General features: G+C 47.1%; 5 protein-coding genes across 6 annotated transcripts; 3 read left to right on the top strand and 2 right to left on the bottom strand.

Moving 5' to 3' along the window:
• The first annotated feature begins 6142 nt into the window (after window positions 1-6142).
• On the top strand, window positions 6143-44322 carry USP11 (ubiquitin specific peptidase 11). Its single transcript, XM_063119530.1, has 21 exons — window positions 6143-6252; window positions 12155-12264; window positions 12879-13009; window positions 14398-14515; window positions 14632-14777; window positions 17016-17077; window positions 18148-18247; window positions 20006-20179; window positions 20283-20441; window positions 22412-22636; window positions 29830-29913; window positions 30036-30130; window positions 31503-31709; window positions 32269-32422; window positions 32578-32923; window positions 34931-35001; window positions 35161-35273; window positions 36040-36189; window positions 38213-38328; window positions 39914-40002; window positions 42835-44322. The coding sequence occupies exons 1-21, from the start codon at window positions 6143-6145 to the stop codon at window positions 43003-43005; spliced, it is 2931 nt and encodes a 976-aa protein (XP_062975600.1). The 3' UTR covers window positions 43006-44322.
• Window positions 44323-45673: 1351 nt separating this feature from the next.
• LOC134394255 (ER membrane protein complex subunit 3-like) lies at window positions 45674-58797 on the bottom strand. The gene is made up of 8 exons (XM_063119527.1): window positions 58604-58797; window positions 56626-56683; window positions 53723-53816; window positions 53314-53418; window positions 52531-52612; window positions 52303-52382; window positions 47968-48053; window positions 45674-46174 (listed from the first exon to the last, which is right to left on the bottom strand). Exons 1-8 carry the CDS (start codon window positions 58759-58761, stop codon window positions 46064-46066), a joined length of 774 nt encoding a protein of 257 aa, XP_062975597.1. The 5' UTR covers window positions 58762-58797; the 3' UTR covers window positions 45674-46063.
• On the top strand, window positions 58689-67593 carry UXT (ubiquitously expressed prefoldin like chaperone). 2 transcript variants are annotated; one of them, XM_063119529.1, is made up of 8 exons: window positions 58689-58775; window positions 59553-59659; window positions 59856-59971; window positions 60169-60250; window positions 60432-60499; window positions 65194-65301; window positions 66828-66891; window positions 67223-67593. In XM_063119529.1, exons 3-8 carry the CDS (start codon window positions 59886-59888, stop codon window positions 67286-67288), a joined length of 474 nt encoding a protein of 157 aa, XP_062975599.1. In that variant the 5' UTR covers window positions 58689-58775; window positions 59553-59659; window positions 59856-59885; the 3' UTR covers window positions 67289-67593. The 2 variants fall into 2 exon arrangements, with proteins under 2 accessions (XP_062975599.1, XP_062975598.1); XM_063119528.1 differs by lacking the exon at window positions 58689-58775 and having other exon boundaries at window positions 59480-59659.
• Window positions 67594-85539: 17946 nt separating this feature from the next.
• Window positions 85540-98902, top strand: ELK1 (ETS transcription factor ELK1). Its single transcript, XM_063119525.1, has 5 exons — window positions 85540-85746; window positions 89752-90186; window positions 93537-93944; window positions 94997-95098; window positions 96852-98902. Exons 1-5 carry the CDS (start codon window positions 85540-85542, stop codon window positions 96948-96950), a joined length of 1251 nt encoding a protein of 416 aa, XP_062975595.1. The 3' UTR covers window positions 96951-98902.
• A 12943-nt stretch (window positions 98903-111845) lies between these two features.
• Window positions 111846-114415, bottom strand: LOC134396572 (leucine-rich repeat neuronal protein 1-like). Its single transcript, XM_063123092.1, has one exon. It carries the CDS (start codon window positions 114413-114415, stop codon window positions 111896-111898), a length of 2520 nt encoding a protein of 839 aa, XP_062979162.1. The 3' UTR covers window positions 111846-111895.
• Window positions 114416-121819: the final 7404 nt, after the last annotated feature.

Below are 121819 nucleotides of genomic sequence, written 5' to 3'. Positions count from 1 at the left end.
CTATGCAGACAGAGTTCTTAACCATGCTTTACCACTAGCCATGGGTTTGTTGCCTTAACCCTGAATAAGTTGCCACACCCCTACCATGGTTCCATTTGCCACGCTAAATCCTGTGCTCACAAGAGCATGTAAAGAGAGACACCAAGGTAGAGAAACTGTCTTAACCATGGCTTGTCTGTGGAGGTGCAACAGGTAACCGCAGGTCACACAAACCGTGGTTTGAGAGCCCCTCTCCCAACCATGGTTTCAGATCCTGGCTTCTGGCTCAATCTTTACCCATGATTTAGGCATCAAGACATAGCGCTAAACCATGGTCAATTCAATGTTATGTCTGCTTAGGTCTTCCTCCTGTTACAATGTAGTATGAGTGGAAGAGCAGGGGGACGCTGGCCAAGATATATGGTGCTGATTTTTTTTGGGTCCAGAATCTAGCCTGGTTAGGTTTGTGGAACTGCTTCCCATTTCATCTGCTGCTGGAAGAGAAGAAAGACTACAGGGAACTATAGCAAAGGTGGATGCAACAATAGATACCTCTATTCTGCAGACAGAAACTGAGTTGCCGGGGGTTCCCAGCAACTCAGGGAACCCCCGGGGCGGCGGCTGAGTGTGTGGTTGAGACATAGAGAGAATTCAGGATTCACAGAGGTGATGGCAGGGGCAAATTCCAAGACAACTGAAGCAGTTTCTTTATAGTCTAGATATATTGTTAGCCCACACACCTGAGGAAAGAGATTATCTAGGTTGGATCTTCGCATGAGAGGGAAACCCAAGATGGCCTATTGGACAATGAATGTACAAAGGATCTGGACTTCGCTTTTTTTGTTGGGGGGGAGGTGTAGAGGTGAAAACCTCAGAATCTGTTTCCGGGCTGGAGCTGATGAACCAACCTTTTCTTGTAGCAAACAGGAACCTGTAATCGATAATCATTAGCATATGGAATGGACTCTCTCCGTGTGCTCCCCCCACCCCATTTCCCTCCACCTTTGAAGGAGTAAATATGGGAAAGGAAAACCCTGTTCTTGTACATAACTTGAATCGAGGGAGCAGTCTTTTCTGTTGTAAGGATCAGAAATGATCACAGCAGAAGGAAAGTCCCCTGGGCAAGGAAACGGGCAGGATTCTCTCCCAGATGCTCCCTCCACACCCCTATCTGGGGTGAACAAATGCGCCATATCCCAATGTATGGAACTGATTAAAAGTCTCCCAACAATTTTGGGTAGTTTGGTGTTTCTCCTTCGGACTCAGGCTGCAGGGACTATCTCTGGCTCGGTTGGGCTTGTGGCGTGGTTATTGGTGAAGAAGAAAGGGTCCATCCATTTCAGCCCTTCTGGGGTACCTCTTGCTTTTGAAGGAGCTTCTTTACCTGTGACCACATCTGGAAGTGGAGCACTAAGCAAGGACGCCATGTAAGATTTGGTGGAAGCAGCACCAGCGGTTCCTGGGAAACTCTCTGGTGTGAATAATGCTGTATGAAAAGGGATGGTGGTTGTGGTACAGAACCTTGCTTTAAGGCAGATGGAAAAGATGCATCCTTCAGCCTTTAGGGCTTGACCTATGCCTGCTTAGGTGAGAAAGAAGCTTGGTGAACTTAGGGGAACTTCCAAGCAAACATGCAGAGGAGTTGCCTATTACACACAAGATAAATATGGCTGTTGGGTGGGGAGGAACTTTGACTGGTGCTGTCAACTGCCAGTAAACTTGCTCAAGCCAACATTAAACTCTGGGGAATTGTTTACTCTTGGCTCATGCAGGTTTAATTGCAGGTCAGGCTGCTTTTAGGTTAGGAATACCCTTAAAACAAGTGAACCTACCGCCCTCCAGCTGTTGGATCCCAACTGCCATCAGCCCCAGTTAGCATGGTCAGGGGAGTTGTTGCCAACCCTTGGGAGTACCATGGGTCCTGCCCCCATCCTATGAGAATTTACTGGAAATGCTTCCCAAACTCATTTACCAGCAAATTCTTAACATTGCATTCCATCCCCCCAACAATGTCACAACCTGGTGTGACCAACTAGCAGAACCCATGGCAGGTCAACACAAATAAAAGCTGTCTTGGTTCACAGTAGCTCCCGTTGCTTTCTGAGGGGGAGGGGACACAGTATTGTTCTGCATCAGGTGCTGACTTTAAAGATGCATGTTAACAGAGTGCGGATAGGAAAAGGACTAGGACACGCTCTATGCCATCATGCTTTAGAGACTAGAGCACCTACACAGAGTAGACCCTTCCGCAGTAGTGCTGTGGAGTACAGTACAGGGCCCCAAAACTAATTTAGTGCTAGGAACATGCTGTCATCCCCAAGACCAGAATGCTCAAGGTGACCTTGAAATGGAAAATGAATTGAGGGACCCCTCCAAACGAGGAACTGTTGTAATAATGGGTGACTTCAATTACCCCCACATTGACTGGGTAAATGCATATCCCTGTGATGACAAGGAGGTTAAATTTCTCAATGCCTTAAATGACTGTGTCCTAGAACAGTTGGTCATGGAACCGACCAGCAGGGAGGCGACCCTGGACTTAATCCTAAGTGGCATGAGATGTAAATATTGTTGAACCAATTGGTAACTGTGGAGGAAAGCTGGGGTCCACCCAGCGCCTCTGCAAGGTAGGCACCTGGCCCAAGTATCTAGGTTCCCAGGTACCCCCCCCCCAGCTCTGTCTGTAACTGGGAAGAGCCAGCCCTTTGAAGAATAAAACCACACACACACACTTCGAGGACCAAAGCAGTTTTATTTACACAAACTAAAATCTAACTCTTAAGGCTCTGGTCAGGCAGTAAAAGCTGAGGGGGAGGGAAAGAAAGGGAAGGGGGAAAAGGGGAGGAATGAGGTAAAATACAAAGGGAAGGGTAGTGGCAAGCAATTACACCATAAAACCATTAACCCCATTCTAACAACTGCCGCGGCCGGTCTTCCCTCAAAGTATCCAGACTCTTAAAACATAAAAAACCTAACGAAACCCCTAGCAGCATCTTCCAGCTCGGACCAGATGTTCCACCTAATACATGTGTAGCCTGTAGGAAGATGACCAGTCCCAGCTACTGGCTTCTTTATCCTCTTGCCAGTTGACAGGCCCTATGACTCATCTCCACCAATCGATGCTCTTCCCCAGGCCCCTGGCGCCTAGGGTGACCAACTGTCAGGATTTCCCCGGATTTGTCCTGGTTTTTGTTCTTTCCATGGTGTCGGGGGATTTTCTATAATTTTCAATAATGTCCTGGAATGACACACCTTCCCCTTTAAGGCTGCCATTAGCATGGCAGGGGGAAATGACATGCTTTCTTGAGGCACATCGTTCCCCCACCCTGAGCTCCAATTGAGGTCTTAAAGGGGAAAGTGGGTCATTCGTGGACATGATAGAAAAGGCCCCAATTGGAGTGGATGGTGGTGGTGCAGAATGAAATCCTTTCCCCTCCTCCACTCCAATCGGGTTCTTTAAGGTGGCGGGGGAATAACGTACTTTCTGCAGGACTCAGAAAGCTGCTTCCCCACACACACACTAGGTGTCCTCTTTTTTGGTTTCCCAAATATGGTCACCCTACTGGCGCCCCTTCCCTATTGAGCGAGACCCACTCCATCGAAGCATTCTTTCCCACAGCTGAAACATCAACATCCCAATTAACCCCATAACCCCCCAGGTGCTGTGGTAGGAGTTGGAAATGCAGGGCTGGGTGCGACCAATTACCCAACTATGTGATCAACCTTGAGAACACTCTCCAACACACTCCCTCTGGCTCAGAGGCCTGGGCCAAGTTAGACAATTGGGACACAATGATTCAGACAAGGCTTAGCTGAGCAGAACAAGACCGCAGCCATTTTGGGCTGTCTTTCACAGTAACAGTGACCACGGTACTATCAGACTATATTTGAGTGGGAAACTGCCCAGGAAGTCCCAACACAATCGCATTTGACTTCAAAAGAGGAAACTTCTCTAAAATGAGGGAACTGCTGGAAAGGAAGTTGAAAGAGGGAGTCACGAGAGTTCAATCCCTTCAAAATGGGAGGAAATTACTCAAAACAACATTAACAGAAGCTCAGCTAAAATGTATACCACAGGTTAGGAAAGGTAGCACCAAGTCCAAGAGGTCACCAGCATGGTTAAGCCTGTCAAAAAAGTTATTGTAGAAAAGAGGGCTTCCTTAAGAAAATGGAAGTTTTGCCCAAGTAAGGAAAATAAAAGCGATCTATGTATGTTTAGAAAGAAAAGGGTCCTATAACTCCCAGCATTCATCAGGCAGCTATGTGCTGGATGGGAAATTGGAGGATCTCCCCTCTATACTTGAATAGGATTGCACCATGGTGTGGAATGATGTCTGAATTAACAGTCATGGTTTGTCTTTGAATCAGCTGGCAAATTGAAACTGATTTGATGTGAGTGTGCAACGCATGGTTTATACAAATCACTGCAGTTCGCATGCTGCATGAATGGACAAACCATAGTTTATAGCTGTTGTCTTGCCCTCAGAGGTTGCTGCACGATCAAGAGGAGTGAATTTAGGAAGCCCAGTGTTGCAAGGAAGGAAAATAAAAGCTGGCAGGAAATCTTAAAACGTTCTGGTGTGTTTTGTATGTTTGGAATCTGCGATTCTAAACTATTTTAGCACAAGTCATATTTTTGAATGCTGTCTGAATTGAGCAGGGTGTGAGAAAAGGAAGAGGGGCAACATCTTGAAAGGGTCAAAAGTAGCCAATTTTCAGGAGGTGGTATGGCTATGTTCTGGGACCCAGAGTTTTGATAGCAGACAAAATAACATGTCCAGGTGTATGGATGCTCAAGGAATATAGTGGGAGTCGCACACCCACACACAGGATCTGATAATGGAACGAATTGCTTGGGAGAAGCACAATTTGAAATTAACTTCACACCAGTTGCACAAAATGTCCCATTTTCTGTGAGGCCATGCTTTCGCACAAGAAAACCAGGAAGTGTAGCACAAATGACAATTCACAGAATGTGGGGTGGACTTTGCAAATAGCAGTTTTGGTGAAAGCTGTTGATTCAGGCACAACCTTTGTGACAGATGGGCCTGTCTTATCTTGTGTATGAGTAACGTTGAAAGCTGACTCCTGAACAAACTTGGCAGATGCAAAAGCCTGTAAGCATCTTAATCACTTTATGGTTTAAAAGCTCCCCAAAGGGGCCAATTCCAAGCTAAGGCTGCCACCTCATCTTTCTAAGGGGAATTCATATGAAAGTGTAATGGTGGAATACAAATCCTTGGTGGATTTTTGCAGGAAAATACTCATATGGGGTCTGACATCTACCCATGGGTCTTTCCTTATATACACAGAACAAGAAACTTTTCTTATGTCTGGCTTACTCCTTTCCTTCAGTTGCCAGAACAGACAGGCAGACACGCGCGCATACCAAACTCAGAATTGGCATTTCCTTACTGATTCATAAGTATTTTGCTCTTGAGATGCTTTTAAAAATAGTAATTCTCTCCCTGGGAAAAGGGTGTGTGTCATGTTTATTAGTTCTAAAGTTAAACCCCATACAGGGAGTAAGTAATTTCCTTGAACTATATAATCACTTCTATGTCTATATAGGCGGGATATTATCTATCTCGCCCTTTAATTACATAACAAGCTCAAAAGCTCCGCCACATTCCCAGTGCCGCCTCACTCCTCAAATCGCACGTGCTACATCCGCCATGGTTCCGCATGTGCCACTCCCAACATGGCGGTTCTCTCACTACCGCTTGGAAATCAGGCGCCAAGGTTTGCCAATACCAAAGATGGCCGATTTAGCCTGCTTGACATGAAATTCATGCCCTTAATTAACATGGTGGCAACAGCCTCGAAGAGCGAAAACACATCCAAGAGAGCAACTCGTTGATACTTTTTTTAAAAAAAGGAATCTGCGCGCCCACCAATCTCTACTATGAAATTCCGCTCGGTCCTGACGTTCAATTCCTCTTGCCAAGAACCTCCCAACATGGCGGAGAAACGGCGACGCGCGATGACGCCCTCGCGGCCTGCCGCACTCAACATGGGGCTGGTTCCTCTTCCAACCCCTCTCGCCACACTTATCATGGCCGAACGGAAGCAGGTGGGCGGGGCGCCGAGAGAACCGGGAGTGGGAAATAAGGTGTCTTCGCTGCTCGTTTCCGGGCTGGCGGCGGCGGCGGGGTGGGAGGAGATGGCGGCGGAGCGGGGGCTGCCGGGGCTGGAGGCCCAGAGGCGGCAGGTAGAGGGGGAGGGGCCCTGCCAGCTTGGGCTGGAGCGGCCGCTGCGAGCGGGAGAGAAGTGGTAAGTGCAGGGAGAAGGAGTAGTGTGGAGAGGAAATACGAGGGGAAAGAAGTTGGGGGTCGGGGTTGTGCGGATGGGGAGGGGGCGTTGGAGTTGGGGTACAGGTAGGATAAGAAGGGCTGTGCTGTGAGGCTCTTTGTATCCTTTGGGCTCAGTTCCTGGGTAATTCGGAATAATGACTTCCTTCCCAGAGTCCCGTAGAAACCCATCGCTAATCCGAGTTAGAATCTCCCTCCATAATTGGGCATTAGGAGTTGCGAGATGGGGGGCGGGGGGGGGGAGAGGAAATCCCTACTGCTCTTCCCACTTTCTCATTATCCTGATCCGGGATCAGGGACAACTCGGGTTGGAGTTCTCAAGGCATAAACGGATCCATGCTGAGCGACGTTCACGTCTTTGCATTTATTATCCTCATCCCCCACCCCCATCATTGGGGCCTGTTGAGGCTAGCACTGCAGTTCTCTTGTAGGTTGTCTATATGTGGGCTTCACTATACATGGTGCTTTAATAGAGTAGCATAAGGAAAATGGTATATCCCTGCTCTGGGGCAATTTATAATTTTGTTCGCTGGCAGGTTCCCTCTGTTGGATTCAGTGGGACTTACTCCCCAGTAAGCATAGGATTGTGCTTTCTGGTGGCAATCCTGTGTACATTTACTTAGGGTGCAATTGCTGTTGAACTTGGTGGGGTTTACTTTGGGGTAAGGTAGTTTCCCTTAGGGTGCAACCCTATGCATGTCTAGACAGAAAAAGTCCTACAACTCCCAGCATTCCCCAACCAGCATGGCTGGCTGGGGAATGCTGGGAGTTATAGGATTTTTTTTTCCTGTCTAAGCATGCATACAGTTGCATCCTTAGATGTTGTTCCTTTCCTAGTCCCTTTTATTCTTTTACATCTCTATTAAAAGTACATATTTGAGCTCAGATTATTTGGACGCATTCTCCTTTAGCACATTTCTAATACCCTTTTTATATTCCTTGTTGCCTTGATTAAAGGTGGGACTTGTACACTCTGAATACATTCTCACTCTTAAAATGGGAATTCTAATGCTATTGTGAACCTGGGTCTGGGAAGGGATGATTATTCTGAATTAGCTTGGAGCATAAGGGCATGTTCACGAGTTCAGTTATTGCTCCTGTTCCTCCTCCTCTTTTGTGTGCTCCCATCTGTGTTTTGGGTATCCTGATGTAGACACTCCAGAGGTATGGTGGCTACTTTTTAAACGGATTTCCCCTTTGTGAAGACTATCAAAATTTCTGTACTTTGTTGTACCATTCACATATCTCTAAACGGAAACTGGATTGAAAATCAAAGAGCTACTTCCTTAACAGTGGGTGGTTTTCTCTGGTATAGCAGGGTTGAAGTGCTTACAATCACCCCACCCCGGTTCAGGATTCCTGCTCCATTTATAGTTGAATGACAGGCAAAATTTCAGTAGTGCAACTTTGCCTGGTATGGAGATAAGTGTTGGAGATAAAAAAAAATCCCTCTTGGAAGATCCAGAACTTTTATTCTCTTTTAATAGCAACCTTAGTTTTGGAGATGAGTGAGTCATTCACAGGCGTGCTATGAACTTGTTCCATGGCCATCTAACCACAGTAGTGACTTCTAATTGTCTCTGGGTTAGGCTGGCCATCTGTGTGCAATTTAGTTTCAGTTTCTTAGCTGTTCCCACTTCGGAAGCAAAGTTGCATGTTGTCAACCTTGCTGTCTTTTGCGTCGGCATTTGTGTGCTTTATCCTGCAAGGAATGAGTTTTGGTTTCATTTCTGATCAGCCAACACACTTCCTGTTGGCAACCCAGACTCCTCGTGTCAGCGATTTCAGCTTTCCTCGTGCCCTTAGGTGTGGTATTTAGAGACATTTTGCTTCCTGCACCTTGGTCCCTCTGAACTTTCCCATTCAAACTTGGGGAACAGCAGCCCAGCTGTTGTGCAGCAAAGGAACCAACTCCACTGTGTTGTCACAAAAAAGAGAGGCAAACTCTCAGGATTGTAGTGATGAATGTAGTCTGATCCGATACCACCTTTACTTGGAAATCAGTCCCGTTGAGTTCAGTGGAGCTTGCTTCCAAGTAAACGTGCCAAGGATTGCAGCCTAAACGAGATGAGAATCTCAATGCATGCTACACACTGAAATAATGCTGTAGAGGTGACAAATAATAGTTAGACCACTCTCCTCATTAGCTTCACGTTTCTAGTCCTTAGTTTTTAAAGCTTTCTGCCCTGGCTGTTGTGCCCTCCACTTTGCACAGGCTCTCACCTGCTGTTTCTCCCCAGGTTTGCCTTCTCCTATTAGGTGCTGAGGCAGAATAGCTGCTATTGAAGTTATTTCTTGCGCAGCTCTAGTTTGGTACCCAGTTTTCTTTTATTTCCTTCTCCTGCTTCGTCCATGTTGTCATAGCTGGTGCCAGCCTTGTGTTGCGGTCAATGAGAGGGATTTCCAAGATGTACTTTCCTTCGAACCTGAAGTAGACTCTCCTGACGTAGACTCTCACTGAGGTCAGGACGCTGAACTCACGTGAGCTAGCTGTGCTGGTCTCTGTGTCTCAAGGATGTAGATTGGCCTGCTGCTGTGATGGGAAGTCCTGAGGGGTGCTCCGTCCGTGGGTTTCCCCTAGCTGAGAAGGGCCTGGGGCTTTTTGTTAGCATAATTTCTGCCTGCCTAAGTCATGTGCCTCGATCAATCCTGGGTTATACTACTGGTCAGCAAACTGAGCCTGAAACTGTGGACAGTGGAGAAAGACTCTATATAAGACCTAGCAGGCTTTTTAGTTAGGCTGAGCTCTTCATTAGACTGAAGTTTTGTCTAATTCAAAAGCATGCATATTGTTACATTGGACCTCTTTCCTCTGGGTAAGAGACTCCGGGCATTTGAAGGATGTGAACTCTTTATCGAATTGTGTAGCTCCCAGATTCTTTGGGGCAGGTCACGGAACCTGAGAGGTGAGACCCTAGGACTGAGATGCTTCTGTTGAAAATTGAACTGTGGCTAGGAGGGGGTTGCTTCCCCACACACGCTTGAGCAGGATTTCGGCGAGCGAGCGGTGGCTTGAGGAAAAGAGCTGCTGAGTTTTCGACAGCGCCTGTCTGGATGGAGTAGCTGTCTAGTGCTGAGCTCAGTGGAAGAGAGCGTGGCATTGAAGCTAGGCAAGACAGGAAGAACCGGTGGAAAAGGGGAGCACTCCTGATCACTCCCACCCCCACTTGCCTTGATCTGGAGATTCCCACCCACAGCAGTGAAAAACGAATCTATGTATGTTAATGTCCCGGAAGATTTTGAGGGGTGGAGGTGGTGATACTCAACCCTTGCTGCTGGTGCAAGAACAATTCCTGCATTTATTTATTGTAAATAAATAAAAATGAAAAGGAATGGAAACTTGCAGGGCAATCTAGCAGTGTAATGTGCAGCATGGCCTCTGTGCTCCTGCACCCTAAAATCAACTCTACCCCCCAACATCAGGATACGTTGAGAAACCCTGGTGTATCTTGGAAACTTGTGGGCTTCAACAAAAGCCTGTCCAATGAAAAGTGTGGTAATGCCTCAATAGCTGCCTCAAGTCCCAGTATTAAGAAAAAGGTGGGATATAAATAAATATAATAATAATAATAGTGACCAACTTCAGAAGGGCCACCGTGTTAGCTGTAGAAAATTCCAAAACCCACAGCAACTGTGGGCCAAAGCGCAAAGCATCTGACAAAGTCAGGCCCATGAAGGCTTATGGTAGCCTTGCAGGTGAATTTATAAGTTGCTAGCCCATCTGCCTATGCGTTGCTGGTGTAAGTCATTTGTGGCATGTGGGCAACTTGAAAGGGAAGAAAAGAGCTTAATAACAACAACAACAATTTATTTTTTATCTGCAGGGAGCAACATCAAATATACAAATACTATAAAATATATAAAATTGATTAAAAACATATAAAATGAATACATTATTAAAATAACAGCCAGACATTTTAAAATTTGACTGGGTGCTCATCCAGTGTGCAAGAAATTTTTATGCTCATCCAGCCTGCAAGGAATTTTTAGTCGCTTGGGGACTATCATACTTAACGCAGGCAAGTGGACATTTTACAAGCCTAGTTTATGCCACCATAATATTTATCAGTCATTAAGGTTCCACTGAGCTTTTACTGCCAGTAATGGTTTGTCAAACTCCCAGAGATGAGACAGGAGGATCGGCTAGAGTTTCCATTGCTGTCAGATCACCCAGGGCAATACGAGGAGAAACTCTTTTGCCAAAGCGCCCCGTATTTCGTGGTCTTTGCCGATCATGGTGGAAGGGATAGTACAAAGAGTGAACCACCGTGCGGGTGGAATGGAGGTGTTGTTTCTCCCCCCACTGTGGGGTAGCCATCGGCCAGGAAGGAATAGGATTATGGCAAGGATCTCGGTTTACTGCCAAGCAGAAAATTAAACCCGACATTGGGAGACGATCCACATCTGCAAGCTGTATGTTGGAATAGATTATCCAAGCAATTAAGGCTGGGAGATTTAATCCATTTAATTGGAGGGCGGTTATTCAGGAAGTCCAAAGCGCTTCATATATATTATCTGAGTGTTACATACAACAACCCTGTAAGTAAGGCATGGGCATTTTTATCTAATAGTTGCAGATTGGAGGGTGGTGGTGGTCTGAGGCTGAAGGACGGAGGCTTGCCTGGGGGGAGTCAATGGCTAATAGTTGAGATCTGAAGGAGGGGCAATTGGTGGGGGCAATTTTAATCTGTGGGGCTGTGAGTTGGGAGGCATTCCTTCTAATAATGAGCAGCAATTCCTAATTTAATAGAATTTATCTGGCACTGTCTCCAAAGGCTGCATAGATTGAGGTGTTGGTAATATGCAAATGTATTAAGCAGTTGTTTGGTTAAGGTGTTCAGCCCATTTGGACAGAAAAAAAGTTCTGCAGTGTCCAGCTGGCTGGGGAATGCTAGGAGATCTAGGACCTTTTCCTGTCTGAACGTGCATAGGATTGCACCCTTATTCAATGCTAAATACTTCAAATGGTTGATGGCTTATAAAAATTGTTATGGATTCATGTTATTGTTATGGATTCATTTATATCAATAAATTTAACTGCACCACTGCCTTCAGCCAAAGTAGTTAACTGCATTGCCTATCCTAACTACCATAATTTATGGGGAAAAGGGAATAAGGAATGCATCTTTGGGTATTAGGAAGCACTGGTGAGCTGGTATCAGGTCTGTGACAGGGAATACAGAGAATGAGAGAGGTCTCTTGCTCTGGCTGTCAGAAGCCCTTTCATTTAGACCCTGTTCAGACAACACGCTAAGCTATGGTGGTTAAGCGTTTAGGGTCAAACATTATGGCTTAGTGTGTTATGTGAACAATTCCTAACCATGGTGGCCACATAACCACGATTTAAACACATTCATTAACCATTTTCTGCAAAAGGGTTAGCAGCTTAACCATGGCTATAGTGTGTTGTCTGCACAGGCCCCTTAATCTCATTTCATTTATTATATTTCTTTACCGCCCCAAAGCTGAAGCTCTCTGGGCGGTTGACAAAACTACCCAGCGACTGCCTTTGTGTGTCTCCCTCTTGTCTGAGTCTTTCGCTGATGCTGCCTTGCCCTTTTTGGAAGCTTATCTCTGCAGTCATGGTGACTAGAAACTTGCTCTTCAGACCAAAATAGCTGGGATACTCAGGCATCTGGATATATATTTATATAAATTGCCAGCAGAATTCTGCATTCCTAACCACTGTCAGGTACCTGCAGTGAACCCTGGATTGAGACCTTGACTTCCTTGGTGGAGGTGGCCCGGCACCTGATCCCATTCAGGGTGGAGGTTGGCGGGGGAGAATAATTGCCCACCCCTCCTGTTTGCACCCAGCAAGCCAGCGCTGGTGCTGTATTTGATCTCTCTGCTTCCTTGCCCAGGTATCTGCTGGAGAATCACTGGTACAAGCAGTGGAAAGCCTACGTGGAATCTGGAGACCAGAACTCGAGCTCTTTCCCCGGACGGATCAACAATGCCGAGCTCTTTGAAGGTAGAGCTTCCTTTGCCCTCTGTATTTTCTCCTCTACTTTTCTGATAAGGTCCAAGGCTGGTTAAAATATGAGAACTGAGTTGTTATTCATTTCATTTTTAAAAAAATCCCACCTTATTCCAAGCTGCTCAGGGTGGCGCACATTTGAACCAGCAACTCTGAGAGGCACGTTGGTCTAAGAGGTAGTGATGGAGCCGAGATCGCCCGTGAACCTGGGTCTCTCTGGTCTCTCTGGGTCTCTAACAACAATGCCATGCTGCTGGGCCCTTGACTCCATTGCCATCTCGTGGAACTGGATGTGTGTCGTTGCTTGGGAAATAGCTTTCCTTTCTTGCAGCAGGGCGTTCTGATGAAGCATCCACCACCACTAAGAACCTTGGCTCTTTTCTCCTCCTGATGAAACTGGACATGCAGCCCTTCCCCAACCTGGTGCCCTCTGGGTATTTTGGACTAGGAGCCCCAGCCAGCATGGCCAATTGTCAGGAATGCTGGGAGTTGTAGTTGAAAACCTCCCAAGGGTAATAGGATGAAGAAGGCAGATGTCGAGCTTCTGACTGCTCTAGGGCTGTGCTTCTCTTTGATTCCAGGCTCTCTACTTTCCTCCCTCCCTACAGATTTGGAGTCGTACCAGTTGAAAGATCGGCTGGTGGAGCATGAGGAATACATTCTGGTGCCGGAGGAGGTGTGGGAGAAGCTGGTGAGCTGGTATGGCATTGAGCACGACCAGCCGGCCATTGAGCGCAAGGTGAGACGTCCGCTGCTTCGAGGGGTCTCCTTGGGACTTTGGGGTTGCAGCACAGTTCATTGCAGTGAAGAAGAGTGGGGGTGAGGGCAAGGGATGGACTCTTCCACATCCCTGCATCCAAGCTGTTGCAGCATGATGGGCAGGCCTGGTGGCATAGAGAGAGACAGGGGACTTTATTCCTAGAAGATGTAGTATTGCCAGCAATTTGAATGGCTTTAAAAAGAGACTAGAGCAATCCATGGAGGAGAGGGCTGTTGAAATCTTCTGGTATTGATGGCTAAAGTGTGATGCAGCTGCAAAAAAAGCAGCAAATTTACTTTGGGGCTGCATTAATAGAAGTATAGCTTCCAAATCGTGCGAAGTACTGGTTCCCCCTGGTTAGGCCTCATCTTGAGTATTGTGTCCAGTTCTGGGCACCACACTTCAAGAAGGATGCAGACAAGCTGGAGCGTGTTCAGAGGAGGGCAACCAGGATGATCAGGGGTCTGGAAACAAAGCCCTATGAAGAGAGACTGAAAGAACTGGGCATGTTTAGCCTGGAGAAGAGAAGATTGAGGGGAGACATGATAGCACTCTTCAAATACTTGAAGGGCCAGGACCTCTTCTCGATCCTCCCAGAGTGCAGGACACGGAATAAGGGGCTCAAGTTACAGGAAGCCAGATTCTGGCTGGACATCAGGGAAAACTTTCTGACTGTTAGAGCAGTGTGGCAATGGAACCAGTGACTGAGTTAGGTTGTGGGCTCACCCATACTAGAGGAATTCAGCTGGACAGCCATCTTTCAGGGATGCTTTAAGGTGGATTCCTGCATTGAGCAGGGGTTTGGACTCGATGGCCTTATAGGCCCCTTCCAACTCTACTGTTCCATGATTCTATGAAATGCTCCCTCCAGTTTCAGGGGCAGTATGGCTATGTTATTATTTATTTATTTATTTATTTATATATATATAGCAATGTACACCAGTTGCTGGGGAACATGAGTACTCATGTCTAGCTTGTGGGTTTCCAGAGGGCAACTGGATGGCCACTGTGTGAACAGACTGCTTGACTGGAGGGACCCTTGGTCTGATCCAACAGGGCTGCTCTTATGACTGAAAGGAGGCCGGGGAAGGGGGTGGGCAGAGAAGAGAAAGAGCCATTCTTCTCTCTTCTGCCCCCAAGTCAAGCCTTATGTGCACAAGACCTGTATGAAATTCTAAACTACAACTCCCATCACACCACCCGGGAACGCTGGGAGTTGCAGTCCAACGCCTCTGGGGGGTACCCAGTTGGGCGCTGCTGCTGTGGATGTTCGCTGAAGAAGGGATGTCTTGGGGCTGTGCTGTCTCCCGTCACTTCTTCTGACGGGATGTGGCCCTCGTTCAAATGCTCTGTCTTCTGATTTGCAGGTCGTGGAGCTTCCGAGCATGCAGAAGGTGGAGGTTTACCTGGTGGAACTGTACCTCTGCCAGCACAACGACATGGATAACCATGTCGTGGCTCAGTTCAGCCGCATGGACTTGATTGGTGAGAAGCCCTAGGTTTTGCGGGGGCGGTGGAACAAAGCCCTGGATCCCCTGTAGCAGTGGCCATCCCTGCCGTGGAATCACTCCTCCTTTGCGCTTGTGTCTCCCACCCCTTAGACACAGTGCTGAAGGAAGCGCGGCGACAGTTTTCCGTTCCGACCGAAGATGAGACCAGGCTCTGGGTGAAAAACGCCGACGGCTCCTGTGAGAGGCTGCGGAACTTGCAGATGACGGTGCTGGACGCCTGCCTCAGTTCAGGGCAGGTAACACTGCAGTAGCTGGGATTGGGGCTGCTTTGCGCGCGGAAGGTGGCAGGACCAAACGCTGGCCTCTTCCTTTTGAAGCAGCCTTCCCTGGGCCCTCCAAGCTGGTTGGGCTACAACAGCCACCCTCCCCAGCCAAGGCAGCAGGTGTTTTAGCCCAAGGCATCTGGAGGGCACCAGATTGGGGAAGGCAGCTCTGAAGGATGTGAGTTGGTTGAAAGAGACCTTGGAGAGCCGCTGCCCTTTCAATTTAATTTCATTCATTATATTTCTATGTCGTTCAATAGCTGGGGCTTTCTGGGCGGTTCGCAGCAATTAAAACCACAACATACAGCATGAAGTGCAATATAAAATGTAAAGGTTTGAAAGCACAGTATGCAAGTGAAACCGAAATAGAACCTAGCAGCAAAGCAGAGGATTTAAAATCATAGAATCAGAGAATAGTAGAGTTGGAAGGGGCCCAAAAGGCCATTGAGTCCAACCCCCTGATCAATGCAGGAATCCACCCTAAAGCATCCCTGACAGATTTAAAACGACAGATTTAAAACAACAGAACTAAAAGACTAAAAGTGCCTGGGACTGGCATCCTCTAGGCAGGCTGGAGCGAGGTGGCCTTGCCCGTAGGCACAGTTTTGCACCTCCCTCCGCACCACTGGCACACTCCAGTCTGATCCCAAAATTGAGCATTTGCAGGCCATTTAGTGGGTCTTAGCGAGGAACCGTGTGTGGTAGCAAAAAGAATGATCAAGGTAAGTGCAGCATTGTACAAAGTTATGGAGGATGTAATTTGATCCAGGGCTCAGTCCTGAAACGTACCTTTGAATGCCAGATTTAGCTTTGATCGATTTGTCATGGTACTAGAGAATTCCTCCAGACACGTGCTGAGTGTAAAAATGGCGTCTTTTCCCCCGCACAGCTGGATTTATGGAAAGGGTTATTGTGGCTTCCAGGCCTCCTGTACCTCCTCTTTCCTGGCCTCATAGATTCCCTCCCAGACACTTCCTTTTGTGACAAACCAGCTATGTAATATCTGTACTGGGTAAAAAAAAAAAGGCATTTACACAGTTACACTTGGGAATTGCACAAGGGCCTTATTTTGCCACATTGAACTTGGCGTTGGGGGAGAGCGCAGCAGCTTTTATGCCCCTTGCTGAGTCAGTAACCTAAAAGTGTACATTCCTCTGCTTGATCAGCAAATGCTTCTGATGGAAACAGCTACTTCTTAACATGATGCATCGAATGCTTACTATTTGCTCTCTCGGGCAGAGAGCTTCGGCTAAGGGGCGATATAGATATATAATTTTAAAAATGAAAATATTGTAATAGTTGTCATCCCCCCCCAAAAATAAGAATAAAGTAAAATGCATTACAGCAGATTTGTCTTCAGGGGAAAGAATTGCCCGACCGTTCTAAACACTTGCTTTGTACAGAAATCTCCAAATCCAGTCAAGCTAGCAAAATGGCAGGAAGGAAAGCCAAGACGGAGAGAGGGCTGGAATGGGAACGGGGCAACAGAGAGAGGGAGGGAGGCCTGGCAAGTGCTGGGGGATGAGATCAAGGGGGTCATGGGGGTCGGGAGGGGGAATCCCTTGGACATGAGCGGTGGCTGTTCTTTCCCTGCTGTGTCTGTGCTGGCCTCTTGGGCCAGGTCCCTGCCTCACCCCGAGAGCAGCACGTTCCTAATCCCTGCACTGCCTCCCTCCCTCTCCCGTACAATGGATGCAAATAATTGGTGGACTAGAGTCCAGCGCGCAGCTCTGACTTAAAACCAGCACTAGCCCTGTTGCTGCCGCTTCTGCTGCCAAGAAATAATTAGAGGAGTGATGGCTGGAGAGAAGGAGGAAGAGGCTATTTTAAAGAGGGCTAAAAGTGTGGGTTGCCTTTAGACAGACACCTGCAGAAGTCCGTCAATGGCAGCTTCCCTGGTCCAAAGTGTATGCAAGTGCTTTGTTTTGGTGGCAGTGGGGATCATGGCCATTCAGCACCTTGATGGTGGTTTTAATTACAGTGAACCACCCAGGGGGCGTTGGCTATTGGGCAGTATAGAAATGTAATGGATAGTTCCTTAGTTATTGATGTATTTCCTGGTATTTATGGCTGAAAGGATGGCTGCGTCTGTTAGGGGGCCGTGGGCAGTGACCCAGCTACACTCCAGTTAATTCAGCCCTGTTTTCCCCCTTCCTGTTCTTTTTATTTTGTCCCTCTTGCGTTCCCCCTGCTTGCACATGCTCCTGCTAGGTGGTGATAATGGAGACCCGGAGTAAAGATGGCACCTGGCCCAGCTCTAGACCACATACCATGTGAGTATTATTTATTTATTTATTTATTTATTTATTTATTTATTTATCTTACATTTCTATACCGCCCAATAGCCGGAGCTCTCTGGGCGGTATCCAGCTCTGACAGTAGCACAGTGCCAAAGAGATATGTGCAGGCCCTGTGTCGTTGCTGATTCTCCTCCTGAGTTTCAGGATCGTAGAATCATAGAATAGTAGAGTTGGAAGGGGCCTATAATGCCATGGAGTCCAACCCCCTGCTCAATGCAGGAATCCACCTTAAAGCATCCCTGACAGACGGTTGTCCAGCTGCCTCTTGAAGGCCTCTAGTGTGGGAGAGCCCACAACCTCCCTAGGTAACTGGTTCCATTGTCGTACTGCTCTAACAGCCAGGAAGTTTTTCCTGATGTCCAGCCAGAATCTGGTTTCCTGTAACTCGAGCCCGTTATTCCGTGTTCTGCACTCTGGGATGACCGAGAACAGATCCTGGCCCTCCTCTGTGTGACAACCTTTCAAGTATTTGAAGAGGGCTATCATGTCTCCCCTCAATCTTCTCTTCTCCAGGCTAAACATGCCCAGTTCTCTCAGTCTCTCTTCACAGGGCTTTGTTTCCAGACCCCTGGTCATCGTCATTGCCCTCCTCTGAATACACTCTGGTTTGTCTTCATCCTTCTTGAAGTGTGGTGCCCAGAACTGGATCGCACTTCCTTCCCGAGAGGCAGCCTCAGTTCGGGGGGTAGAATGAACGTAAACCAGCCTTCCTCAACCTGCCCCCCGCAGATCTGCTGGACACTGGGAGTTGCAGTCCAACTCATCTGGAGGGCCCCAGGCTGGGAATAGTTGGAGATCAGGGTTGTTTTATTCCCTGCCTCGACAGCGGCGGTTAGATCAGACACATTTTTATTCATCTAATCAGATTTTAAAGAGTTCAGTTCCATGATTTGATTATTTTTTCCTTCCTTTTATTGTCCACCACTCGGGAACTCTTGTTAGAGCAGCATGTACATTTGTAAAATACATGAAATAAAACAGTAGCCAGGCCTCGGTCTTACAGCTGCCATTTCTCACTACCCACCTTTCCCCGACTCCCTCAGGAAGAATTCCGTCGACGATGAGGAACTGTACCAGGGCCAGCCCGGGGTTTGTGGCCTTACCAACCTGGGCAATACCTGCTTCATGAACTCGGCTTTGCAGGTACGAAAGGTCGGCTGGAGCAGGCGGGGCTGACCTGTGGATGGATGCCAAACGACCGCTGCAAGGGAGAGCAGAATACCGATTTACTCCAGTTCAGCCAGCGTGAGGCGCTGCTGTCATAGTTATCTGCCCGCAAGTGGGCCGTAGAGAACCAGATCTTGGTGCTGCCCGCTGGAATGACTTGGCAGAAGGTAGATTTCCAGATGTTTCGGACTTCATATCCCAGAAGCCCCTGCCAGCGTGGACAATGGTCAGGAATGCTCTGAGTTGAAGACCGAAACTTCCGGAGATCTGCTTTCTGCCCACTCCTGATTTGGAACTGCTCTCCAATTTGGGGGTCCAGGTGGGTAGCCTACACGGAGAAATCTTTGGCTTCTGGAGGCTACTTCCATTTTGGATCAAACGGACAAACTAAGGACTGCTGTCTTTTTAAACTTTTATTCTTACCGACAAGGCCCATCAGAAATAGGGTACCTCTTCCTCCCTCTCCTTTGTCTTGCTTTATTTTTCCTCCCTGGCCGTTATCTGCAGAAAGTGAGCAAAAGTAGCTCAGAGCCAGCCTGGCAAACTTCGGTTGCTTTTTTTCCCATTGAAAGGGAGCCAGGCGGAGACGCATTCAGATGCCTCAGGCAGGGAAGCCAACCTGAGCTCTTATTATTATTATTATTATTATTTATTTATTTATATAGCACCATCAATGTACATCGTGCTTCTCCTGCTTGCCTCCGCAGCGGATTAACATTTGAATTGTGTTTAACGATTGGAGGCCTTGGGGCAGGAAAAAATAGCACAGGAATAGTAAGAGGAATAAAATAACATGGGACACGATCCACACAGTCCACTGCGCCTGTCTCCTGTGCAAACATCTTTGCAATGAACAGGAGCTGCTCAGAAGACCTTCCCAGAGGATTGTGCTGCATGGATTGTGCTCTGCTGCCACAGTCTTATAGGTGCACCGAATCCACCAGAGATGAATAAGCCAGGTGGGCCCTGACTGTAGGCTGGTGACCTGAAAGGCCCGGCACCCAAGGAGAAAGGGGATGGGGAGGGAAGAAGACAAGTTCAGGCAGCCGTTCTTTTATCATTACGTGGCGGTTCTTGCAATGACCTACTTAAATAGAAACAGGGAGGAGGAAACAACCCAGCCAGCAGAGCGGATCCTGCTGTCCGTATCGCTCCCTCTGCTACATTGGAAGGGTGAGGGGTGATGGGGGTCTGTTTGAGAGAAGGAATGGAAGAACTTTTCCATCCCAGGAGCAAGCAAAGGCAGGCATGATGAGTTAGAGCAGGCGATATGTTGAGGAACTGTGTAAACCAGGCTTCCATCATCATAATCATCATCCCACCTTTTTCCCAGTACTGGGACGTTATGCTCAAGGGCATCCAGCAGATTATAGCCAGAGCCAACTGATCTCTGCTATAAAAATAAAAAATCCCAGAACCTTTCTTTCAGGTTTGCTTCTCTCTTGTGTTAACTGCGTAAATTGGTTTGGGTTATGTGGGGGGTCAAGGGGGTCGCTGGAGCTCTGCAGCCTCCGTCCAGGAATTCCTGCTCCATCCGCAGCCCCTCCCTCCAGCATCCTCCGAAGCCTCTTTTCACATCCTTAAAAGCCACGGACTTGCTTCATTAAAGAAAAGGCGAGCTTCTCAGGATGCCAAATCCACATTTTGGCTCGCGCACCGTTCCGCAGTTGCCCAGACCGTTGGGCTGTGGGGCGTGAGCTTCCCCTATTGAAGGTGCCCCGCTCTCTCTCCCAGTGTCTCAGCAACGTGCCCCCTCTGACCGAGTACTTCCTCAACAATCGCTACCTGGACGAGCTTAACTTCAGCAACCCCCTGGGCATGAAGGGCGAAATTGCCGAGGCGTACGCTGACCTCATCAAGCAGCAGTGGTCTGGCCACCACCGCTCCATCGTGCCCCGCATGTTCAAGGTGAGCCGCGCAGCCCTTGCCCTCGCTGTTCCTCTCCCTCTGGCTTCCCTGCCCCCCCTCCTCGGGGCAAACGGCCACCGTCTCGTGTTTCTCCTCCATGCAGACCAAAGTGGGCCATTTTGCCTCCCAGTTCCTGGGCTACCAGCAGCATGACTCTCAGGAGCTTCTGTCTTTCCTGCTGGATGGGCTGCATGAGGACCTCAACCGGGTCAAGAAGAAGGAGTACATAGAGCTGAAGGATGCAGCAGGGCGGCCGGATGAGGTGAGCGCTGTGTGTGTGTGTGTGTGTGTGTGAGAGAGAGAGAGGGAAGAATATTGGTGGTTCCAAATCTGTAATCTAGTCTGGTTTTGAATGGCACATTGGGATTAAATCGAACCAAACTCCCATTCATCTGGCTTTCATTTGTCCTTGCCAAACAGCTGTGCTTCTTACCTCTCTTGCGTCTGTAGTTCAGCTTGCTGGGCCAAAATCTCCAATGCAGCCCTTGTGAAGCAGGCCATTGGTTCTCCAGCTGTCAAATGAGAGACAAATGGAAGCTAGTAACTTGGGGGTAAAATCCAAGCTTAGTCCTCCTTAGGTCCCATTCACTTTAATTAATTTATTTTTATTTACTTATTACATTTATAGCCTGCCTTTTTCCCTCCAAGGAACCCAAAGCGGCATATATAATCCTCCTTTCTATTTTTATCCTCCCAACAACAACCCTGTGAGGTGGCTGAGAGTCTGTTACTGGCCCAAAGTCACCCAGTGGCTTTCCTTGGCCGAGTGGGGACTAGAACCCAGATCTCCCATCTCCCAGTCCGACACTTTAGCCACTACACCACACTGGTGTAGATTGTAAGCCTCTAGGCAGGGTATTGCTGTTTTATTTGTATATTTTGTACAGCACCAAGTACATTGTTGGTGCTATATAAATAAATAATAATAATAACTGGTTAACTTAAATCCCATTTAGTCCAATGGATCTGCACTAAGGGGGACTTAGGTTGGCTTTTACCCCTTGGTCTCGGCTTTTTCACAGGGGCAGCCTAAGATTTGCTGGGCCTAATCCAAGACGGGTGGGAGGCTTCCCTTGAATAACCTGCCCTGAGTGAAGCATGTTTTTCTCCGTGGGAGGAGGGCAGAGGAGGGCCAAGCAGTGACTCCCTAAGGCTTCTACATGACTTGGCTGAGGCTGTGGGATGAGGTGGGGGTGACAGGCTGCAGTATGGCCAGGCTTGGAGTCCGCTTGAGCAGGGATGGGCAATATGCAGCCCTTTAGATCTGAATGGACTGCAGCCCCCATTTCCCCTTTCCATTCCCTCTGCTGCCTGGGGCTGATGGGAGTTGTAGTCCCTGGAATAGAGGGTGAGCTGCAGGGAATACACTGCAGCTGGAAAGAACTGGGGCTGCACTTTTGATCAACAGCTTCTTAGTGCCACGCCGGGAGACTGCAGCAGAGCGGGGCCCGGCGTGGATGCCTCGGTCGCTCCGTTCCAAGGGATTCTTGCATGCTTTTGGAAACGCCAGGCGGTTGTACCCAACGTTATTCCTGCTTGGAGTAGACCCACTGGAATAAATGGGACTGAATGTTGGTCGGGACTAACAAATCCCGTTCATTTCAGTGGATCTATTCTAAGCAGGACTAACACTGGATACAACTCAAGGGTTTTTTTTGGGTAGGGTTTATAATTATTATATATAATTATAAACCCTACCCAAAAAACCACCTTGAGTGGTTCTCTGGGTGGTTTACCAAGATTAAAACAGTGAACATTAAAAACAAGTATACAAAATTTAAAAAGCATAAAAACAGACAGCATCCAGTGAAACCCATTTTTGAAGCTTTCCACTGCAAGCAGCATCTGATAACTGAAGAGGCAGCACATCCCATTTTCCTCGTCCCGCTGGCGTTTTTCCACCAGCTGGCAAAGCGTAGGCTGTATCCTCCCTTGCCCCCTGGGCTTTAAAGTCTACCAAGAGTGGTGGGAGGGGAACTTTGGAGGATTATTCTGCCCTGGGGGGGGTTGAGGGATGCGTCTGCTCTTTGAAGAAGTCTAGGTGCCATTTCCAAGGTTTCAGCTGCCAATTTCTATGTAAAGCGGTTGAATTCCTCCATCAGGCCCATGCCTGCTTGCGGGTGTGTCGATTTTGGGACTCTCTGGCAGCCGTGTCTGCCTTGCCAGAGGGGAAGAAAAGGGAGGGCGGCCCACCCGCTTCAGCTCTTTCTCCCTTCCACCCTCCCCTCCCAGGAGGTAGCAGATGAAGCCTGGCACAACCACAAACGCCGCAACAACTCCATCATTGTCGACATCTTCCACGGGCTCTTCAAGTCGACGCTGGTGTGCCCCGAATGTGGCAAGGTTTCCGTGACCTTTGACCCCTTCTGCTACCTCAGTGCCCCCCTGCCCATCAGCAAGGAGCGGGTGATGGAGGTTTTCTTTGTGTCCATGGACCCCTGCAAGAAACCCGAACAGGTACCAGGCGGCCCTGTCTCGACAGCGATTGACTTGAGGGGAGGGCTGTGAGGGACAGGCTCTGCATGTCCGATGTCCCCGGTTGCATTTCTGGCGTAGGATGGGGAAAAACCCTTGTGTGTGTGTGTGTAGGGTGACCCTATGGAAAGGAGGCCAGGGCTCTGGTATCTTTAACAGTTGCATAGAAAAGGGAATTTCTGCAGGTGTCATTTGTAGGCATGCCGCACCCGGGGAAAATTCCCTCTTCACCACAACAGTTAAAACTGCAGGAGCCCTGCCCAGAGGGACCAGAGGGCAGGGCTCTTGCAGCTTTAAGGCTTGTAATGAAGGGGGGATTTCACCAGGTGCTGCATGCATACAAATGGCACCTGCTGAAATTCCCTTTTCTATGCAACTGTTAAAGATACAGAAGCCCTGGCCTCTTTTTCATATGGTTATCCTACGTGCGTGAAAACCTGGAGAGCTGCTTAGCTCAACGTGGACCAGGGTTGGGCAAAAGATTGGCCTAGATATATCGGTAGATCTCTGGGCGACGTATAGTATTTATTGATTTATTGGATTTCTGTACCGCCCAATAGCCACAGCTCTCTGGGAGGTTAAAAACAAAACTTAAAGCCATAAAATACAATAGCATGATAAAACAAAAACATTTTTGTAAACCACCCAGAGAGCTTTGGCCATGGGGCGGTATATAAATGTAATAAATAAATAAACATTAAAGCAATTAAAAGCGTTTGAAACAGAATAAGACAACAGAAAAAAAAACCACCTTGAAATAAAAGGCAGCAGTAGCACAAGGGCTGTAAACCACGGTGCAACCAGACACGTGTTTCGACAGAAAAAAAGTCCTACAGCTCCCAGCATTCCTCAGTCTCAGGATGAATGGATGGGAAATGCTGGGAGTTGTAGGATTTCTTTCTGTCTAAACACGCCTAGGATTGTGCCTTTACATGATACTTTATTTTAAATTAAAAGACAAAAATGCCTGGGACAATACAGAGTTAGGTGCAACGGTAGTTTGATTTGGTCTAAGGGCTTTTCCTGTGTGGGCAAGGCAGAGAATGCAAAGGCGCACAGCAGAGGAGGTGGCAGAAGACCTAGGTGGTTAGGCCAGAAAGCCAGGCCCTGTTCAGAAGACACCTTAAAACCATAGATTTAGGGGGCAGAGCTTGACAGCCAATGGAAGGGTAAGATTTCTTATAAGGCTCTAAGATGGCTGAGCCGAAAAACTCAATTATCTCATTTAAAAGGGCATAAATCTCTAATGAACATTTTGGAAAAGGACTATGAATAATTACTGACGGTGTTGTTGGCTTTCATGAAAGTGGAAATGATATAAGAAGTGGGGGAAACAACGTGGTTTCAGGCTTTGCAAAGCAGCGTTCGGAGTGGGGAGCGATACTAAAACGAAAGTGCTTGTTTGCCGGAGCTCCTCCAGTGATCGCTGGCTTGATTTACGACGTAGCTCACTCCTTATCTGTGTAGACTGAATTATTGCTAATAAATTTAATCATCGGGAAGTTCAGAGAGAGAAAAGCCATCCGGGCAAGCAATGAGAGACTGTTTTTGATTACTATTTGGGACACTAAGAAATAGATATATGCCCTATGTCGAATATCAGAAAAATTTAAATTTTTTTTGCAAAGGTTACCTGGTTGCGATGGAAACGCCCTAGCAATCACAACCTCCCCCGCCTAGAAAAGCTATCTTCAGAAGAAGAGTTTGTTAGTGCTGATAGTGGGAGTGGGTCAGAGACGGAAGAATTCAAGATGGCGAAGAAAGCTGGCAAGGAGCCAGCCACGATGGCTGAAATAAAAAGCTTCATAGCAGAAAACAATGAAATTATTTTTAAGAATAAAATGCGGAGAGGGCAGATAAACGGATGGATGTGTTGGCTGATAAGATTGCTCAGAACGACAAAAGTATAAAGAATTTGGAGGCAGGAGTGAATTTGCTGGAGAAAAGAGAAGATGTTTTTGAAAAAAGTTCCAATGTGCAGTTCCAGGACCATGAATTAAGGCTGATCCAATTGCAAGATCAGAATCGCCGTTCCTCCATTCGTATTAAGCATCTCACTCAAAAACCAGGAGAAGAGTTAAGGAAAATAATTTTACAGTGGTTCAAAGAAATGATGCCTGACTTGGAAATAGAGGACTGTGATTTGGACAGGATCCATAGAGTGGGAGGACTAAATTATAAAGGACCCAATAAAGACATTCTGGTGAAATTTGGTAATTTTTGCAAAAAAGAGCAAGTTATGAAGAAATTGAGATCCTTGCCTCTGCTGCAATATAAAGGCAAATCAGTGCAAATATACAATAATCTTTGCCAGCAGACACTTAATTGGAGACGTAGTGTTAAGCCGATAATGGAAATATTAGCAAAGAATGCAATACAGTATGCTTGGGGTTACCCTGTATTTTTAAGATTTACACATGATGCGAGGCAGCACAGAGTAACCTCTTTGGATCAGGGCAAGGAGCTGCTGAAGAGTCTGGGTCTGTATGATGGTGCAAGTTTGAATGAAGCAGGCGGGAGTGGAAGTGAAGCGGGGGCGTCTGGGATGCAATAAATGGATAAATTTGTTAAGAGATAATTGTTTGTAAAATGGTTAAAATATAGAAATCTTGCCAGCCAGGCGGAGCTCTGCCTCCCCCCCCCCCTTAAGGTAGTTATGGCCGGAGTGTTAGACTTACGGGGATTTGGGGGGGGGAAGAGGTGGGGGGTGGGATGGGGGGGCAGGGGGGATTGAGGGGGGGAAGGGGTTTAAGGTTTTTTTTATGGTTTTTGTGTTTTTATGTGTGTGAATTTGAGTTGCAGAGCACAAGGGATCGGAAGAAGTACCAAAAGGTTGAATATGGATAAGAAAATAAAAGTATCAACGCTTAATGTTAAAGGTTTGGGGGCAGTCGTGAAAAGGAGGAGAATTGAACAAATGTTAAATAGAGAAGGATCTGACATTATTATGATGCAAGAAACACATCAGGGGTTCGAGGGCGCAAATCAGATAAGGACAAAGTGGTCAGTTTACTATGAAAAGTCATTGGGGACTTCAAAAAAAATGGAGTGGCCACTTTGATTTTTAAAAAAAGCGGATTTATATTAGAGACTATAAAAAAGGGTGATAATGGTAGATATCTTATGATAAAGGGTCAATTGGAAGGTAAAACATATACATTAGTCAATGTTTATGCCCCCAATGATAGACACAGAGTTTTTTATAGAATTATTTAAAGAAATAGAAGAATTTAAGGAGGGGTGTGTTATCTTAGCCAGGGATTTTAATATGGTTATGGATAATAGATGGGATAGGTCAAACCCCACTAATGCTGAAAAGAGAAATGATATTACCATATTGAATAAATTGGTAAAAGAAAATGATTATGTGGATTGTTGGCGTTTACTTAATGGGGCGAACCCTGGCTTTACTTATTATTCCCCAGTTTATCATACATACTCTAGGATAGATTATATATTTGTTTCAAAAGAGTTTGCAACTAAAGTTTGTAAAATGGAAACGGGGGTAATAAAGGTAACAGATCATGCATTGTTAACCTTAGAGTTTACAGTTAAGAAGAATTATAAAGAAGCGTATAGGTGGAAATTGAACACAAAAATATTGAAATACAATAAAGTGGTAGAAAAAATGCAGAGGGAAATGTCAGAATCTTGGGAAATTAATGAAAAGGGTGGAACGGCTGGGTCAGTGGTTTGGGACACCATGAAGGCTGTAGTAAGAGGGATTTGTATTAGAGAAACCTGTAATTTAAGAAGACAATAGTATGCAGAGCAGGAAAAGTTAGAAACAGAGATCAGGAGATTAGAGAAAGAGTATTGGCAAGATAAAAATAAATATAAATTAATAGAAATACAAGCAAAGAAAAAGGAATTAGAGAATATTAATATAGAACAAGTGCAGAAAAATATAATTTATATGAAAAGAGAGTATTTTGAAAACAATAATAGAAACTCTAGACTGCTTGCCAGACACGAAAGGAAAAAGCGAGGAATGGGATAGGAATATTGAAGGATAAACAAGGGAATTATTGTCATACAATGAAGGGTAAAATAAAAATTTTTCAAGAATTTTATCAAGAATTATACAAGGGAAAGGATATTCAAAAAAAGAAGTTGGAAGATTATATAGAAAAGTAAAGAAGGGAATAAAAATAGAACATAAAGAGTTAATGGAAAGGGCAATAACTCAAAGAGAAGTTGAAGAGGTAATTGAGAATTTGAAATGGGGTAAATCACCGGGAGTAGATGGTCTAGGATCGGAATATTATAAGGTCTTTAAAGTGTTTTTAGTACCGAAATTAACGAAACTTTTTAATGCTATACTGGAAGGAGAGAAGACACCAGAATCATGGGAACATTCATTGATAATATTAATTCCAAAATTAGATAAAGATTTGACTGTCCCTGATTCATATAGACCTATTTCATTAATAAATCAAGATGCTAAAAAATTTTCAACTATTTTGGCGAAACGGTTAAATAATTTTATAGCTGAATATATAGGAGAAGACCAATGTGGGTTTGTGGTGGGCAGACAGATGCACAATTTAGTGGGAAGAGTTTTAAATGCAATACAGGTAATACAAAAATCTAAGATTAAGGCAGGAATTTTGGCACTGGATATTTTTAAGGCTTTTGATTGTGTGAGCTGGCAGGCACTAAAGATAATTTTGAATAAAATGGGATTTGGAAACAAATTTAAAGCTATAATAGAACAGCTTTACTCTCAAAATACAGCCGTAGTGGTGGTGAACGACGGACTCACCGAAAAGATACGACTAGCCAGAGGAACAAGACAAGGATGTCCACTCTCGCCGGTCCTGTTTGTAATGGTTATGGAAGTACTGGCGAAAGCAGTAAGAGATGATGGAGAGATAGAAGGAATTGGTGGTATTAAAAAAATAAAAGTGAATATGTTTGCGGATGATACCCTACTAACCATCAAGAACCCAATAAGAAAGATAGATAGACTTAAACAGCAATTGATAGAATTTGAAGAAGCTACTGGTTTAAGAATAAATTGGTCCAAATCAGAGATGATTTTATTTAATTATACTAAAAAGGAAGAAAAAGAATGGGAACGAAAGGGATTAGAAATGAGAGTTAAGGAACAGATTAGATATTTAGGAATTAAAATTACAAAAAATTTAGACAATTTAGAGAAGGAGAATTTAAATAATTTAAAAAAAGAGGTTTTAGTAAAATTGGAAAAATATAGGAGATTGAATTTATCCTGGTTTGGAAGAATAGCATTAATAAAAATGAAGATTTTAGCTAAAATTAATTTTGTGTTTAGGATGCTACCAATAAAAATTTCAGAATTAGAGATAAAAAGTTGGCAGAATATTATAAATAAGTACTGTAATGGGGATAAGAAAGCAAGGGTAAATAAGAATAAATGGTATTTAAGTCAAAAGAAGGGAGGAATGGGTCTCCCAAATATAAACCTATATTATGTAGCGAAAAGGTTAAGACATATTGTAGAAGCAATTATAGGAGTAGGAGATTTAGAGTGGATGGAGGACAAAACTACAAGCAATGTAGAGATGAGGTTGGAAAATGTTTTTTTTAGGGAAGGAGGGAGAAAATGGGCTGAAAGTATAGGTAATCCGCTCTTGAGGTCTCACTGGGAAATTTGGAGTAAATTTAAAGGGGAGCTGCTTCCGAGCAGCTCCCCTTTGTCACCGGTAATAATGTTAAAGAATTTCCCGGAGGAACTGAAGGGCAGATTAAGTAAATTATTAATAGAGAAAAATAAAATGAGATTAAAGGATTGGTTGAGAGAAATGAATACAAGAGAAGACATGGAAGAGGTTTTAAAAGATAAAAAAATTAACTTGGTTAGAGTATAGGCAATTAGAACAGTGGACTAAAAAGTGGGTAAGAGAAAATAGAGATGGTAGAGAATTGACGAAGTTTGAGGAACTAATAGTTAAAAGAGATAAATGTAAGGGAGGAAGCTCAGCCTTAAAAGGGTTGATGAGTGAAATATATAAAATATTACTGGAGAAAGGGTCGATGGACAGTTCAGGGAAAATGGTATGGGAGACAGATTTGAAAGTACAAATAGGACAACAGAGCTGGGAGGGACTATGGAAACAAAGAGTGTTGAGAAATATGTCAGTGAGAATAAAAGAGAATTATTTTAAAATTATGTGGAGGTGGTACCTAATCCCGATTAGATTGAATAAGATAAATAATCAGCATTCAGCAAACTGTTGGAGAGGTTGTGGGGAAAAAGGAATGTATTTACATATGTGGTGGGAATGCAAATATGTACAAAAATTGTGGAAGATGGTGTTTTTGGAGATTGAAGAAATTGTGGGAATGAAGATAGAACGAACACCAAAAGTTGCATTACTGTCACTATTTGAAGATTTAAAATGTAAAAAAGAAACTAAGGAATTGATAACGAATTTGCTGACTGCAGCAAGATTGATTGTAGCTAGGAACTGGAAGATTCAAGGGGATTATTGTATTGAAGAATGGTATAAAGAAGTATGGGATATAGCTATTAATGATAAATTGACTTGTAATATTAAATGGAGAAGAGGTATAGCTAAAACAAATGATTTTGAAGGAATTTGGAAACAGTTCCTAATATTTGTGTTTTCTAAGGGAAGTGGGAAACCACCAGCAGAAGAAAGTATGAGATTTTGGAATCAGGAATGAGATCCCGAGGTGGGGGGTGCACTTATATGTTAAGTTTGATTATGTTATGTAGTTATGATATTATGTATTCAACATCTATTCAACATTTATGTAGTATGTTGTTGTTGTTTTTATTAATTGTAGTCAACATTTATTCAACATGTATGTTGTTGTTTTGTATGGTAATGATGTAGATTTAATTAATGTGAAAAGCAATAAAAAATTAAAAAACAACAACCCATAGATTTAACCATGTTGAATAAAGCAAAAAGCTTTATTCGCTGTGGGTAAAGCCATGGTTTAAGGTGTCTTCTGAACAGGGCCACTGACAGTGTCTGGCTGTGGGCTGGGGATATACAGGGCGAGAGGCTTGAGAGAGGCATATAAGATTGCCCCCCTCAGCTGGAGAAGGATCCCATATCCTAGAAGCTTGGCTTGGGCTTGGTTTTTTTACTTTGTTTCAAGTCGACTCTACTCGTCATTTCAACTTCCCCCCCCCTCCCCTGGTTTTTGTTTCTTCACAGCATAGACTGATTGTCCCCAAAGCTGGGAAAGTGCTGGACCTCTGCCGCACCCTGTCCAGGCACACGGGGGTGCCTCCCGAACGGGTGAGTTTTGTGGGAGAGGGGCGGAGGGCTTGCCTGCCCATGGTCTGACCCCACGGACTGTGGGAGCGTCTCCTGTTTCTGTAGTGGCTGTGTGTATGTGCATGTGTCTTTCTCCCTTCCAGATGATGGTGGCGGATGTGTTCAGCCACCGCTTCTACAAGATCTACCAGATGGAAGAATCCCTCAGTTGCATCTTGGATCGGGATGACATCTTCATGTGAGTCTGGGAACAGGCGACTGCCGTAGAGGGGTAGAGCAGGGGTGTTCAACCCCAGGCTGATGGGCCAAATCCGGCCATCGGGGAGTTCAGCAGAAGGACCTACCCCCTTCCATGGCCCCACCCCTTCTCCTAGACAGGGATAGTTTGGCCACGGTGGTACAGGCATTAGTAACCTCAAGACTGGATTACTGCAATGCGCTCTATGTGGGGCTGCCCTTAAAGCTGCTCCGGAAGCTGGAGCTAGTGTAGAACACTGCAGCCCGGCTGTTGTCTGGAGCTGCCCCTTTCCAGCATGTAACTCCTCTGCTGAGGGAACTGCACTGGCTGCCTATTCGCTACTGGGCCAGGTTTAAGGTTCTTGTACTTGTGTACAAAGCACTAAACAATTTGGGACCAGGATACCTGAGAGAGCGCCTTCTCCCTTACCAACTTGCCACTGAGGTCACTGAGGTCATCCGAGGGCTGCTCCTGGTGGTTCCACATGGACCCATCCTCCGACTGGAGTCCACCAGGGGAAAAGCCTTCAGCATGGTGGCCCCCCTCCTGTGGAATTCCCTGCCTCTGGAGGTCAGGCAGGTGCCAACTTTGTATCCCTTTCGGCTCCTCCTGAAAATGTCGTTCCAGGAAACCCTCCCTTAATGACCAGCCGTGGTTTTATTTTCACTTTGTTCCTTTAAAAAATGTACTTTGAATATGTTTTGATTTGGTTTTTATTCTATTTTATTTTGTCCACTGCTCCGACATTTTGAACGGGGAGCGGTATATAAGTATTGTAAATTAATAATAAATAAACCACCAGCCGTTTGGTTTCCCCATGTTGGCACAGTTTTTTCCCCATTCTAAAAGCTTGCAACACCTCTCCTTAGTTGCAGGTAGTAAGAGCTTTAGGCTACAATATCCTGGTTTTTTGGACCTGCCTCCTTCTCGCCTTGAGTCCCCCTGCCCACCCCTGAGGGTGTTTCCGGAATTATACTTGGGCTGTCGGGCTGAAAGGGTCTCGATCCTCCTGGGGCAGAGTAACGAGTCTCCTGGGAAGGGCCTGAGCTTGGAGCCTTGGGGCTCCGGCACCCCTTCCCTGAGGGAGTTTGACCAGCTCCGGGAGTCGTCTTTTCAGTGCCCAAGTCAAGATGTCCTCATTCAGCCTGGCCCTTTCGTGGATGTTCTTTCTGCTTGTGATATTCTGGTGCCGGCTGTCCCTCAGTATTGTGTTTTTTGTTTGTTTTCTGTCCAGTGATTTGTGTTGTTTTTATAGCATCGTATCTGTAAGCCTGGAATCTGTTTGGTCTGCTCCAGACCTTTTGTTGACGCAAGGAATTCGACCCCCCCCCCCCCCGTCCCCTGCTCAGCATGTCTCTCCTTCCTCCTCCAGATACGAGGTGTCTGTGTCCACGCTGGAAGACCCGGCCACAGCAGACGCCGTGGTGCTGCCCGTGTACCTTCGGGAGCGCACCCAGGGCCGGGAGTACAGTGACACCTACTACGGGGTGGTGCTCTTTGGCCACCCGCTCCTGGTGTCGGTGCCGCGGGACCAGCTCTCCTGGGACGCCCTCTACCAGCTCCTGCTGCATCGGCTCTCGTGAGTAACGTGTTTCGCTGCGGCTTCTGCCCCCTCGTCTCAGGCTGCCCTTTCCCCTCCAGCGCAGCGAGATCACTGCTGCGCTTGGCAGCCTGGCTGGCTGGGCAAAGTGCAGGATACCCGGACGATCAGCAGACTGACAAAGGGTTATTCCCATCCCCCCATCCCATCAATGGCATGCTATAGAGGATTAGGGACGTTTGGTTTGCCTGGTAGGTGAGGAACCCTGCGCATGCTCAGAAGCACTTACCCCCAATTGCCAGAACTTAAAAACACACACACACACACCAACGAACGTAACAATCTTTGGAGGTGAGTCATGCCTGAACCAAAAACTTGGCCAGGTCTTTTAATTTTTTACACAAATTTAATTTTGCCATCACCACCCCGCGCTCCTGGCCACGTGATGGCGAGAGTCACCATGCTGCGAACTCTCCCTGTAAATTGTAGCTCTCCCTTTTCATCGTATTGATGTCCCAGCGGGGAGGTGCTTCCCTCCTATCATTTTCAGTCGAAGGATGTGACCTCCCTCCCTCTCTCTCTCTCTCTCTCTCTCCAGCCGCTACGTGACACGGCCAGACTCCGAGGAAGAGGAGGATCCAAGCGAGGAGGAGGACGAGGAGGAGGAGGACCTCTACAATAAGAGGCCCAACGGGCTGAGTGAAGGTGAGTACATGAGAGCATTAGACGAACTTTGCCGAATCTGGCCAAGGGTCCATCTGCTCCAGCGTTCTGTTCGCACAGCGTCCAGCCAGCTCCTTTGGAAGTAAGGTTGGTGAGAGAGCAGAGTGCCAACTGTGTGCTTGTGGGGTAATAAGGCTTTCTCTTCCGTTTCTGCCTGCCCTCTTTCCCCCGACACGTAGGGGAGGAGGAGGAGGAGGAGGAGGAGGAGGAAGAAACGACGCCGGCAGAAGCCTCCACCAGCCAGGAGCCCAGCAAAGAGGTGGAGGAGAACCCCTCAGACGCATCGGCGGGAGAGGACGGGGCTGGGGTGGAGGGCAGGCCCAGCCCCAACCCCTCTCCCCCCCGGCCAGCCCAACCTCCCCGGACTCCCTGTTCCAGCCCCAGCCCCCCCACAGCCAACCAGGCCAAGCGCAAATGCTGCCTGCCCCAGAAACGGCGGAAACTGCTCTTCACCCTCCAGCCTGTCAATTCGAATGGTACCAGTGATCGGATGGCTGGCCAGGACGAGGGCAGCACTGTCTCCTTCAACTGTGAGTTCCTTCTCTGTGGAGCATGGCCTTTTGATCCACATGCGCGTGTGCGCACACACACGGGGGGTAGGAAGCCCTCGTAGGGTGAGAAGAGGCTTAATGAACCTCTCCAGAGGCTGCAGAGGTGGCATTGCAAGTGGAATGCCCTCAGATGTTGGTCCCAGGGCTGCAGGAAGCAGACGCCTGGGACACCCCACCCATTCAGGGGTGTTCCAGGCCCCTCCCCTCCAAATCATAGAATAGAGTTGGAAGGGGCCTATAAGGCCATGGAGTCCAACCCCTTGCTCAGTGCAGGAATCCACCTCTGAGCATCCCTGACAGATGGCTGTCCAGCTGCTTCTTGAATGCCTCTAGGGTGGGAGAGCCCTTAACCTCCCTAGGTAACTGGTCCCATTGTCGTACTGCTCTTCAGTGCTCCTTTTTTTTAATGGCCACCAGATCAGATTTGCAGGTAGTATCTACCCCAGTGTTCCCCAAGAAGTGAACCCATCCTCACTTTTCAGTGTTCGTTTTATTACTGCACTTACATCCCACCTTTTTTCCTTTTGCAAGTAACCCAAGGCGGCATACATACTCCTCCTCTTCTCCATTTTATCCACACAACCACAACCCTGTGAGGTAGGTTAGGCTGAGAGTCTGTGGCAGGCCCAAAATCACCCAGTCTCCTGAGTCCAGCATTCTAACCACTACACCACTCTGGCTCTCTGTGTTGTAGAAGGTGGATGCAGAGACGCTGGGATGATGAACGTATCCTGGGCTCCTGTGGGGTTTTTTTTATGGTTTGTTTTTTAAAAAACCTGCAATAAAAAGTGCAGTGTGGATTAAATTTTACTAAATTGAGTACTACTTGTGTTTAGGTTTTGGCTCTATCACATGGACTTATTTATGGTGGCCCCTCAGTTGTGCCCTTAGCATCTCTGTTGGCATCTTGCTCCATGCCTGGTGCAGAGGTGGGCCTAGTGAGATCCCGGGGTGGGGGTGGGGGGCAGGAAGCCCCAGAAAGTGCCTCCAGCATTGCCCCATTGATTTATGCGACCTGAGGCATTTTCTAAGGAAGAAGACCAGGGGGACAGGTTTTTATTCTGCCTTGCTTCACATTCCGGGCCTTTAATGGCTGTATCCCTTGAGGAATTCCACACCCACCCACCGCTTCCAGTTGTATTGGCTGGGTGAGCCCTCCTCCTCCCTTTTGATTCTGTGGCTTACGTTACTTAGCGAAACTTGTTGATTGGTGTCTTTCCTATCTCTTCATAGGGGCCTGCAATGTGTGGTGGGTCTCTCTGTAGAGAGCTTTGGCTGTTGGGCAGTGCATAAATGTAATAAAAACATAAAATCAATGGAGCAGCAGAGCTAGATTTGTTCAGGGGCCTTCCAGGACCTGGGATTTTATAAATGACTCCCAATCCTTCGGCGATGCAGCCACTCTGTCACATTTAAGTGTGGGCAACTTCCAGATGTCCAGGCCCCACCCCCCATTGGACTCCCACTATAGCCCACAGGGCACACACACACCCCAGGCCAAAATTGCCAGTTCACCGACAAAACACAGCAGCAAACCACTCCGTAGCACGACAGTGGTTAAATTTACCTTGCGTCCAAGCGAAATGTAACCCTTTGGCTGCCATGGAGTGCCCAAAGGCCCAAAATTTAGCTTGGAAATGAGAGCTAAATTTGGCCCTTTGGGTGCTACAGGGCTGTTATGGATACCGGTTTTTCTTCTTTTAAAAATACTTTAGAAATATTCTGTAGGCCGACAGGGGCAACGTGTTAGCTATGGCTGCCTTTAGGGATTGAGTCCCATAGCCTCTTGTGTCAAGTGGGAGAGGAGAGTGCCGCCTGGCCCCTTGGAGTACATGCTGAGGGGGGCGGGGAATCGTATCAGAGTGACACCTCACGGCTCCCTGGCATCGGTCTGTGCCCACTGTGCTGAAGTGGCACACGCACTCCTCCTGTGGCCACGCAGTGTGGCTGCATCTCTCTAACCCCCATTTCTCCCACGTTGCACAGCCCAACCGTACGTTGCCATGGATTGGGACTCTGAAATGAAGAAGCTGTACTACAATGAGGCAGAGGCTGAGGTGAGTTTTGTGTGTGTGTGTGAGTGAGAGAAAGAGAGAGAGGCTTTTCTAGCTCCCAGCCTCTCCTCTCCTCCCTCCCTTCCTCCTTTCTGCCTTGGGTAAGAACCCGGTAGCTGACGCCCCCTCTCCCCGCCCCAAATCTGTGTGTCTCCTCCTCAGGGATATGTCAAACACGACTGCATGGGCTACACACTGAAGAAAAATCCAGTCAGGCTACAGGAGTGCATCGAGCTGTTCACCACTGTGGAGACGCTGGAGGAGGAGAACCCCTGGTGAGAGCTCTGGCCGGGCCGGGCCGCTCTTGCCACAGGCATCCCAGAAGGAAAGGAAATAGAGCCAGAGCTTAGAGAGAGAGTAGCAAAGGCACACACACACACACACACACCCTCTGAACTTCCGGTACGGCGACAAAATGCTGCGTTGGACTGGCAGCGCCATCAAGCAGATGGTGGGACTTGCACTGCCCCTGGGTGGTGCTTGGGGTTGTCCCCTGCCCCAATGGCTATGCCCACGCCTCACCTGGGAGTACCAACCAAACGGCTGTGTGTGGCATGATGGTGTGTGTGTGTGTGTGTGTGTGATGGGAGGGGGGAACCACAACAGCAAGGCCCTCCACGTAGGTTCGTACATCCGCAACATGCCTTCATGTGTAATGTGGCAGAGTTGTCTGTTCACTGGCAGTTGATGACCTAGTTCAGGGTGCAGGCTTTTCCCTGGGCAGAAGGGGCTGCAGATGGACTTGAGTCTGTTTATGCTGGCTGGAGGTGGTGGTGGTTAGGATGCCAACCCACAGCAGCAGACCATCCGGTGTTCCTCAAGGTCTCCTGATAGTTTTGCTTTGTCGTTTATTTTGAACCGCAGCATGGTTTGCTGTGTCTTGAAGAACTCTTGAGCCCCCGATCAAAATAGATCCTTCCCGTTGCCTTTCTTTTCCTCCCAATGTCCTTCTTCCCACCCCTGGGTAGCTGGCTCAGAATTCCTCCCCATGGAGGAGGAGTCTTTGACATGCCAGGCTCACACCCAGTTCCTCTCGCCCAGGTATTGCCCCACCTGCAAAAAGCACCAGTTGGCCACCAAGAAGCTGGACTTATGGTCCTTGCCGGAGATCCTGATCATTCACCTCAAGCGCTTCTCATATACCAAGTTCTCCCGGGAGAAACTCGACACCCTTGTGGAGTTCCCTATTCGGTAAGCCGGTTGACTAAAGAAAGGATGGGCAGAAGGTAGATCTCTAGATGTTTAGGACATCATCTCCCAGAAGCCCTTGCCAGTGTAGCTACTCGTCAGGAATGCTGGAAGTTGAATAATAAGAATAATACGTTTATTTCTTACTCGATTCTCTCTCTGGATCAAGCCGGGGCACAACATTAAATACAAAAATACCATAAAATACATAAAACTGATTTAAAAAATATATAAAACTGATACAATATTAAAATAACAATTGGACAATTTAAAATTAATCTGGGTAGGCCTGTTGATAGAGATCAGTCTCTATAGTTTTCTTAAACTCAGAAAGACTATTAAGCTGGTGGATCTCTCCCAGCAGGCCATTCCAGTCTGGGGGCGGCAGAAGAGAAGGTCCTCTGGGTAACAGTTGTCAGCCTAGTTTTGGTTGACTGGAGTAAACCCTTCCCAGAGGACCTGAGTGTGTGGGGCGGATTGTACGGAGGAAGGTGATCCCGCAGGTAACCTGGACCCAAACCATGTAAGGCCTTAAAGCTGCCTTCCTCAACCTGGGGCGCTCCAGATGTGTTGGACTGCATCTCCCAGAATGCCCCAGCCTGGCTGGGGAATTCTGGGAGTTGTAGTCCAACACATCTGCAGTGCCCCAGGTTGAGGAAGGCTGCCTTAAAGGTAATGGCCAACACTTTATACTTCACCCAGAACCTAATTGGCAGCCATTGGAGTGATTTTAAAGTCCAAAACATCTGGACATCTACACCCACCTCTTGAGTAAAGCATACACATGAGTAGCCCAAGAGCAAGGAGGGAAGATATATAAAATTATACCCAAACAAGACAGCCCACATACCTGGTGACGTTGCTGGTTTCTAATGCAATAGGCTGTCCCAGGTTACTATGTACTAATAAAATGGGACGGGTTCATATGTACTAGTATAGCCTAATGTACAACAAACCAGCAACGTCACCATGTACGTGGACTGTCCCGTTTTTGTTTTGGTATATCTTTATATATTTTAGTGTATAATTTTTTACTATAAATATTATTTTGTACTTTTGTTTTATAGATTAGACATTTTATTAAAGTTTATTTTAGGGTAGCTCCATTCTTACCTTCAATTATCTACAAACGCTCTAAAAACCCATTCTGCTTCTTTTGTCGAGCCTGGTTTAAGGGAAGACCTTTACTGATAATTGCAAGGAGGGGAGATGACAAGGGGGTGGTTTGTGCAGCCTCCCACTGCAGGGAATTCCTGCGAGGAGGGCACAGATGTCCTTGTTAAATGTTCAGTATTCCTGGGGCCAAAAAACTGATCCGGGGGCCTCGCCCTCCACTCAGGAAGATGTCCAGAGTTTAGCCTTTCCCACCTGTGTAGCTTCTGATCTGTTCTCATTCACAGATCTGCATCCTAGGGAGGTGGTGGGCTCTCCCACACTAGAGGCCTTCAAGAGGCAGCTGGACACAGGGATGCTTTAGGGTGGATTCCTGCATTGAGCAGGGGGTTGGACTCGATGGTCTTGTAGGCCCCTTCCAACTCTGCTATTCTATGATTCTATGATCTTCTGCCAAGCTCTTCCCTCCAGCCAGAGCACCTTCTCATTTCCTCATAACATCGCTCAAGGCATGGCAGGCCCCATGGGGACAGCTCCCAGCTAAGGCTGGCCCATGCCGCTGGGGAAGTTTGCAGAGATAGCTGCTGAAATGAAGCCCTCTGCAGAGTGCACTCTCATAGCGGTTAAAGGCCTGAGCTATGAGCAGGAACTAACTGGCCTACCTTACGGGGTGGTTGTAAGGATTACGGAGAGAACGTATATGGAACCCTTTGGGGAAGGGAGCATGAATCCTAAATGTTCGGGTTATAACTGGGGATACACTTAGAGGAGGTGGCAATCTCTGTTGCAAACATATTGGTTCCCCCAGGATGCATGGAGAACATTGTTGGGGTGGGTGGGGAAATCACCTCAGCGTCGCTTTAAAAACAGGTGCCTGGAAAAGCTCTTGAATATTGTCATTTCTATCCTGCAGGGACCTCGATTTCTCGGACGTTATCATCAAGCCATGGAAAGGCACTGACCCCATGCTGTACAAATACGACCTCATTGCTGTGTCCAACCATTATGGTGGCCTACGAGATGGGCACTGTATGTACTACTTTGGGGTCGAAGGGAACGGGGAGGTGGTGGGGCGGGGAAACTCAGGGCTGGGGAAGAATGGTTAGAAGCAAAATCTTTATGTTTTGAGGAGCCTGAATGTATCTGGTTTGTGGACCTTTGCTGCTCTCCTGATTGTACAACTTTGGCAGTTTACTCCTGGCAAGTTGGAGAGATCCTGCGAATATTTGAATTGAACTTTGTTTTATTTCTTATAATGCTGATATGATGCCCTTCAGTTAAAAACAACAGTAATCCATTATTATTATTATTATTATTATTATTATTATTATTATTATTTATTACATTTATATACTGCCCCAAAGCCTAAGCTGTCTGGACGGTTTACCAGAGTTGCAGCCTTCCTCAACCTGGGGTGCTCCAGATGTGTTGGACTACAACTCCCAGAATGCCCCAGATGCAGTCCAACACATCTGGAGCGTCCCAGGTTGAGGAAGGCTGTGCTAGGGGATAAATCGCATGTAACAACAGAACAATAAAACTCAATATTAAAATAATTGAAACCAGCAAATAATATTATTGGAATCTCTAAAACCACTGTAAAAAAAACCACCCAATGGTGACATGCTGGTAGGCCTGGTCAGTTTTTTTAAAATGTTTTGCCTGGGAAGACATCAGATTTTGTCCCAGTTGAACCTTACAATCAGAGCTGAACGGTCAAGAGCCTTCTTTCAGATCCTCACCCACCTTAATTTCAGAGGAAAGGCCTCCAGTGAAGATTGCAAAGTTAGGACAGGTTCATGTGGGCGGAGGCAGGCCTTCACTGAGGCTCATCTATGGTTTATTGTGACATGTGAATGCAGCCCTTTCCAAGAACTATGGGATGGCTTCTACTTTTGGCTTGGGTTTGGCAAAGCAGAGAGGAATGGCAGTCATGTCTCCCCACTGAAGTGGGCCCTGAGAACAGTCCAGAAATAAAATGATTTAAAGTACAATCCTCTGCATGTTTAGACAGAAAAAAGTCCTACAACTCCCAGCATTTCTCTGCCAGCCATGGGAGTTGTGGGGACTTTCTCTGTCCAGCATGCAGAGGGTCACACCTTTCACGAGGAATTTCGCAGGGGAGTAAACTACCTAAGACAGCCTTCCTCAACCTGGGGCGCTCCAGATGTGTTGGACTGCATCTCTCAGAATGCCCCAGCCCTGGCTGGGGCATTCTGGGAGTTGTAGTCCAATACATCTGGAGCGCCCCAGGTTGAGGAAGGCTGACCTAAGATGTCAGTGCCAACAAATGTTGGTTATTGGTGGACTGGTAAGGGCTGGTACCCTTCAGGAGGAGAAACACTCTGTGCAGAGTGAATACCCCCTTCCCCAGCTACTGGAAGACCTCCCCAGGCCCTTCTTGGCTTCACAGCCTTTTGAAGACACTGTCTTCATTGGCTGTTCTGCTTTTTTTTAAAAAAAGCGGATCTACATTAAGGCTAAGCAACGGGACGTAAGCACAATGCAGCACAGTGGTGGCCGTCTGGTATGCCAGCGCCCCTTCCCTTGGGTGGGCGTTAGAAGAATGTGGAGTTGCGCTTCATTGGTCTGACCGGTCTTTGGTGCCCTCTAGACACTACGTTTGCCCGGAACAAGGACAGCGGGACGTGGTTCTATTTTGACGACAGCAGTGTGTCTGCGGTGTCAAAGGCCCAGATTGAGGTGAGTAAAGCAGAGCATCCCGGGCGGGCGGCATCTTGGATGCGAATTGGGCCCACTCTTTCCTAGTCTTGCAATTCCAACCCCCCATCCCCTCTGGCTCGCATTTGGGTTGAGAGAACCTGAGTCAGGCCTCCAAAGCCAGCTGGGCTTTTTTCTTTATTGGGAGCGAGGGAAATTGGGTTATCCTACATATTTCTCCATGGGCGATGTGACACCAACCTCTGCCCTGTGTTGGGTGCCTCTTGGAGATTTTCCTGAAGGGTTCCTGGCTGGGGGGTAGGGGTTGGGGGGAGCAGCAGCCAGCCATTGAAACAGAACATCCTGCCTTGGTCTGTTTCCCTGAACTTGCCATGGACCATGACTAAGAAGCTGGGCCCCTCAAGGAAATATGGGAAGGGCAGCAGGAAGAGGTGGTGGTGGCGGCATTTTGCAGGACGTGGGCAAGAGAGTGCAGGGATGTCACGACTGGCAGACTACATGGCTTCCTGAGAATCTCAAGCCTTCATTTTTTAGAAGTTGCCAGCCTTTATGGCTGCAAAGGTGAGCTCAGAGTCTGGAAAGGTGAGCTCAGAGTCTGGAAAGGGTGGGGAAAGAAGGGGTTTCAGTGATATTTGGCAGGGGTGGATTGCAGTATATCCTTGCTCTTCCCAATAGTAGCCAAACCAGAATAAATTCTAGAAGTCTCTGATTCAGTGTTATTAAATAAATATTTCATAGAATGGTAGAGTTGGAAGGGGCCTCTAAGGCCATTGAATCCAACCCCCCTGCTTATTGCAGGAATCTATCTTAAAGCATCCCTGACAGATGGCTGTCCAGCTGCTATCTTGTCTCCCCTCAATCTTCTCTTCTCCGGGCTAAACATGCCCAGTTCTTTCAGTCTCTCTTCATAGGGCTGTTTCCAGACCCCTGATCATCCTGGTTGCCCTCCTCTGAACACGCTTCAGCTTATCTGCATCCTTCTTGAAGTGTGGTGCCCAGAACTGGACACAATACTCAAGTTGTGGCCTAACCAGGGCCGAATGGAGGGGAACCAGGACCTTGTGCGATTTGGAAGCTATGTTCCAAAGTGCTCTAGTTGTAACATTCATAGATTGCAGAATTTGGCTTGCCTGGGAACAGCAGGTTTTGTATTTATGACTCTAATGTAAAAACTAATGTGGTACATAAATCAAAAGACAGATTGCTTGGGGAACCTGCCTTCCAAATTTGCCTCCTGCCCCGGCCGTGATGCTCATGGAGCAAACATTGGTTCAAGTCATGGGCTTATGAAGAACCCCCTGCCCTGGATGTGTGACCTTGTGACTTAAGCTTCCTGAGAGCATGGTGGCGTCCGGCCCTTTCCGGTGCAGTGACGTGGGCATGGTTGAAACATTCTGGCAAAAATCTCTCCTCACAGTCGATTCGAATCTGCTTCTCACAGGCAGGAATAAACCCTGTGGCCTGGATCTGCCTTTAGGTCTTCAGCTTCCTGTAGGCAGAACTATAAATTGCTTTATTCCGAAGTTCCTTTTTAAAAAACACGTTTAAAGCTTTTAATTTCTCGTAGTTGTTACTTGCACCCTTCTTCCAATGAGCTTAGGGGTGGTGTATATGCCTGGACTGTATCACTTCAGCCTCCAAGAAGGGGATTTTCATAGCTCTGGCTGCTCCCCTACCCGACTCCTAAATATCTTCATAACCCCATGACTTGAACCAATGTTTGCGTCGAGCACACCACAACATTGACTTCTGACAGAATTCCATAGGAAGGGGGCCACCATGCTGAAGGCTCTTCTCATGGTGGACTCCAAAGTAGACCATGGGTCCAAGTGGAACCACCAGGAACATGCCTTCAGATAAACACAAGGACCCTTGTTTGCCCCAGCTGTTTCCAATTGAGCTTCCTCAAGCAAAGTACAGACAATGTTCTGGAAGTATCATGCCTCAGCTTCCCCATTCACGTGGAAATTGCTGATCCAGAGGCTCTAAAGTGGAGGAATTTTAAATTTATATGGTTTTCTGTTTCCCCTCCAAAGTATTCTTATACGCCTCTCCTCCCACTTCTATTTTCCTTTGCAATTAACTTGGAATCCTTCCCTCCTTGCTGGACGTACTGGGTGGCCTGCAGCACTGAGGCCCACCGGTAGTCCTCTACCCACAGCTTGAGAAACGCAGCTCTAATGCAAGTTGGTTTGTCTTCTTGGATAAAGTGATGTAAAACATAACTCATACTTTGAGTAGATCTATGGAAAACAGTGGGATTTAGGTTAGTCATGACTAAGAGCTTCTCTACATGCATACTTGTGATTGGCCATTTACGGAAGTTTGTGGGTCCTTTATATGACGCCTTCAGGACATCTCTCATGCTTCCCCCATGACCTTGCTTTTTTTTAAAAAAAACACGTAATGCAGTATTTAAAATATTGTGGGATGTCCTCAGTGTACAAAGCCAGCATAGCGCAAGTATTCCACCAAAAGGTGGTGCTGTTTCATTGAGCAGAATAGCATTGCTGAGAGAGGAAGTTTTCAATTCAAAATCATGTGGTCGCTATCTAAAGAAGCCAGTCATAAATGTGGAGACTCCAAAAGAAACCCCTGTAAGGCTGCGGGATTTTCCCTCTTAATGTAGAGATATCCTAAATCTGGAGCCAACACATAATGTCTGGATTCTTGGACCCTTCCTGTCTTGAATAATCTTTTCCCTGCTGAGTTGATAGTGCAGCGAGTTCCTGGGGATCGAAGTACAGCTTGGCCCCATCTTCCCCGAACTGGGCCTCGGACTCATAAGCTTTCCTTTCAGCCCTTCCATGTTAGACTGCTCCTTTTCAACTTCTCTTTTCTTTCCTCCCACAGTCTAAAGCGGCTTATGTCCTGTTCTACCAGCGCCAAGACAAAATCCGGCACCCCGTTCCCCCCGCTGCGTCCACAAGCACAGCTAGTAGCACAGATCAGGAGGACTATGGGGCCTGCTGCGATTCCCATCCCAGAGACCAAGCGAGTCGGGACTTCATGGACGTGGACTGACCGTGACCCTACCTGCCCTTCTCCATTCGTGGCAGGAGAAGGCGGGAGGGACGGAGGATGAGAGCCACGCATCTTCCTTTCCTCAGACTGAAGCTGGCGGTTGGATTCTCTGCAGTGGCCGTGGCGGTTTTCTCAGGCCTTCGAGTAGGGTTAGGGCAGGGACAGCGGACTCGAGAGATATCTGGGCCCCTGCCGTGCAGGGCCCCTTGCTTGCACGGAGCTTTCCCACTCTGAAATGAAAAGCTTGGGTCTTACCCCCCACCCCTTCCCACACGGCCAGTGTCTTGCACCAGTGTTTTCCAAGATACAAAGGTGACGGGGTGTGTGTGTGTGTTCTTCTTTCCTCTCCCGAAAGCGAGGAGCCATTCTCAGGACCAGACCTCCCGTGTGGAGGTGGGATTGCTCGGCGCATCATTCCCGCTGAGCCCTGGCATGTGCTGCCCACTTCCCCCTCTGGCATCAGGGTCGCTGGCCTTGTTCTGCTGCTCTCGATTTCAAACTCTTGCCTCTAGTTAGCTACAGCTGGCTCCTGTCCTTGGGAGGACTTTACAAAAGGTATTCATTGCTCCTCTGTGGTCTACAGCCAACTCAATACTTTCCCCACACCTTGGTCATTGTATGGGGCTAGGTAGCTGGCCCCCTCTCTCCCTCCACCTACCTCCCAAGTGCCTCCTCCTCTCAGCTCCTTCTGCCCCACCCCCAAAGCAATAACTGCAATATCATCCCACGGCGACTATCTGCTCTCACAGGCAACAGTCCCCGGCATTCTGAGCACGCATGCTCTCTCGTGTGTGTGTGTGTGTGTATGTGTAGAACAGATTCCTGCTCCTCAGATTCCTCACTGGCGATGGTGTTCGCCAACGTGCTGCTTCCGAGTCTCGCATCAAAGCCTGGGTTGGGGGAACTGAGTGACTTTCTGCCTGTGCTGTCTTACGGAGCAAGGGGGGGGGAACCTCTCCACCATGACCAGCTCTGGGGGGTTTCTTCTCGACGGCCCCAGTCCCTGAGGCTGGGGTGTGGCAGGCATCCTCCTTGCCCCAGGGAAGTATTGGAGTTCTTCCCCTCTGCCGAGTGTCTCTGCTGCCATCGCTGCTACTGCTGCTTCCAGGCTCAGGGATTGCGCTAATCTGTAAATAGGTTTCTGCGTGCAATGTGGCGGGGGGGGAGGGGGGGATACCAACGGAGGCAGTGTTGACCAAGCACGGGACACTCGCAGCCTGCAGAAGCACATAGTGTATTTTCTTACTTAAAGAGGTTGGGAAGAAAATTCTTTCACTTGACTCTAGGGGCTTTTTTTTCTTTTGAAGTGTTTTTTTTTTTTTTTTTTTTTTTTGCAGAAGAAAATATTTTTGGCATGTGGTAAAACTTGTACATAAAGTAACTTCTTTTAAATTGCATGTGGACTCTTTCTTTTCCCTTCTGGGAAACGCCCTCTACTCTAGGGGTGGGTGAGACTCCCTCTGCCCGAGGGCCAAATTAAGTCCGAGGGCTGTGTTCTAGTGGTGGGGAGGGGCCAAAGGCAAAGAGACCACAATAGCTGTGTATTTCAGTTCAAAGCTCTTACTGCCGGTAAGCTCTTACTCCTCTCCATGAGGAGAGGCGTTTCAACCATTTAAGAAGGGGGTGGGGTGGACCATGCAAATCACCAAATGATTGGCAGTCAGGAAAGGGCGTGTGGCCATAAGGCTGAGGACAGTAGAAAATTACCAGCTCTTTTCCAGCAGGCCATATAGCTCAAAGATTTCCTCCACAACACTTCAGCAAAGGAAAGGGTTCCAGGCTGTGGGCTGGCGTCACAGTAGGGTTCTGACCTTCCAAGGCAGCTCTTGGAGATGGTGGATTGGAAAATCTGTGACTCAGGCTGAGAGTTAAGATGACACATGAGAAAGTTTGGCTTTGCCAGAGACCAGATTTGCTAAAGGGGCAGGGATAAGCATACTTGCAATGTCCTTATTTTGTACGACAGTATAAGCAGGCCTACCTCTGATTCCGCTATAAGTGCACTTCCCCTGTGATCGTCACAATGCCGTACCCTTCTTTGCTGAATTGTTTGGAAGTTGGTTGTCCTTCTGCTTCAGAAGGAAGAGCCAGCCAGGGTTTGGCTGATACTTCTGTCCCTAAGTAGGGGAGGAGCATTCTCCCAAATAATTTTTTGCTTCAACTTGGCAAGAACAGTGTTAGACTATACATAGCATAGATCTTCCCATTTCTGGACATGAACCTGAGCTAAGGGGGCTTGTACCACTGGGGCAATGGTTATCTTTTGGAAAGAAAATCGTGGGGAGAGGAAGACTAGATACAACAGGCCCTATGTGGCAGGATGGGTTCCTGCGGTTGGAAAAGTCAAGAGGCCTCTGTCCCAAGAGTGCTTCCTCCATGGCCCACTTCAATGAAGAGTTACTGGAATCTCCAACTGGTTCTAATTTTTGTTGGGCAGCCAGTCTCTCATTCCCTTTCTGAATTAAAAACGGGTGCCTTTAGCTTTACAGTTCCATGATCCCTGTTTTTAGCATATAGGCCATCCCATCTTCTCCCTGCTGCCATGCCTAGTAGTGCTCCAAAGTGCCCAGGAAAAGGGTCTTCCAGATGCTAGCAGGGTCTAAATCCAGGGTCTGTCCACCAGCAGCAGCACCCATGATGAGAAGGAAGAGAACAGTAAAAAGCAGGAATCGTTGTAGCGGCCTTGCTTTAATAGCCAGATTGTTCTGTAGCTCTACAGTGCAACGGTCTGAGGCATTTACCACCTTTCTCTCACTCACTCTCCAAGTGGAACAAGAAATGTAGGGATTTTTTTTGCCATCAGCTTGCTTGTTCCAAGTATCCCCAATTGCTTGGGGGCACGGACAGCCAGTGCTCCTGCCATGCCTGACCAAGCGTTGGTCTGTTGTCTTCTCTCTGCTGCAACTTTCCCCCTCTAAAGTCAAAAAGCCATTCCACACACTTTAAACACACCATGCACGATGAGGAGGGACCTCTGCTGCCTCCCAGAGCGGGGGCAGGGCATCCTCGACCCACAGGTGCCCCGTCGGATTGCGGCCCACAGCTCTCATGGGTGGGATCAGTCAGGCCCAAACATCCCTGCCAACTCGAGGTCTTGTGACATCAGCTGTTCTTCTACATCCTGCAGAGCCCAGCGGTGAGAAACCAGCTCTAAAGCTTCCCATTCTGCCTGAGGAAAGAGAAAAGAGACCGTCGAGGATGAGCCTCTGCCATCCTGCCAGAAGCAGCCAACCTAGAAAACTAAAGTCCAAGTAGCGGCCAGCCTGGGGTGCAATAAGGGAGAGGGCCTTTTCAGTGGTGGCCCCCCCAATTATGGAATGATCTCCCCCATGAGGCTCGCCTGGCGCCAGGTCAAGATTTTTCTCTTTTCCCAGGCATTTAACAGCATTTAACAACACTAAGTTTGTTTTTTAACGGACCCCAGAACTGTTGTTTTTTAAAAATGGATACTGTTGTTTTTATACTGTTTATGTTTTTGATGGTTTTAAATTTTGTATACTTTTTAATGTTCACTGTTTTTAACTTGTAAACCGCCTAGATTGCTTCGGCTATGGGGCGGTATATAAATGTAATAAATCAAATCAAATCAAATCAACTATATGCTACCCACAGGGATAGACCGCAAGGTGAGGTAAAACAAGTCGGAATTAAAAACCCAGCATTTCAAGTTAAATAGCATTAATGTGACCAGAGGTCTTTAGACAGCAATTCATGTTCAAAGTGTCTCACAATCATCAAGTAATTTTTTTCACAACAACCCTAAAATAGCCGTGCAGGTGCCAGGTTTTTCAGGGCCTTTGGCCAAGACGCCCTCTGTGAATCTACCCTTCGCTCTGCCATGGCTCCTTGTCCGCATCGTTGCTTCCACTTGCCTTTGCTTAATAGGCAGTGAACAAGCAGGCACGCACTCCCTCTCGCCTCCTGCTCCTTCTCACTGTTGTCTAGGCCAGCGTGAGAGGCAGGAGAATAAGCGGGTTGGCGTAGCGAAGAGGAAACGCTCTAGGGGGCTCTTGTCAGTGGGCCCTTGTCAGGTCCCCCAATCATACCTACCTTTGATGCTGTCCCTGTAAGATAGGTCAGCGCTATCTCCCTGTTGCAGGTGGAGGGACAATAGCGGAGAAAGGCTTGCTTAAAGCCACCCAACGGGTTTATGGCAAAGGCAGGATTTAAATACCACTATGGTTAAGCCACCTCACAAGTCCTTAGACACAGAAGCCTCTCCCAGCTAGAGTAGAACATATGTGACCCTGTCAATAAGATGCAGTTGTGCCAATCAGAAGCCGTATATAAATCCCAGATTCCATCTGATGCATAGGGTGACCATGTGAAAAGGAGGACAGGGCTTCTGTATCTTTAACAGTTGCATAGAAAAGGAAATTTCAGCAGGTGGCATTTGTATGCATGCAGCACCTGATGAAACTCCCTCTTCATCACAACAGTTAAAGATGCAGGAGCCCTGCCTCCTTTTGTATCTTGTCAAGAGGACAGGGCTCCTGCAGCTTTAACTGTTGTGATGAATAGGGGATTTCACCAGGTGCTGCATGCATGCAAGCAAATGACACTTGACATTCCCTCTTCATCACAATTGTTAAAGATACAGGAGCCTTGGCTTCCTTTTCATATGCTCACCCTACTAATGCAGGCATGGGGAACCTCAAGAACATGGGCAAAATCCAACCACCCTGGGGTCCCCTATTCTAAAAGGTTGAAACGCCTCTCCTAAACCTTAGCTACTGGCAGGAAGACCTTCAAGCTAGAATATGCTGGCATGCCTGGTATTTTGGTCCTGCCCCTTTGCCCCTTTTATCTTAAGCCCCACCTACCGCTGGGATGTGGCCCCCGACAGCTTCTCCGAAATGGAATCCGGCCCTCAGGCTGAACATGGTTCAACACCCCTGGTCGGATCATACCACACACTCTTACTTCAGTGAAACTGCTGAGGAGATAAGCAAAGAACCTTACCTTGAAGGCCTTGTTGGGATCAGGCGGAGTAGGCACTGAGGGGCCCAGGAACTGATCCTGCAACAGGAGCTGGTGCTGCTCTGCAGCTGCAGAGAGAACATCAAACAAAAAACTACCTGTGAGAAAGAAAACTGGTCTGCACCACAAGTTCCATGCGGAAAATCCAAAAGTTGAATAGATGCAGAGGAATTTAAGGTAACTGACCACCTGCGTTGAATTGAGTAAGTGCAAACTCTCTCTATAGCAGTTTATTGTGCCACAGGTTCCCCTATAATGGTCCTTTAGGGCAAGAGTGGGATGGGGAGAGGTAAAGAGTAGCCACGAAAGGTATTAAGTGGTCGTAGAGGGCAACAAGTGACCAGTAGAACTTCTGAGATGCTGGATACAAGTTCCCCAAAGCAGCTGAAGCACCTCAGATTTATCTGCAAGTTAGGGATAAAACGCTTCACGCACCTCCCAAAGTGGGCTCTAATCCACAAAAGTGTATGCCACAATAAACCTGTTAAGTCTTTCAAGTGCTACAAGACTTGATTTTACTGCCACAGACTAACAAGGCTACCCCTCTGGAATATTTTCCTTGTTATCATAAGGGCTAGAAACTTGTTTAAAACGGAAGAAGCTGTGATTCCTAGAATGCCCTGATCTGACCCAGTTACTCATTACAGCAACCTCATACAGAATTTTGAGAAGGGGTGAAAATGTTTGCAAAATGTAGGAGCCTGGCTGGGGAATCCTGGGAGTTGTAAGACCTTTTCTTCTGTCTAAATAGGCCTAGGACTGCGCCCCAAGAGACATTTAGGCGCTAGCTTAGAAGGAGAGAGAAATGCCCATGTGTACCAGGAAGGGGAAGGATCCTGTTTCTCAGTGATGTGTTCTGATCTCTCCCCAGCCCTTTCTGCCTGGCAGTGCTTATTTGAGAGGTAATCAGAGCCCAAGACTATGAGGACACCGCCGTTGCTCTGACTTTGGTAACCTCCCTCTAAGAGGTGGCTGCTGGCTGGGATTCCTCAGTGGCCAAGAAAAGGCACATTGCACAGGCTCACAGCTTCACTTGAACCACTATCTCCTCCTGCTCCTCCTCCGTGGATTCCATTGCTGAGCTCCGGCACAGAATGTTCTGGAGCTGCATTCTGGGAAGCCCTGCCTCAAACTGGGCCCTGTTTTCAGGGAAGGTACTTGGAGGAAAGGAGTGAATAAAAAGGGGGCAAAGGGCTGGGAGGAAGATACGGAGTGGAGGAAGAGTTTGGGTCTGAAAAGAATGGGGTGTGGGGAAGGGGGCCCTGCAGAGGAATAATAAATAATAAATATGGGGAAGAAAAGAATGTCAAGAGGAAGAATCCTGGAAAAGAAGAAGGGACAGGATTTTGAGCAGGGTAGAAATGCCGAGAGGAGGAACAAAATGTGAAATGGAAAGAAGCGGAAAGAGCAAAAGCAGCAGTGGAAGAGATGAAAGTACAATGAGAGGTGGAGAGAGGAAGGCTGCATTTGGAAGAATGTGGCCCCGTTCAGAAGACACCTTAAACCACAGCTTTAACCACGGTGGTTAAGCCAGAAAACCGGGCCGTGTTCAGAAGACACTTTAAACCACGGCTTTTTAATGCATTCCATTAACCATTTTGTGGTTAAGCAGCATGGTTTAGCGTGCTGACTGAATGGGGCCCAAGTGACTAAGGCAAAAAGCCTTACGCACCGTGGTTTAAGCCATGGTTTAAGGTGTCTTCTGAACACAGCCTGGCTTTCTGGCTTAACCACCATGGTTAAAGATGTGGTTTAAGGTGTTTTCTGAACGGGGCCACAGTCTATGAATATGCACGTAAGGGAGTGTTGGCTGGCTGGCTGGCTCTTTTCTCTCTTTAAAAAAAATCTCCAATCAACCGAAGCAAGAACCCAAAATGATTGAACTTTCCCCCATTCTCACGATCTCCTGAAAAGATAACGGGGTTAGACACAGGGTATGGACAGAAATAGTGGAAATTTTAAAGGCCGCTTCCTCTCCAAAGGCACGTCAGAGGAGGCAGAAGCCCAAACCTACAAATAGCAGCACGCATGGGAGGCCGAGCACCCTGTTTCCTGCGTCACCAGATCCAATTCATTCATTCTTTTTAGGAACTGGTGAGTACAGGACATCAGCATTTTTGTACCCTGAACAATATATAGCCAAACGGAGCTTCTACCACCTAATAACCAGACTTTATCTCGGGGTGGGGGGCACAGTGGACCTGCCCTCCAACCACTAGATCCTCCTGCCCAATTTGGTTGTGCCTAGTACTTTATCTGAAACGAATACCCATCTTTGCTAATATAATGGGCTGCAGTGCTATTCTTTTCTTCTGCTCTCTGCCTTACAAGGGACCCATGAATTCTGATTAATGCTAGAGGCACATTTGAATAACTGCTGACAGGGCCCAGATTTCCTGTCCCAGCATGCCTTGCTGGGCCAGTCTCATCTAATTGCTCTGCAAGGAGCTTCCTGAATTGCCACCTCAAAGACTCGCAACCCTATGCTTAGCTGCAGGATGCTGGGAGTTGTAGGGCTTTTTTTCTGTCTAAACATGCATAGGATTGCGACCCAAGAATAAAATGTAAGCCTACGTGGCAGGGTGTTGCTGTTTTATTCTTTTACTATGTACAGCACCATGTACATTGATGGTGCTACATAAATAAATTATTATTATTATTATTATTATTATTATTATTAATAATAATAATAATAATAATAATATCTAAGACTAGACCCATTGAAATGAAAGAGATTTAGGTTAGACATGACTAACTTGTGTCACATTCATTTGTATGGATCTACTCTAAGTAGGACTTATGTTGGAATTTACCCTAAGGGCGCAATCCCATCAGCTCTGGTGTTGCTACTCCTAAACTTCTGAACTTGGAAGCTTGCAAGTATCCAAAGCAAAGTGAGAAGCGCAGCAGGGGCGATTGCTGCCTCCCTGTTCTTCCCGCTCTGCAATTTAGCTACACGGGTGTTGGAGCGCGGGTGGGGAAGGAGATCTGGGGATACAGGGTAAGCTGTCCCCTCCCACCAGCATGCCCCCTTTCCCTTCCCTCTCTCTGTCAGCTGTGAGGGGGCAGGGAACTTGGGACTCCTGGGTCCAAGACTGGAGAGCCGTCTCCGACCTGGGATCTCTGAATCCGAACTATCCGAAGCCCCTCCAGGCTCTGTTTAGGGGCCACAGGGTTTCTCCCTGAGAGCCTTTCAACACTTTGTGGCAGGGGCTTCTACCCTGCCTGCACCCACCCATAAGTCTCCCTCCCTCCCTCCCTCCCAGCATTCCCTTACCCTGACACTGCCCTTTAACACTGAGCCTGAGGGCAAATTCAGTGGGACCCAAAAGCCAGCTCAGTGCTTTGTGATTTTTAGTTGTTCCTACTAAGGGCGTTGTGTGCCTCTTCCTATTTGCGTTTTCCATCCACTTAGAAAACTAGATGTCAGCGAGAAGGCTTCTAGTGCAGCCTTCCTCCTGACATGCTATGTTTCCTGTGCACTGGATTTGGTTTTTTCTGTTTGTTGGGGGGGGGGGGGGGGGGGATAGACATGCACAATCGTCTCCGTAAGCTGAAGTGGTGCAGTTCAGCAGCAATTTTACCACATTCATTCATCACGCGTAAATCCCATTTTTCCTCCAAGATGCTCAAGGTGCCTTACATTCCCTTTCACCCTCACAACAAATCCATGACAGTTAGGCAGAGAGAGAGAGGTGGGGGGAGGGAAGGAGGGTGACTGGCTGAAGATCAGCCAGTGAGTGGGGATTTGAACCAGGTCTCCCTGGTGCAAATCTGATGCATTCTTAAACCAGACGAGAAAAAGGGAGAGATGTCCTCTAGTGCTACGAAGAGCGTGTCTCTTTAATTAAGAATCCTAAAAAGCTTTTTAAGATTCTTCATTAAAGATACACGCTCTTCATAGCACCAGATTACGTCTCTCCCTTTTTCTCATCTGAATTGATGCTCTTTCCCTCTCCCTGCAGACACACTCTTAAAACCAGCCTCCCCCCACAAGCTGGTGCCCTCCAGATGCTTCGGACTTCCATCAGCCCCAGCAAGCATACCCAGTGGTCAGCAATAGTCCAAAACATCTGGAAGGCACCAGGCTGGCTGCTCTAGCCACTAAACCAGGCTGGCTGTAAATTAGACCTTAGTGTCTCTGATCACAGAAACAATCCTATTTTCTCTGCGTTAGCAGCATTCTGAAGGATGGAAAAACTCTTGTCTGCAGCCCCATCCCGATCTCCGTGGCTTGCTTAGCTTGTTCCTTAATAGAGCAAGGTTCCCTTTCTGAACTCCTCTTTGCCCCCCCCCCATCACTTTTCCATTTCTCACCAGTCTCCTCCCCAAGGACAAGGCTGTATACTCGGCGCAGGCCAAAAACGTTGAGGAAATACCAGGAGGCTGAACTCACCCTGGGAGGAGAAGAAGAGCTGTCAGTGACTACTGCGGGAGGCCTTCCCGGCCCCTGGCCCCATGAGGCAGGACTGACGTCCCCGCCATCCCTTTCCCCGCTCCGCCCCACCAGTGACTGGCTGGATCTGAGGGGAGACAGGTGCTTACCAAGAGGGGTCCAGGGAAGGCAGATTGATTCCACGCTGCAGCATGGGCTTGAACCGCAGGGTCAGGGGGAAGGGAACCTGGGCTGGGAGGGAGAGGGGTTAGAGCTGGCCTCACACACACATCCCGAGCTCTGCTGCTGCCCTCCCCCACCCCCGCAACCCTCCTCCCACAGCCCTCCTGAACCCTGATCTACAGCTCACGTCTGTCTTGTTCAGTGAAGCCCCCCCTGCCGGATCAGCTGAAAATGCTGGACTCCAAAGCGATACCCACAGGAACAACTTGAAGGACCCACGCGGAGCTCCTGCCAACTCCTTTCAAGGTGTTTGGAGCGTGACAGTCACAGCAGCACAGTAATCATGTCAACAGCCCTGCGAGGGTTGCTAGCTTGGCCCTAGAGTTCACAGCAGAGGTGAGATTTGAACTGGGGCCTTCCCAGTGCATGGCTTAGCTGCTCCGCTACACCAGCTCCCATCAGCCTGAGTTCTTTTGTTTGTAAAATGAGAATGTAATGACTGAAGCCACAGGCGAGCTGAGCAAAGAACTTGGAACTGCACCGGATGCTAGAAGAGTTACGAGCAGACTCGGTCCCTAAAACATCTTTTCAATTATTAAAATATTTTTATGCAGTTCTTCCTCCAAAGATTTTACAGGGATTTTACCCTCCCCATGTAAATTTAAAGCAGAACCCACAAAGAGCAGGATGCACACAGCAGCAGGGAAACCAATCACACGTGGAGCTCCGACATGGCGCCCTTCGGTGGTTCCTGCTTCCCCTTCACTCACTGGCCACAAAGCCGGAGAAGGCCCAATTGATCCAGCCTCCGACGAGGATCATGGGCAGCACATTAACGATGTTGCCCTTCATCATCTCCATAACTATGATGGGGTCTGGAGGGAAGGGAGAGAAAGGGTTAAACCAGGGCTGGCTCCCTGCTTGAAATCCAAACAGGAGCACAGAAAAAAGGCACGGAATGATGTGCTGGCCAAATTGGGGTTGCTTTCCCTCTAGCATTTTCCCTGCACATGGACGGGTGTTTGAGCGTGAAGGGACGCTTCTTTCTCCCCACTTCCTGTTGGTGGTAGGATTCCTCGGCACGGCCATCTTTGCTACCAAGGGCTGGACAGGAAAAGAGAGTCCCCTTCCCCCCCGGCATAGCTGCTGTTCATAACCCGAGCCTGTCACCCTCGTTACCTGTCAGTGGGTTCCGGGGCTGCACCTTACGTTTGGTTTTGCGGAAGAAGCCGCTTTCGGGATCATTGAAGTGATGCTTACGCATGAGGAAGCCCTGGAAAAATAAAGAAGGCCGCAAAAACCGGGATGAAATTAAGGTACTTTCAAAAAAGAGGAATAAAGACACTGGGTGTTGATAAACCATCGCGGTCTCCCTGCCTCACTTGATCTTTATTTTATTCAGGTATCTTAATTAAAATAAATAAATAATAACCAGGAAGCTAGCCTGTTGCAAAATGAAGTGCCATGGCCTCCAGTGCTATGGGCCCCAGAATTATTCTTAGGAAATAAAAAAATGTGTGCCCGCCACCCAGAAAAAAGAAAAGAAAAAAGTTAAGCCGGGAGTACTAGAGAGTCCTGGGAGGCTAGAGGGGTATTTGGGTAAGGGAGGCTTGGAGTGGAGACACCTGGGGAGCTGCAGTCTGCAATTGGGAGGCCAGACAGGTGTTTTGCCTGTGCCGTATTTGTGGCTGCTTGCATATTTTTGCTTGGCTTTATATGGTGTGTTGTTGTGTGCATGTGTGGTGTCTCCTACTGGAGATGTCTCCTACAGCCCAATCCCATGCATATTTATTATATCAGTGGAGCTTATTTCCAGATAAGCATGTTCATGAGTGTAGGCTTATGGGTATTTCATGACCAGGGCTGCCATTTCTGGTTTTGGATAGGATGGGTAGAAAGAGAAGTTCAGAGGCCTGTCTTTCAATCTATTCACATTTACGTTGCAAATATATACTTTGAAAGCAGCAACACAACACTGTACTTTAAGAGCATTTGTTTAAATTACATTTTTGTTCCCTCAAGCAAAGATACAGGCATTCCGGAGGAAGAATCACATTTAACCTGAAACATAGGGGGGCAAGAAAGGTGCCCCTTCTCTAAAATACTTTTTTGAACTCTGTGCTAGCAGGGAGAAAATAAATGTCACTTCTCTTTCAAATCCTAGCATTAGCTGTTCTCCAGGCAAATGGACAAGCAGTCAACGTAATCACATAAAAACAACAACCCTTTGACTTACTTGAATGAAATGGCTCTGATGTTAACCCATATGCTAAAACACATCAGAAAATCTAGAACAAGAGAATGCCTAACACCCATTACTTTAAACATCTCTACATTACTCCGACTGTTAAAAGTGTGAAACGCTTTCTCTCCTGAAATAGATTCAAGGTTTCCACTGAGTGCAGTTAATAATCATATGCCATTTGATCACCGGCTTTTGCGTGGAAAACACCGCAGAAGTTTCATATTGCTCAATGCTAACCACGGGAAGTCTTCGTTCAGGTTTTAACAAAGAACTCAGAATGTTAGTACGCTCAGCTTTGGAGACTACAGCTACACTGGGAAGGACCTAGCATAAAGATTAGGGGATTGCGCTAGAGAAGACATTCACTTCTGGGTTCTCCTTCCCCTTCTAGACCAAGGATGGCCATCTCACAACCTGTGAGCAGAATGCAATTCAGTGTTTCATACGCAACAGGTTTGTAATTTCTGTAATGTAAATTACATACAGTGTTCAGCTCCTGGACCACCACTGCTTGAAAAATAGAGAGGTTGGCTATCCCTGTTCTGGACCTTCATTTTATCCTAGTAAAGATGATAAAACCTGTAGGCTGACCCTATGAAAAGGAGGACAGGTCTCCTGTATCTTTAACAATTGCGTAGAAAAGGGAATTTCAGCAGGTTTCATTGTTATGCATACAGCACCTGGTGAAATTTCTCTTCAGTACAACAGTTAAATATACAGGAGCCCTGCCCTCTTTTGTATCTGGTCACTCTACTATAGCTCCTGCAGCTTTAATTGTTGTGATGAAGAGGTAGCTTCACCAGGTGCTGCATGCATACTGCTGAAATTCCCTTTTCAATACAACTGTTAAAGATACAGAAGCCCTGTCCTCCTTTTCATATAGTCAGCCTAGGACAAGTCAATCAAATGCAAATGCCATAAAATACATATAATTAAAACATTTAAAACTAATACATTATTAAAAGCAGCACATTATTAAAAGGCATCTAAAAATTCAACTGGATCTCTTTGGCACTTGTATAGAACCTATGTGGGGAGGGGGAGATCAAACTTGGGTCACTGTTCTACACCAAATATAAACCAAAGGGGGATCCATCTGTGCCTGGTTCATATCAGTACATTCGGTGAAAAGATTTTCACTGGGTAATGGTGGTGCACGCGCTGGTAACTTCTAGGCTCGATTGTCGTAACGTGCCATACTTGGGGCTGCCTGTATATCTAGTTTGGAAACTCCAACCTGTGCAAAATATGGCAGCTAGGTTGGTCTCCAGGACATCCCGTGGAGACCATATTACACAGGTTTTAAAAACTTTACACTGGTTGCCAATGTGTTTCCGGGCAAAATACAAAGTGTTGGCTATTACCTTTAAGGCCTTACATGGTCTAGGTCCAAAGTACCTCAGGGAATGCCTCCTCCCCTATTTTCCAGCCCACCACTTATGGTCTTCTAAGGGTTATCTGCTGCAGTTGCCTTATGTGAGATTGGCAGTCCACGCCTGAGGACCTTTTCCTTTGCCACCCCTCAGCTGTGGAATGACCTGCTGACCTCTTTGGATGTTTTTAAGCAGGAATTAAAGACTGTTATTCCAACAGGCCTTCCCTTTTTAAAATGCTTATTTCTCTTTGCTGATAGTTATATGCTGCTTCTAGGCTTTATTATTTTTATTGTTGTTAAACAGTTTTTAACTCTGTATGCTACCTAGGGAACTTTGTATATGGGCGGGTTATAAATTGAGTAAATAAATAAATAATAATAAATAAATATCACAAGATCTCTACCAAGGTGTGAAGAGTGGGCAGGTCTTCAGGAAGGGCTTGCCTTCATGTTCTCACTTACCTGATGAGTAAGGAACCGTCCATTTTCTCTCAGGAGGCGGCTACGACCCAGAATCTGCCTGACAGACAAAGAGCACGTGAGTCACTTGCAATTCCAACATCATTTGGACAACACAAGTTGTGGAATCAGATCCTCAAGCCAAAGCAACTGCCAAAAGGCTGAACCACTCAATCCCCTTACAATCAAGGCACACAATTCACATTCCTACACAGAAACCCGGGGGTGATATATTTAGGGGTGCCAACGAAGCAGCCTGTACAGTTCTAGAATTGCATCTTTAGGATCCCTTGCAATAATGTCACAGGGGGGAAAGGAGGATCCAATTCTGTGTGATCCATGAGGTGTACCATACCCCAGGTTCCCCCAAGATGTCACAGTGGATCCTCAGGCGTGGCTCTCTGTTTGATGCAGCCGAACAGGCAGAGAAAATGTCTTGGGATGGCCCTGGGGACAGGCAATCAAAACTGGGGGAGATGATCCCTTTGAATGCACTAACTTGGGTGGGCATATATACACACACAACTCAGGGCAACAGAATGCTTGTAGATGAGGGTCGTTTCTCTTGCCTCAGGAATTCTCTGTGATCAGCAGGATTACTGTATTCAGAAAGTATCTTCCCCAGGGTTTAGATACACTTCGTGGGGACCTGTCATTGTGAAGGTAACATCCTTGACCTACACCTCTGGTTTCATTATCACAAACCACTTTGAGAACCATGATATTGCAAACAAACAAGGGCCTGGTTTGGGCCTTTGAAGCTTTCAATGGTCTAGCCCAGGGTATCTGAAGGAGTCCCTGCTTTTATATAAAACTGATAGCTCATCAGCCTTTGCCTACCTTGTGCCATCCAGAGATGCTGGGCTTTAACTTCCAGACTGGGTGGGGGGTGATGGGATTTATAGTCCAAAACATCTGAAGGGCACCAAGTTGGCAAAGGTTGCCTTACATCAGCATCTAAGGCCCTGCTATATGATTTGGCTGTCTCTGAGGTCAAAGACTATGAAGGGGAAAGCCTCTGCGGCGGCCATCCCTAGACTGTAGAACTCCTTCCACAGTGAGGTCTACTTGGCACCTCCCTTTCTCTTCTTTAGCAATCAGGTTAAAACATTCCTGTCCACGACTGTTGGATCCTTTGATGAGGGAGATGTGGTTTTAATATTTTATATTACTGGTTTTTTTAAAATATTACTACCACTCGTGGTGTGTGTTTTGATTTTGTTGATTTTATATTTGATTGCATTTTGTTGACTATTTGTTTGTATTTTTATGGATTGTTAGCCACCTTAGACACACTTAAAAAAAAAAAAAAGCAGAAGGGCAAGCTACAGATATTTTTAACCAACTGAGAAATAACAGTGCAAACATCAAACACAACAAGCTTGGAAGACCACCTTCCCCAGGTTTTAAGATCCTTGGGAAAGGCCTTTCTCTCTGTTCCACTACAATTAGAATCACATTTGGCAGGAGTGCAAGAGAAGGCCTTCTCGGTGGCTGGTCCCCAGGCTGCAGTACTCCTTGCCGATGGAGGCCAGGCTAACTCCATCTCTGACGTTCTTCTGCCTGCAGGCAAAGACATTTTTATTCAACCTGGCTTTTAAGCTGGCTAGTTTACTGAAGTTTTAACTGGTGAGTGCGGCTTATTTTTTTAAATTGTATTGATGCATTTTTAATTGATCTACTTCTACATTCTAATCATGATTTTGTATTTGATTTTACATAAGACTGACAAGCAGAACTACTGAAATAAATGGGACTTCAACTAGTCATTGAGTCCAATTGGTCGTACTCGAAGCATGACTAAATCTGGATCCAAGCAAACTCGGTCAGGTGTAACTCAGAGCTCTGTGAGACGAAAAAACTTGCTGGTGTCCGCAAGTCACCACCGGATTCATTTTGCACCCCACCCAAGGATGAGCAGCCCCCTCCCACTTCAACTGCTTAGAATGTGGGCGGGGCCTCCCGCAGCCCCGCCGCTCACGTGTCCTGCCGTTGCTCGGGCCAGCCCTGCTCGCGCTCACTGCGCAACAGCCCCGCCACGCGCAGCCGCAGAATCCCGACGGCAAGCGCGATCCAGGCCACGGGCAGTAAAACCCAGGAGCGAATCGAACCGTCCAGCCGCAGCTCCGGCGCCGCCATGGGAGGAGGAGAGGGTGGGTAAAAAGTTCCCTGCGGCGTGACCGACGCCTGGTTTATGAAAAGGGAACTTATGGGGGTCTACCATAGAAGGAAAGGGACCGGAAGTGACCTTTGGTGAATGGTGGGTCACTTCCGGTACCGAGTTTTCGGTTTCTAAGCAACAAAAAAAATCTCCGTTGTGCACGCGCGCGCAAAAGTATATCAGGGCCTGCAAAAAAAAAAAGGGAAACATATTCTTCAGTTTCCTCTCTGAACTGACAATTATACACCTCAGAAATGTAACCCGCAAGTTGGCTTACCGAACCGATACAGCGGTTTTCCTTTTCTAAAAAAAAAAAAAAGCTGCGAAAAGAAAAGCGGTTCGATGGTGCATCTGTCGGAGGCCGAAGTGAAGCGGCCGCCCCGCTTCGGGCTTAAGCACCATAGAGATGGGAGGGGGTAGAGCGCCTCACCTCAGCCGCATATGGCGTCTTTCACTTGAGGCGGAAGGGTGGGAAACTACACCAGCGGGGGAATGAGGGAAGGTGCAGGAAGGAAAACTCGTTGCTCTCGGTCTATTCCTTTCTAGCACTGTTGGGTTTTTCCCTCTTGCCTTTGTTGGCTTTCCAAAGAATGGCCGGAAGTGAGGGTTGCAAAGGACTCTGAGACTCCAGGGTGTCTCCGTAGGGTCGCGTTTAAGGCCATTGACTCCGGAAGTACTCGTTTGAGGGCTGGGAGGGTGGGGGAGGATGCTACCGCTTCGACGGTCCTGCCGCAGAGCTGCGACTGTGTTTGTGGTTCCTTGTAAATAGGAGCGCTTGCCCGTGGCTTGACCTTCCTGCAAGTTGTATGAGAACCCGGAGATTCCTCCTTTCTTGGGCTGTTCATCATTTGTTTCCATGAGCTGAAGAGCAGCACGGTAACGGTTGAGTTGATAAAAATCGTGATAAGGGACTGTTGAGGATGGGTGAGGGCTGGGATATATTTGCATAGATTTTAATCTAAATTGAAACGGTATAATTGGCGAATGAACTTCGTTTGGTGAGGAGGGCTGCCATGTCAAAAACTGCTTAGAATGAATTTCTCCTGCTAAACTCTCCACATTCTTTCCTCAGGCCCTGGTCTAACACCACTGTGGAAATCTTATGGTAATGCTAGGCGAGCGGCAAGTGCAAGAGAAGGTGCTTCAGTATGAGGCTTTTATCAATGATGTTCTGCAAAGGGATCTCCAGTGAGTGACTTTAAAAAGCGTTCCTTTTCCAGGCCTACCTTTTGACTATCCCACCTCATGCAAACTCCTAGTTTGTGATGCTCCTAGGTCTGTCTTGGCCCAATTTATTTATTTATTTATTTATTACATTTTTATACTGCCCAATAGCCGAAATTGGTGCTTGGTGCTTCCAGACGGCTATTGCTGTTTCTTTTCAGGAAGGTGTTGGAGCAACGGGATGAGGTCTATGAAAAGATTGCTCAGTACTTGCAGCTCAAGAACATTATTAAGCGATTACAGGTAACTCAAAATCTCTCTTAGCTGTTCACAGCACTTCACAGTAAAAGATTCTGGCCTGCTTTGAGGCAATGTGATGCAGCGGTTTAGTCATAGCGGACAGCAGGAGAAAGTGGTTGTTGTAAGAACTGCTTTGTCGCAGAGAACAGAGATGGATCTGTAAACTGCTGCCCTTTTCTCACAGGAGACAGGAGGCCAGGAGCTGACAACTCAAGTAGATCTGGGCTGCCATTTCTATGTCAATGCAGAAGTGTGAGTAGTGCAAGGACAGTGTTTCTGTGTATACCCATTTCCCTGCCCAATGCTCCCCTTTCTGTCATATCAGTTTTGAGCATGCAAGAGAGAACTGCCTCTGGAATAAAAAGTAACTTTTATAGCTTCCTCAAATCTAAAGAAGGTTGGATACTGCACATGTTAAAATCATAAAAATTGGAAGGGGGTAGAAGGCCTCTTAATCCAGGGCTGGGCAGAAAGTAGATCTCCAGGTGTTTTCAACTCCCAGTATTCCTGACCATTGGCCATGCTGGCAGGGACTTCTAGGAGTTGAAATCGAAACATCTGGAGATCTACCTTCTATATTCAGCCCTGATCTGGTCCAAAAAACTAAATAATAAAACCCTATTGAATGAAGGAAGTGGCTGTCTACATGTCATCACCCCGCCTAGAAGATCATGTGGCACAGTTGGTTATATTATATTCAAGCAAAGAATTTCAGATGATCCACTGGATCATTTAGCTTTCCTTTTGACTGGGAGAATGGCAGACATTCAGGCAGCTGATAAAAGCATAGAGTTTGCTTGAGAAGAAAAGCCCACAGCTCTGTGTGAATTCTGAAGGAGTATTATGAAAGCAAGTCCCGTGATTGAAATCTCACCTTTGCATAAAGGAACTAGGTGATTTGGGGCAAGCCACCATCTCTCTGCCTTAGCTCCTTCCCCCACATCTGCAGTATGACGATAATCATCCTGATATAAATACAGGGTTGTTGTAAGAGTTACTGAGAAAATATGTGAAATACTTCGAACGCTACTATATAAATGTTTCTTACTATTATTGACAAGAACACTTTGAATGTGAAAGTGAGTAATTGCTTGGGCTGCAGCTAACAGGGAGAATTTAAAGAGTTTGTTTAGTCTGGCATTGGAGAACAACATAAGAAGAGCCATAGTGGATCAAACCAAAAGCTTGTCCTGTCCAGCCTCCTGTTTCCAAGAGTGACCAACCAGATGCTCATGGCACAAGCAGGATGCTGCCTGTGATCCTGGAGGTAAAATGTAGCCACCACAGCTAGTAGCCACTGACAGCCTCACCCCTCATGAATTTGTCTCCACTCTTTCTAAAGCCTCTAAGTTAGTGGCCATCATCACTTCTTGTGATAGTGCATTCCATATTTTTAATTACTACGAAGAGGTGTTTCCTTTCGTCTTTTGAATCTCCCACCGCTTAGCTTCGTTGGATGACCCCGTTTCTAGTAGAATTAGAGAGAAAGAAAAACCCTGTATCCGCTTTCTCCACACCAAGCATCATTTTATGCACCTCATGTCCTGGTTTACTCACCTTGTCTAAAAAACTAAAAAGCCCCTTAGAAAGAAAGATCAGATAAATGTTAGCTGGAGGAATCAAGAAGTTAAAATTTCAAGAGGGGTAGCCATGTTAGTCCATTGCAGCAAAACCAACAGAGTCTTGTGGTACCTTAAAGACTCAGCATAAAGGAGAAATGGCAGGTTCAGCTTGCAGATGGCCAAGTATCTGCCCGCTCACCGGGTGTGAGCGCTTTGCCTTCATGAAACAGCAGTAAAAACTATTCTGTACTTACAGAACATCTTTGACATACCAGAGGCCATTCAGGAACCCTAAAGAGTAAGTGTACAGACCAGACCGCGAAACTGATTGTCATCTACCCCCCCCCCCCCAACTCTCCCTTTTGATGAAGAGTGTGAGCATTTTGCTTCTCAATTTGGGGAGACTTGCTATGATCTGTTTTGAAAACACTTTCCCCCAAACCCCAGCTTTATGAAGCTTATAAGGAGGGCTTTTGGAGCTCTAGGAGATGTGGGCAGGAATGTGCTAGCTTGCGAGTATCCTATTCAAAGCCTTTCTGGGTAAAAATAAAATAAAAATGAATATGTAATGAAAGGTAATTTACAAACAAGAGCCAAATTTAGGTTGTTTATCCTCTAGCGTTTGCCCCATGCAAGGATGGGTGTTCGAGTGTGAAGTGACACCTCTTTCTCTCCACTTCCTGCTAGCAGAGGGCCAAGAATAGTGTGAACACACATTGGGCAGCGGCAAAAATGTACTGTTTACCAGAGAAGTGCTGATGGTGATGGGCACCTACTTCAAGTTTATTATTTATCTATAATCTCATTTAAAACCAATGCGGTTTACTAAAGAATAAAAACAAGAAACAAAACACACATACACAATAGCGTCATCAGGCTGGTACAAAGATCGCTCATGCCTGGGGAAAAGCCAAAGCAGATGAATCCTCAATAAACGCCTAAAACATGCCAGTGTTGCGGCCCGATGTACCTCAGAGGGGAGATGGTTCGACTGCAGAGAAAGGCCATCTCCATATCACTGCCAAACAAATTTGTAGGCTGTGATATGGGCAATAGGACCTCTCTTCAAGTTCAAAGTGGCCTGGGAGGTTGGTATAGGGGGAGGTGTTCCTTGAGGTAACCTGGCCCTGAGTTGTATAAGGCATTGTATACTAATACCAACACCTGAAACTTAGCTCTGTAGCAGACTGGCAGCCAGCGTAGATCCATTAGCACAGGCATAATACTGTATGTGCATGGCAAGGCACTCCTGTTAGTATCCAAGCTGCTGCGTTCATTCAGTAGCTGCAGCTTCTGAATCAGGCTTTGGGCAGCCCGACATAGAGTGCATCACAGTAATTTGGTCTTGAGGTCACCGATGTATGTATCACACTGTTCAGGCACAGGTGTAGTTGGTTAACCAGCCTAAGCTCCTAACCTCTTGGACATCTAATGACAGTGATGGATCCAGGAGCACCCCTAAACTGTGAACCTGTTCCATCAGGGAAAGCACAACCCATGCAGAGTTTATTGGCCTTTGTCCAGCCCATCACTATGTTCAAGCATTGATCTAGGTTGTGAATGGCCTCTCTTGATTCAGATGTAATGGAGAAATAGAGTTGGGTGTCATCAGTCTATTGATCACACCTCACCCCCAATCCCTTAATGACTGCACCAAGTAGCTCCATATAGATATTAAATAGAATTGGAGCCAAGGTGATACCTTAAGGCTTCCCTACAGCACGTTTTGCAGGGGGTGACCTACGGTCTCCCAGCAAAATTCTCTGGAGCCTGCCTTGTAGATAGGAGCGGAACTACTGCAGAACGGTGCCCGATTCTGAGCACAACCTTGGAGTTGTTTGTTGTACATGGAAGAACTGTGTGTGTGTGTTTGTATGTATACAAGAAAACAGCTAACTAATAAGAATGTGCTTAGCATTTATGTACTGCTTTTCAAGTGTTCAAAGCATTTCCTGTACATTATCTTAGTAACCCAACCTACAGTCAACCTATAAAGTAAGTCTAGTAGTATTCAAGTATTGCAGAGGCGGGGATATGGCTGAGAGATTGTGCCTACAGTCAGCTCATGAGTTCAGGGCTGAAGTGAGATTTTTTTTTAAAACCAGGGACTTCCCAGTTCACACTTTTGTACATTTCAATACAGCAGCTCTTATTAGCTCCTCTAACCACTTTCAGAAACGTTTAGTAGTGAACTGAACATTTTTAGTAGCCTACTTCTAAAGAGATTCTGTTCCATGCCCTAAAATGTACTTCTGAATGTTAATTTCCTGACTATTGTTTAACTGCTGTTGGCTGCAGCATCATTCTGATCTCCAAATCTATCTTTTCCAAAGTGTACCAAGGTGTTTTCAAGTTCTTGCCCTTCATATGCCCAGCCATCTATGCCAGTTCTGTTTGTTCTTTACTAACCACTTGTTCGTCAAGTTGGGGACTCTTTCTCCTTCCCAGCCTGCTCATAATGGTAATGAGTTGGGAGGAGAACAGCAGGGTTGGGTTCTTCCCCTATTTGTCTGTGGCTCAGTGGTAGTAGCTGCAGGGCTAAGTACCCAAGGGTTGTGTCTCCTTACGACACTGCTAGGGAACCTCTTCCATTCCAAACGCCAAATTCAATTTTGGAGAAGTTCTTAGGGCCCATTCCAGTGGTGGTTCTGATGGTAGACGTGTGTATATGTATTGCACATGCTTAATCCTTTTGGTACCTGCAGTTTCCCCGCTCCAAATGGCATCCCAGTCCCTCATGGTTTTCCCCCTGGTGGGGAAACAATGAAGCACCCTCTGCTTTTCTGCTCTCAGTTGCTTCCTGTCCCTCCACATGCCCAGGTGGTTTTTGAGATAGAAAAGGTGCCATTAGGTTACCATTAGATGCATTTCCTTTTAGTAATTATTTTGGCCCTGTTTCTATCGTAGTTCTCCCAGTTTTTCTTCAATCTGCCCATGGAAAGAGATTTCCAGTTTCCCTAAAAATCTCATTCTGCTTCTGAGCTACACTTGACGGTAAAGAAACTCCTAATGTAGGCATTCCAAATGAAACTCCATTAGAAATCCTTCCAAATGTAGGCAAGTATGTCTTCATTCTTCCTATGTAGATCGACTTCCCTATAGTTTAAAACCATTGCTGCATGTCCTGTCATCAACAGATAGGGTGCGTAGGGTAGGCTTGAATGGTGTCCTAGCACTCGTGCAATTGACATTGTGCTAGTGTAAATCAACATTTGTTCGATGGTGATTGCACTTTCACTTTGTGCCGGTGTTAATTTCTGCTAGTGCAACATCAATTTGAGTGAATGCTGGGACTGTGGATCCTTCACAAAGTTGCTGCCTCCCTTCTCTTGGGCTGTCTTAAATGCATGCTGACTTTAACTTCTTTTCCTCACCCTGCTGCAGGCCTGACGCTTCCACCATATTTGTAGCATTGGGTTATGGGTTCTTTGTGGAGTTGACGCTTCCTGAAGCTCTAGCCTTCATTGAGAAGAAGAACAAGCTTCTTACAGAGTGAGTAGGCGGAATTCAACCTCCCCAGTCCCCCAAACTACTCAAGGAGGGTTTACCTCTATTGCCTCCCATTTAGCAGTCCTCATGGACGACATTTGCTCCTATAACCAGTAATCTACAGACCATGCTGCTAGAATGTATATGGCAGAGCAATGAGATTACAATAATGTAAATTGGCTGCTGGCCAAATAAACTCTCATCTCTACCCTTTTAGAACTACTGGATTAAATTGGTTTAATATTCATTCTCTCCAGAGGGAATTCTTGGACTTGTAGTCCTGTAAATGAGGCTAGGGATCTATGACATAACCTTCAGCTCTTGCCAAACTGCAGTGTTCAGGATTCTTTGGGAAGCCGTGTCAGTTAAACTAGCATGAAACCGATGTAAGTTAGTGTGTAGGTAGACCCTTCATGGTAGCTCACACTCTCTTGGCATCGCCTCAATACAACACATGGGCATCAGTAATATTTACAAGGGTGAGGAACCTGAAAGGGCCAAGATGCAGAAGTAGATGGGCCATGCAGCCAGATGAGGTCTGTGAGGTGGAAAGAAGCCCACTGTCCCCTTCCTTTGTGCACCTTAATCCAGTATTTAGAAGTCCCACAGTATTATTATTGTTATTGTTATTATTATTTGTATTCCGTCTTTTGCCCAATGCTGGGCCTCAGGGCAGCCTTACAAAATTTAAAACATACATTTGGGGGGGGGGGGAACAAAACCATAACCGTTTAAAATACACAACAAAATTATAAGACATTAACATAGATGGAGGGCCAGATTATTCTCCAAAGGCCTGCTGGAACAAAAAAGTTTTAGCCTGCTTCCGAAAGCCCATCAAGGAGGGAGCCAGCCTAGCTTCCCCGGGAAGAGAGTTCCAGAGCACCGGAGCAGCCACTGAGAAGGCCCTCTCCCATGTTCCCACCAAGTGTGCCTGTGAAGAAGGTGGGACTGAAAGAAGGCCTTCTCCAGAAGATCTTAAAGCACGGGCAGGCTCATAAGGGAGAATACGTTCTTTCAAATGTATTCTGTGGGGTTTGCTCTCTCGTAAGTGTGCATAGGGTTGCAGCCTAATTGAAGCGCTGGAAAATGTATCTGCATGCACTGCAAAAAGAGCAAACCACTCAATGTGCCTTGTGGCCCTCATCTGTGATTGGATTTACAATCCCATTTTGTCTTTTCTTCCTGACCTTCTATGGCATGGATGCAGAATCTCTTTCAGCCCAAAGGGTGAATTCCATTTTGGGGAAGTTCTAGTGGTGGATGGGGACAAAGTCAAAAGTGGCAGGGCTAAACCTCCAAAATGCCAGCATGTTTTAGCTTAAACCCCTTACTTGCAGTTAATAAGAAGAAGCATTCCAACCTTTTAGTATGGGGAAAGACTGCACAATAGCTAGGAAACCACCAAACCATCTGAGGTGGGGGGGAAGGAAGTGTGGCCATCAAGAGACTCCCAGGGAGTTGAATTTGGCCCCTGGGCTGATGTTCTTCAGCCCTGTTCTGTAGATTTCTTCCATCTCTTTTAACAGGCTCAGCGAAACCCTCACCAAAGATTCTGCTAGGATCAAAGCCAATATCCGGATGGTTTTAGAGGTAACGGGATTGGGTAAACAGTGTGTTTGCTTTTTGTCCTGGGGTTGTGTAGAGATGGGGAAATGTAACACCTTAAGGGGCATTGATCGCTCCAGACAGCCAGAGTGAGAAACTATGTTGGACAGGAACCATGTTTAAGTGAAGGAGAGCGGCTGTGCAGAGTTGGGATGAGATTTAGCAGGGCTTTTCACTGGGGTGCTGCTCTATGGTATAGGGAGGATGTTTGCTCCTGGCTTAGTGTGGAAAAGTGGTTGTGCCAGAAAGGGAATTCTAGAACAGTAGAAAAAACTAGATTCAGACTGTATTTCTCCCACCCCACTCCTGCCCACAGGGCTTGCGTGAACTCCAAGGTCTTCAAGATCTGCCTGAGGAGACCACAAGAGACATCATCCTTTAGGCACCTGCCCTCCCCTACCTAGAAGGGGATGCTTTCAGTTTCCGATATCCTGGAGTTTATTTCTTGGGCATTTGGTGGCAGCAGGAACTGCACTTGTTGCTGGACTGACAGTTCTGAATGGGATGGGGTGAACATGAGATGTTGAAAGGTTGTGGGGTGGGAAGGAGAGCAATTTATCTTGGGGTGGGATGGACTGATTGAATTCTCCGCCCCATATATTCGCCCCGTCTTTGTTTCCCCAGGCACTGTTTCTTAGTGCAACTTTGTCTCAATTGTAAAAATAATAAAGATGGTGCATCCCAGTCTGACCGTTGTCTTATTGTCCCACATCTCCATTCACCTTCCCTTTTGAGTAACAATCCCTGTCACTTGCATCTTGGATAAAACAAGAGTATTGGGCTCTCTTTTTGCCATGCTGAGTATTAGACTGGCTCAGGTAGCAGAAGGGCTACTAAATTGATTAATTAAAACAGTTGTATCCCACCTTGTATCTCTAGAATCTCAGGGCAGCATAAATATAAAATCAGAGCAATGTAAAACAATAAACAGAGCTAAAAATGTATTAAATCATTACCAAACTAAAACCAGTAGTAAAGATATGACTCAGTTCACACAACACTTTTCTCTGCTCTGTGGGAATACTCCACTCCACAGTGGAGTTTGTAGGGGGTACTCACCACCCAACATGTTCCAACTCCACTATTGTGTGGGTGTGGCCTCCTGTGGAGTGGAGTAAAAGTCAACACAGTGTTTGATTGACAGTTCCTCTGCCCTCTCTCCTCCCCCAATCCTCCCAATGGTATCCCATCAGCCATTGCTGGGGAAAAAACACCAATCCTAACAGCTCTCCTAGAGCAGAACTCCCTCCCTTCACTGCACTTGCTAGAGAACTTTATGGCCACTGGGAAACTCCACGGAGCCCTCCAGACAACTTGGAACACAGTGGTTGTGCAGGTATTCTCCTCTGCACTGCATGGAGATTCAGGGTGGAGTGTTTTTCAGAATAAACTTCCACCGTGGGCTGGAGTTTTCCCTCCAGACAACACTTTTCTCAATGGTGGTTAACAACTCCAGTGGAGTTCTAAAACCACCGTTGAGAAAAGTGTGAACTGAGCCTATAGAGTTATCCTTGCCCCTTCCGTTACTGCTTGTTTGATACCCTCTCTCCATCCTGCAGGATTTGAAAGCTGGCATAGCATACTGGTGATAAGCACAAGTGAAGGATAAATTTCAGATTGGCTGTATACTGACTGGATATCCTTAGGCAAGCTGTTCTATCAATGTTGGTCCTCATCCCCCCAATCTGTGATATGGGGATAATACTTTACTGGGTGGTTGAAAGAGTTACTGAGATACTGTATATGTAGGCCAAGTCTTTTGTACTCACATGGAACACTTTTAAGCATTACTAGAATTGAAAACTCTCAGGGTTATCTTTGGGGGTGGGGGTATTTTTTCTGACTGGTATTTCAAGGCTATTGGTTTTATTGTATTTGCTCTGACCGCTTCAACTATAGGCGACTCATAAGTTGACTTATGAGTCAACTTATGAGTCAACTTACGAGTCGTGTAGTAAATGGTATAAAAGATTAGGGGGGGATAAACCAACATACATAGGATTGGGATCTGGCTACTAAAGAGCAAACCTGGCTCCCAACATGGGGATCCCCCCTGAACATACACACACAATTATGCCCCTCAGTTACATTCTACCAAGTTGAGATACAGGCTCTTTGTGCCTCTTTCCTGCAGTGTCAACATTCCTTCCCTCTGCTCCCGGGCACAAGCCAAAACTGAGGGGAAATTAGGGGAAACCGAGGGTGTGAGCAGCTGAGGTGCCTAAACTAAAGCCTCTGTTGGGATGGTGAAGAGCTGCCTCACCTGTATCTTGGGAATGACTCGGTGAGTGGACCCAGTGCTGCTGGCCTTCTAGCCCCATGCTCAGTTGAAGCATCCCAATCGGGTGGAAATTGTTGGGCAGGTGTGAGTTGGGCCCAGAGGGTGAGTGAAGCAAATGGACAGTGGCAAGGAGGGAGGAACACTCAATATAATATAATACCCAGACCCACAAACCGGGAACAAGCATTGCCCCTATTAATTAGATGCCAGCCAATGACTATTTCATGTGTGCTCACACCTCAGTGCTGTTTTTCTGCCTAGGTTTTGCAAAACGATGTCTGGCTTTCTGAATGTAATGTATTTTTCCGTATCCAGGACCCTTCTCATTGGGTCTGTACATTCTTCCATAGCGATCCCAGATCACATCATAGCTGACTCAATTTTCCAGTGGATTTATTTTTGTCATTCTTTCCCTGAAGTCGGTTTTTCTCATTGTTATGCTACATCTTGCTAACAGTCTTCGTGTTTGGGAAAGATTGCTTTAGAAATGACTTTTTCCTCAGAAGTCAGCTCAGATTAATAGAAGACATGTGGAGCTTATGCCTTAGCAGTGGGGGATTCTTCCCCCACTCCCTCCAGTGGATCTGGCTTATAATTGGATCCATAAGCTTCATACACAATCTAGCCCTTTGCTTGAGTCTTTTCTCATCTTCAGCAGAATTATATCCAGTCAATGAGCAATGGGATTTAAAATACTACAATAAAAATACATATTTCATTACAATTTTTTTTGCCAAATTTTAGACTGGTTAATGAGTTGTGTGTGAGAAATCTTAAAATGGAGGTTGTGTTGAATTTAAATCTAAAATGGAGGTTGTGTTGTACTGTGTGTACCTGGCAAAAAGGGAGGTTTCCACCAGAGTAAGATGGTTTTCTACCATTTGAAGAGGGGCTTTGCTTTTTGAAGGTTCCATTCCTGCCAGCCACTAGGTTACACCACACAATTTGGCTTCTATTGACTTTTTACCTAGTGCACCACCTAAAATTAATCTCCAGTTTTGCTAATATAAAATTGCCATGTTTTTCCTTACTTCTGTTCTCTGCCTACTCAGGGACCTGTGAATTTTGCCCAAGGCTAGAAAGTTATAGTTATAGCTGGCAGTTATTTTTTCAGAAATGGGAGTCAGCCATGGCTTCTTTGTTCCAGGTATAACCTAATACCTGCAACACCTCTCAGGGTCTAATGGCACAATCCTATGGAGACAGTAGCTTCTGAAATTGGAGGCTGCCAAGTATCCAATACAGGCCGACCAGAGCACAGAGGCGACTCTTGCCTCTGTGCTCTGGCTACCCTGCACTTTTCCTAGATGGGCAGTGGCGCCTATCTAGCTGTGGGGCTTCCGAGTGGGAGACAAGCAGACTCAATGGGACTCACTTCTGAGTAGACATGTAAAGAAGTGCACTGTACTGTCACTGCTGCTTCTTTGGGCCTCGCACAGCACTTGAAACAGAAGGCACTCGTGAGGAAACTTTGTTCAGCCACACAATTCTGCCATTGGAAGATGTAGATAAACTCTCCTCAAGTTTTATGCTTATGACAGACAAAGCTAGGACAACATGTGTGATGGCTCGCCAGGGCTTAGCCTTGGCATGTTTCAGTTCCAGAATTCAAGCCTGGCACATACGAATCAAGAGATTAAAATGCACTCTCTACTTACTCTATTTCCTGCCTTTCCACTAAAAATAGTGCTCAAGGCAACGAACAGTAAAATACAGGTTCAATGTTACATAATAAAAACATAAGCACATTAAAACAAATAAGTTTATAGTTGGTTATTAAATTAAATAACCAGCACATTGAGTTGCCTGGAAATAGACTGGTAGGCAGTGAAGCTGTTGAAACAAGGGAATCGCATGTTACCTGTAAACAGCCCAGTCAGCAATCTGGCTGCAGCATTCTGAACCAATTGAAGTTTCTAAATACATTTTTAAAGGCAGCCCAGTAGTAGTCCAGACTAGGGCACTTTCAAGTATCCATGCTTGATATATTTCAGACTTTGGAGTTGGCAAAGAAATTAACAGTGCACTTTTATGTATATATGTATTTATTTAATAGGTTTATATACCGCTGGCCACATTTAAAAAATCTCTGAGCAAGGGTGTATATGATTGCAGCCTACACACTGGTTCAAAGCACTTCAAAAATAACCACCCAGTTCTTCTGATAAAAAACCTGTAAGGTAGGTGATGTCCCTCATAGGCAGTTATTACCCCCACATGTGAGCTGGGCCTTGCTACCCTGGCTTGCTTAAGACCAGCTGAGGTCAGATTTGAACCTTCAGTCTTGCTGTTGTCCCTGATGGCTTTTGGAGGGCAAGGAGGCTTCTTTCTTACCCTCAAAAGGGGCGCCCTCCCGCTGTATCACCCCGGTTTCCATAGCAATCGAGGCCCTGGGAGGCATAGAGCCCCTTGACGATCCCATCCCCCTGGGGCCAGGGAGAGGTAACCATGGCAGCAACCTTCTCTCTCCCCCACCCCCATCCACCAGCCTTCTCTTTCATCGCCTCCGCTTCTCCCTCCCTCCGTTGTTGTGGCTTTGCGTTGCCACGACAACCGTGGGGGCGCACAAAGATGACAAGGGGGAGGTCGTGGGTTAGGACTAAAACCATACCAATATTATATCACTATTAACCCCAAAACTCCCAAAACAACGTCCGGAACAGAATGGGATGGCCGGAACGGCCACTAGGGAACGAGCGATATCAACCAAACTCACCAGTCATGCATAACTAAATGGCAGGGATGCAATAAGCCCCCAAAGTTGCCCCAAAACCACGTTCAGATACCCGTTCCGGGCAAAAATGCGTATTGCGCAAAACGGGCTGTAACGGCAGCTTCCCAATGAGGAAAGTAAACCAAACTCACCAGATGCACATAACTAGGTGGGACAAATATAGAAAGCTCCAAACGTTGCCCGCAAACCACGTTCAGATACCCGTTCCGGGCAAAAACGTGTATTGCGCAAAATGGGCCGTAACGGCACCTTCCCAATGAGGTAAGTCAACCAAACTCACCAGATGCACATAACTAGGTGGGACAAATACAGAAAGCTCCAAAAGTTGCCCCAAAACCACGTTCAGATACCCGTTCCGGGCAAAAACGTGTATTGCGCAAAATGGGCCGTAACGGCAGCTTCCCAATGAGGAAAGTCAACCAAACTCACCAGATGCACATGACAAGGTGGGACAAATATAGAAAGCTCCAAAAGTTGCCCACAAACCACGTTCAGATACCCGTTCCGGGCAAAAACGCGTATTGCGCAAAATGGGCCGTAACGGCACCTTCCCAATGAGGTAAGTCAACCAAACTCACCAGATGCACATAACTAGGTGGGACAAATACAGAAAGCTCCAAAAGTTGCCCCAAAACCACGTTCAGATACCCGTTCCGGGCAAAAACGCGTATTGCGCAAAACGGGCCGTAACGGCACCTTCCCAATGAGGTAAGTGAACCAAACTCACCAGATGCACATAACTAGGTGGGACAAATATAGAAAGCTCCAAAAGTTGCCCACAAACCACGTTCAGATACCCATTCCGGGCAAAAACGCGTATTGCGCAAAACGGGCCGTAACGGCAGCTTCTCAATGAGATAAGTGAACCAAACTCACCAGATGCACATGACAAGGTGGGACAAATATAGAAAGCTCCAAAAGTTGCCCCCAAACCATGTTCAGATACCCGTTCCGGGCAAAAACGCGTATTGCGCAAAACGGGCCGTAATGGCAGCTTCCCAATGAGGTAAGTGAACCAAACTCACCAGATGCACATGACAAGGCGGGACCAATATAGAAAGCTCCAAAAGTTGCCCCGAAACTACGTTCAGATACCCGTTCCGGGGGGAAACGCATATTGCCCCAAATGGGCCGTAACGGCAGCTTCCCAATGAGATAAGTGAACCAAACTCAACAGATGCACATAACTAGGTGGGACAAATATAGAAAGCTCCAAAAGTTGCCCCAAAACCACGTTCAGATACCCGTTCTGGGGGAAAACACGTATTGCGCAAAATAGGCCGTAACGGCAGCTTCCCAATGAGATAAGTGAACCAAACTCACCAGATGCACATAACTAGGTGGGACAAATATAGAAAGCTCCAAAAGTTGCCCCAAAACCACGTTCAGTTACCTGTTCCGGGCAAAAACGCGTATTGCGCAAAACGGGCCGTAACGGCACCTTCCCAATGAGGTAAGTGAACCAAACTCACCAGATGCACATAACTAGGTGGGACAAATACAGAAAGCTCCAAAAGTTGCCCCAAAACCACGTTCAGATACCCGTTCCGGGCAAAAACGTGTATTGCGCAAAATGGGCCGTAACGGCAGCTTCCCAATGAGGAAAGTCAACCAAACTCACCAGATGCACATGACAAGGTGGGACAAATATAGAAAGCTCCAAAAGTTGCCCCCAAACCACGTTCAGATACCCGTTCCGGGCAAAAACGCGTATTGCGCAAAATGGGCCGTAACGGCAGCTTCCCAATGAGGAAAGTCAACCAAACTCACCAGATGCACATGACAAGGTGGGACAAATATAGAAAGCTCCAAAAGTTGCCCACAAACCACGTTCAGATACCCATTCCGGGCAAAAACGCGTATTGCGCAAAACGGGCCGTAACGGCAGCTTCCCAATGAGATAAGTGAACCAAACTCACCAGATGCACATGACAAGGTGGGACAAATATAGAAAGCTCCAAAAGTTGCCCCCAAACCACGTTCAGATACCCGTTCCGGGCAAAAACGCGTATTGCGCAAAACGGGCCGTAATGGCAGCTTCCCAATGAGGTAAGTGAACCAAACTCACCAGATGCACATGACAAGGCGGGACCAATATAGAAAGCTCCAAAAGTTGCCCCGAAACTACGTTCAGATACCCGTTCCGGGGGGAAACGCGTATTGCCCCAAATGGGCCGTAACGGCAGCTTCCCAATGAGATAAGTGAACCAAACTCAACAGATGCACATAACTAGGTGGGACAAATATAGAAAGCTCCAAAAGTTGCCCCAAAACCACGTTCAGTTACCTGTTCCGGGCAAAAACGCGTATTGCGCAAAACGGGCCGTAACGGCACCTTCCCAATGAGGTAAGTGAACCAAACTCACCAGATGCACATAACTAGGTGGGACAAATACAGAAAGCTCCAAAAGTTGCCCCAAAACCACGTTCAGATACCCATTCCGGGCAAAAACGTGTATTGCGCAAAATGGGCCGTAACGGCAGCTTCCCAATGAGGAAAGTCAACCAAACTCACCAGATGCACATGACAAGGTGGGACAAATATAGAAAGCTCCAAAAGTTGCCCCCAAACCACGTTCAGATACCCGTTCCGGGCAAAAACGCGTATTGCGCAAAATGGGCCGTAACGGCAGCTTCCCAATGAGGAAAGTCAACCAAACTCACCAGATGCACATGACAAGGTGGGACAAATATAGAAAGCTCTAAAAGTTGCCCACAAACCACATTCAGATACCCATTCCGGGCAAAAACGCGTATTGCGCAAAACGGGCCGTAACGGCAGCTTCCCAATGAGATAAGTGAACCAAACTCACCAGATGCACATGACAAGGTGGGACAAATATAGAAAGCTCCAAAAGTTGCCCCAAAACCACGTTCAGATACCCGTTCCGGGCAAAAACGTGTATTGCGCAAAACGGGCCGTAATGGCAGCTTCCCAATGAGGTAAGTGAACCAAACTCACCAGATGCACAAGACAAGGCGGGACCAATATAGAAAGCTCCAAAAGTTGCCCCGAAACTACGTTCAGATACCCGTTCCGGGGGGAAACGCGTATTGCCCCAAATGGGCCGTAACGGCAGCTTCCCAATGAGATAAGTGAACCAAACTCAACAGATGCACATAACTAGGTGGGACAAATATAGAAAGCTCCAAAAGTTGCCCCAAAACCACGTTCAGATACCCGTTCCGGGCAAAAACGCGTATTGCGCAAAACGGGCCATAACAGCAGCTTCCCAATGAGGAAAGTCAACCAAACTCACCAGATGCACATAACTAAGTGGGACAATTATAGAAAGCTCCAAAAGTTGCCCCAAAACCACGTTCAGATACCTGTTCCGGGCAAAAACGCGTATTACGCAAAACGGGCAGTAACGGCAGCTTCCCAATGAGGTAAGTGAACCAAACTCACCAGATGCACATGACAAGGTGGGACAAATATAGAAAGCTCCAAGTTGCCCCAAAACCACGTTCAGATACCCGTTCCGGGCAAAAACGTGTATTGCGCAAAATGAGCCGTAAGGGCAGCTTCCCAATGAGGTAAGTGAACCAAACTCACCAGATGCTCATGACAAGGTGGGACAAATATAGAAAGCTCCAAAAGTTGCCCCAAAACCACGTTCAGTTACCCGTTCCGGGCAAAAACGCGTATTGCGCAAAACGGGCCATAACGGCAGCTTCCCAATGAGATAAGTGAACCAAACTCACCAGATGCACATGACAAGGTGGGACAAATATAGAAAGCTCCAAAAGTTGCCCCAAAACCACGTTCAGTTACCCGTTCCGGGCAAAAACGCGTATTGCGCAAAACGGGCCGTAACGGCAGCTTCCCAATGAGATAAGTGAACCAAACTCACCAGATGCACATGACAAGGTGGGACAAATATAGAAAGCTCCAAAAGTTGCCCCAAAACCACGTTCAGATACCCGTTCCGGGCAAAAACGCGTATTGCGCAAAACGGGCTGTAACGGCAGCTTCCCAATGAGGAAAGTCAACCAAACTCACCAGACGCACATAACTAGGTGGGACAAATATAGAAAGCTCCAAAAGTTGCCCCAAAACCACGTTCAGATACCCGTTCCGGGCAAAAACGTGTATTGCGCAAAAAACGCCGTAAAGGCAGCTTCCCAATGAGATAAGTGAACCAAACTCACCAGATGCACATGACAAGGTGGGACAAATATAGAAAGCTCCAAAAGTTGCCCCAAAACCACGTTCAGATACCCGTTCCGGGCAAAAACGCATATTGCGCAAAATGGGCCGTAACGGCACCTTCCCATTGAGGTAAGTGAACCAAACTCACCAGATGCACATGACAAGGTGGGACAAATATAGAAAGCCCCAAAAGTTGCCCCAAAACCATGTTCAGATACCCGTTCCGGGCAAAAACGCGTATTGCGCAAAACGGGCCGTAATGGCAGCTTCCCAATGAGGTAAGTGAACCAAACTCACCAGATGCACATGACAAGGTGGGACAAATATAGAAAGCTCCAAAAGTTGCCCCCAAACCACGTTCAGATACCCGTTCCGGGCAAAAACGTATATTGCGCAAAATGGGCCGTAACGGCACCTTCCCATTGAGGTAAGTGAACCAAACTCACCAGATGCACATGACAAGGTGGGACAAATATAGAAAGCCCCAAAAGTTGCCCCAAAACCATGTTCAGATACCCGTTCCGGGCAAAAACGCGTATTGCGCAAAACGGGCCGTAATGGCAGCTTCCCAATGAGGTAAGTGAACCAAACTCACCAGATGGACATGACAAGGCGGGACAAATATAGAAAGCTCCAAAAGTTGCCCCGAAACTACGTTCAGATACCCGTTCCGGGGGGAAACGCGTATTGCCTCAAATGGGCCGTAACGGCAGCTTCCCAATGAGATAAGTGAACCAAACTCAACAGATGCACATAACTAGGTGGGACAAATATAGAAAGCTCCAAAAGTTGCCCCGAAACCACGTTCAGACACCCGTTCCGGGCAAAAACGCGTATTGCGCAAAATGGGCCGTAACGGCAGCTTCCCAATGAGGAAAGTCAACCAAACTCACCAGATGCACATGACAAGGTGGGACTAATATAGAAAGCTCCAAAAGTTGCCCCAAAACCACGTTCAGATACCCGTTCCGGGCAAAAACGTGTATTGCGCAAAATGAGCCGTAACGGCAGCTTCCCAATGAGGTAAGTGAACCAAACTCACCAGATGCACATGACAAGGTGGGACAAATATAGAAAGCTCCAAAAGTTGCCCCAAAACCACGTTCAGATACCCGTTCCGGGCAAAAACGCGTATTGCGCAAAACGGGCCGTAACGACAGCTTCCCGATGAGGAAAGTCAATCAAACTTTTTGTATGTCTCTTTGCACATGTGCTTTGCAGTGGCTCACCTGTCCCTTTCCCAGCAGACATGGTGCCTGTACGGCAATGGATTGCAAATGAACTTCTCAAGCACAAATCACTTCTTCCACGGCCAAGTTTAATGCAGAGACAGCAGCAGAGAATAAAGAAGCAAATAAATCAGAGAGAAATTAAGCAATTCAATAGTCCTGTTTCTGGAAAACCACCGAAAGGAACATTTTCTACAATCCAGTTTACAACAGTATTACACTTCATCTTGGTCTTTGTGCTTAATGGGTGATCAGTGCAAGAAACCCAAGGAGGACACCATGGTTCTGTGCGAGGGAGCATGTCAGGACTGGCACCATCTCTCTTGCCTTGAGATAAATCAAGCTTCTTGTGGTATATTCAAATGTCCAAAGTGTCGTGAGAAATGAATAATCTACACTGTAGGCAAAAATTTATGTTAACAGGTGCTATATGTTAGCATTTACATTTACATTTACACACACACACACACACACACACACAGAGTATATAGATATTATGTACATTGTTTTTGTTCACCGTTTGTGGTTATTTTTCTTGTATTCATGTTTTCATAAAGAATATGACTAAAGAAGCGTATATGTTAATAAAGCTTCAGAACATCACAGCCAATGACAATGGGTTATACTGAATCAAACAAATGGTCAACCTAGCTCCCTCTTATTCACATGGGGCTAACCTATTCAAGACACCTAACATACAATTAAAAATTGTGTGATTGGCTTTTAAAAATAAATTCCATGTTTGGGGAGGGGAGGGGTACCTGTCAAGATTGTGGAATGTGGGCATTAACGCTTTGTCTCCTGGTGTGATAAGGGTGACCAGATGACCCGGAAAACCCGGGAGACCTCTGGAAAAACGGAGATCTCCAGGGCAACCGGGACTGGCACCCAATTTCCTGGGGGAAAGGGCTGAGGGGGAAGGCCTCCATCAGCCCTGGAAGGGGTTGGGGGCCGCGTTTTTGGACTTCCTGGAACGCAGCCTCCAGTACTCCCATGGCAATCCTCAAAAGACCTGGGCTTTTTTGACAGAACATTTATATCCCACCCGCCACCCAGAAACGCATGGTGAACTACAATGGCCTTTCCCAATTTTGTAATAACCCTGTGGGATAAGTTAGGTTGAAAGATGTGAATAGCCACAGGTCATTGTAAGCTTCATGATGGAATGAGACAGCCCAACCCCAACAATGCCATCATAGACTGATATTTTAAGAACACTACCAAACCACATGACAACTATGGGCTTCTGTAGGAAACCATCTTTGCAGAACTTCACTCTGGATTCTGAGAAAGTTTATTAAATGTTCCAGTTAGTACAATGAAAGTAGTTTATTTGATTGCATTCACACACATAGAAGTTGCCTTTCGAGGCAATTTCCCGACAGTAGATAGTGCCTCATTTTCCTCACCCATAATTTTCTTTTCTAGCTAATTTTGGGAATATGAACTATGGCCCGGAATGGGTAACAGAACCTGACTTTCATGGAAATTTCAGAGGTTATTATATCTGTCCCACCTAGTAATGCGCATCTGGTGAGTTTGGTTGACTTACCTCATTGGAAAGCTGCCCTTACGGCCCATTTTGAGCAATATGGGTTTTTGCCTGGAATGAGTATTGGAACCTGGCTTCAGGGCAACATTTGGAGCTTTTTATATGTGTCCCATCTAGTAATGTGCGTCTGGTGAGTTTGGTTGACTTATTGGGAAGCTGTCGTTACGGTCCATTTTGAGCAATATGGACTTTTGCCCAGAACGGGTATCGGAACGTGGTTTCGGGGCAACATTTGGAGCTTTTTACATCTGTCCCACCTAGTAATGTGTGTCTGATGAGTTTGGTTGACTTACCTCATTGGGAAGCTGTCGTTACGACCCGTTTTGCGCAATTCGGACTTTTGCCCGGAACGGATATCAGAATGTAGTTTTGGGGCAATTTTTGCAGCTTTTAATATGTGTCCCACCTAGTAATGTGCGTCTGGTGAGTTTGGTTGACTTACCTCATTGGGAAGTCATCGTTACGGTCCGTTTTGAGCAATACGGACTTTTGCCCAGAACGGTTATCTGAACGTGGTTTCGGGGCAACTTTTGGAGCTTTCTCTATTTGTCCCACCTAGTTATGTGCATCCGGTGAGTTTGGTTGACTTTCCTCATTGGGAAGCTGCTGTTACGGCCCATTTTGCGCAATACGCGTTTTTGCCCAGAATGGGTATCTGAACGTGGTTTTGGGGCAACTTTTGGAGCTTTCTATATTTATTCCACCTTGTCATGTGGATCTGGTGAGTTTGGTTCACTTATCTCATTGGGAAGCTGCCGTTACGGCCGTTTTTTGCCCGGAAAGGGCATCTGAACATGGTTTCGGGGCAACTTTTGGAGCTTTCTATATTTGTCCCGCCTTGTCATGTGCATCTGGTGAGTTTGGTTCACTTACCTCATTGGGAAGGTGCCGTTACGGCCCATTTTGCGCAATACACGTTTTTGCCCGGAATGGGTATCTGAACGTGGTTTTGGGGCAACTTTTGGAGCTTTCTATTTTTGTCCCACCTTGTCATGTGCATCTGGTGAGTTTGGTTCACTTATCTCATTGGGAAGCTGCTGTTACGGCCCGTTTTGCGCAATACGCGTTTTTGCCCGGAACGGGTATCTGAACATGGTTTCGGGGCAACTTTTGGAGCTTTCTATATTTGTCCCACCTTGTCATGTGCATCTGGTGAGTTTGGTTGACTTTCCTCATTGGGAAGCTGCCGTTACGGCCCATTTTGCGCAATACACATTTTTGCCCGGAACGGGTATCTGAACGTGGTTTCGGGGCAACTTTTGGAGCTTTCTGTATTTGTCCCACCTAGTTATGTGCATCTGGTGAGTTTGGTTCACTTATCTCATTGGGAAGCTGCCGTTATGGCCCGGTTTGCACAATACGCGTTTTTGCCCGGAACGGGTAACTGAACGTGGTTTTGGGGCAACTTTTGGAGCTTTCTATATTTGTCCCACCTAGTTATGTGCATCTGGTGAGTTTGGTTCACTTATCTCATTGGGCAGCTGCCATTACGGCCTTTTTTGCGCAATACGCGTTTTTGCCCGGAACGGGTATCTGAACGTGGTTTCGGGGCAACTTTTGTGGCCTATTGCATCCCTGCCATTTAGTTATGCATGTCTGGTGAGTTTGGTTGATATCGTTTGTTCCCTAGTGGCCGTTCCGGCCATCCCATTCTGTTCCGGACGTCGTTTTGGGAGTTCTGGGGTTAATAGTGATATAATATTGGTATGGTTTTAGTCTTAAAATATTGTTCTCAAGTGTTGCTAACACATGCCACTGTTTTTGGTATGTTTTTTTAATATAATGGGGCTGTTCCGGCCTGTTCCGTTCTGGCTTTTACACCGTCCCGCCTTTTTGTCTTCCCAATGCAAAGGCGAGACTCGGGAGCCCTGGAATCTCCCCTTTCCCCGAAGCTGGGAGACATCAATTCGAAGATCCAGTGGTCCAGTGTGGATCTAAGTGGATCCTAAAAGTCGCCACATCTTCCCCTTTCCTACCCCCCTCTCCTTTCTAAAGCAGCCCCAGAAGTCCTGGCTTCCCTGTCCACGAAGCCCCCTCCCTCCCACAGAGAGAGGAGGACCCAGGACTCCTCGCTCAGACCCCGACGCGCACATTCGCCCAAAGCAGAGACAATCCGAAACAGGGAGTTCTGGCTCTTCTTTAACCCTCACTGCACCGTCGCCCCATGACGAGGAGAGGACCCAGGAATCCTGGCTGTTGATGTCCCTCCCTCTCCCTTCTCTCACACAGAGCCAGAAACGTTGGCTTGAAATCTCCCCCCCGCCCCGTAGAACCTCCTTCTGTCTGAACGGGAAGAGGCGCTTCGACTCCTCTAACTCCTTTCCCCCTCCCCCACAACAAGTAGCATGGATCGGACCCAGGAGTCCTGGTACCCTCCCCACCTTTTCTCTCCCAACAGGGCTAGGGAGGACCCAGGACTCCTGCCTGCTGCAACTGCTGCTCCCCCGGCGTGCGGCGTGAAAATCTGCGCGGAGAGGAGCGAGGAAGGACCCAGGCGTCCTGGCCGCCAGCTCCGCCTTCTGTTCTCTCCATGTGACAGACTCCGTCACCGCTGCATCCCCGACGATGTAACCGGCGGCCTGCACGGCTCCGTCAGAGGCAGGAAGAAGAGCGGATCCGCCCCCTCCCTCTCTCCCTCCCCCCCTCTCCCCTCCCCGCACCTTCACCCCGATCCACCCTCCCCAGCGCATCCCGAAGCGAAGCCACCCACGCCGAGTGGAAACGCGGTCCGGAGACGTCAAGGTCCTGCGAGGGGGCACCGGGCCACCCGCCCACGCGTAACAGCCCACCTAAACCCGTCCATCCGAACTGGGAGAGCAGCAATTTGAAAGCAGGCAGGAAGCGAACCGGACCAGTAAAGGTGGTGGTGGTGGTGGAGGAGGAGGAGGAGGAGGAGGAAGAGGAAGAAGGGGGAAGGCGGTAAAAGGACTACCCCCCAACGAACTGGGAAGAAAGTGGCAAGATCACAAATCGACCACAGGGAACCAGAAAGTGGACTGGGAGCCCACCCCGGCGGCAAAGCTGGGGGGCCCCCACCCAGCCCATGGAGCCGCCCGGGTCTGGCGTGGGGGGTGCCGCCATGCTCACGGGTGAGTAGTTGATGATGGAGGGGAGGAGACCCCATACCCCTTCTCTAAGTCTCAGAACCTGGAAGGATGAACGATTCCCTAACCCCCCACCCCGCAGCTGCTTCTGGGAGGCAACCTGGAAGCAGATGGGCACATCAGTTTGGCCCAACCATCTTCCATTCCACCCACAGCATTGCAAGTGACAAGGAACCTATAAACCCCCAGGTTCCAGCTTGGGAGTCAAGGCACTTTCGAATTAGTGTATCCCTTTCCACCGACCCACCATCATAGCTGACAACTCTGGGAGGGGGAGGCAGGAGTCATTTCAAGGGGTGGTGTGGGAAAGCAGTGTGGATCTACTGTGTGCTGCTGGTGCCGTCAGTTCCTTTGCTAGGCTATTAGATAGATAGATAGATAGATAGATAGATAGATAGATAGATAGATAGATATCTCCAAAGAGGAGAACTCTATCAAATGTACATCATCACCTTAGAATCAATTCTTACTCCAAAGGGACCTTCTAGAAAAAGGGAAACTCTCCAGTTCTTGGAACTCTATTTCCTGCAGATGCTTACCCCTATCTTGACCTCTTCATTCCTTCTACTTTCCGCGTCATTACAAGGGTCCCCTCCTCGAGCACTATCCAGTCTTTCACCTCAGAGACTTTCCCCAGCCCCCATCTGTCCTCTAAGTCATCACCTATTCCCCTCATCTCTGTTGATGAGATCCCCCAATCCTAACCATCACACAAACACACACACACACACAGCTTCCCCTACCGCCTCCACTTTCTGCATTAACTGCCGGATTACAGTATTTGATGGGGTTTTGTATTAAATCCAACGCCAGAAAATCCTTTCTTTAGGCCAAATCCAGAGATTCACTGAGTTGGGGCGGGAGGAGAAGCAGGAGGAGAGGAGTGAGTGGGCGAATAAGCCTGATCTTCATTCAATCCCTACAGCTCCTCTTCCAGATCTGGTGCAGATCTTTTCCCCAAAGTCAGAAATGACAAGCAACTGGATGTTCTTCTTGCCTCCCAGGGGACTGAGAGAAGCTGGGATGAGATAGTTTATTTGGGGACCAGGGATTGCTAGGAGGGGACCCCGCACTGTGACAGCATAGGGGTTGTCAGCTGAAGCAAAAGGAGCAATCACAGAAGGCTATCATTCTGATAGCAAGAAGGCAAAGCAAGGAGAAGCTTGGACAGGCGCGGGCACCATCCCAGCTCCGGTCCAGGATTCAGATTTGGATTTAGGCTGCTGAGAGCAAGACACAACCCTGTTACTTTGAGCATACATAGCGACTGAGACAGACGTTGAGTAACTTCAACCACTCCCCACACATCTGGGATGAAAGAGGCGGCTTTCCAACTTAAGAGGGTGTGACTTTTACCCCTGTCCTCCCATTTTAGAAATCAATCACTGCTTGAGGCCTGTTGGCGGGAAATGAGACAGGGATACTTGTGGATTAAAGTTTAGCACTAGGTGGTGAGGGTAAATGTACAAAAGCCAAATGATAGATGATTGGGGAAAGTAGGTGGAGCCAGGGGAAGGGGGCATGGCCAACTTGGGCCCCCAGTCTGAAGTTCTGCACCCATTCTATAGGTGTTGCCTTGAGTTTTCAGACACATTTTATTTCCAAGGCTGGGTTTTGCATCCCCCCCCTTTTCTCAGGTTTGTGTATGTGTGTGAGAGAGGTATTGCAACATTTTTTTATAATAGCTATTTTAAGGGGTCGGGTGTTGTTCATCAGAATGATGTCTGTTCCCTGGTAACCTATTGTTTTGTTTTGATAGATTTATCCTGTTACAAGGTGTATCATTATTTTCAACAATTGGGTCAGAACTATAAGTTGTAGTAAGAGGGCCCTTCTGCACTGATTAGTTGATGCTGTATAGCCAGTTAGCGGGAAATGATTTTTGCAATCTGATTGTGCCAGCAAAGTATTCTGGTTTTGGATAAGAAAGGGCAGCCAGCTATTACATTTTATATTGTTTCTGATTTAGCTTTACAAGTATCTGTAGATTATGATTAAGAACAATTGTGGGCTAAAAAAAGAAAAAATGGTTTTCATTGCCAATGATGCTTGTATGCCTCCCAGTGGTAAGGGAATAGCACCATACACATATGGTCACCTAGGCTGACCATATGGAAAGGAGGACAGGGCTCCTGTATCTTTAACAGTTGTCTAGAAAGGAGAATTTCAGCAGGTGCCATTTGTATGCATGCAGCACCTGGTGAAATCCCCCCTTCATCACATCAGTCAAAGCTGCAGGAGCCCTCCCCCTTGACCAGATACAAAACAGGGCAGGGTTCTTGCAGTTTTAACTGTTGTGACGAAGAGGGAATTTCACCAGGTGCTGCATGCATGCAAATGACACTTGCTGAAATTCCCTTTTCTATGCAACTGTTAAAGATACAGGCGCCCTGTCCGCCTTCCCATATGATCACCCTACAATTACCACCATAGACATTATAGCAGCCTTCCCCCACCTGCTGTCCTGCAGATGTTTTGGACTTCAACTCCCATCAGTCCTAGCTGGCATGGCCAGTGGTCAGGAATGCTGGGAGTTACAGTTCAAGTTCTCTGGAAGGCACCAGGTTGGGAAAGGTTGTGTAATGGCATTAATGTAAGTAAGAAAGCCAGTATTTCCAGCTGCTGCTGATAACGTGACTGCTGTGGGTTAGCTACAGTTAACCAGAAGTGTACAGTCAATCAAGTGATGGAAAACGTGTTACTGATATTGCTTATCTCGCTGCCTGTGGGCCTTGATGCTTAGGTAGCACTTGGAGCTGCCACTGTGCTGCAGGTTGAATTGTCCTGAAATTCCCTCCAGGAAGTCTGGAGCTTGGTAATTCTGTGGGTCAGCAGGCGATCTCAAAGTAAGGATGGCCATCATCTTCAAAGGTATGCTTTTCACAGGACCCCTTGGGGAAAGCCATATAGCAATTTTGTGTTTAAACAACCTGCATCATGGGCCTTGCGGGTAGCCAAGGCGGTTGATATTTCTGCCACTCTGGGATAGAAGCGGGTGTAGAGTCAGGCCTACACTCCTGCCCGCTCCTTGGCTCAGTAGAAGGTAGAGGCAGGGCCGGCATCCAAACCCCAGCAGAGTGGGAAGAGCTCCCAGAGGTTGCTCCCTCCTCTTCACCATTACAGCCTGCTTGTTCATCTGCCTCTTATTCTGGCCCAGGCAACAGTCATGGTGAGAAGGAGGAGCAGGCCTGCTTGCCCAGTGGCTATTTGTCTATCAAGCAAGCAAGAGGCAGCAGTGATGAGAAAGAGGAGCAAGAACAGTGATGGTGAGAAGGTAGGCTCATCCAATGGACCTTGTCCAAGGGCCCTCAAAACCCTGGAGCTGGCACTGAGCCGCTACATCACGTACTGCAGTGGTTTTATGCAGGCAGCAGAATCAAAAGGGTCCATCTGCCTTCCGTGGACTGTAACACTTTAGGATGCAGGTGAGGAAATTGCATCATAGAATGGAACACTCTCCCTGCATGTAGAAAATGAGAATGTCAGGGAGAAAGGTCCCGCCTCTTTCCCCTGCTACCGTGTCAACATCAGCCTGGCTGAACTGGCTGCTCTCTCTCTCTTTCTCATCCCCTTTATAGTCATGGATCCCTCCGTCACTCTGTGGCAGTTCCTGCTGCAGTTGCTGGAGCAGCAGAGCAACGGGCATCTCATTGCGTGGACATCCAACGACGGGGAGTTCAAGCTGGTTGACGCCGAAGAGGTAGCCCGGCTCTGGGGGCTGCGGAAGAACAAGACCAACATGAACTACGACAAGCTGAGTCGGGCTCTGCGTTACTACTATGACAAGGTGGGAGCCTGCTCTCTGGCCTTCCTGCATCTCCCTTGTAGAAGACCAAGGAGTCCTGCATTAAGTCCATGGTCCCTGCCTTGCTTTGCCCTTCAGTCCGGACTTTTCAGGATCAGTTACCAATGAAGGAGTATGCACTGAAAACGTAAAAGAGCATTTGGTGGGGTGGGGGGAACCGTTGCCAATTTATCCACAGAGAAAGAACGATAAGGCAGGGCTGTGTGTGTCTTGGGATTTTTTTTCTACCGTGGAATGGAAAAATCAAATGCAGGATTTGCTTCCTCTCTCTATCTCACTCCCTTTAAAGCAAGTTTCTAGCCCTTTAGGCATGCAAAGATAAGCTTGAAATCTCCAAAGCCCGAGTGCTGGCTGTGTAAGGGTGAAGATAGATGTAACATTTCTAGAGCAGCATCACGGATTTTGAAGGATTTATTTATTTATTTATTTATTTATCTATCATTACATTTATATCCCATCTTTTAGAGTGACCATATGACAGGAAAACCTGGATTTGTCAGGATTTTTTGTAACAAATCTGGGAAGGGGGAGGAATTATGAAATCTGAAAAAAAATCCAGTTTTTCCCATCCTCCCCACCCAAAGGACAGCTCTACTTTAATGAAATTAACAAAAATGCTTAAAGCTCACCATTTTTACAGATAAAGAAATGAAACATGGCACCATGATAGCGCTTAGGTAGGGCTTTAGCTATGCCATATTTGAAGCAGATCTGTTCATCCATTGAATTTTATGAATTTTTTAAAGTTTGAGGTTTTAAAATTATTTTTTAAAAAACACTGTCATATTTTTTTTTTAAATATAGCTTATAGATCTTAAGAAGGGCTTTAGCCATGCCAAGTTGAAAGCACATCCGTTCATCTATTGATTTTTTTTAAGGATTTTTTTTTAAAGTTTAAGGTTTTAAAATTATAATTTTTAAAAAATGCTGGAGCCATATCCTTCAAGCTCAAAGGCTATGTTCAAGTGGGCACACCCCCTTGGTGCTGGACATGCCGCCTGAGGCTGGACATGTTGGTGGGCTTGCCCCCCTTGGGGGCCGACCATGTTGTCCTCCTTTTTGGTTTCCAAAATATGGTCACCCTAATCTTTATTCATTTTGCAAGGAAACCAAAGTGACTTACATTGTCCTCCACCTCTTTACTTTATTCTCACAACCCTGTGACATAAGTTAGGCTGAGAATCTGACTGTCACAAAGTCATACGGTAAGCTTCCTGGCTGAGTGGGGACTAGAACATGGATCTCCCCAGTCCAAAACTCTAACCACTATACCTCACTGGCCATGCCCCATATAAATATATTGTTGTACACTCCCCACATCCCTGAGTGGTGAGAAGTTCCAGGGACAGCACTACTCAGCCTTTTTGTTTCACTCAGAGAAGAGAACACTAGAAATGCGTGGCGTTTTTGTAATATTTGTTTCAGTTACAAACTCACAGGTACAGCATAAATAGAGGCAAATAATAAGGGTTCCTAAAATCCAGTCGATACACCACTCAACGTCAGATCAAAGACAGAAAACACAACTGCACCCATGTTTTAGGGTTCCCAACGTGTTTCAAGAATGTCTCTTCATCAAGGTCTTCCACGTGTGAGTTAGAAGCCTGGAGTTCTAAGCACTGTTTGGAAGTAAATCAGAATTGCCCTTGATAAAGAAACCTTATCAAAACGTGTTGGGAACTATATGCAGCTGTCTTTTTGTCTTTTTTGCGGGGTGTTGGAAGCTTTTACATTTGTTTTTTAAATCCCTTTTGTTGCTTTTTGGGTTGAAGATCAGATCCCCAGAGAGAGAGAGAGAAGAGGAGAGAGGGGATGTCTATATGACACTGCTTTCCATCTGATTCCCTCAAAACCCCTCAGCATTACTACTGCAGAGCAGGAACAATACATTTAGATGGCAGGAGTGAGTGTGGGCTACTTGGCCAAATAGCCGCAGCACCAGCGATCATTCAGTATGTCAAGCCCACCCTTCGCCCTTTCTTCCCACGCTTACCCTGGACTTACCGTGCACTTGCATCCACCCCCAGCAAGGCCCGCTGACTGAAACCGAACCAAAGCCGCCACTGACAGACTGAGAAACAATGTGGTGACCTCAAAGCAATAAAAAAATTGTGATAAAACCACACTGCAAAAAGGCGCAGTTTAAGGGGTAGAAGCCCAATGTGGTTGCGAGGCGGCAGTGTCCTATAAACCGAACAGCGCCACTGCGCAGCCACGATGGGGTAAACAGACCACAGAGACACCCCCAGAAAAAGGGAGTGAAGCCTGCACCTGCAAGTTGTCTTTAGCTTTCTGCTTCTGTCTCTGAAGCTTTAGCCCTGTGGGCACTTACCTGGCAATAGGCCTCTTGTAGAGGGTTGGACTAGATGATCCTTGTGGTCCCTTCCAACTTCACGATTCTATGATTCTATTACTTCTAAGTAAACATGCACAGGATTACTCTGTGAGTGTCCCAAAAGTGCTGTTTCTTTAGACACAAACACGCCTGAAACTGTCCCCAAGCTCTGACAGCTGTTATATTCAAGACATTCAGGAGAGATGTCTGTATCAACCTCCCCCACAACCCCCAAAATTGGCTCTCAACTGACCACTAAGGACTGTTAACCAGCAATCTACCTGATCAAAGGTATCTGTTTGTCATAACTGTGTTTCTCCCCCCTCTCTGCAAACCAACAATTCGATTCCGTAAATTTTGGCCATGGACAGCACAGAACGGATTGGTGTCTTTGACATCACCTATACAGTATCACCCACAAGAGCTGTTTTGCAACTGATTTTTTTTAACATGTTTCAGTTTATTCTTTCATAAGTTGTAGGCTAAACGTTTAAACGTATGTGGCATTTCTATGTATGTTAAAAGGTTGGCCTGAAGCATGAAGGGAAGGAGAAAACTTAGTGGCTGACTCAATGTTTGACTACAAAGATGGAAGGAAATTGGACTCAGGGGTGAAAGACCTGTTGTGACCTTCTCTTTAAATGTTGTGTCTGTCCTCACTCTAAGATTTTTAGTGGTTAGTGCAGGGGTGTGGAACTGTTCTCCCTGGGGGGATGGGACTGCTTTTCAGCCCCCCACCCCCGTTGAGGCTGAATGAAGTCAGAGAGTGGGCCCTCCCCCACTCATGAAGAACAATGTCGTTGGGAAGTTTCTTCATGTGTGAGAGAGACATAGGAGTGTCTGTGGATGTAGAAAAGGAGAGGAGTCCTTTGCAGACCAGATGGAGAACCTCCACAGGCCAGATTTGACCCATAGTCCAGAGATTTCCCACCCCTGGGTTAGGCTCAGATCTATCTATCTATCTATTTATCTATTTATTACACTTATATACCGCCCCCATAGCCAGAGAGCTCTCTGGGCGGTTTATAGAAATTCTAAAATTGAGATAAAAACAAGTATACAAAATTAAAAAATTTAAAACACATAACATACACACATAAAGCATTAAAAACTGTTAAAAAATTATATGTTTTTAATCAATTATATGTATTTTATGGTGTATTGAATTTATGTTGTACCCCGCCTCGATCCAGAGGGAGAGGCGGGTAAAAAAATAAATAATAATTATTATTTTATTTAGTAGTTCCCTGTAGCAAAATAAATTATGCCAACTAAGCAGAGTTATGTGAATGAATTTTATCATTTATACAAGTCAGGGAACCCAACTTTTCCTGGTACCAGATTTGAATTTAATGTGGCACATTATATATACACACATATATCATTATACACACACACACACAATATTATATATATTAAAGCACAGAATATGTGCAGCCTTCATTGCTTGGCAAGCAGAAGCAGTTCAAGGGTCCACATGACATCTGTGTATGCCTGACGTCTAGCAACTCCAGAACACATGGACTATTTTTTCCTCAGACATCTCTTTCCTGAAAATATCACAGGCAAAGCCTCAGAAATGTGCATGACAGTTGTCGCTTGGTCATCGTACCCGATGCTGCTCTAATTCTTTCATCTTCTGTTCATTACAGAACATCATCCGTAAAGTCAGCGGGCAGAAATTTGTCTATAAGTTCGTCTCTTACCCGGAACTTTCAAGCATGGACGGCATGAAGGATGAGGGTGGAACCAAAAGGCCTGAGCAGATCCAGGGTGAAGCCAAAGTGGGCGACGGGGCATTTGGAGCCCCGAAAGCCCCACGCGGAGGTGGGGGTGTTCCGCGCAGCAGTCGGAATGAATACATGCGCTCTGGACTTTATTCGACTTTCACCATTCAGTCACTACAGGCTCCTTCGCCTGCTGGACGGGCCTCCCGCCCGGAGACGGAGCTCTTGCCTGTGGGGCTGCCCCCTCCTGTTGCTTCCACTGCCCCCGAACCACCTCCCCCTTCTCTGGCCCCGGTGGAGGATCTGCCACAGTTGCACATCAGCATTGAGGAACCGGAGGAGTCTCCGGAGCCCCTGCAGGTAAGTCGCAAAAGGAGCTTCAGTGGGTTGGTGGAAGGTCACGGTTTTCCAGGGCAGAAGTGCCCAGGGGTGCATCCCACTGAGCTGGAAGGGCAGAGGGGCTCAATTCCAAAGAGAGAGGTGGAGGGTGAGCTGACATAGATTTGAAAGGGCTGATTGAGGCAGTCTTTCTAGGGGCTGTCTACACGCGGGGATAGCCCCATGGTGGCTGTGGATCTGTGCTCCACTATGGCTCTGCAGCCACTGCGCGGCTTTCCTGCGATGGTGCGTTTTGAACAAGTCGAGGATTTACCCCGACTTTTTCAAAGGGAACAACATCAACACGGGGCTTCCGACGTGTAACGTCCCTCTGCGGCCAATCTGGGTTCAACCCAGGGGTGGAGCCTGGTGGAAGGCACCAAGTGATTGGTCGCCTTCTACCAGGAAGAGGGCGGGGGTGGCTCTGGGACCTGAATGGCCACCCAGAAACCCTGTGCTCCCTCCTCGGCGTCAGGCCCCAGGAGGAAAACGCAGGGTTGAGGTGGAAGGTGACACCAACCTGGCGCTGTGAAGACAGCCCCGTACAATACGCCCCACACACTCAGGTCCTCTGGGAAGAATTTACTCCAGTCAACAAAAACAAGGCTGACAACAATTACCCAGAGGACCTTTTCCTCTGCCACTCCCAGATTATGGAATGACCTGCCGGGAGAGATTCGTCAACTTAACAGTCTTCCGGATTTTAAGAAAGCCATAAAGACTGATCTCTTCTGGCAGGCCTACCCAGTTGAATTTTAAGATGCCTTTTAATAATGTGCTGCTTTTAATAATGTATTAGTTTTAAATGTTTTAATTGTATGTGTTTTACGGCATTTGCATTTATGTTGTACCCTGCCTCGATCCAGAGGGAGAGGTGGGTAACAATTATTATTATTATTATTATTATTATTATTATTATTATTATTATTATAGATGGTGGATCTTGCTTCAGTGATCCATGCCTTAATTAGCTCCTCCTGGCTAGATTACTGCAACGTGATCTACATGGGGCTGCCCTAGAAGAGTGTTTGGAAAATGCAGCTAGTGTAAAATGCTGCTCTGGTTTCCAGTTCGTTTCTGGGTACAATTCAGGGTGCTGGTGCTTAAAATCCTAAAATGCTTGCCTGTAGTTTAAGTCCTGTTTTGGAGGCCCTGTTATGTGCCCCATCACCAAGAGAAGTTAAGTTGATGGGAACACAGAAGAGGACCATTTCAGCAGCAGCCTGACTGTAGAATTCCCTCCCTAGGCAGGTTAGATTGGCTCCTTCTTTGCTAAGTTTTAGATGGGCAGTTAAAACTTTTTTGTTCCGCTTTGTGTGTTATGATTTTTAAAATGCTCTCTGATTTTTAAAGATGACTTCTCTTTTTAATTTGTTCCTTTAAATCAGCCTTCCTCAACCTGGGGCGCTCCAGATGTGTTGGACTGCATCTCCCAGAATGCCCCAGTCAGAGCTGGCTGGGGCATTCTGGGAGTTGTAGTCCAACACATCTGGAGCGCCCCAGGTTGAGGAAGGCTGCTTTAAATGATATTTGTTATGATATTGTTTTATAGGTTTTAATGTGTATGTTGCCTTTGGGGCCAAAAGGTGACTCATAAATAATTTTATAAGCAAACAAACAACTGCCAGAAAGTGGAGGTCTTTTCTTATATTTACTGCTGTTGTAGGGAACAGTGTAGCAAAAGGAATGTAAAAGAGGTTTGCTGGGATGTAACTAACATAGCTGGAATGGGAGCCAAGGAGGTATGTTTGGGCAGGACCAGGAAAACGTAAGTAGTGGAGCAGGCAAACAGACGTGACTGGGCAGGATTTGGGGCGGATGACATGTTCAGGAGAAGGCTAATAGGCAGAATAAGACAGGGCAGCTTTCCTTAGTGCTCTCCAGAATGCTTTGGACTACAACTTCCATCATCCCCAGTCTGCGTGGCCAGGAATGATGGGAATTGTAGTCCAAAAATCAGAAGGTCACCAGTTTGGGGGAAGGCTGGGATCGGGCATGGAGAAAGAAGTCTAAAACAGGCCACGCCTGGAATATAGGCAGAGAATGTGGCACAGCGAAGGAGCTCCAAAGACGGCGGATGACCAGCCTTATTTGTCTGCTGGGTTTCATTCTTCCTTTGACGGAGACAATATGCTTCCGAATGCTGGGGGTGTACAATAGGGGGGTGGCCCTTCTTGTTAGTTAGGGTGACCCTATGAAAAGGAGGACAGGGCTCCTGTATCTTTAAAAGTTCCATTGAAAAGGGAATTTCAGCAGGTGTTGTTTGTATATATGGGGAACCTGGTGAAATTCCCTCTTTATCACAACAGTTAAAGCTGTAGGAGCCTTGCCCTCTTGTATCTGGTCAGTCTAGCATAGCTCCTGCAGCTTTAACTGTTGTGATTTCACCTGGTGCTGCATGCATACCAATGACACCTGCTAAAATTCCCTTTTCTATACAACTGTTAAACATACAGGAGCCCTGTCGTCCTTTCCATATGGTCACTCTATGTTAGCATCTGACAGGCCTCCAAAGGAAAGAGAACGCTAGGTGGGTCAAAACTCTTGATCGGAGCCAGCAAGGCAATCTTTATGAAACTTAAATCTACTCCGGAAGCTGGAGCTAGTGTGGAATGCAGCAGCTTGGTTGTTGTCGGGAGCTGCCCCTTTCCAGCATGCAAGTCCTTTGCTGAGGGAACTGTACCAGCTATTGGCCATTAAGGTTCTTGTACTAGTGCACAAAGCCCTAAATAACTTGGGACCAGGATACTTGAGAGAGCGCCTTCTCCCCTACCAACCTGCGCAGTCACTGAGGTCATCTGAGGGCATGATCCTGGTGGTTCCACGTGGACCTATGGCCCGACTGGAGTCCACCAGAGGAAGAGCCTTCAGTGTGGTGGCCCCCTTCCTATGAAATTCCCTGCCTCTGGAGGGTAGGCAAGTGCCAACTTTGTATTCCTTCCAGCGCTTCCTGAAAACATTGTTGTTCCAGGAAGCCCTCTCTTAATGACTAGCCGCGGTATTATTTGCACTTTGTTTCTTTTAAAAATGTGTTTTCATGTGCTTTTATTCTGTTTTTATTCTTTTATTGCATTTGTTCACCACCCCAAAATTCTTGAATGGGGAGTGGGAGTGGTATATAAATAAAACAAATAATTGTAAATAAAGCCAGGGAAAGCAGAGGAAAACATGTTAGTCCTGGCTAAGTGTCACTGAAAAGCAGTGCAGGGTTGAGGAAGGGTTCCTTAAAGCAGGGCTGGCTATTAGCCAACGCTGGAGGTGGTTGGGGAGCAAGTATGACAGTTTGTTCACTGTGCCTCTGTTTTTCCCCCTTTTCTTTCCTGCTCATCCAGGTCATAGTGGAGTCCACCCCACTGGAGACTGCTTCGCTCGATGAGAAGGTGTTGGTGAAAGTAGAGGAGAACCTTGACCTCGATGAAGAGGCAGCCGCTCTGTTAGTTTTGATGGACCCGGGAGTGAAGGAGGAGGCTCCCTCTTCTGAGAAGGCCTCCCTGGAGAAGGTGTCCTTGGAGGTGGAGCTGCCGGAAGGGGATGGGCTGCTGAAAGAGGAAGCTCAGTCCCCCAGCCCAGCGGCCGTGTCTCTCGAGGGACAGCCCCAAAAGGGAAAGAAGCCAAAAGTCTTGGAGCTGCCTTCGCTGCCGACCCAGGAGAAAGTGAACGCAGCGGTGAACAGCCTCCTGGCCCCAGGAGGGACAGGGAGCACCCTGACTCCAACCACGGTGATTTCTTCCCATGCACTGGTGAGACCATGTTCATCAGCAGGGCCTTCTGGGCTTCGCTCAGTTCCCAGAAACTGAGGGTGGGGTCGGGGTGGGGGGTAGAACTCAGGAGCCCTTTCCAAAATCCCAAGTATCCAATTTTGCCACACCTGTTCTGAATGAGATGCTTACAGTTTCTCCTGGGGCATCAGATGTTGTTTTGACTTCATAATAATAGTACAATAGGTACAACACATAACCTCAGTGAGGAAGGAAATGGCAAGTGGAGTAAAATCCAGCGCCTGAATACTCTCCCAGAGGCAAGTGCAGTGTGGTGAAGGACTCTTGGCGGTGGCAAAGGGGCTTGCTGGCAGTCTACCTGCTGGGATTGGGTGTGTTCTGATCTATCACCCTCCATCCTATCTTCAGAGTGGTCCTGCCAGGAGATGACTTGCAGGCCAGGCCAATAGGACAATCAGATGCGAAGGAGGATAGCTTTCACCATCCTTGCACCACAAGCTACCCCAGTCAAAATCCCTTCTTTTGTACAAATACTAAAGTTCCAGGAGCCCTACCCTCATTTGCCCTTAGTCGTTATAAATAGCTCAAGCAGAAAACTTTTTACCGGGTGGGGGAGGAATGCATATAACATGCTGCCTGGGGATAATGGGAGTTGTAGTCCAACAGGTCTGGAGGGTGCCAGATTGGGGAAAGCTCCTTTAGCACAATTGCCACTTTGTTCACCACTGTCTGGATACTATGCCCATGCACAGTGGTGGAAGAAAGTGCTACCTTACCTTTAATATTGCTGAACCAGTTGAAATTACTCTGAATCCTGAAAGCCTGTACCCTGTGTTCCTCAATACCCTCTTCGCCCAGAAGCCCAAGAAGGTAGGTACAGCTGTTCCTGCCCCTCCTCACTTTCTCCATTCCAAATTCTAATCCATGAGTCCTGCCGGCTTCTCAAAGCCAGACATGGAAACGCGGGCCAACAGGATGAGTGTGGTTGGATCTTGGATTTTCCTAGAGGAATGTTGTTGTTGTTGTCATGTTCCTTTTCTGCTCTGGTTGTGACCTCCTGTTATTCTTTGCAGACCCCAGTTCTGCTCACCCCGAGTTCTCTGCCACCCACCATCCATTTCTGGAGCACCCTGAGCCCCATCGCACCACGCAGCCCAGCCAAGCTCTCCTTCCAGGTATGGTATCAGATCTGAGGCGATCAGTAGGGCTCAGTGTGTGTGTGTGTGTGTGTGTGTGTGTGTGTATGCATGTGTGTGTGTGCTGTGCATTTGGAGAGCTCTAGGCTGGGGTTTCTGATTGTGGGTAGAACTGGACAATAAGGTGAGTTTGAGAAGGTGGAGGAACAGAGTCTGATGTTGGTTTACAAAGGGAATCTAAACATGGCAGCATGTGTCTTGCAATCCTACTGAGCAAGTACAGAATCTGATACTTGGCATAGATCTGGCATAAGTTTGGCAAAACGTATATCCTTCCTTCCTTCCTTCCTTCCTTCCTTCCTTCCTTCCTTCCTTCCTTCCTTCCAAGTTTCTAATTGTCATCATTGAAGAGAGAAAATGGGGGACGTGTGAATGACACTTGGAGACCAAATGAAAAGGAGGACAGGGCTCCTGTATCTTTAACAGTTGCATAGAAAAGGGAATTTCAGCAGGTGTCATTAGTATGCATGCAGCACCTGATGAAATTCCCTCTTCCTCACAACAGTCAAAGCTGCAGGTACAAAAGGGGGCAGGGCTCCTGCAGTTTTAGCTGTTGTGATGCAGAGGGAATTTCACCAGGTGTTGCATGCATACAAATGACACCTGCTGAAATTCCCTTTTCTATGCAACTGTTAAAGATAGGAGCCCTGTCCTCCTTTCCATATAGTCGCCCTACCAAATGGCTTAGCCTAGTTCAGTGCTCATTGTGCAAAATGTGGTCCTCCAGGAATTGATCAGAAGAGATAGCTATGCTATGGACACTCCATCCACTGCACAGTCTGCCTCCCTTTACTAAAGTACCTGCTGCTGCTGGGGGAATTTCAACTGGCCACCAGTTTCCCTGCAGGGAGTACCATCTCCTATCCCTCCTGCTGCCATTGCTGCTGTTCCAGGGATGAAGATCACTCTCCCTTAAAGCAGAGTTATTGCCAGCAATATACACTGTGTTTGACCTGGGCATGACAATTGTTCTCTCTCTTGAAAAGGAAAATGATCCTATAAGAAAAATACCCTGGAGCTTCCTACCACTTGGAGAAGTTAAGAGCCATGAAGCAGTCTCTGTGGGAAGCCTGCAAAGGTGTATAATTGGACACCAAGAGGGGTGGCATGAAATGAAATGGGAGAAGCACTGGCTCAGAGGCAACTGTCAAAAATCTTTGTTTTGGAAACAGTACAGTTGAACAGTTATAGGCAAATTAATTTAATATTTTTAGATGGAGAATTGGGGTGTTTGTGCAAAAGGCACCCTGACTCTGGTCAGGAATAGGGGGGCATGGAGAAAATTTGGGGCAGTCCAGGTGTGGAATCAAGGGACAATGTGTGAAACTTGATGAGTATGAACTGTGAGTGAAACGCCGTGTTACATGCATATGTAACATGCCCAGTGGCTGCTTTTCTTAGGAAAAACCAGCTTCTGGAGGAGAGGGGAGAAGGTGCCATAACCTTCTCTCCACTCATCAACTCTCTGCTCTCCCTCTACATGTCTTTCCTCCTTATAGGGTTCCAAATATGTGTTTATGTTTGCTTGTGTTTGAAAACCTCTGTGTGTGTGTGTGTGTGTGTGTAGATTTGGGGAAAAGAAGGAAGGGAAAGGATTAAGTACCTCTGCTTTTGCACTCCAACTTGCTCCCTCTCAAAGCTGCTGCTCCATAGGAAAAGCAGGCATTGGGCTTTTGTTATATTTCTATGCAGACCCTAAACTGCTTCTCTCCCTCTCTTCCTTTCTTTTCAGTTTCCCAGCAATTCTAGCTCACAAGTTCACATCCCCTCACTCAGTGTGGATGGACTGTCCACCCCCGTGGTCCTATCGCCTGGCCCGCAGAAGCCATAGTGTTTCCTCTCTACATCACGGTATCCCTTACTCCTGCCAAAGAACTGGCTTGAGTTTCTTTCCAAGCACCTGGGATCACTTATTGGGCCAGACAGCTACGTATCCCTTCGTTGACTGGAAGAGCCCTTTGTTGAGCTGAGGACCAATGACCTGCTTGAAGGGTGGAAATGGCGCCGCAAGCAGATTCATCCAATAGCCTTGCATGTGCCAGGATTTTCTTCTGAAGCCAAATGGTGTCTCCCGAACACCAAGAAGGTGGTGTGCTGCACTCGCCCTCCTGCTAAAGTTTCATATGGTCCTCAAATTCCTACTTGGAGGCAAGGAGGAGACAGCCTCCTTTATTTGGTCTCCTCTCTGAATAAGGGGTTGCCCACGTTTACCATTCGACGTGGCAGTATGGGTTCCTTTTTGTGTCCTCTGTCTTGGTATTCAATTTCTTAATGAAGATGAGTTTGGGTGATGGTCTAAGGACAAGAATGCCGACCCTCCGAGATAAACCGAGAATCTCATCTCATCCCATCTCGCGCTCCTTGCCTTGGTGGGTTTTAAGCTAGTTTACTAAAGGTATAGTAGACCCTGCAAGCCATGTTTATTTTGGCTGTATGTGAAGGGTGGAAGCGGTGTCAGCCATATTTGTTTTGGCTGGGTGATGATTTAGGCTATGGATGGACGAGGGTCAGGACGTTGGTGTGTAAGCCATCTTTGTTTTGGCTGGGTAGGCAGGCCAAAGAGTTTCAGCCATGTTTGCTTTTGGTTGCAGGGGATTAGGAACGTCAGGGTTAGCCATGTATGTTGTGGCTGAACAAAGAGCGGGGAAGCACTGTTGATCATGTTTCTTCAGCCTTCATGAAAGAAATAGTATTGGAATAGGATATTATTTGATTTGGCTTGACAAAAAAACATAATTTGGCTGTGTTTGCTGTGCAACACAGTAAGAGGAAGCACTGCCAGCCATGTTGTTTGGCCAGATAAGATAGCAGTGTCAGCCATGTTTAAGTTGGCTGAACAATCTTGACCATAAGTCCTGTGGTTCTTTGAGGCAGGGGATGTTCTGGCACTTTGTTTGGATATATCAGATGCACGATTTGACATTAAGACAACAGATGAGGAAGTCTTCATCATTTCCCCCCTATTGATGCACTTCCTAAAGGTCAAAGGCCACCAGTTCGTCAATGTGGAGACCAGAGAAGAGAAGTCCCACCTACTGATTTCAAGGGGAACTTTCTCTCTTTGCCGAACGGTTTCCTTAATTTATTTCCTGACGATCAAAGGTCACCACAGAAATGGCCAATGAGGAAGTCTTAATCCTTTCTACTTTTGACTGTTTTCTTATGGTTGCATTTCCTTCATCACTGGAGAAATGTCAGACATTAGCTGTCTTGTGGGGGGATTTTATTGCTGATTGGTCACTAAAAAAGAAGTCCCACCTCAGCTTCTCGTTTCCAACTCTTGAATCATTCCTGGAAGTGACAATGACAGATTTCCACCTTATATTCCCTTTATTTCCTGCAACTCCCCAAAGTGGGGAGGGGCTTTTTGTGGAAATAACGGAAGGCCGACCTCTTTCTACAGCTCCTCACTTCCTTCCAGATGCATCATAAGGGAATTTGTGAATCTCTACAAAAGGGCTGTGTCTCTTTTACAAGGTGGGTTCATTATAACTCAGATCCTCAAATGATGAGCATTTCATCACTTGTTGATTGTGGTTTTTGAGGGGTTCCCCCCCCCCAATATATATTTGTTAATGATGCGGAGGAGATGCCATTTTGGAAATATCATATGATTCCTAAACAGAATTCCCAGCGCCTTCTATTTTTTCACAGAGTATATATATCACAATTTTATCTATTAACAGGAGAGTCATACTGAAAGAAAAGTAGTAGACGGCTTAGAGCTATATTTATCTTTTTGTCCGTCCATTTTTGATATCTATTTTTTAAACTGGGGCTGGGGGGGGGGGAGAGGGGGATTTCTTTTAAAGCAAGGTGGGAAAGGGAAGCGTTTGGCTCCCCCATTTGTGTATGTATGTGTGCGTGCGTGTTTTTAAGTGGAAAGAAGACTGTAAGGCAAGCTGTTCAGAACAGTGGCTTTCAAAATGTTCCTGGAAGGTTTGCCCAATGCGAAGTTCAGGAACAGTGGACAAGCTCCTCTGTGAGAGAACTTGCCAGCCATTCCTGATTATCTTCCCCTGTAACTTCAGCTACAGGGAAACATTAGGTATGTTCTTGAACAACTTTCCCCAACCTGAGGTCAAGCTCTGTACTTGGGTCACAGAAGACGCATCAATGAAGAGCGTCTTCTTCGGACAAAACTAAAGTGATGGCAGCAGATCTGTGAGCTTAAACCTGAGGATCTGCCCCAGTCATGTTGAAAACGGGCAGTGGGCTAAGGCGCCCAGCTAGAGGAGCAAAAGAGGCACATCGTTGATGAACACGGAATCCTCCCAACTTAATGGGTTTATCCCCCACAGTCTATCACCCAAGGCACATTTTCCACCAGACGGACTCCCATACAGGACATGAGTCCAGCTATAAGAAAATTATCTTGGGAGACAGATTATAGAGAAGCAGGCTATGGGCAAGGCTCATAGGAGAGAAGTTAGCACCCCTTGCTCCAAGTGCTCCTTTGGCTATTCAGCCACCCTTTCTCTTCTATGTGTCTGGTGCAAGTCTTAAGTTTAAAACACACAGATCTGTTGCCTTCATGTCCAGTTTGGGCCCTGATTCAGGCTGCTTCCAGACGGAGGGGCCCTAAGTGCTGCCAATGAGAAAGTATCGTGTGGCAATTCCGTATCATTTCCTTAACAGCGCTTCTGCAGTAAGAAAAAAAACAGAAGAAGTGGTGGGAAAACATGGGAGGGCTATGAGTGGAAGGCAACATTGGCTGGACCCCCTGTAAAATTCTGTGAATGAGGCAGGGTGATAGCATGATAAAAGCCTTGTCTGGAAGCACCCTCATTTACACTCAGTCATAAATTTAGAAGTACTTAAGATAAACAGACTTCATTCCTTGAACTCGTCTGTAGCTTATGGGATAGAATCTGCTCTCGCTACTACATGCAGGTGCAGCAGATGAAATGGATTTACATTATGGCAAGAGAAAGGAGTTGAGATGAGTGTAATAGATAGACTTGGGCCATTAGCATCGTAGATGGCAAATTTGGGAGGCTTTAAAAGCAGGCAATTTTAACCAGAAAGATATGGTTAATTTTAATCATCCCTTTGTGTAGCATTTAATAGTAATAATGATTATGCTGTTTTGCACTTCCATATTGCCTCCTACAGGGAGAAATCTAAGTGCTTTACAAGGGGCGGTTTACAGATTTATTTAATAAATTAGTCACTTTGTGTAAACGGCAATCTGCAAAATCAATCAGGTACAAACCGTGAGTGTTACTATGGACAAATCACGTGTAATCATGTGTGATTTGTGTGTAAAGTAAGCTGTGCTTTAGAGCAAACTGTGAGTACACCATGCATAAGCCATGATTATATAATAGCAAAACGTGGGGAACAAGACTACATTGTGGCTGAGCCCAACAGTGTAAAAGCAGCTGATGCGTAAGCCATCAACAAAGCATGAGCAAGGGAAGAGTTAATTATGGCAAGATTTTGTGTAACCCACTAGTATCACCATGAGTAAGTAGTTGTAAATAATGGACTTGCAATGTAATTTCATAAATAGCCTGTGGTTTCGCTTTAGCCATCCCATATGCAAACCACAGGTAAGCCATGAGTAAACAATCAGTAAAACACAAATATTGTTTTATGTATACTGTAAGTGAAATATGGTTACACTTCTGAGTACACCATATGCAAACAACAAGTAGGTCATGTAAGCCATGATTGACCCATGGTCAAGCCATGTGGAAGCCTACACAATGCTTAAAACAGTTTGAGCATGTTTTTCTCAAATTGTTGGCTTTCCACATTGAGCCTCTATCTCATGCAGGTGCCATTGGGCTTGTCCCAGTTTTATTGAGAGCACCCAGCGGAGTAGCTTTACAAACTTTTTGCTTAGGACAGGCGGCCTCTTTGCACTCTCCATCCCGAAGTTCTGTCTTTGGGGTTAATTGCTTGAAAGTCCCTGGGGGACTTGGGAGGGTGAGGCTCTAAGGAGCACAGTCATGGCGCTGAAGTCCTATGCTTTATTTCTCTCTCTCTCTCTCTCTCTCTCTCTCTCTCTCTCTCTCTCTCTCTCTCTCTCTCTCCAACTTGTGCAGCTTTCAAAAAGTTTTGTGCTTGTAGCCATATATTAGTGCTGACCCATGTGACAAAAGGATCCCTCACTTGGTGGCATGTTCAAGGGGTAATTGCAAAAAGGACCAAGGAAAACAGGACATTAGACACACAGACGTATTCCAGACTGTCTCTCCTTCTCACATTCCATTACTTGCAAATTGAGAGTAATTCTGTGGGATCAATGGGGCTGTATTTCTCTATAGTCAGTACAATCCAAACTATATTTAATTTGAGCAGTGTTCTAACTAGGATTAACTTTGTTTTAAGCAAGAGTTTCTTTACAAGTTACAGCCTGATCCTATGTGGAGTTAACCCCACTGAAGTCAATAGGCTTACTTACAGCATTCTTTGTAGGACTGGGCTGTTGGTGTATATTTAGGATGGGGAACCTCAGGCCTGGGACACTTCTGGGGTCCCAATCCAGCCCTCCAGGGTCCCCTGATGCCATGTCCCTTTCCAAATGCCCTTTCTCCCAATAGGCTTCATTCCTTGAACTCGTGTGGTTCAAGGTTTTCCAGCTTTAGCACATTTTCCCAGGCTTAGCGCATTGCCCTTTAATTTTAAAAGACTGAAATGCCTCTCGTAAGGCTTAGCTACTAGTAGCAAGAGCTTTAAACTGAAATATGCTGGGTGTTTCTGTCCCGCCTACCACTGGAATGCAGCCACCAGTTTCTACTCCAAAATGGAATTTGGCCCTCAGGTTGAAAGAGTTTCAATGCTCCTAGTCTTCACTGAGTCACCAGGTCTGAATCCTTTCACCCCCTACATTATGGTGAGAACCAGGGGCAGTGAAATGTGTACATTTAGCGAGTATTCAAACCAGGAAACAGGTTTTATTAAAACATAATACCAGTGAGTCAGGAGATGTCCTTCTTGGGAGAATTCTGAGAGACTTAAGAAGGCAATGGGGTTATTCCTGTGAAATGTCTTGTGGAGGGGAGGGCCCAAGCCCTTTCCCCTGCATCACCCTTCTTCTGCGCCTTCCCCGACCTCGGTTACTACTCTACCTTCTGCAGTCAGTGGTGTAGTGGAACCAGGGCTTATAGGGGTGAAGCACCAACACTCTTTGATGAACAGGGATGCTGATGCCATCTGCCACATTCCCCAGGTTTCTCTTTTCCCTTTGAGTTTAGCTGCAATCCTCTCTGCGGATGGGGGTGGGGCGAGAGAGAACAGATTTTCCATGCTACAGAATGGTATTGTGAGTTAGCCCTGTTGTAATGCAAAGTAATTTGGGGTGGCATTGTCTTGAATGGGCAATTGAGCCCCATTAGCTGGACAAAAGACCTGCACTTGGCAGAAATGAAAACTGCTAGGACTGATTTGTTGATATTGATCAGTACAGCATTCTTGGATTCTCCCTAGGGGCATGGCTATGGGGACTGTCATGATGAGTGCCTGCACTTCAAAATTCCACACTACAACATTGCTCCCCATGCTGTTCAGCACAGCCTGAAGAAGCCTAATCTCTTACGTTTCCTGTGGCAGTGTCTTCAGCGATGGATGAGAAGGGAAGGAGGTTCCCAGCACATTGCCTCCCTTTTCTTCCTCTTGATAAAACCAAAAGGAAGAGCAGAGGCAAGAAATTGCACTGTATTAGCTGTTTTCTCCTTGCTTGGTAGGCCCCCAAATTTTTACTATATTGCTTTCCTCATATTTCTCAGACTGCTCCTTTTATATTTCTTTGACACTGACCTAGTTCACATGTAACAAGAAGCCACCGTGGGTGAATTTTCCCACGGGGCTAGTTGTGGCCACCACCACCACTGTGGATATTCAGGTTGTGACGTACTTCTCCTGTGTGGACCCAATGGCAATGGGGTGGTTGACAAGTCACCCAGGTCCCAAGGGCTGTTTTCAGATTGAAGGATGGCTTGTTAATTACAACAGCAACCCACCCTCACTGGGTTCACATTTTTATAATTATTTATTACATTAATAACTGAAGCTCTCTGGGTGGTTCACATGTAGTGAGAAGCTAGACCACACATATTCAAAATGGCAGCCACTGCCACGTAAAAGAACAACTGGGGGGAATTCACCCATGGTGGCTTCTCAGTACATATGAACTGGGCCAGAGTGTAACAAAGCTAGAACAATGGGCAGAGACTATGGAACTCTATGCAAGCAGGAGCACCCAGCATAACACGACAGCCCGCATAGCTAAATTAAGCCACGTTGGGCTGTCGTGTCCTGCAAACTGTGTAAATTCTCTCTATATAATAAGTGTGATGGGTAGAAGATGATGAAAAGTTGCAATCCTTACCCTAACCTTATTCACCACCACCCCTTCATTGAGTGAAGAAGCTGGCCTGACTTCACTTATAACTACAATATTCTATAGAACTATTAACAAATACACATCATTGTGCTGGGTATATGAAGGGGTGGGACTGTAAATTGCATCCCCAAGGGGTTCCTGTTGGAAGAGACCAGGCTGCCATTGTCTGGGCTGGTAAGCAGGTTTGTCCCCACCCCAAAATTGCCTGTAAGTGCAGAACTTAACTTTTCTCCATAAGAAGGAATGGCAGCCCTTCACTTATGAAGGAGAGCAGAAAAGGGTGCATTCATTGGCACTGTTGGGGCTGAGGCTCCCCTTCTCCCTATTGCAGATGTCCGCAGCCTTATAAGAATTCAGGACTGCTCCTATCTGTAAATCCCTGCCCTGGGTTCATTTTTGAAAACGGACTTTTATATATAAGGTTCCTGAAGCACTTTTCAGACTAAAATACTTTACTATTCCTTATTTACCCTAAAAATAATAATCAGGTACAAAGTAGGCCAGGGTGCCTGTGTTTAAATGGTCGTTAGAAGATCTGCTACATTTTGGCAGATGTAGCTTCTTATGCAGATTCTTCAGGTCTGACCGCATCCAGAAGAATCTCCTCTAAATCTTGGTTGCACAGAGGTGCATACCCAAAAAAGCTTCGTGAGGAGAATTATGGCAGGGTGGGGGGTGGGGAACGGTGATTTTCTCTCCCCCTTTTAAAAAGCTCATATCAAGTCAACCTGAGAGTCATATCATGCCCAAACCCAACTGCACCACACTGGTTCTGCTTCCAGGCTTTGAGTTAGGGACTTGATATCATTGATTCCAGGAGTTTTTCACCTGGATGTAAAGCAGAAGAGCATACCTAGCACATGTCTATGGGCAGGAGTTACATTTTTGCCTTCCTCACTTGAACATGCTTCCCTTTTGTATTTGGGCACTCGGCCAGTTTTGCTGGGTCTGTGCTGTTCAGGATTTCTCTTTCAGTGGCACTTTGGGTCCAGCAGAGTGCCAACGTGTCAGGGATTGGTTGAGACACATGGGAAGGACAGGGCAAAATCCAGGGATTCAACACTTTTATCTGAAGTAGATACTCTATTGGGATCCTGCCCCTCATAGGGGGGCTCTTGCAAGATGCTGAAGTAGATCTACTGCAGTGTCCTCTTCCCTGATCTTCTTCATGGTTGATCTGGTCTTGGTCCCTGAGCCAGGGGTGATGGGGATCTGTCCTTCTCTGGTTACCTCTGCACTGGGGCTTGGATCCTGTTTTATTTTTTATGATGAATCTCTCTGGGATCCTGCCCTGTAAATAAATTTATTTTTCAACAAAATCCACTCTTCGCTGACTTTCTTTCCGCCCCTGCCAGGTTGTCGATCCATCAGTCTCTTGGAAGCCTTTCTCTTTCTTGGTCCACATCATTCATTTAATCTGTACCAAATTCATTTTGTACTCTATTGGGAGAGGGGCACCTATCCGGCTCACCAAGGCTGCTTCCGGATTTTATCGGGCCATTCCTCTGCATAGTTCATGGAATTTTATGGGGGAGGGTTCCCCATGATGACTTCTTCCACTCATAGCCCTCCTGGGTTTTCCCACTGTTCCTTCCATCTTTTTTCTTACCTTACAAAATTGGTTAAGGAAGAAAAAAGGACAGAATAGATGCACATTGCTTTCTGATTAGCAGTGGAAGCACCCCTAAAGCCACACGATACTTGACCTCGGTGTGTGTGCACTGTATCATGACAACAAAATGCAACCAGGACTGAGGTGCCTGTATCTACTGTGAGCAATGATGCTTGATGCAGACCACAAATAATAGCTCCACAACCCAGGGTCAGCCCTATCCTTAATGATTAGAACTGGTGAATTCTCCCTGCCGCTGATTACTTCCAAAATTCCCCAAAACTGATGGCAAATATTTCCCAAGTATCCCCTGCCTGGGATAATATTGCCAAAAGCAGCTGGGCGGGTGGGGGAGTTTAAAGTAAAGAATATTTGGCAGGGGTATTAAAGAAGCCCCAACCCCGCTCCCCTCCCAACCCCCAATGGGCACGGCATGGTTGGAGAACTCCATGCCCTGTGCCTGGTTCCCTGCTCCTCATATTTATTCGCGAGGAGCTGGGACGAAACCTGGACAGCTGCCCATACCTCCTGCAGTCTCGGGATGATCTGAGACCGTGGGGAAAATCGGGCTAAAAGCCGTCCCAGTAATCCTGGGGAAATGGAGGGATGCACAGGGATGATCCCAGGGCATTCCCCGGGATAAGGCATTGTCTAGACATCCCCTAGTATGCAGAGCTGTCGCTGCAGGTACCCCCACACCAGTCCATGCGAGTGTGAAGGCACAAGTGTCCAGCTCTTGCTTATGTAGCATGGCAACAATGACAGGAACCATGTCTGTCCCATGTATCTGGAGTGGCATGGTAGCACCAACAACACTGCAAGTGCTACATGTGAAGGGGAGCATTGCTTCGTTTCCTCTGCCCCTATCTTGTTGGCCAAGGCATGGGGTTAGGGAGAGAGGAAGGACACCTCCAAGATGGCACAAAGTACTCACATTGCATGCAGGCTTCCTAAAACAGTTGTGTTAGAGCTGACACCATCTTGGACGACGGGCAACCACTTCAGGAAACATGCCATCATTGCTGCTGCTTCTACAGGAGGCTGCATATTCAGAATGATACCCTCAATATCAGGACCAGCCCAATACATTTTTGCTGCCCCAACAAAGATGCCCCCTCCTGGACTGACAACACTATGTTCCTTCAACACTAACGAACAAGCTAGCATCCTCCATCACACTCAAGAACAGCAGGCTAATTTAGGGGTGCATGATAGGCCTTGTGGCACACACAGCTCTGTCCACAAGGAGAGGGAAACGATCAGGGCGTTCAGGAGGAACAGCCTCCTGCTTGCCATTGTTTTTCATTGGTTTTAACTTTTGTAAACTGCCCAGAGAGCTTCGGCTATGGGGCGGTATATAAATATAATAAATATATAAACTGCCTGAGGCAGTTGCCATACTCTGCCTAACGGTAGGGCAGAGGCTATTATGATATATGCATAGATTGCATTTTTACTTCATTTTTATGGATCTTTACAACGGTGTCCACTACACGTTTTTGTCATGTGTCTCACTATCCCTTGCTACAAGTACATACGATATACACAACAATTTAGGTCAGCCTTCCTCAACCTGGGGCGCTCACACATCTGGAGCGCCCCAGGTTGAGGAAGGCTGATTTAGGTGCTTTCCTTCATGCTGTGCATTGTATGAGACAAGAGTCATTTCTCTTGCTTGCCTTTGCTTTTCGTTTTACTCAAGAGACCACGGCTAGTGACAAACATTGCCAGGTTCAACAAACATGGCCATCTCTAAATGGCACCGTAGCTTAGGCACCTTTGGCTTCTCTTCCCAGTCATGCTGGGCTGGAGGAGCAGGACCCCTCTATAGCAGCACTGTGTCTCTTGAACCAATTTTATCTGCTGTGAGGGGAAAATCAGGCATGATATGCATATGCCCCCTCCCCTGCCACCTCAAAATTCATGTTGTCTTCTCTCTCTCTCCCCCTCACGGTGAGGCTTCTCTTTACAATGGAGATAATATTTGAGGGAGAAATTACTTCAAAGTGCATAATCCTATGTATGTTTAGATAGGGGGGGAAACTACAATTCCCAGCATCCTCCAGCCAGCATGGCTGGCTGGGGAATGCTGGGAATTCTTGGACTTTTTCCTGTCTAAACATGCATCAAGAGTACAGCCTTAATGACCTCCCAACATGTCTTTCTCAGGGCTTAACTTCACATTTTATGCACCCTATGTACCCCCTTCCATCCTCTCCTCCCCCCACCGCAAAACCACTTTAGCTGGGGACTGTTTGGAACAAGTGCATTTCCATGTAATATATAGTTAGGCTCTCTGTAGGATTGCCAGCCAACTAGATAAAACACACAAAAACCAGTTTTGACTAGTTTTTTCTGGTTTTGGACCAGTTCTCCAAAAAGCACGGCACAAGGGCTCCTCACCTATCATTACCACCACCACCACCACCACCTCAGTTGTGTGTTTTTTAAAGCTACATCTTTTGCAGTAGGCTTTGCTCATAGGCATGCCAAAAAAATGTAGTGTTCCATGCCACATCCACTAAAACCTCTTTGGCTCTGCCCCGAGCCTCACCAGAAACTGCTGGGCTAGGCCTGCCAGCTCTATCTGTCTTGGTGCCAGTTCTGGGTTCTGCCCATCGGTCATGCCCAGCTATCAGAATTTTTTAATTTCAAGACTAGCAACCTTAGCCGTAGGACTGAGCAATTTGTGAACCGCCCAGAGAGCTCCGGCTATTGGGCGGTATAGAAATGTAATAAATAAATAAATAAGTAAATTATTGTACTGATTTTCCTCCTTTGAAGTGTTGAACAATGTTCTCCTAGACACACTTTCTTAGAGGAAGTCAGTCGATTATTCCAGTCAGGTTTGCTCAGGAGGACTTGTACCGCTCTTGTGAGATATACTTAAGTGTGTTTACTTCAGTAAGAATCCAGAGTTTCGGTGTGAGTGAGTGAGCCCTTGAAATAACTTGTGCTTGCTTCAGTCAAGCTTCCAAAGGTTTGGGGGACTGGGGTGAAACATGGGGACCAGTCTCCTAGAAGGGCTTGGAAGCTATGTGTCTATATCTGCATTCAGCAACACACAATAGTAAGACCATACCCTAGAAAACACCAACCTGTAGTCCCAGGGCCAAATCTAGCCCCTGAGGAATACTATCCACCACCACCCCCCGACCCCAGTTGCTAACACAATGGAAGGTGTAGCACCTGCATGGGCAGTACCCATTATGTGTGGGACTAGGGTGTGACCATCTGTGCATCACCAAAAGCAGAGGACATGGACTGCACACCCCTTCAAACAGAGGACTGCCCTTTCTAAAGTAGGGCACATAGCTACTCTACACTCCTGGGCACACAAATGCAATGCAGGAGAACACTTGACTTGCTGAATTTCAGCCTGTTACACAGCTGTTAAACATCAGGGGAAACCTGTCAGTAAATAATAGAAAAGTTGGCAAATCTAGGCCTCATGAGCGGGTGAAACGCTCTCTCTCTCCTCCACTTCCTTTCCTCCAGTGTTCATTAGCTGTTTGCTTTGGAAATGAACACGAATCTGTAGTTGCTGTACCCATTCCCTTTGTTCTTTAATTCATGCCGATGTATTTCTGGCCTGTTGCAGTGTGGGCGGATGCCAAATTTGGCTTCGGAGATCAAGGGGGCTGCTACGCTCCTGGGCCTCTCCTCCTCCATTCCACCTCCCCGCTTCTCACCCGGCCACCTCCAGCTCTGCTGAATCTCCGCAATCCCAGCTCCGGCTAAGAAGGAACTCTTCTGGTACAGCATTGTGGATAAGAATCAGGAGGAAATGCATTGAAATCTAACTATTATTTTTATTTCATTTTAGTTCTATACTGTCCAACAGCCAAAGCCCTCTGGGCGGTTCACAAAAATTCACTACTACTGCCATGAACTCTCTTGGTCAGCCTTCCCCTGCCAAAAGCCCTCCAGCTTGTTTTGGACTTCAGTTCCCATCCACTCCATCCAACATAGCTACTGGTCAAAGATGATGGGAGTTGTAGCCCCAAATATCTGGAGGGCTCCAGGTTGGGGAAGGGTTGCTCTAGGTGGCCTTAGACAAGCTGTGATTTCTCAGCATCAGGCCCTCACCTGCAATTGGGGGATAATAATACTGAACTTCCTTACAGTGTTTTTGCAAGGATGAAAACATGATAATTATATCACTCTAAAGCAGGGATCCCCAATGCTGCCCTCATGGGTGCCATGATGCCCGTCAGGACTTCCAACAGCACCCACAAAGTTCTTCACTCCCTGCCCCCTTTAAAACAATTTTCTGCTAGAAAGGAATCTGCCTGGTTTAGTATAAATCAGCTTGCGGAATTTACCTCCAGCTGTCTTCTTGCTCCTAGGCCACGGTACGGCTATGGCAACAGATGAAAGACCGTAGTCACTGACAGCGAAGGCTCAAAGTCATCATTGCCACAAACACGTAGAATGCCATTTTATAGCGTGAGTAAGCAACCTGGTGCCCTCCAGATGCGCTGGATAGACAACTATGATCCTTTGACATTGGCCATGCTGGGTGGGGCTGATGGGAGTTGTATTCCAAAACAACTGGACAGTTGCAGGTTGCCTACTCCCACCTTATAGCATTCGCTTTCTAATCTTGACCGCCTTCTTGTGTTCCTGCTTGTGAACCAAGAGATCAGGGGAATGTGGTGGGGAGCTCCTTTATTTTTATTTATTTATTTATTGCATTTATATCCCGCCTTTTTTCCTCTCAGGGACCCGTGGCATACATAATCCTCCATCTCCTCCTATCCATTTTATCCTCACAACAACAACCCTGTGAGGTAGGCTGGGCTGAGGGTCTGTGACTGGCCCAAAGTCACCCAGTGGGTTTCCATGGCTGAGTGTGGACTAGAACCCGGATCTCCCAACTCCCAGTCCGACACTTTAGCCACTACACCACACTGGCCTTTCCATTTGCTGGAGCAGCAAAAGGTACTTTCTCCTACAAAGAAATGCACAATGTGGAAGGCCATCACTGTCTCTGCTGTTTCAGCCCTAGCCTGGCACCCAGCTCTGCTGATGTTCCTAAATCCAGGTTTGGAACAGATTGGTTTTAAGAACTTAAGAAATGTCTGTGCCTGGATCAGACCAAGGGTCAGCCTAGTCCATTGGCTTCCACTAGCAGCCACAAGCAGTGCATGGAGCTGACTTCCCTTCCCCTTTATTTTGTCTCCAGCATGGGAGGGCAACTTGTGGCCCTCCAGATGTTTTGCCTATGACTTCCACCAGCCCAGCATCTGTTACTCAGATGTATACAGAGGAATACCATTTAGCTATCCTATAAATTAATACAAAACTAATTATCAAAGTGCCAATCCTAATGTAGTCAAAGACCACCATCCACTCACAAGCGGGAGGGGTCAGTAGCCTTGGGGGGGGGGACCAGAAGTGCCAACCCCCCAAAAAGGAACTCGAAGAGGGGGAGAAACTCCAAAACAGCCCAGTGAACCACAGTGTCTATTGGAGGGGGAAACAGAAAACCATTAAGTTGGTGGGAGGGAATGGAATAGAGAACATAAGAAGAGACTTGCTGGATCAGACCAAGGGTCCATTTAGTCCAGCACTTTGTTCACACAGTGGCCAACCAGTTGTCGGCCAGGAACCCAGTATCCTGGAAGAGGCATGGCTGACTGGCTGAAACCCTGAACAGGCAAGTGTAAGTCCCACTTGTTGTGGCTAATAGTCACCAATAGGCCTATTTCTCCATGAGCTCTAGCTTATATTTTTGATCACCCTTCTTCTTCTAGTATGGATTTTGTGTGAGGGTCATCTTTCAATGATCAGGGAACTTCAAAGGAACTGAACTGACTGGAGAAAGGATAGACAGGGCAAAGGGACGAGCACACCCCAGTTCAGTTGTTGGTGTACAGTTAATCTCAGCAAAATGAGACTTGTAAAATGGAAAGGAGTCTGGCTGCAGGACTCATCCACCCTCCTCAGGTAAAAAATGAGCCAGTCAGGTATGACTAAGGTGATCTAGAACCATTTCTCCAAGCTGGCGCCCTTCAGATGTATTGGACAACAACCCCCGCAATCCCACAGCCATAGGCAACATATAGCATGTAAAGAGCTAATTTTGAGTCAGGGCCTACCAGGGCTCAGCCCCCAAACTTGCTTATAAATAATGTCATAGCTCACCAGTCTGAGGTCTGTGAAGTAATAATGTAAAAATGGGGGAGGGGGCACTGAGCATGTAGAGATACAGGAGCCTTGTCCTCCTTTCCATATGGTCACCCTAGCTACTTCTCATTTTTTGAAACTAAAGGCTATAGTCCAGCCCAGTAGAGAAAAGCAGGCCTGTTACCTCCCAAATGTCCACTAGAGGGGAGCATCTCAACCTCGTTTGGTAAAACCACTGTGTGTTTACTTTGGGCAAGAGATGGATACCTTTCATTGCGGCACCAGGATATTCTGTGGCTGTTCCCTCCCCAACAAACACATTCAAAACACTCTCAACGTTGTCCAACTTGGTAACTTTATTCAAAATGTGTGTTTTTTTCCTGCCCCCCAGGGGCTACACTGTCCCAGGGGCCATCTGATACTCCCCTCCCTATTTGGCTACGACTACACAGTGAGACCTTGGCTAAAAAGCACACACACACACACATACCCAGGTTCCTGGTGCCCTCTACAGGTGGTGCATGTAGGCGTGCGCATGTGTATGCAAGGAGGAAAGGTAGGAGGCAAGGACATGGATGGAGGCGGCCTGAAAAACCCCTAAAACCCGTGGGGAGGGGAGGTTTCCCGCCCGTGGCTGGGTCAGGAGGAGCGCCTGCCTGCCCACCTCGCCCCTCATCCATCATGGCTGCTGCCACAGATAGGTCTTGGAAGTGTCAATTTGCCCAGGCGGGGGTGGCAGCAGAAGCGCCTGCCCTCCCACTGTGGGGGGAGGCGGAGGAGTTGGGGCGGGAGGCGCCAGTTGTGCAAGCGGAGCCATGGGCATGTCTCCCTCGGCGTCCCACAAGCTGATCAGGGGCGGGTAGACCTCGTTGAGTGGAATCGCCGCCGCGTGCTGCATGTACTTCTTGAGCGAATGGCGGCAGCCCTTCTCCTTGAGCCGCCGCGAGGCGCAGAGAAGCAGGAGCACGGCACTCAGCACTGCCAGCAAGGAGCCGGTAACGGCAGCCAGGGCCGCGCCTCCGGCCCACCCTCCCATCAACTCCACGGAGAGCGGGGCCTCCTTGGTGGTGACGTTGAGGCAGGAGCGCTGCGTGCGGGGCAGCTGCAGAAGGGACGCGGGAATGGTGGAGGTTGCCCAGAGCCCTGTAGCGGGCGCCGAGGAGCCTTTGGGAGTTGCTAAAGGAGCCGCCGTTGCTAAGTGACCCGCTGAAGATGTCGAAGAGCCTTTGGAGGTTGCCAAGGCACTCGGAGAAGGTACAGAAGCTCTCGTGGTTGCTAAGACCGTCTCCAGAGAACGCACAGAAGAGACTGCAGAGCTTGTGGCGGTGGCTAAGGATGGGGGGGCATCGGTGTAACCAGCAGCCGCCAAAGGCTTGGGGATGGAGGACACGACAGTAAGGCAAATCTCATAGCGGGTAGCAGGCTGCAAATGTGTCAAGTTGAATTCCCGGATACCCACAGGAACCCGTGCCGTGTAGCTCAGGTGGGGGTTGTGGATGCGCATGGTTGCTGATGACCATGATGGAGGAGGTGGTGGGTGGGCTGTGGCTGACTCCCCGCCCCGCTCATTTTTCTGCCCCTCCGTGAAGGACATCGTCCACTCCACCACCACAAAATGTGACTGCACCTTCTTTGCCAGGACTAGCAGCCTGGCAGGGGTGATGGGTCTTTCCCCAATCACAGCAAGGGCCACGCTGTGGCTCGTCGAACCCAGTCCATTCCACGCCACGCAAGTGTAGATTCCAGAGTCCGCTGGGTTCACCGTGCTGATCTCGAGAGTTCCCCCAACCCTCAGATGAAGCCTCCCTGAACCTATGGTTAGTTTTTCCCCAGATGGTGATATCCAGTGGAACTGTGGTGGCGGCTCTGAGCTGGCCTGGCAATTCAGAGCTATTGTTGAGCCGGATGATACCTCCAGCCGTTCTGGGGAATCCTTCGAGGAAGCGATTTCTGGCAAGCAAGCTCCTCCCATGACACCTTTCAGGGCTTCTTGGAGCTCTTGGCCAGCAGCTTCTGAGGGTGAGGTACAGAGAGTGGTTTGGGACTCAATCAACCGGATGTGTCCTGTGGCTAATGGTTCCCAGGCCTCTTGGCAGTCACAACGCAGCGGGTTTCCATAGAGACTGAGCTCAGCCAAAGCTGGCAAGGCACCTGTCAGGCCTAGGGGGAGAAGACTGAGGGCCGCATTGCTAGCTAGCAGGGTGCGGAGAGCCGGCACCCCCAGGAAGGCACCTGGGTGCAAATAGGAGAGATGTGGGTTGTTGCACAGCTCAAGTTTGGCCAACTCTGGAAGGTTCTGGAAAGCACCTTTGTGGATGCCGGTGAGTTCTTCCATACCATTGAGGCTCAACTCTTCTAGGTGCAGCATATCCTTGAAGTCTCCTGTCCAAACCTCTGTGATGGGGTTCTTGTTGAGATCCAGGAATTTCAAGAGAGGCAGGCCCTTCAGTGCCTTGGTGGGGACACGTGGGAGGTGGTTATCATAAAAGGACAAACTCTCCAGGTAGTCGAGGCCTTGGAAAGCATCAGAGGGCACTTCGCTCAGCTCCATCCCAGCCAAGACGAGGCTGTGAAGCCGCCCCAGTGGCTGGAAGCTCCCGCCAGCCAACTGGGAGATGGGGTTCTCTCCAATCATAAGGATCTCCAAATTGGGGAGGGAGAGGAACCAGCGGTGGTCAATGGCCCGGAGACGATTGGCGTTGAGGTGGAGGCGGAGCAGGTTGCCCAAGCCGGCAAATGCCAACGGCTCAATGCTGGAGATGCGGTTGTGGTTAATGTAAAGTTCTTCTAGGGCCACCAGGTCATCCAAGCAGTGGTCAGGCAGCTCCTCCACCTGGTTCTCCTCCAGGTAAAGCGTGATGAGGTGGGAGAGGTTGGCCAGCCCAGTGTCACTGATCCTGGAGAAGTGGTTCTGGGAGAGGTCAAGCTCGGTCAAGTTGAACAAGTGCTGGAGTTCCCAAATGACCTGGGATATCTTATTGCTCTGGAGCAGGAGGACCTGCGTGTCTGAGGAGAGATTCGCTGGCACACGGGTCAGCAACAGGTCATTGCAGTCCACCGTGCGGGCCTCATGGTAGACAGACTGGGGGGTGAACCACGGGCGAGTCTCACAGACACACTGTGGGGGACAGGGGTGAGCAGCAGACGGCGATCCCCACAGGAGTAGCACCAGCAGAGCACAGAGTGGGAACCAGGACATTGTGCCCCTCGCCAGACGAGCCTCCTTGACTACTCACAGCCTGGGGTCGAGCTGGAGAAAAAGGCGATCCTGACCTGTTAGATATAGATTTAGAGCAGCCCACGGGGCATGGTCTACTCTGGAAAAGGAAGGAGAGAATGGGTTAGATATGAAAGCATAGGCTGTCCCTATGCAAGTAAGTATTCTGAAACAGAGTTTAGCATTCTGAGCCTTAGGATCTCTCTCTCTTTAAAAAAAGATTTCTAGTCCTCATTATTGTAGGGAACAATATGAACAGCATTTGGTGAAGGCCCAGCAATAGGGTGACCATATGGAAAGGAGGACGGCTCCTGTATCTTTAACAGTTGTACGGAAGGGAATTTCAGCAGGTGTCATTCCCTCTTCACTACAACAGTTAAAGCTGTAGGAGCTATACTAGAGTGACCAGATACAAAAGAGGGCAGGGCTCCTGCAGCTGTAACTGTTGTGATGAAGAGGGAATTTCACCAGGTGCTGCACGCATACAAACAACACCTGCTGAAATTCTCCTTTCAATATGTCTGTTAAAGATACAGGAGCCCTGTTCTCCTTTCCATATGGTCACTCTGCCCAGAGATATCAAGCAGGAGTGTAGCAGAGGTCAAATGATGAGCCATCATTGCCCTGGTCTGCTCCTTGTAGCATTCCCATTCTCTATCTTTGTGCCCTACAACTCACATAACCATTTTCTGACTTCCCCCCAGTCTTTACTATTTCAGATTTTTTCTCTCTCGCCTCCATTTTAGGATAGAGTAAGTTATAGTCTGAAAATCTGTGTCCATACAGAACTCCCATCACCCTGCTCCTTGTCACGCAGGACTCCATTCTGAGCGCCCCGTCTACATCCTGTTTCTGAACTCAAGTAGACAGCATTTCAGTGCATCTTTTATGACCTTAATATAAATGAAACATCAAGTTAAAACAGAGAATGTATACATTTGCCAAGTAAATATTTATTACATTTCTACACTGCCCAATAGCCGAAGCTCTTAAATGGTATTTTTGCCAATTTACCCCAAAGCGCACAAGAACGTGCTAAAAGGGCAAAACTTGATGAAAGCACAGACTGGTCGTTTGCAAGGCTTCCTCAGCCACTGACTAAGGTGTTGTGATGTCAGAGAATGGTGAAAGTCACAACTCTGGTTTGGGTGGATTCCAGAGGTGGGCATCTTGTGGCCTTCCAGATGTTGTTGGATTCCAACTCCCATCATCCTCACTGGCTATGCTGGCTAGGGCTGATGGGAGTTGCGGTCTAAGGACATCTGGAGAACCACAGGTTGCCCACTCCTGGTTTATTCAAATAAGCCCTATTCTACTGGCTAACCTACTGTGATGTCACAGAGGATGTAGAGCATCCAGGACTGCAGGGATGGATTTCCAATAGGCTCTCTGCTTCCTGAGAGGGATTGCATCACTTCCTGATGGCTTCAGACAATTGGGTAGGTAATCTGGTGAAATGTTTCTTCACATGGGGAAAAGTGGCAGAGAAAGCACTGTCCGGTCAATTCCTGCGTACAAAGGCTGCTGCCAAAGGTTCACATTATTTCAAATGTTTTATCCACCCTAAAATGTTGTGATATGAAAAAGCAGGCATCTGAATTAATTAATTAGTAAGATGCACAGGGAATATGACGCCAGGAGCAGGAACAGAGGAAAGGGTGACAACCCAGGACTTGGTCTGAAGGCAGGTGATGTAGCTACCTGGCTGAAGCTAAGAAGGTTTGGATCTAGTCAGTACTCGGATGGGAGACCGCCTGGGAACCCCCTGAGTGCCAACTTGAGTTCAAGGATGTAAGAAAGACGGGATATAAATGTATTAAATCAGGGGTGGGAACCTGTTGGGTTCCAACTCCTATCATCCCCTAGGATAGACTATGCTTGCTGGGGCTGATGGGAGTTTAAGTCCGACATCATCTGCAGGGCCTCAGGTTTCCCAATCTCTGTACTATATAAACAAATAAGACAGTGGGCTCTCCTTAACTTCCATTACAGCCAAACATGGCAGCAAGTCGAATACTGGATCAGCAGGTTGCTTCCCTGTCCAAGAAGGTTATATACTCTCAGGCTGCAATGGTACACACACTAAAGAGCATGTAACCTGGTGCCCTCCAGCTATTTTGAACTACAACATCCCTGATCATTGGCGGTACTGACTGGGACTTAAAGGAGTTGCAGCCTCAAACACTTGTGGGATACTTGGGCCTCAGCCAGACCTACGGGTCTAGTGCGACGGAGGGGTGAGGATCTCGCGACGGCCTCGGAGAAACAGGATGTCGCGCCCGCCATTTTGTTTTTTGTTTTCTTAAATAATCCTAACCCCCACCCCACCCCCTGAGGAGCTCTGCACCCTGTGCCTGGTTCCCAACTCCTCGCGAGAAACCAGGACAAACTGCGACGCCCACCCACACGTTCTGCAGTCTCGGAATCCCTGTGAACGCACAGGGACGATCCCGGGGCGATCCCCGGGATATTGCCCCGTCTAGCTATGGCCTTGGTTGCTTATCCCTGAACAAAGGAGTAAACCCCACTGAGCACAATAGGACATACTTCAGAGGAAACATGCATAGGTCAGCCCTGTCCTTTCTGACTTCTTCTTTTCTTTGTCTTTTTAAAAATAAAGTGGCAATATATATGTTTATACACATATCCCATTTGCCTTTACACCTACCTTAAGATCACTGTTATAATATTTTTAAAGGTTGCAAAACTGCTCCAGGGATTGAGAGGGGGAGGTATGTTGTTGAAGTCACGAATACTAGCCAATAGGCACCCCTCACATTCAGCTCCATCCACCCCTGTCCAAAATGAACTCTGTGGAAAAAAAAATCTCCAGGGCCATTTTTGTTTTCTAGAGCCAGGACAAAAAAATGTATGTTTGTGTGGAGGACAGTGACAGCTCTGGCCAATGCTACCATCCTTAAAATTTTAAATCTGTTTTCACAGCTAGATAGGTTTATTCAGAATAATGCCTCTCTCAGAGTACATGTACTTTACGAAGAAGGAGTTCTGAATTTTGAATAAACTTTTCTGTGAATTTTCACAGGCTGTTGCTCATCTGTGGCTTCTAAGCATATTCTCCATTCCAATGAGAAAGGCTTTGCCCATATAGACTCTTCCTACCTCCCTTAAAAAAGTAGCATTTTAATTTGTTTTAGCCATAGCTGGTAACAATGATAAAAGTTCCAAAACGTGTGAAGAATATGACCATATGATCAAACTGTAAAACTGGTAACTCCATACATTGACCAGAGATCAAACTGAGATTAATTATGTGTTTATACACCCCAAGCACATTGGTACAGCACATGTCACTACTGTGATCAATCAAACTCCTACTTAAGAAAATCTTTAAAAGCTTGGGCTGCTGCAAATGGAGTCACGCTCCTACTTATATGGTTGTCTCTTCCGTTTAAGAGGAATTTGATCTGGCACGAAGAAGGTACTGTATTTCTTCGATTCTAAGACGCACACTAATTTCAGTACCACCAACAGGAAAAAAAGCTTTGATTCTAAGAAATAATAAACACATCCGCGATTCTAAGACGTACCCCGTTTTTAGAGATGTTTATATGGGGAAAAAGTGCATCTTAGAATCGAAGAAATACGGTAGGTTGGAATCTCTCTTTAAACTAGGGTGACTGGATGCAAAACTGAACAGGGCTGCTGTATATTTAATGGCTATGTAAAAGAGGGAATTTTGGCGGGTGCTGCGGTACTCATCCCTACAGGACAGGCTGCACCTGCTGAAGTGTCCTCTGCTTTACAACCCTTAAACCAGCCCTCCACAATCCCAAGCCATTGGTTGTGCTGCCTGAGGCAGTTTTGTCAGTCTAATTAATGGTAGAGCTGGCTCTTCCCTGCCCAAAAAGCAGCACAAGAATTGCAAGGAAACCCCACCCCCCATCCCTCCCTATCAACAGGTGAGCTGCAAGTAGATTTGCAATCTAGCATAACATTAACATCCAAAGACCTAAATGGCTTAGGATCAGTATACATCAAGGGTCACTTGCTCCAACATGAACCTGACCGGTCCTTGACACTGTCTTCAGAATTCCTTCTTCAGGTCCCACTGCTATCTGAGGTAAGCTAAGTGGTAACACCAGACAGGGGCCTTTTCAGTGGTGGCACCCTATCTTTGGATTTCCTCCCAAGATTGGCTTCTCAGGCACCAACTCTTTTAGCATCAGGTGAAGGTTTTTCTTTCCTTTTGTGTTTTTCTGGTTATTGCTCAGGCCTTTTAGATGTTCTTGTGTTGTTATTTTAATCTTACAGATACGGGGGTCTTAAGTGGTTTTAACATCTGCCGCTGTTGCTAATATTTTGTAATGTTCTGTGGTTTCAGTGTGACGATTGTTGGTTTTAATTGCCAGCCAATTGTGAGCTCTTTTTAGGATTTATTTATTTATTTATTACAATATTTATATACCGCTCCCCGTTGAAAATTGCAATGGATTGAAAAGCAAGGTAGAAATAGTTGTAGGTAAAATAAAGTTCCACCAAAGGGGTTTTCCTCTGACCATTCAAATACATCAGAGGAAAACTCCTTTGATGGAATTAACTGCCTATAAGGCTTTGTAAGACAATGCTTTGCTGAGTTACCAATTTATGTGTTAAAATAAAAATAAAACAAATAAATTTCGGGAAACTCTCTCTCTCCTGCTGCTCGATCCACAGGCAGACACTCATCAGGACGTTGCTTGAAATGGCCGGCTTGAAGCTACATCCTGTTATGTGAAACAGCAGGTTGCTCCACCTATCCATGGACAGATCTATTTGTGAGCAAGCTGCATAGCCAGCTATATCTAGTGGCAAAGTTAAGGGCAGGACAGTATTTCTTGAGTTGTCTGCTAAGACAAAAAACAATAACAACCCATTGTAGAGAAGTGTAACAGGTATTTAATGAAGCTCTGGTTTACCCATGAAATAAACCTGGTTTGTTACCTTGATCAGGGTTGCCAACATCACTGATGAGATGCCAGGATGCTTAGGATGTTCTGGGGAAACAGCTGGTGCAGATGCTGAGGCTTCTGCTCCTTCTTTCAGAGGCTTTAGGGTGTGTTGTGTGCTACAGAGTGCCCCCTCTCCCCATCCCTGGGAGCAAAACCAATGACCGGTCCCTGAACTCTGGTGCTGCTGATCTGTCCCATCTGTATGGGACAGTGGTGCTGGCAGCAGCAAGGCCTGCTGGGTAATTGGTGACCTAGATAAACCACTGGGTGGAACAGCTGGGGCCTGACAAGCCTTGTAGATCTCCGGAGGGAGGAATGGATGAGAGGACATGACTCCCTGGAGCGTGTGAGGGCTGGGATTGTTCAGGGGGTGGTAGGCAAGTCTGGTTGAGGGAGGGAAGGAGGAGAGATCAAAAGTGAGAGATGGATTCAGGATGCCAGTAACTCATTGCCCAGCAATAAGATGAAGTTGGATTGTTAGTTCCAGACCCTGTGAGAGGGCTCCTGTCCTTTTAATGGGTGTGTGGAAGAGAAAACTCCACCAGGTCTCACCTCTCCCTTCATCACAGCACAAACATGGGAAAAGCCATGCCTGGTGAGATCCACTCTCCTATGCAACCCTTGAAGGTGGTATATGAGGAGAGACTGAAAGAACTGGGCATGTTTAGCCTGGAGAAGAGAAGACTATGGGGAGACATGATAGCACTCTTCAAGTACTTGAAAGGTTGTCACACAGAGGGAGGGCCAGGGTTTCTTCTCGATCCTCCCAGAGTGCAGGACACGGAATAATGGGCTCAAGTTACAGGAAGCCAGATTCCGGCTGGACATCAGGAATAACTTCCTGATTGTTAGAGCAGTACGGCAATGGAAGCAATGACCCAGGAAGGTGGTCGGCTCTCCTACTCTAGAGGCCTTCAAGAGGCAGCTGGACAGCCATCTGTCATGTATGCTTTAATGCGTATTTCTGCATTGAGCATGGGGTTGGACTCTGTAGGTCTCATAGGTCCCTTCCAACTCAACTATTCCATGATTCTCTGTTATGAAGGTCTGCTGTGAAATGAACAACCCCTCCCTTGGAGCAAAATTCTCCCTTCCTCTTAGGGCCTTGCTAGACCTGCCGGCTTACGCCGGCAGGGAGGTGGGGCCAAGGCGCGCTAACGTTAGCACGCCTCCCCCAGGCTACCACACGGCGGACGCGTAGGGACGTTGCGTCCCTGCGGCGTCCGCCATTTTTTTATTATTTTAAAGGGGCTGGGTGCGGCCTGAAGACGGTGGACAAGGTAATTTTTTTTTTACGGGGGGGGTTGCGAAGGATGACAGGGTGGGTGGCACGGGGGGAGGGCGGGTGCGATCGCGCCGCCCGGGCAATGCCTGGCATGGGGCGGCATTGCCCGGGCAAGCGCCGCCCCATGCCAGGCATTGCCCGGGCGGCACGATCGCACCCGCCCTCCCCCCGTGCCACCCACCCTGTCATCCTTGCCCCCCCCCCGCCGATGGGCACAGCGCTGTGCCAGGTCCGCGGCTTTTCGCAGCTCCTCGTAAGCGAGGAGCTGCGAAAAGCCGCGGAACTCTCCACACTTTCCCCAGCCCCGGCCTGAGGCCAGAGCTGGGGAAAAAGAGTGCCATAAGCGCATTGGCTTATGGTGCGTTGGAGGACGCACAGCAGGGAAGCCGGGACAGAAGGCGCGCTAAGGCCTCGTCTAGGAAGGCCCTTAGTATTGCCAGAAGACCTGGGTGCAGAACCTTTTCCAGGCCAAGGGCCAAATTCCATTTCAGAGAAGGTTGTGTTCCACTGATGGGTGGCAGAAGTGGGCGGGGCCAGTGTGCCAGCATATTTTAGCTCCAAGCTCTTTCTTATTGCCAGTAACTAAAGCCTTAGGAGAGGCATTTTTACCTTTTAGAATTGGAAAAAATGGCACATAAGCTGGAAAATCACAAAACAACTGGCAGTTGGGGGATAGGGGGTGTGGCTAGGGAAGGGGTTTGACCTTCTGGGGAACCCTGGAGGGTTGGACTTGGGTGCTGGGCCTGAACTCCTGCATCCCTGTTGCATAGAAAGGTGTGTGGCTTCTCCCATCATGGAAGCTCTATGCTGGGAAAATCTGCACCTAGTGAAATTCTGCCATCAATACAACCCTTAAGGAGTCAGAGCCTTCCCAAGGTTTAGACGTGGTAACCTTAAATGAACATTTATTTGTTTTTCTATATATTTACTTGGGTTCTTGTCCCAACACTTCTCAGAAGTTCAGGGCCGCTCTTCCAGAAGGTTCCTTATGACTGGACATAGGAGAGTACCCAATGAGAGGGAATGCCATTGGATAGATATCAATGTGGTGCATGAAAAGCTGGTGGAATCAGGAGAGAATGTTGGCCAGTCTTGGAGATTGTGACAGGACGTAGGGAATGAATAATGCAATTTCTAAAATACATCAGCCTG

The sequence above is a fragment of the Elgaria multicarinata genome, chromosome 3 (genome assembly GCF_023053635.1).
Source record: "Elgaria multicarinata webbii isolate HBS135686 ecotype San Diego chromosome 3, rElgMul1.1.pri, whole genome shotgun sequence".
Classification (NCBI taxonomy): Eukaryota; Metazoa; Chordata; class Lepidosauria; order Squamata; family Anguidae; genus Elgaria; species Elgaria multicarinata.
The sequence above is the reverse complement of the archived record's forward strand: the minus strand, read 5'-3'. Positions and strand labels throughout refer to the sequence as shown.

Excerpts from the sequence above, each read along its gene's own strand:
- USP11 (XM_063119530.1), top strand. The coding sequence starts at position 6,143 with ATGGCGGCGGAGCGGGGGCTGCCGGGGCTGGAGGCCCAGAGGCGGCAG. Across the intron at positions 13,010-14,397 it reads AGCCGGCCATTGAGCGCAAG|GTCGTGGAGCTTCCGAGCAT; the intron begins GTGAGACGTCCG and ends TCTGATTTGCAG. Across the intron at positions 35,002-35,160 it reads ACAATGAGGCAGAGGCTGAG|GGATATGTCAAACACGACTG; the intron begins GTGAGTTTTGTG and ends TCTCCTCCTCAG.
- LOC134394255 (XM_063119527.1), bottom strand. The coding sequence starts at position 58,761 with ATGGCGGCGCCGGAGCTGCGGCTGGACGGTTCGATTCGCTCCTGGGTT. Across the intron at positions 56,684-58,603 it reads CCCGAGCAACGGCAGGACAC|GCAGATTCTGGGTCGTAGCC; the intron begins GTGAGCGGCGGG and ends TTTGTCTGTCAG. Across the intron at positions 48,054-52,302 it reads TGTCCTTGGGGAGGAGACTG|CTGCAGAGCAGCACCAGCTC; the intron begins GTGAGAAATGGA and ends TTCTCTCTGCAG.
- UXT (XM_063119529.1), top strand. The coding sequence starts at position 59,886 with ATGGTAATGCTAGGCGAGCGGCAAGTGCAAGAGAAGGTGCTTCAGTAT. Across the intron at positions 59,972-60,168 it reads GTTCTGCAAAGGGATCTCCA|GAAGGTGTTGGAGCAACGGG; the intron begins GTGAGTGACTTT and ends GTTTCTTTTCAG. Across the intron at positions 65,302-66,827 it reads AAGAACAAGCTTCTTACAGA|GCTCAGCGAAACCCTCACCA; the intron begins GTGAGTAGGCGG and ends CTCTTTTAACAG.
- ELK1 (XM_063119525.1), top strand. The coding sequence starts at position 85,540 with ATGGATCCCTCCGTCACTCTGTGGCAGTTCCTGCTGCAGTTGCTGGAG. Across the intron at positions 85,747-89,751 it reads TGCGTTACTACTATGACAAG|AACATCATCCGTAAAGTCAG; the intron begins GTGGGAGCCTGC and ends TGTTCATTACAG. Across the intron at positions 90,187-93,536 it reads AGTCTCCGGAGCCCCTGCAG|GTCATAGTGGAGTCCACCCC; the intron begins GTAAGTCGCAAA and ends CTGCTCATCCAG.
- LOC134396572 (XM_063123092.1), bottom strand. The coding sequence starts at position 114,415 with ATGTCCTGGTTCCCACTCTGTGCTCTGCTGGTGCTACTCCTGTGGGGA.